Below are 113,426 nucleotides of genomic sequence, written 5' to 3'. Positions count from 1 at the left end.
AACACTACATAAAAGCTGGGATAAAATACAACCGACAGAACATTTAAAACTGAATCAAAAAGTTAGACAAACATCTTTAAGATGTTTTCTTTACATGTGAAATAAAGGCTGTCTCTAAACTTCCTGCCATGGTGGTCATCCTTGAATGGCCTGTCTGCCCTCCATGAAAAGACCACGAATGTCGCCTGCGAAATTCTTGTCTGCCATGATACAAATAAAGAGGTCACCCTGGCCCGGAACTCTTTGCCTGCCCAGATACAACCATGTAGGCCGCTACCTAACTCCCTGACTGTTCTGTCTTGAGTTCCCTAGTCTCACCGACTCCCCTAAAGCAGTCTTCAGTCCCATCCGCACCTCTGTGGTGGTCACCAGTACCATCTGATCTGCCGTGTGTTGATATCAACAATGACGTCATCACTTGCAGAAATACATATAAAGATCAAGAATTAACCACCTGACCAGCCTGCTCTGTCCTGGCTACCTGCAATACTTCTACCTCCAGTCCATGGACCAGAACTTCCATTCCGCTCTCAGGTCGACATATAGTCCACCTTCCTCGTGGACTGTTTTGGGGTGTTTTGAGTAGTCAAGTCAGGTCAAATCACATTTATTTAGCAGCTTTACAGAGGTAACAAGAAAATATGTCAACAACAAGAAAATTTGCTATGCAAATAGGGCTATGCCGTGATCCTGGTCTCTACCCAGACAGCAAACTGACATTGAATCAACGTGGAAACGACGTCTCTCATGACATTGAAACAACGTTGATTTTGCTCATCGAATTAACGTTGAACCAACGTCAGACGCGGCATTCTTCAAAGCTAAATGAAAATCGAAAATTGGTTTGCTTTCATAACGTTGAAACAACGCGTTGATTTCAAGTTGATTTTCCGTTAGTTTTGAAAGAATGACGCGTCTGACGTTGGTTCAACGTTAATTCGATGAGCAAAACAATGTCAGATCAACGTTGTTTCGATGTCATATTTCCACGTTGATTCAATGTCAGTTTGCTATCTGGGTACTCCCATGTCTTGGTTTTGTGTTTATGGATGCTTGATTTGAAGTGTGTTCTGTTCCCCATTGTTTCTGTGTTTACTTCCGGGTTCAGTGTTTGTTGCCATAGTTGCCCTCATTGGTTGTCATAGTGACTAATCAGCTTTAGGTGTGCCTTGTTAACCTGTTGTTATCCTGTGTATATATTCCCCTGTGTTTCAGGCTTGGTTTGTCAGTTGTTGTCTTTGCATGTAGTGTGAAGCTGTTGCGCTCTTCCTCTGTTGTCTGTTTCATGTTTATGGTTTTACTCTCAGTATGGATTATCTTTTGGTTTTGAATAAAAATTGCTGAAACTGGATTCTCACCTCACTTCATCCCAGCCCAAACGTAACAGAAATAACGAGTTAGTTGTGTGTGTGGACAGACAGAGGGTCTGGGCATGCAGAATTATGTCTCTGGCGAGCTGTATGTGGTCATGCACAGAAGAGCTGTCGTGAGCTTCCGGACTCACAGCCCTAATCTCCTGAAGCCTTCAGAAATGGGCTCCCAAAATAGAAGGCAGAAGCGAGCTCTGAAACAAAATTAAGGCTGATGAAAGGAAAATTAAATTCTGAATGAGGAATTCCAACAGCTCTGTCAATTCGGCAGCAGTGTGTAACATCTTTACTGATACACTACATGGTGGAAAATACTGGAATAGCCAAAGCTTTATTTAAAGGAGTCTTTACATACTTTTAAGTTTATGAAGAAAAATGCTTTTGAAATAAGTCTCATGTCTGCATTTATTTGATAAAAAAAACATGATACACAACAAAATCCCCAGTGTTAAATTACTAACACTGCTCAGTGTGTATATGAGTCCACACTCAGAGTGTTATAACACTGCATCAGTGTTAAAGTTAATGAGATAATTAAGTGATTAATTGATTGATTGAGTGAACATAATTGAAGATATCTTCTATTAACAAGCAGAATCACTGAGAAAATCGTAACTGGTTTGTTACCATTATGGTGATCAGTGTTTGCTTTAGTCGGGCTGTTGACTCTTAAATCTTAATAAATGAATTCTTAAATTAAAAAGTGACCTGATGGTGTTGGTTGTGTTTTAATATGATCATTATTTCACAATCATTTGTCTTGAATCACTGAACTCAGAGGGGCAAATTTCTGAATTAGATTTACTTAAATAATTATAGCATCACTGTCCTTGAAAAGCAAGATATTTGTAACTTTTACAATATAATCCAAACAATTTCTTAAAAGTTGTTTAAATACAAATATAGAGTTTTTTTACACACAGAGATTAAGAATTAGCCTGTGAATCTCAACAATGGTGACAATTATAAAGCATGTTGCAGTGCATTCTGGGTGCAACCAATCAAAACTCATTCATGGCTCTCATCATGCATTGCTGCATGAATAAATAATGAGCTTATGTTCAGAGGTGATCTGTTGTCACCATTGTTGAGATTCATACGCTAACTCTTGATGTCAGTATGTGTCTACCTGAAATACTTTTTTAAGAAGTTTTTTTTGTAATTTATTTGATCATTTGGATTTTATTGGCATGGTCTACAAGGACAGTGCTGCTATAATCCATTATGTAAACTTAACTCAGAAAAGATGTTCTCGTGAGTCAGGCCAACTAATGATTATGTTAAAACACAACCAACACCATCAGATCACATTCTCTATTTGTTCATTTGGCTGTTTGTTCATGTACAGCAGTAACTGAATTACAACAGCCAAACACAATCAAAAGTTAAAAAAGTAAGGGTCAAGAGCCCAACCAAACTAAATCACCATAATGGTAACCATTTTACATAAATTTTCTCCTTCAGTGATTCTGCGTGTTATCAGGTGTGTTCAATAATGTTCAATCATAACTCAATTAACTCATTACTCAATCACTTAATTATCTCATTAACTTCAATACTTAATTATCTCATTAACTTTTTTTGCTTATAGAAATATCTGTTTTCTATTTGAATATACTTCAAAATATATAAAGCTGAATTTCCAGCATCATTGCTCCAGTCGTCAGTGTCACATCATCCTTCAGAAATCATTATAATATGCTGATTTGCTGCTTATGATTATCAACGTTGAAAACTGTGGCTAAATATTTTAGTAGAAACCATTTTTTCAGAATTCTTTTAATGAATAGAAAGTTTTTAAAACAGCATTAATTTGAATCAGATTTTTTTTTTTTTGGAACTGTGATAAAGTATTTGTATAACTTTCGATCAAAGTAATGCAACCTTAGAGAATAGAAGTATTCATTTCTTAAACAAAAAAAAACTAAACAAAAAAAAAACAGACCCCAAACTTTTCAGTGGAGATGTTTGTTAATTGCTTCTTTAAAAATGTCACTCAAATGCTTGCAATCTTAAAGGAACAGGTCCTGAAAATTTTGTCAATCCAACTCATTTTGCTTTGTTCTGTGAGTCTCTAAAGGATGTATTTTATAGAATGTTAAAGAAATAAAAAGAAAGCATGACCAGAGGCTGTTAAATAATAAAAAAAAGCATGACTATACGACTTGTGTGCTATATTGCAAGGACACTTGAGAATTGGGTGTCACTAAACTGCTTAACATGAAAGTTAGAGCAGAACATATATAGGTTACAGATGACATTCCTGGGGAAGTACAGTAAAAAGAGGATGTGCTCATCATGAATATGGAGGACAGAATGTGAGCCTCTCCAGTGGCGACGCATCCCATACAGCCATTACTCACAGCCCTGTTCTCTATGTACAGCGACAGGTTCAGGTGCTCTGGGAGTTTTTGGTAAAATGCTGCAGTGACCTATTCCTACACAGAACCATCCGTTTTGAGTTTATTTAAGACTCCTGCAAAATAAAAAAGCACACTTTGCACATAATGGCCCTATGGTTTATGGTTTACCTTTTTTTAACTATTACCAACCTGTTTATTTCTATAGTATTTACTACATAAAAATGAGCTAAAAAAATAATTGAATATAAATACAAGTAATTAAATATATATTGTTTAATAATATTTGGATATTTATTTTAGTGCTGTAAAATTAATTAATCGTGATTCATCACATCTAACATAAAAGTTCTTGTTGTGTATTTACAGTATATTATATATATATATATATATATATTGTGTGTGTGTGTATTGATGTGACAGCAATGAATTGATTTGAGAGCACTAGTTTTAATATATATATATATATATATATATATATATAAGAACATACTGTTTTAATGCATGTTTTAGGGAATAGATGGATGGATATTTATTAAAAAAATAAATATATTTATAAATAAAAAAACATACAGAATAAATTGATGAAATAAGTGCACTGTAATTTATCATATTTATGCATATGCATATTTATCATTTATTTGTGCAAAAAAAAAAAGTTTTTTGATGATAACCCTGATGATCCTGTCATTTTGCCAGAGGAGGCAGATGAGGGACAGATAAATACGATCCACCTTTGCTAGTGAGCGAACGAGGTAAAGAAAAACAACAGACAGTTCGAGACAAGTGTGTGGGAACAGCATGTCCAGGCTGTCATTCTCACACACTTTGGCATTTTCCCTTGGCAAATCTATAAATGCCATTAATGAGCCTATGGCTGTGACTTTTTGTGCAGGTGACAGGCAGCAATCTGTCCTGATGACTTATGCATTGTACCATTTGCTTCCAGCAACACCAGGTACGTATACCCTAATTAATTTTTCACATGCTCAGAAAGATGGATGCAGAAGATATCACCTTTCCTGCTACAGAAGACTAAAATAGCCAACTAATTTGCTCCCTCTGCTTTCCACGACACCAAGTGGGAAGATTGGGTGATTTTCTGTGAGTCAAAAGATGGTGAAACATCATGGAAGATTCAGAACATGACCAAAAAGTGGGAAACTTTTCTCAACATTAGGCATAGAATAGTTTTCCAATAATGTTATGCCAATATATATATATATATATATATATATATATATATATATATATATATAAAATAACCGAGTGGGACCTTGCCATTGCTTATTTGGGAAATTAAGCCAGAAATTTCCTCATTGGCTACTGCATCCTTGCTGAGTTCATTAGAAAGTCATGAAGACAAATCTAATGAGTTACACCTTCAAGATATTGACTTCCACAAGACTCTTTAAACTAACAACTGCAGCTCTGATAATAAAAGATGCCGGGGTTGAGTCTTGTGCGGTGTCACTCACTTTACTGCCTCTATGGCAAGCTGTTTTGAATTTTATTAATTCCCAGAATATGAATTCTTCATATCAACAATTTAATTTTCACTAGTTCACTAGATTTCACTAATTTCACTAGATTTCTAGTAACAATGGCAATTTTATACAAGTAAAAACTATCATTCTTAATACCTATTCTATAATTTACGTGGTTAGTGCAAATGTCTATTCTTGATATCAACAATTGAATAGATAATAGGAAAAATGATCACTATAGTGACATTGTTAATTTCTCATATCATGAATCTGTGATTGCTATTAAAGCCATTTTGGATATCTGAAAGAAATAATCATTTATACACATTTTCAGATATCAGAAACAACAACATTTACATACATTTACAGACATAAAAAATTAACATTTCAACTAGTGAAAAGAGTTTTTACAAGTGACCACGTGATTATTGACATAAAAAATATGATTTTTACTAGTAAGAATTGTATTTCTGATATGTAAAATTGAGAATTTCAATTTGTAAGAAAATTAACTTGCGACATCAGTGATTTAATTTAAATGACAACCTGTAAACATTTAACTAGTGAAAATACAATTACAGATATCAGGAATTATAGTTTTTACTAGTTGAAATTGATATCTGATTAATTAATTAATTGATCAATTCTTGATAAAAAATAAATCATATTTCTGCGAATGATGATGTCATTGTTGATAGCCTATAGCCTAGTAGAAATCGAATTCCTGATATCAAAACTAATCATGGGAAAATTATATTGTTCATATCACAAATTCATATCCTGGGAATGAATACAAGTCGAAATGGCTTGCCATACTGGCTCAGCTCATCCAGGAACAATACGACTGTGACGCCATCTTCTGTTTGCCTTAGGCTGTTCACACTGACTGCATTGCGCTGTCTGTCCAAATTAAAATTTCAATTCATCATGGTGCCGGCCGGCCTCGCTTACTACCTCAAAAATCACTGTAGCTAATAGCTGTCAGTCCCACAGTGTGCGAACTCAGGAGAAAACCGACTCAAGCGCTCTGTGGGGAACATGTTGAGCAGAAAACCAATAACATATTGTCAGATGTATATATTGTTTGTCAGATTTAGCTTTGCATTTGTTTCTATTTATGAATTGAATTTACTGACAATTCTGACTCGGACCATCACTCTTAGAAAAAGGGGTTCTATAGCCTATATGTAGCATAGGGTTCTTTACTCAACTGCAAAGGACCTTTTATGCAAAAAAAAAATGATGATGACGACAAGAAAAGAACACTTTTGGTGCAAAGGTTCTTAGGCTATTAGAATATATTACATTATTCTACAACATTTTGCAGTTGTAATTAAACTATTGTTTATTAAACTGTTGTAGTAACTTAATGTCACATTTTAATCATGCTGATTTTTGAAGGATAAAAACTGAAATGGCACTCTTCGTGTGTGATATTGATTAGGCTAATTACATTTTATAACCCCCATATCTTGAATTTTGTGCTCATTCATGCATTGCATTTTAGGGGTTCCAAATACATAGCGCTTTAGAACCTTTTAAGGTTCTATAGAACCTTTTCTTCTAAGAGAACTGTTAGGAACAAAAGACCTGTTAGGATAAAACGTTTCTGTCCCTTTAAAAGTCGTTGCCTCTTGAAAGACAAGCTGTCGCTGAATAAACTACTTTTAAAAGTGTAAAGTTTACAAAAAATACATCAGACCAACAGATGAAATGTTATCATGCACCACTTAAAAATGAAAGATAAAATAAAAATTTAAAAATTAAATCAACTAAAAAATAATAGCACACTGTCCTCAAGAAGTTATGAACTTACAACAACGTCAAAACACTGCTATTATTTTGTCTCATCAACTTTTGAGGGGTTTTAGAGGATTACAAAGGTCACAGCAGAGAGGTTGAGCGGCCGGAAGGTTGAGAGTGAAACCTTATAAATCATTATCGGTGAAAAACACAAATCCTTTCCTATGGGTGTTCTTCAAAGGAAAACATTTTCACTGAGCACAGGCACACATTCAGGAGGCAGAGCGTTCTGGACTGTATCTTTTGAGATAGAAAAAGCTTGTTATGTCAACCTTGCACCGGTAACTTCAGCAGACAAGCGTACATCAAAGACTGCAAACACTACACTCAATTACTGAGGAAACACTGAGAGATACAAGCACGTTCAGATATATATCCCTGAAAACAAACAGCCCAAAGTGTTTTCTGTAGGCCTATGTGAACCTTGAGCATTTCGACAATAATCGGGTGGGTTTTTAATGCAACCACACGAAATAATATTGTGCAAGATTCTCCCATTTGAGTTCATAGGATGAGATTCTCAGTAGCGATTAATTCAAGATGGATTAGACTGGAACACAATAGGCCTACACATTTAAAAAAATCTGAACAGAGCTCAGAGACCAGAGATCATGGCTCTCAATTTGGTAGAAGACAGAAGAGGGGTTTGAAAGTTCCTCCTATTGATTCTGCAACAGTCACCAGCTGGAGTGCCCTTGAGAGCCAACAGAGGGCACTCCGGAACAGACTGTTGTCATTCGCTCACAAACTGTCAGGACTCATTCATCAGCACTCATTGTTTTCACCTGTGTCTCTTGAACGCCACCACAATGTCGTAACCAGTGGGCAGCTCGGGATTTTCTTTAAGCCCCGATCTGTACGAGTTCAGTGAGAAACGTTCATTCAACGTCTGTTGACGGTAAATTTTAATTGAATTTCAATGTTTACTCATTGACACTGTAAGGCTTTTTCATTTATAAGCTCTCTGCACAAAATATGATATCATTGTAATATAAAAATTACACCTAATGAGTTCAAATTTGCTTCATAAGCTGATAAAAAAAAACATAAAAAGAAAAACACACCTGATGTGCATTCTTTGTTCTTCATTTTTTTTTATTAGCTGAGTTAACAAACCTTGCAGTATTTTCGTGTATATATAATCTGTAAAAATAAGAATAATTCTATAACACTATATTAAGCGTTGTTTGATTAATGACTCACAAGACGTCACGTACCAACCGGAGTCGTCGTCATGGCAGCGCGCATTGTTTAGAGCAGAAAAAGGTGGATACACAGCTCGACAACAAACTCCCCAGACACAGATTGAATCACTGCTGCTAGAAACGATGCTGCCCACAGGTAAAAATGCTTTAATTTCTTGGAAATTCAGCTGCTATTTTGTTTTTAAAGAGGAAAATGCCAATAACATGGTTGTACAATGCAAACTGTGCCTTGTTAGCAATAGTTTTTAGTGTTTACTGCTTTAAAATTCAGTGGTTTGTATGGTCGAAATTAGGAGTAGATTTTTTAGTAACGTTACCTAAAATGTCCTTTCATAATCTCTTCTCAGTCTCACTTACAGAAATGTCCGCTGCTAGGTAACGTAGGGGAACTCCCACATGTAGATGGGAGTCAACATGTAGGCCTATTTTAAAATAAACTAGATTGTGTAGAATTTTTAAATGCTGTGTTTTTATTATTTCCTTGAAGCCTACATTTTAGTTCAAAATTAAACAAAATAATCCGTAATCCCATACTGTAGCCAGCCACTAGATGTCTGTTTAGCCTAAAAATAAATATATTCAGGGCTTTGAAATTCTTAATAAATAAAAGTTTTTTTTATATATATCTGGCCTTGAAGTAATCAGTTACATTACTTTCATATTGTGGTACTTGGATTACGTCACTGAATACTTTTTTTATGAAGTAATTTAATGGAATACATTTTTAAAGTAACCCTCCCAAGCCTGGTCATATCTAATACTTTTGTTTGACAGAACTGGGGGTTTCAGAACTGGCAATCAACTAAAGTAAATGGTATGTGAAATGTTTTTGCTTTTATATTATTTGTAAAAGAAAAAGGCTAACAATCAGCCTAAAATATTTTCATTCAGCAAATGCGCATCTAACTTACATCATTTAAACAAATCTCTGAATATCTAATAAACATTTAGTTTCACAAACCTTGCAGATTTAATCAAATCCAGCTGTGGTCTCTTGTGAAGTGTGCGTTTGTAGTCACAGAAATCTCCAAGTCATCATTCGTGTCGCGTGTGTGTGTGCGTCAGCACTGATATGATCTTGACTGATCTGAATAATATTTCTTTCATCGGTGCTGTGAGGAAGAGCAGGTTATTCAGTGTCCGTCTGCACATCTTGTTTTATTTCATATACGCTGATTTGTCATGGGACATTTCTAGACTGTTGCTTACATTCATCTTAATGAAATATCGACTGCTGTTGTCACATTTATAAATATTAAAAACTCTATCCGCATCATAACTCACTCTAAGATACGAAGGATAAAAGTGTCCGTTATACAGTGATGCCTTTAAGAACAGTTTAAGTAATATTTAGGCCTACTGAGGAAAATGAAAAGGTTTCTGTTAAACCAGAGGTTACCGTGTTTATCACGTGCTCAAGTCACTCTTGATATGACATATGTTGCATATTGTGTGTGTTTGGCTGTTTGAACATATGTGAGCTGTCACATGGTTACGGAAGCGTTACAGAAGCTGAGCCACTGCCGCCCCCTTATAGAATGGGTCACGCCCCCTTATAGAGTCGCCCGCGCCATTGGATGTGCAGTTGATGCAGCACAGTCTATGAGTGCGCCTGACGCTCAGTGTGCTGGCTGTGATTGCATAGCTGCAAATGCGTTTTACAATAAGCTTCAGTAAATGGAGGAAAAGGAGTTTCCCTCACTGCGTATAGCTACGCAATACTTCCTGAGGTTACGATAGTAACTAGGGGTGTAAGAAAAAATCGATACACTTGAGTATCGCGATATTTTATTTTGCAATACTGTATCGATTTTCAGGAACGAAATATCGTTTTTTTTTTAATGCATAGACGCACCACTAGCCTAACGTTTTGAAACAACAGCTATGGCTGAACCCCGTGTAAAGACCGGCTCCCGCTCTATTCCGTTTGGAAGTGTGGAATCATTTTGGTTTCCAGAGTAAAGAGGGCACTAACGATATCGACAGGAACCATGCAGTTGTGAACTGTGTCTTTACAAGTTCGGCGCATGAGCAGCGAGGTATTTTTTCGTCGTGCATGTTAATCAATGAGTGGGTTCATTCACACCGCGAGCAGTAGCCGCGCATAAACGTCAAGCAGGACCGTCGCGTGAGCAACAGTGAAACGGGGGTTTCGGCGGAGAGTCTATTGAGAATGAGGAGTTGACGTCATTTTACAGTGCCCCTCCACTTTCCGCCATGTTGGTAGGATTCCCACGGCAAAACAGTATTGATTACGTGTGTTTTTAGCTCGGTAGTAGAGGAGTTTCTCACAATACCGCACTTTTTTACCATGCCTGGAAGTAACTGCTGCGTTAAAAACTCCTCCAGTAACTCACACGATACATTTGGAAAACATAGGAACAATGGAATTAAGTTTTTGGGGTTGCCAAAATTGACACAGCAGGGAGAGTCTGATCTGACGAGGAGATGCCGGATTGCTGGGTTTGCTGATGCCTTTAGTATACGATTTTCTGTGCCTTAACGGACATATGCAAAAGTGTTGTTTGAGTGCCTTGTTCATTACTTTTTTATTTCATTGAAATAAATGTTTGAAACAACTTGATATGGCTTAACAATATTTATTGAGAACTGAAATATATAGGTTATTTGGACAACATAAGTTTCATGGACAACATAAGTAATAATAATAGAATAATAATACTGTTATTAGTGCAAAAGAACAAATATATTGATGCTGCTTCTCCAAATACAGCTGTTTTACACTTTGTGTGAGTTTGTTCCTGTAAGGTCCCTTTTCTTTCGCCTTATCTTTTAGCATTGCTTTACTTTCTTCCTTTTTTTCTCGTATTTTTAGATCCGTCTCTGTCCTGCCAAAATAATAAATGCGCGAAAATTTAAGAGCTCTTGAATGTTTAGTCGCGTCTATGTTCAGGCAGCTTCATGTTGAGATTGATCATTTCAAAGCTTTATTTTATTAAATAATGGCTAGACAATTTGATATTCCATGAAGAGAACGTTAATAATAATAATAGGTATAATATCTAATGAAATAAAAAATAAACCTAGGCCTGGTTTCACAGGCAGGGCTTGCAAGTTCATATCTTGCAGTTCTGACTACGGTATGTTCTTTCTTGTTTTTCTGTCAAAATAACAGACTTTCTGTCTTTCTCTTCCTCAAGATGGCGTCAAGTCACATTTATTTATATAGCGCTTTTCACAATACAGATTGTCTCAAAGCAGCTTCACAGTGATAACATGAAAGTAGTACAACACAGATCAATAATATTGTTAAATATTAAATATTAAGTAACCCCGACTAAGCAAGCCAAAAGCAAGGCGACAGTGGCAAGGAACCAAAACTCCATCAGATTGGATGGAGAAAAAACCTTGGGAGAACCCAGGCTCAGTCGGGGGCCAGTTCTCCTCTGGCTTACATTCATATTGTTTATATATAAATATAAAATATAAATATTGTTTATGTATAAAACGGCGCCATAACATATCACTGGCGTCTTGTCAGAACTCTTCAGGTTTTAGTCAGGAAGCTGCAATTACTACAAGGGAACTTGAACTCAAAGCTGCCAATGTTTAACTTGAAGCAGCTACCAGTGAGGCTGAACAAAATCTACAAACCAATTCGGTTCGATTTTTTTTTTATGCCATCGAATTGCTTTTTCATTAAAATTAATTATTAATTTCCTTTAATTAATGTATCCTGTTTTTATCTGTTATAGATTTCCAAGTCACTGCTTTCAATCACTTTGAGCAAAACAGTTTAGCAATCACTCCTGGGATAGGAAAGCATCCATCGATGGGTGCTTCAGAATCTGGGCAGAAGCTGTAGGTCATCTGGGAACTTCTCGCCAACTCTTTATGAATACTGATGTTTCGGACCATCCCGCATCACGAAGCGCCTCATGTCCAGGTTACACTCGTCTTCACTGCAGGTGTCCAGCTGTCTCTGCCGTTCCAGTGCACTACACTCAAGCTCAGCCTATGTGAATAACTACAACCAATTGTCTACATTTATCCTAATTGTAAAATGCAATGAACAAAGAATCATTCAGAGAGGTGTGATGTGTGATTGGACACCTGTGCACTGTAACCAGGGATGCTGCTCAATGTCCTGTAAGCTGGGGCGGTCGTCCGCTGCTGTTCTAAGACACCATCTTATCAACTGGCGGCAATCTGTTACATACAACACAATACTTGACATCAGTAACACAACATTAACTTCTCGATCTCTCTTTGAGAACAACTGAATATTTACTATCACTTGCCTGCAGACAGATGACTAGGGAAGCGCAGTCTGCGAATCCTATATGCGCTTTTGAAAGGTACAGAACCGCACAGGAGGTTGTAGAGAGTCACACCCAGTGACCAAACAGTAGCTGGTCCTGCACGATAGCTGTGGGAACGAAACCACTCAGGAGGGGTGTATGAAAGAGTGCCTAAGAGACCCAAAAAGAGGAAGAGATCAGCTGAAAAGGTTCCGGTTCAAAACAGAGATGATCACAAACATATCCATGTATAAGAACATTCACCTGCAAACGATTTGTACTCCGAGTCCTTCAGCAGGTGTCCACAGCCAAAATCCAGCAGCTTGAGCTCATGTGAATCGGTGGAAATTAGCAGGTTTTGTGGCTTGACGTCCCGGTGGAAAACCCCGCGGCTCTCGCAGTGTTTGAGAGCGTTGATGAGCTGGACCAGCACTTTCTTCGTCTGGCTTTCATCCAGACAGCCGTCATTCTCCTCACAGAATCTCTGCAGGTCTTGGCAAGGATCCGGGCGTTCCAGGATCATGACGTAGTGGCCCGGATAGTCAAACCAGTCCAGGAGCTGCAGGACATTGGGGCAGGCAGGAGCTGAATTGACCATGATCATCAAAGCCACCTCCAGCGGCAGCAGACCCTGACAGTCCTGAAGTGGCAAAAGAGGACATGATATTATTAAATTATCGTCGGAGGGCTAAATAAATATGCATGCAAACCAATAAACTTCAAATAGCCGAATTTCAAAACTGAACTTACAACTTCTATCTTCTCGTGCTCCTCGTCTTTAAAGACGTACTTGATGGCAACCTGCACACAGATAAACAACAGTTAATGACACCTGCTAATTCATGCTCTGCCACAGTATCATGAATAAGGGGTGTTGAATCAATATCTTACTGGCAATCCATCAGAGCTGCGGGTCCCAGCATACACAGATCCAAATCCTCCTTGACCCAGCAATGGACCCTTTGTGTACTCTTCTGCAACATAAAGAATGTTACTTTAGATCAATCAGTGGATGAACATTTTCAGTGGAAATAATTCGGGTATGTTTTAAGAATAAGCCTGACCTTCCCACGAGCGTTTGGTGGGTCTCTCGAATGAAGTGGTGGGATCTTCATCCTCCGAGCTCGGCCTCTTCCTCTGACTTTGAGTCGACTCAGAAAGCAGAAGAGTGATACTGCCAGACACCTCTTCCCTCTGTGTATGGGTTGGTTTTGACAGTGGTTCCTGAATCTGGAAACCAGAGCCCAAACTCCCAAACTCCTGACCAGCCATCCATGTAAAATCAGCACTGGAGCAGCCTGAGGCAGAAAGAGCAGCAGCAGGTAAGAATCTATGTCACACAGTTTTACATTGTTCTTGTTATTTTAAACATCATTACTAGAACATCTATGACCCGAAATGGTCTGAAAGCCTGACCTTCACGCAGGCGTTTGGTGGGTCTCTCGAATGAAGTGGTGGGATCTTCATCCTCCGATCTCTTCCTCTTCCTTTGAGTCGAATGTAGAGGAGCGATATTGTCAGACACCTTTTGACTCACTTTGGTTGGTTTTGACAGTGGTTTCTGAATGTCATCACCAAAGTCTAACCTCCCAAACTCTAGACCAGCCATCTGGATAGATGGTAAAGCAGCACTGGATCTGGAGCGGCCTGAGGCTGAAAGAAGAGCAATTAAGAAATTTAAATTTGTTCTTGTTATTTTTAACATCATAACTAAAACATGTGGCTCAAAATATTTCAGTTATTTCAAAGGTTGTTACAAATGCACCAAAACCCAGAAAGACACGCGACCAAGAAAACAAATATGACAAAAAAAATAAGATAAACATAACAAACAATTAGCTTTTTTTTCCAATGAGATTACATTTTATTGAAAGCTTGGAAAGCTTTCTTCCTCCCGCTCTTTCTCGCACAAAAATGGCAACGTACACACAAACGCATTGAAACTTCCAACTGTAAAGCTACATGACAATGGCATTTCTGAGTAGCTGTTCTTTTAACGCACAGCTTCCCTATAGCAAAGCAGCTGTCAAACACGGTTGAGAGTCGCACAGACAGACTCACTCCATATTTCACTTTTGAATGATTTCTTAAAAAGAAAAGGAATGCCTTTTTTCATATTATAGGAGTAGGGGAGCACGGGGCACAACCTAACGCGGGGTTAAATGTAACACGGACCTTTAACATAGTTCGTCAGGATTAAGCAGGTTGTGTTCACGATATTTTTCTCTTGCTGCCGGGGTAAGTTGTAACACAGTGTTACAAACAAGCCGCCAAGTGTACAATGATAATCAGATGAAAACAGGGAGACACAACTTTTCAGGTTTGAGTATTATTTATACATTTTAATTTTGTTGGACTTTCTCAAACAATGTTGGAATTTAAAATGTTTAAAATTTAGTTTACTATGCATTGATCACTGTTTATTTATTAATAATTTGGCCTGTTTTTAATGCAATAAACCCTTACATTTTGTATTATTATTACCGTTATTATTATTATTATTAATAATAATAATTGTACATGCAGCTGCCACACACAAATCTAATTCAATTGCAATTACAATATTTTAGGATTATATTTATTATTATTTATTGCAAAACTGTGCAGCCCTTTTCTATGTCTCTATTTATGATATTGATCCACAATAGAAGGATGATTGGATGAGGGATGGATGAATGGATATCTACCTACAGATGCACAAACAATATCAAACTATACAAATAAAATACTGAATTATGTGAGTTTGTAACATTTGCACTTCTGTCACTTTCAGTACAACTGTACGAAAATGGTAGGTCCTAGAAAAAAACTTTAAGTGTTGATTTGTAGCAGAGATGTGTATGTTGGTTGTGTAAAAAAAAAAAAAACTTAATCTAACCTAATTATTTTTTAATTAATTGAGCCCAAACCAAAATGCGTTAGGTTGTGCCCCACTCTCCCCTAGTCCTACATGCTTATTTAGCAGGGACAATTTGAGATTAAATTGGTTAACTTGCACACATTTGTTTGTTAGTTTAATCAAACATTCTAACAACATAATACTATAACATCTCAATAATAAACAAATGAAAAATTAAAACACTTACCTTGTCTGTCAACAATGTGAGCCATCTCAAAACAAAGACTAACGTTACTGAAAAGTTAACGTTACCCAAGAAGAAAGCTCCAACCAATAGAAACAAATAAATGAACTCTCCCTAGAAACCCTAAACTCAAACTCCTTAAAAGCCACTTTCTCCTCGCATAAACTCTGTCTCCAAATGTCTCGCTGTTAATCCGACAATGAAAAACTACGTCATAGTGCGTTCTAAAATCGCTGGCTACTATGACGTCAGCAGATAGGTATGTGAAATATATGATACGTGAAATCGCATGTCCAGGCGCATTTGTACTAATTCACACGAATTAAAGTGGTTAAATGCTATCATTGGCAAGTCCATTATATGTTCCTTATTAGTCAGATCGACTCCTTAATGTTCGCTCGATGTATTGGTCATCTCTACTACTATTTATTGTTTACCCAACACGTATTTCCTTTGATTTTGGACCTTTTAAATCCAATATTTGAATTTAGATTAGCGCCATCTGTTGAGAGAAAATAAAATGAAACATGTCATTTCATGGTGTAACCACTAGATGCCTCTATAGCTCTCTATGGACATGCTTATGAATTCTCTAGTTGTTTTTGGACAAAATTACTTACTTTTTAGATGTGGATTTGAATGTATTTTTTTGAAATTTGAATGTATTTTTTTGAATTTTTTTTTCAATTTTTTTTTGAAAGTATTTTTCAAATAATACTTTTTGCCATGGTTTATAAAAAACCATAATGGTTTATAAAAATTCTATAAAAAATATAAAATTCAATAAATTTGATGTGAAGTGTAAACGTTTTTGCATTATTTCTACAGTCAAACCTGAATACAGAGAAAGAATTTTGTCAGAGGTAACATTACGATTCAAAAAATAAATAAATAAACAGTAATGCTTTTTCACTTATTATTATTATTAAACATTAATTTATAATTTTTTAATCATATATTTAAAAATATATTTTTAATAATTTTATATATATATATATATATATATATATATAAATTAATTATGTTATGTTTTTCACCATTGATGTTTTTTCTGCATTGTGGCCGATTTGTAGAGCATGTGTTTGTCAATTTGCCATTCATATCCTACTAAGTGTGCATAAGGTGGACACTTTACTATCCCATGAGGCCACGGAAGAGGATTTATGAATGGCAGTGAAACGACACAACTGACGCTGGTGTGTCACATGATAATAACAGCATGTCGAATAAAGTACATCCAGATTACATTCATACTATATAGAACATACTTTTTTGTCTGTGAAGTAATTACTTATTCAGAATAAGTGCCTACTCAAGAGAGTATGTGATTTCGGATGCAGGCCATGTGTTTAGTGCCAGCATCAGTAAGCCATTGAATGTCTGTCACTGAGTTGATCATTGGTTCATCCATTGGGGTCATCCTATATCACTGTGTGGGTTTTCAGGCTGCACCGATTCAATGCCATTATATGAACTCACAGAAATTGATTATATTCTTAAAAAATAAGATGTCATCTTATTTTCGTTGGTGTCATTTACGTCAGGGATAGCATTAGGGTGAGTAATTATGAATTTTAATTTCTGAGTGAACTACCCCTTTAAGTGTTTATTAAGTGTCTTTCTCCAAGACAGTGCTCTTTTGTTGCACATTCATGACACTAATCATCAGACACCTTTACATTACTGACCAGTGACCACTGTGAGAAACAGACTTAAGAAATAAAGTGCTTTTTATTATCAAAAAGACGGGTATGATATAAAAGACAATGGGTCATTTAAATGAAAAAAAAAATAATACTAAATTACAAAATATTTACACCTTAAAAAGAAATACAAAGACAGCTATATTTCAAAAGATCATAAAATAGTTTCCACTTGTATATCTGGGGTATATAAAGAATAAGACTTGGTATTTTAAATATATATATATATATATATATATATATATATATTCACTGTAAAAATATGTAATGTGAGCACCATGTACTTGGAATAGAAGACTAAATGTTGTGTGTAGTTTTACAATGTCAGTACTTGAAAACAGCACCACTTTACACTCATAATTGATAGTGGTATATATATTTCGGCAGATTCATGTATGTGTTCAAACATGCAGACATGAAAATATGACATCAATTGATACACATTAATATTTTAAAAGCTGACAAAGATAAATATGTAAACCATTCTAAACACAAAAAAGCAAAAGGTTACTTTTCCTTGGGTCCCCTCCATCTCAAACACATTACACATTGAACCCTCGTGTATCTTTAATAATAAGGTCACTATAGTTATAGGAGACCGGGGCTAGTTGTCACAGGCTCAGGTTTGAGTCAGACATCTAGTTGCATAAACATTTGTTCACCTTTGCTGGTTTTAAATACCTTGTTCAAAACTGTCAAATTAGGATGGTTTTTTTTTTTTTTTTTTTTTGTGAATTCTGTCTCTAATCTTAACATTTTGGTAATATAAAAGTCAAACTGTTTTTAAGACATCTTTTTTGTTGGCCAAACTAGTGATTTTAAAATTGTGTTTCATTAATTACTTTGTACTTCACAATTATTTAACTGTTTGAAAAATTCTATAATATGTTATTTAAATGGCAGGTTCTCACTGTGACAACTTACCCCATGTAGTGTGATAATATGCAATAATGTTTTTTGAAGCAAGACAGAAAACAGTGAGTTTTAAATTGAATTTCAGAAATAAACCTATTCTGAGGAATATTCACTGGTGCAAAAAAGTGACAACCAGCCCCAATCAGCCCTATATAGTATATCAATTAATTTTGTATTAGTTGGAAATGTGACTCTTTTGCAAGAGAGTTCTAGTTCACTTTAAAAAAAACTTTTGCTGTAAATTAAAATAACTTACTCACCCCCATGTCATCCAAGATGTCCATGTCTTTCTTTCTTCAGTCGAAAAGAAATTAAGATTTTAAAGAAAATATTGCAGAAAATCTTTTCTCAATATAATGCACTTTACTGATAACCAAACGTTTCAAGGTCCAAAAAACAGTTTCAGTGCAAACTGTTCAAACAATTGGCTTTAAACAATTCCAGACGATGAATAAGGGTCTTATCAAGCGAAACGATCACTCGTTTAAAAAGAAAAATAACAAAGTTTAAGTTTTATAAGTTCAAATGCTCAAATTGCTCTGTTCTGTGTGAGTCTCCTGTTCGAACTCGTTCATCAAAATGAATGAATCTTTTTCGTTGAATGAACCAAATGACTCAAAAAAAGATTCATTCACTTTGATGAACGAGTTTGAACAGGAGTCACGAACGCGCATTACAGAACACAGCAAGGCGAGCATTTGAGCTTATTAAACTTTAAACTTTATTATTTTATTTTTAAATGAGCGATCGTTTCGCTTGATAAGACCCTTATTCGTCGTCTAGAATCGTTTAAAACCCTTTGAACATTTTGCACTGAAACTGTCTTTTGGACCTTGAACCGTTTGGTGCCCAGTAAAGTGCATTATATGGAGAAAAATCCTGGAATGTTTTCATTAAAAACCTTTTCTTTTTGACTGGAGAAAGAAAGACATGGACATCTTGGATGACATGGGGGTGAGTAAATTATAAGCAAAGGCTTTTTTTTTAAAGTGAACTACTCCTTTAAAGAGCTTAAACTGACTTTTTTTTTTAGCTTTTTCTAGGAGTTTCGTAGAAATATCATGGCACCGTGAACCTTGGAGATTTTTGGCCTCCACAATACACAGTCAGAATATGTGCTTCATCGAGAACAATACAGACCAAAATCAGATATCACCCATATGCAGATTTATTTATGCACATATTTCCTCAATTTCATCCTCGTCGTCTTCACCCTTTTCATCTTTAACGATTCCCTCATCGATGCTCTCCAGACGGACCCTCTGGCCATCTGGGTCGAGCGAGCCCCTCAAGTGAGCGGGCTGAACCGATGAAATGTTGTCAGTCAGAGACTCCGTACCGAACAGCAGAAATTTGGCATCGCACTCTATGGCTTTTGCCATACTGGATGCAAAGATGTCAATCACTTGGTGTATCTCCGCCTTCACCAGGTGCTGAGACTCATCCTTATCAACTGGAAAGCAAGGGAAATACAGAATTAGAAATAAGAAATTAGTTTTCCTGTTATCACTGTAAAGCTGCTGTATAAAGCGCTATAATAAAGTTAACTTGACTTGACTACATTATCAATTACAACTGCAAGAGTTGTTCCTGTGTGTAAACAGATGTTTGGCCCTTTTATTTGGTAGCAGGAATTAGAAATACGACTGGAAAAGGTTTAGGGTTGATGGTATTGATGTAAAATTGGACACAACTTTACACAGAAAAGCTTAGTAAGCGATTTTGTTCTCACAATAATCATGTTAACACACATATTGTCTACGTCTTGTTTACTTGTTATACATTTACAGATTGGCCTCGTTTACTGCCATTGTAACCGTTTTACTGTAATCCAGATTTTTCCTTTTTTTTTAAGAAAAAGAGGAATGTATGTAAATGTATTTGTCGCCGTAATCAACATAAGTGTTAGGGGTAACGCATTACATTACAAGTAATGTGAGATATGTAATTGGATTACTTTTTTCAAGTATCAAGTAATGCATTACTTTTAAATTTACAACAAAAATATCAGAGTATATAAGCGCTCTTAAACTATTTAGAATAGAATCATCATTTGGATCATAATAGAAAAATTATGCAGAAGGTAAATTATCAGAAAGTATCCCATTTTACCAGTTATTACACTATGTTAATACAAATGCACTCTACATTAAATCATTTTGCAATGTCTTCTTGGATGATCCAATTCAATTACACCAATAAGCAAGACTTAACAACACATTAGTTTCCACAAAAAATGGCCCATTTTACATTAGTAACGGTACGTTGGCTTTCAGGAGCTGTGAAGCTTTGTGAAATTCTGTCCTTTTAATCACTTCCTAACGAGAGGTAGTTAACTATATACCTTTAGCCTGCTGTTCCACTTGGTCCTCAAACATTACTGAACTCCTGTGCTTGTTGAATAAAGCACTGCAGTGTGAGCTTTCTGCTTCCTCAGAACAGTTATCCAGCAACATGATATCTGTACCTGCAGAGTAACAGTTACAAAACACTTTAGGAAACAATAAATGAGTTTATTAACTTCATTTAAATTAATACTTTCATTCAGCAAGGATGCATTTAATTGATCAAAAGTGACTGAAAAGACATTTATAATATTAAGCAAAATGTTTTATTCTGTATATTTATTTAAATAAATGCAGCCTTGGTGACCATAAGAGACTTATTTTGAACGGGTGTGCAAATATAAAATTTGATCTACACACACCTGAGTCCTGGGAAAAACTGAAGCCAGTGTCTCCTGTGCTACTACCGGCACCTAAAAGCTGGCCTCCACCAGCCAACATGGCCGTCAGGTGTGGAGACATGCCGAGATCTGCAACAGAAAGATGAACATTAAAGGCAGGACACGGTATTATTTGGAACGGTTTAGTAAATGGCGACAGATTTGTATTTATTTATTTTCAGACTGTACAATTCATTTAGGGCAGTGGGTCTCAACCAGGAGGCCGGGGCAAAGTAGGGGGCCTCGGGGATGACTTAAAAGTATTTATATTAATTATATATATATATATATATATAATCTGATCTAAATTAAAATTCAAGAACTCACATAACTGAAATAATTTCGAGAAAATTAGGATTTTTTATTTAAAGAGGTGGAGATAGATGATGGATGGATGGATGGATAGATATATAGATGGATAGATATATAGATGGATGGATATATGGATGGATGGATGGGTGGGTGGATGGATGGATGGATGGATGGGTGGGTGGATGGATGGATGGATATATGGATGGATGGATGGATGGGTGGATGGATGGATATATGGATGGATGGATGGATATATGGATGGGTCGATGGATGGATGGGGGAATGGATGGATATATGGATGATGGATGGATAGATGGATATATGGATGGATAGATGGATGAATGGATGGATGAATATATGGATGGGTGGATGGATGGATATATGAATGGATGGATGGGTGGATGGATGGATGGATGGATGGATGGATGGATGGATGGATGGATGGATATATGGATGGATGGGTGGATGGGTGGTTGGATGGATATATGGATGGATGGGTGGGTGGATAGATGGATATATGGATGGATGGGTGGATGAATGGATAGATAGATGGATAGATGGATGGATAGATAGATGAATATATGGATGGATAGATGGATGGATGGGTGGATAGATAGATGGATATATGGATGGATGGATGGATAGATTGATGACTTTTTAGTTACAACATTCACCTGTGATTCGGTTGGAGATGCTAAAGAGGCGTGACTTCCTGTGGCGACTAATGAATGATTCCCGGTAGTGGCGGTCCCCACAGCACATGCCAAGCAGCTCTTTCCTTACAGTTTTATTCCACAGCCCGTAAATGAGAGGATGACAGGCAGCACTGACAAACGACAGCCAAGTCACCATCGTTTCCAGTCCAGGAGACACACTTCCTCGCCCCCAAACCGCCTCGGTGCAGATCACCACCACATACGGCCCCCATGTCATCAAGAAGGTGCCGACCACCACCAAAATGGTGACCAGTGCTTTACACTGACTCCCAGCGTAGATCAAACCTCTACGACTCCCGACGGAAGAAACCGAGGCGGTGGAGTTTTTTCGTCCGTTCCTGTTGGAGGACGCGGGTACTTCAACAACCACAATCGTCCCACAGTGCACCTTGCGAGCTTTGTGCCGTGCCACACGAAAGATGAAGCCATAGCACACCAGCATGGCAAACAGTGGAATCAGGCAGCACCACACAACCCAGAATGCAGTGTAGCTGACTTCACGATACCAGGCCACAGTGCATGTCTTCTTGAAATTGTCAAACTCAAACGTGGACCAGCCGAACAGAGGAGGCAGGCAGCCCACCAGAGAATGAAGCCACAGGTAGACAATGGCCACTGCTGCACGATTCCCTGTGATCTTGATAGGGTAAACCATCGGAAACAGCACAGCATAGTACCTGAAAGAACACAAAGTGGTTAGTCTAGTTTTAGCTGACCTTAAAGGAACAGTTAATTACATCAATAACATCACACAGTTTTGGCTTTTGCAATGGTTGTCGAGTTTAATTGTTGTCAAACCTGATGTCATACAAAGCTCAACCCCATGCAATTATTGCAGCAACCAGAACGTGACACCGTTTCAGTATTAAAAAAGCATTAAAGATGCTATACATATTGACTAAAAATCATGTTTTCTAATGTTTTGTCAGTATACACACATATCAAGCAAGAGTATCATTTGTACCCCCTCAACAAGATACATATTTTAACATCTCCTGATTCTAAAAAGATTTCATGTAAAACAAAAGGTTGGTTTCGTGTAAAACAACAAAAAGTTGTTGGATAGTGTTTGGCTCATGTTGAGTGTCAAAGATGAGTTTGCAATGCATGATTAAAATAAATGAACTTCATAATATTCCTTACCTGTCAATGGCGATGGCTCCCAACGTGAGCATGCTGGCAGAGCTGATGAGCAGATATAACAGTGCCGTAAAGTTGCACCATACAACTCCGAACAGCCATTCTCCATTAAGAGAGCTGGCAACGACAAATGGCAGCACCAGTATAGACAACAGCAGGTTAGAAAGCGTCAGGCTGAAGACAAACTTGTTGCTTGGCGTTAAGAGGTAGGGCTTCCGATAAAGGGTCAACACAACAAGTAAATTACCCAGACAGACAAACAAGGCAATGGCTAATATGACAACAGACTCCACGATCCGGGCCCAGCTGTCTCCCACGTCTGTGCCGTTTCCCGGTAAGGTTTCATTGCTGCTGGTGTTCATGATGAGCACGCTACGTCATCCAAATGCAGACCAAGGATATGTTTGCAGAGATCCATAGATCCATCGCTTGATCATCTCACCAAGATGTCTTAGAAAGTAAAAAAGAAATTAACAGTTGATTATGATTGTTAAAGGAAATGTTCATCCAAAAATGAAAGTGAACTTTCTCATGCCATAAAAAAATCATTTTGAGTGGAGGAACACACGAGTTATTTTGCAGAATGTCTAAGTTACTCCCGTCTACAATATTAAAGTAAATGACTGAAGCTCTCAGTTAATTTTTTTTTATCATTTTTTTTTTTTTTACAAAACCACTATAAATTATGATCTTATGCAATATATACCAAGTAAGGCTGCAACAAATAATGGATAAAATCGATAATAAACAATAATGAAAATAATTGACAGTGAATTTGATTTCTAATTAATTGTGACTGTGTGTTGTGCATGGAAAACATATACCAGTCACGTCACTTTACAGTTTTGAACAATCCATTTTTAATGGCAAAACATATTTCCATTTTGTATAAAGGATCGTCCTGAGTCTGACAGCAAGAGGGCCTTTGTTAAACTTCACAGACTTCATTGAAGAGGCAATAGAAAGGGAGCACGATAATTATCAGGAAAATATAGGCCGTAAAATATATGTTAGAAGCTAAATGTATGTTTAAAATGTATTGTTAGGAGATTTATGAGTTTAAATGCAAAATAATTCATTCAAATGAGTAAATGTTGTCTTTGCTTTTGTCTTTATTGCTGTGGGCAAGTTTTAGAACGTAATGTTGAACACTTTTTTTTGCTTGTAATATATAGCATAGTGTTACTTTATTTTTATTTTTTTCAAAGCCTTCAATTTATCCGTCTCCATTCCGGACAAGAGAAGCTTGGACATTCTGCTATATTGCAGAAAAAAAATGATTCCAGATTTGGAACAACATGAGGGCAAATATATTCATTGTGCTGTGAACTATTCTTTAATTTTACATACATAACTGCTAAATCAAGTGCAAATGTTAAGTGCTAAGGTACAGCACAGCACTCTATTATTATTACAGCTGAACATAGACCAGATGGCAAAAGGCAATAAAGCGTTTACCCAGCATAAATCCTCTTGTTATCACACATATCTACGTTGTTCCATGCAATAAATCGTACCAAGTGAATTTTACTTTTAAATCATATGAATACAACTTTAGAAGTGGAGTTTGATGTGACCTATAACGTTATAACTGATATATTAAACTCCAAACTGTAAACCAACAACAAAAAAACTTTAGTATAGTTTTGTTTAGCACTGAGAATGATCAAATAATTTGTCAGATTTAATCAACACAGCATAGAGAAACAAATATCTAACAATTCTAACTGAACAAAGAACACTATTTAAACGCAACTTCCAATGTTAATAGGAAAAAGTTTACCTCGGAGAGGTGTTAGTTTATTGACAAGTACTGGCTAACTCACCTAGCTGCTTTAGTTGGTATTAAATCTCGCTTTAAAGTAGATGCGTGACTTTATTTACAGTTCGCGGCTGATGAGATTCCCAGAAACTAGCACCGCAATGGCGGCGAGTGTCTCCCCGTCTCACTCAGGCTGTGTGTGGGTCTGTGTGTGGTCTGTCTTACGTTGGTCTCTGTCTACACAAGTAAGAAGCTCTGCTGCAGCTCAGACACTTTAAAATCTAATGTATCACCGACACTTACGATTAGATACCATTCATTGGTTATGTGATACACATAAATAGTTTGACAAAATGTGTTCATATAGCACGTCTCCGTAACAAGACAGAGTGGGGAGGGTTTAGATAATGCAGACATAAAAATAGTAGTGAGGGTTTAATTTTTATTTTTCAATACTGTATTATTTCAGTTCTTCTGGAATTCACTTTTGGACCACCAAAGAAGATTAAAGATTCCCGCATGTGACGTTCCCAGGTACACGTGACTACAAGTGGCCAATAAACGACTCGGTTCTGGTCTCTGTAATCACAATCATATCGAAATCGAAATACTTTCCACGTCGACAAGTCAATAAAGATATAAAAAAAATACAAACAACATATTTGTACAAAGGTTACTGGGTTCATAATGTAAGACGGAATTAATCATCTATCATTCAAAATATCATCTCTTGTTGTCCCTCATGTGTAAAAAATATAATTGTTTTTGTAATGAATGACCTCATTATTAATAGAAGGTTGTTTATTCACAATATGCAATGGCCGAAGAACAAACTTGATTATTTGTAAATAAATTAGATGACTGTAAAATTGTGAGGGGAGAACTGAGAACTTGCATTTTGATCAGCTTTCTTCTTCTCAAAGGATTGATTCTATTAGCATGATATAAAAATCCACAAAACATGTATTAAAATCAAATGTATAAAACGGGCTTCTAGATGCTTTGCTTGGTCAAGAATGGGCGTGTCGTGTAATATCGCGATATTTGAGATGCGGAAGTGATTGTCAGATGATTTAGGTCATGTGGTGTAGCACGATTAAACGTTCTCTAAACAGACTCTGTATGTGTGTGGTGAAGTCAAGTATAATTCATTCGAATCTCTAAGCGAATTCATCTCTTTTGGAGACTTTTTCTTCAAACATGCAGAACGTCATAAACTCGGTGAAAGGAACAGCTTTGGGAGTGGCAGAGTTTTTAACGCCAGTTTTGAAGGTAAGACGAGAAGTGTTAGCATGATTTTCAGTGTGTATCCAGCAGCTGCAGCATTGAATACTGGTTTAATGTGTGAGGAATTTGAGCTTGGAACAGAAATTACTGATCCGATCAAATGCTATGATGATGTCAGTCGAGATCATACTACTGGTACCAACAGGCAAGAAAACATGCAACCTGTCAGATGGCCCAAAGTTCAGTAGACGCCACTGCTGGCTCAAAACACACTTCATTTAGGAAAAATAATAACCAGGTAGAGGTTTGAATTGCCTGGAATGCAAAAATGTGTTGTAGTTTAGGCCATAGGCATCTCATGTTTCCTTTGTGGAGTGATGCAGGATGCCACATCAGTTAATTTGTCTAATGTACAACACTGTAAATTCATAATCGATGTTAAATTATATCACATTACATATGCTATATATATAGCATGCATGAACTGATCAAATGTTTAGACTGAATGCAATGTAAGTCGTTTTGGATAAAAGTGTCTTCAAAATGTGTAAATGTTTTGTTACAATTTAACTCAATGACCACAACATACATGTTTGCTGGAAACAGTGACGAACTGTACAGTGCAAAACAATTTGTGAACCACAAGATAGCCAACTATATACAGGGGTTGGACAATGAAACTATTCATTATTATATGGCAAGAATTTACGAAATATTGATGATATTTGATATGGCAAGAATTTCACACCCAGGCCATCTTTATTTTTCAAACCCTTAATTTTTTTTTTATTTATATCATGTTTTTGACTTTTCCAGGAATCTAAATTTAAAGAAACTGGGGTAATAACTCCAGAGGAGGTGAGTGTGCTTTTTGATTTTGTTTTGGTGTAATATATGCAATTTATTAGGATTTACACACTGATTCAAACACAACAGGGTTTTGTGTTCTGTGCAGTTTGTTGCAGCAGGAGATCATCTGGTTCATCACTGCCCCACATGGAAATGGCAAGAACGAACACACACAAACACAAACACACATTTTTTTTACTTGACTGTCTAAATGGGGACACTCCATAGGCTTCTACTGTTTTTGTATACAGCTATAAATGTTCAAACATCATGACTACGGACCAGTAACACTGTGTTTGTTCAACATCTGATGTGTGTGGCACACACAACTGGAAACACTTTTGCAAAAGCATAGAAACGTCAAGATATCAAGCATTTTGTTTGAGGCACTTTGAGTGATTCAAATAGATGTGTTCAATTTTACTGACAAAATACGTGAAAAAAAGTATTATTTTGTGAGCTTGGCCAACTTTTTTTGATTTTCAAGTGATCCTGTTGTATTGTTGTGTTTCCACTCGCATCTATAATGGAAAATCAGGCGAAGTAGTTTACTTAGAAGTTCGAAGGGAGTATCTGCATTTTATGCAGGTGAAAATAGTCTTTTATATTAGTATTTTTTTTTTTATATCCTGTCAGTTATTGTATCGTCTCTAATTATGAGTTGACAAAACAAAACCATGATTGGTCACATTACCTGTCAGTCAGACGTCCTTTAACTTTAAGTGGGCACCCCTCGGCCAATCGCAGTGGCTGTAGAGCCCAGACTTATGTCATTTGGCAAAGGTCTGGCTTTGTCTGACTATAACCTTAACCTAACAGAAAACTTCTTTGCATTTAAAAAAAAAAAAAGGGTAGTTTTAGTCAGATGATTTAGCTTCTGGTTTCACAATTGTCCTGAAAGTATAGCTAAGTAAGCACACTTAAAAGAGCACCAGTGAAAGGTTTGCAGCACAATCTACTCTATATTTTACACAATTTACAATAATTGTGAATGCTTGTGAATTTCAAAACTATGAAATAACACACACAATATATATATATATATATATATAAAAGTTTGTGTTTACATAATATATGTGGATGCACTGTGTATAATTATTTTATGTATATATAAATACACACACATGCCTGTATATATTTAAGAAATATTTTCATGTATATACTGTATATAGATTTATATATAATTTATATTATATATAAATATAAATATTTTATGTATAAATAATATTTTTTTCTTAAATATACATGCATGTGTGTGTTTATATATATATATATACATACATATATATATATACACACAAAATAACTATACACAGTGCACCCACATATACTATGTAAACACAAACTTTTATTTTGGATGTGATTAATTGTGATTAATCGTTTGACAGCCCTAATATCTATATACAATATTTATGTGCGAATAATTCTTAAATATATACATGTATGCATGCATATGTATTTTTACAAAATAACCATACACAGCACACACACGTATATTTTGTAAACACAACCTTTTATTTTGGATGCGATTGATCGCAATTAATGCACAGTCCTAATAAATGTGTGTGTGTGTGTGTGTGTGTGTATATATATATATATATATATATATATATATGTGTGTGTGTGTGTGTGTGTGTGTCTAGTTATGTGAAGAATATCAGATAGAAATTGTTGAAAACCACAACTTTAAGCAATTCTATGACCTTCATATGAGATATTTGTTGCTTTTTACATTGTTGAGAATCTGTATTGTTTACTTTTAGGGCTTCTGGAGAAGAAGTAAAGGTGAAGCCCTATCTGCCCAAAGACAAGCAGTTTCTATTAACCCGAAATGGTAAAAGAAGAAAACATAGTTCACTTTCTGAAATAGTTCTACATTCCCACAGTGTGCAAATGATCTGTATTGTGTTGTGTAAAGCTGATGAATGTTTTGCAAATGTCACAATATGTCTGTTTTGGGGCTCAGTTCCATGTTACAAGCGCTGTAAACAGATGGAATACTCTGATGAGCTGGAGGCCATTATAGAAGAGGATGATGGAGACGGGGGATGGGTGGATACCTATCATAACTCTGGTACGGAACAGAAACTAGACAAACAGCAACATGTCTTTTTCATGCTTTCGTTTCTGACAGACATTCTTTTGAACTTTTTTGTATCACTAGGTGTTACAGGGGTGATGGATGCAGTTCGGGAAATTTCATTGGATAATAAGGTAAAGCAGCACTATGTTGACCACTTTAAAGGGATAATTCACCCAAAAATAAAAATTCTGTCATTAAAGAAGTAGTTCACTTTTAAAAAAAACTTTTGCTGATAATCTACTTAAATTACCCCCATGTCATCCAAGATATCCATGTCTTTCTTTCTTCAGTCGAAAAGAAATTAAGGTTTTTGATGAGAAGATTCCAGGATTTTTCTCCATATAATGGACTTCAATGGGAACCAAACGGTTCAAGGTCCAAAAGACAGTTTCAGTGCAAACTGCAAACTGTTCAAAAGAGCTTTAAATGATTCCAGACGATGAATAAGGGTTCAAGCGAAACGATCGCTCATTTAAAAAAAAAGAAAAAAAAAGTTGAAGTTTTATAAGCTCAAATGGTCGCCTTGCTCTGTACTGTGGCTCTCCTGTTCGAACTCGTTCATCAAATTGAACAAATCTTTTCCCGAGTCAATTTGTTCATTTCGTTCTTTGAATGAACCAAATGACACGAAAAAAGATTTGTTCGTTTTGATCAGTGTTGGGTAAGTTACTCTAAAAAAGTAATTAATTACTAGTTACTAATTACCTCTTCAACAGTGTAATTAGATTACTGTACTAATTACTCTCTCTAAAAAGTAATTAATTTACTTTACATTTTCAAGGGAAAAGTAATTAAATTACAGTAACTATTACAGTAGTTACAGTAATTACAGTAATTACTTAGTAATTAGTTACACCCAACACTGATTTTGATGAACGAGTACGAACAGGAGAGTCACGAACGCCCATCACAGAACAGAGCAAGGCAAGCATTTGAGCTTATAAAACTTAAACTTTGCTATTTTCTGTCAATGGAGGGACTGAAATCTCTCAGATTTCATCTAAAAGATCTTCATTTGTGTTACGAAGTTGAACGAAAGTCTTGCAGGTTTGGAACGAACGACATGAGGGGAGTAATTAATGACAGAATTTTAAGTTTTGGCTGAACTGTCCCTCTAAGAATGGAAGAAATTATGTAGGAGTAATGATCTTTTTTATGTTTTGGTTTTAAATTGTAAATAATATTTTTAATATAAGTAAATGTTTATTGTTTTGTATGCACTTAAAGGACAATATGAATATGAACGTGCAGAAAGGTGCATCTGGAAATGGTGAAGATGATGATGATGATGAGGAAGGAGAGCCAGCAGACATGGAAGGTAGCTCTGCATTTTTCTTTATTTTTCATCACATGCATTGTTAACTAGCATGTTTGACTTTATAACTGGTGTTTGTATTTCAGAATATGAAGAAAGTGGACTTTTGGAGACAGATGATGTAAGAAATTGTGCTCAACGCAAGCTTTTCAACATCAGAATTTTCTTTTGCAGAATTATTCATTACTATTCTATGTTCAGGCCACTCTTGACACAAGTAAAATGGCTGATTTAAGTAAATCCAAAGCAGAGGCTGGTGGGGAAGATGCCATTCTACAGACAAGAACTTACGATCTTTACATCACATATGACAAATATTACCAGACACCAAGACTATGGCTTTTTGGATATGATGAGGTAACTTTGCTCTATGATGCTTTGACATGATGGCAACAAGCCTGTGGCTCCATCTCTCTGTAGTTCTTCCATCTTTTCCTTTTTTACTCCCATCACTTTAGTAAAACTTAGTTTGTTTACACCCTGTATGTTTTGCTCCTTCTCAGGACAGACAGCCTCTATCGGTGGATCAGATGTATGAAGACATCAGCCAGGATCACGTTAAAAAAACAGTCACCATTGAGAATCACCCTCACCTTCCCCCACCTGCCATGTGCTCTGTGCATCCGTGCAGGTCAATACAAATGTTTATCTATCATCCTGTGCTCATAACTTCTGAATGGTTTGTCCGGAAAATCATAAAAGTGGTCTTGTTAGATTCAGGGCGTCATGCCGAGTCGACTGATATCCAATTTTCCCAGATCGGCCATTTTGGCTGGCGGCCATTTTGAATTATGTGCTAAAATGCTGTATTTTTTTTGAATGCATTAATGAATTCTTATGAAACTCGGTATGGGTCATCAGTACGTTGCCCTGAAGGAGCCTGAGAAGTTTCGAAACAGCGCCACCTAGTGGTAAAATTAAATTTTCAAATGCTTATAACTCTGGCTGTGGTTGACTATTATTTTCACGGGAGTCATCTCCTTGAATTCCTGAATCCTTGCCGAGTCCAACGATACCACATATGCTGGGTTTCGTCTTACGGTTTGTGTACCGTTGAGATTTAGCGCGAAAAAAAACATTTGGCGATATCTTCGAAACCGCTAGTCCGATCGAGACGAAACCACGGCTACATGCTGATGCCCAAATGGAAAAATATTGATAGTAAGGGGTAGTAAAACTCAATCAAAGTCACGGGTCAGTTATTTTTTGTATGTGTTTTTTTCACATAAATGTCTATAACGAATTGAGATATTTCCACTAAAATTGGCACACAGATGTATGGGCTCACTCTGAGGACACGTAAATAAAATGTGTGACTGAGCCTCTTGGTGGCGCTATAATAGAACATAATATGCTATACTTAACAAATGCATTGGTGTAAAATTACGAAACTCAGTTTGTGCCATCAGCACCATCCCCTGAAGGTACTCAAAAGATTTCAAGACAGCGCCACCTTTTAGTCAAAGTTATAACAAAATTTTGAATAATGCTTATAACTTTTGAATAAATCTGAGTATTTTAATGCCACTGGTCTGAAGGTTTTTTTCATCGTCACCAAACGTTGACCACGATTTTGTAACTACGTCACCTATTGGTCGAGAGTGATAATCCGTTTAATCACATTTTTAGTTAATGCGTGATTTTTCAGCCATTTTGCCTAAATTCATCTTTAAATGTCTTCAATTGCTCCTTGCTGCAGTTGGTCTGACACATGTTGGCATGTCTTGTCGTCTTCTTTGTGCTTGGCCCCGGTATTGCTGCTTGCAGCTATATTTCATTAATGTTCTCTCATTTAGATTCAGTGTCATGCAAACTAATTATCTGCTCTCTTGCTTTTAATGATCAGACATGCAGAGGTGATGAAAAAGATTATCGAGACTGTGGCGGAAGGAGGAGGAGAACTCGGGGTCCATATGTATCCTTTCTTATAGCTTATGTTTAAGAACATGCACTACGTATCAAAAGAATCTCTATTATACTCACTAATGCTGTATTTAATTGCACAAAAATGCAGTAAAAATAGTAATATTTTGACATTTTTCAGACTTCAGTGTCACATGACCCTTCAGAAATCATTATAATATGCTCAAAAAACATTTTTTCTTATTACTAATGTTGCTTATTATTTTTGTGGAAACCATGATTTTCTTTTTCAAAAATGATTCAAAAGAACAACATTTATTTAAAGGTACGCTTTGTAACTTTTGTCTCTCTAGCGGTTAGAAAACAAAACTGCTTGCATTTTGCTTTGAAGAATATTTATTTGGTTGTGCTTTGGCTCTGCTTGATTTGTAATTTTGAACAAAAAAATTTACATAGTGTACCTTTTAAAATAAAACTATTTTAGAATATATATATAAATATGTAAATTTTTTATCAGTTAAACATATATATACATGTTACTTTTTGATCAATTAAACACATTTGCTTAATAAAACGTATCTATTTTTGAAAAAAATCTTGACTGCAAAAATTTAAGAATGGCAGTGTACACGTCCAGCCCACACGACCATTCAAAAAATTAAATTCTATGATTCTATGATTTCCCATATTTTAAAATAATAATTATCAGAAATATGCAGTAACAACTGTAAGAATGCAGTGGTCAAAAAATGAAAGAAATATTATTGATGATCTTCATGAGCTGCAGCATGAGATGCTTATTCAACCGTATTAAGTTACCATGTATGCTAGACACTTGTGACTGCATATCAAAAAAATCATGAAACATTTTATTAGCCAATTATGTTTAGTAGTGTGCTTTCAGATTTATTCTTGGTGTTCTTATTGGAATTAACTAAAGTTAATGTTGATTTATGAGTCATTTAAAAAAACACATTTCCCTTAACTTGTCATTACTTCAGGTATCTTCTGATTTTCCTGAAATTTGTGCAAGCCGTCATTCCTACAATAGAATATGATTACACAAGGCATTTCACCATGTAACTTATCGTTCACCATAATGCCCACAACTATGACAACATGTATTGTTACAATGTTACTGCGTGAAGGAAGCAGCATCAGTATGAAACTCAGAGACACTGTCCTGGAAAGATGCTGGGAATGTTCTATGAAATGCCTGGAAGGGGATCTGCTGAGTCTGATGGTTAGCAACACACATTTAAATCCAGTTTTCCCTACTGTTCTTCAGCTTAATCTCTGTATTAGCCACTTGCTCTTAATGCTGTCCTAAAACTAAACATGTTTTATTTTATATTTACATTTCCAAAAAAACAAAAAAAAAAAACAACTGCGACATTTAACAAGCCATTCTTCTGGTTTAATGGCAAATAATAAATGGCTGTCAAAATATGTTGGTGTTATTTGTATTATCAGAATAATTTTGTGAGTGTGAGCTGAGCTTTGTCTGGTGTTGGACGTGTCGATTTACGTGTCAGCTTGTCTGAACGCATTTATCTTTGAATGCTGGAATCACTGTCTTGGATACAGAGCATTGTTGTGGTAAAACATATTCACAATCCAACAGTCTGCTTCTGTAGAATTGACAAACCAGTCAATAAAAGGGGTTCTCTGTCATGATGGTCCACAGATAAACACGGAATCAGTTACAAAGGAAGTCTGTGATCTTTAAGGTAATTGTATGCATATTACATCTTTTTTAAATAGTATATACATGGTGTACTTGGGATTAAACATTATGTCTATGTTCTCTTAAATCTTTTAACTTGTCTTCTGCCCAACATATACATGCCTGGTCAAATCATCATCATCATTATTATTATTCACTAGTTTGATGTCCAAAGATCCATTTTCTAAACTGTTTGTCCAATGTAGGGTCCTACATAACCTGATCTCACCTATAGATCTCACCAGGCAAATGCAATGTGTTTCAGGATCAACATCTTAGTTGATCCTGTAACAACATTCCAATCAACCAATCAGATTTGAGGGACAAGTTTACGTTTATTAGGATTACAACCAGAGTTGCTTCTGCATTAGTGTTATTTACCTATCATTTCCCTCTGATTTTAGCGATGATGTATATTAAATATAATGGCAAAGTTCAATCAAGTAGGAAATGTACATAAACTAAAGCATTTGTTTATAATCTTATAATCATCAACCCCGAAAAACTTTGACTTAAACATTTTACAGGAAAAAAACTTCATCTGAAAGCAAAACCTACTGCTACTTTCTTTGGCAGAAAAAATCAAAAGAGAAAAGATTATACAAATATTTAATATACAGATTATACAATGGTGTATAGACCAGATATGGACTTGTGCTTCTTTTGAATGTCTCAAGAAAGATGCTGGAGAAACCATGCAACAAAAATATTTTATTTAGTTCTTCGTTTGAAACGACACGGAACTAACGTTATTCCTCCCGAAATATTGCAGAAGTTATTTAACATAAAACACTTAGGCGTAAGAGTGAGTTTTCTATGGGTGCCAGCACATGTCGGAGTAAAGGGGAACGAGGAAGTTGATAAACTGGCAAAGGAGTCGTTGAAAGATTGTGAGATCAAAATCAGAGTACCTGATGAGTAAAGCAGAAACTAAGGGACTGATTGGGACTGAAGTGAAAAAGATGTGGCAGAGGATTTGGGACAATGAATTAAGAGGAAGACATTTGTATAGTATACAAAGTAAGGTGGGGGTGGAAAGAGAAAACGTTGATAACAGGAAAAAGGATGTAATTATGACAAGACTGCGTATTGGACATACAGCGCTGAATCAAAGTTTACATAGAATAGGAAAACATGAAAATGGTAGAAACAGTAAAACATATATTACTTGAATGTGTAGCATACAGCAGAGAAAGGCGTGAATTAATTCAGTCGATAAAGGATAGGGGTGTAAGAAATTATACACTTAAAGAATTGTTAGAAGGAACAGAGTATACAATACACGAAAAAGTATTCAAATTTTTAAATGACACAGAACTAGTAAGAAAGATATAATTTAGATTTTTTTTTTTTTTAATTCAAGTGTATTAGTAGTGCTCCATACTCCAATCCAGTAGGTGGCGGACAATGCACCTTGAAGTTGGTTTGCCAACCGCCATTTAAACAACAGAAGAAGAAGAAGAAGAAGTTATTCCTCCCGGAACGTTTTAATCCTTGCTTGTTTTCATGGGGAACGTGCGTCAGTCGAAACGGCCCCCTTGTTGGTGAGTTGATACTGATATTTTTCACCCATTAAAATGTAAAACGCTTTCTAAAATGTATTATGTTCCTGATTCTCTATGTGGAAAAATCTATTTACCCGCTGACAGTTGTTGTATAAATATCAAAGGAGTACTGCGAGACCTGTTACATTACGCAGTAGAATCGAAATGATGCCCATTCAACAATCATAGTTGGATTAAATTTATTTTTTAACAGTCTATGGATTAAACGCGTGTAAAGCAGCATCGACTTGCTTAAGGCTCATTATAAATCCTGGCACAAGTGTCACAACTTACTAAGAAAGGCTGAATCAATATGAAATTTTACCATGTTTATATTGTGGTGACTGTAGTGCTTTTTAGGTTGCTGGTTTTAGACTGATAATAGTGGATTCAAAATATATGTGATCTTATTATTTTTTTTAAATAATACATTTAATCTCAGAAATCAATCTTTCTCTAGAAACCATAGTTTCAACTATAGCTTTAATACAGAAATGAAAGTTGCAATAGTCTTTTCTTCACTAATATGAAGATGTTCGTGTGAAACCATAGACATTATAAGAAGTGTGAAATGGATTTCTTGAACAAGAAAAAAACATGTAGGGCGGGACTTGACTTTGTAAATCAGGAATTGATTGGATCATTGTGGTTTGCTATTGGTCAATCTCACTTGAGTGACAAGTAGCCCCACCTTCGCGCCAGTAAACACTTCATCAGAGAAGAGGAAAGATGTTACTGCAAGAGGGAGGGAAAAAATGATGTGCAGGAAAAATAAAAATTATTTTATAATAGAATTAAAATAAAAAATAAAATTATAATAAATGCTGGAATATTCCATAAACGAAAAAGATTTGTCCATTTTGATTTCATGGTGACTTTAAAAGTATTATATTGTTTATATGATATTTTAAATTTACATGTACAATTTGCATGAAATAGGTTGTATAACGTGTGCTGGGGAAAATGGAAGAAGCCCTGCTTGCCCTCCCATGGGTGCCAGTGAATATCGCTGGCTCTGATCTCCTGGCTAAAGCCTGGTTCGGTGACACACAGTACCGGGTTCTGCTGAGTGACCTGAGCTCTGTGTGGGAAGAAGAAATGAATGCAGACGACATCCAGAGTCGAGCACAGGCAAGAAAGTACAACACTGCTGGTATCTAGTTGAAGTGCCTTTAATTCAATACTTAAAAACTTCAGACAATCACACTGTAGCATTATGTCAATTCTCACTTAGTTGTCAACTAAAATCAAAATTTAGAATTGATATGATGGTGCAAAACCCATAAGACTCACTGAAATGTCTTTCAAGTTAAGTCATCTTTATTTTTATTGCATTTTATACGAGTTTGTTTCAAAGCAGCTTTTACTTTGGTAAAGAGGTAATCAATGATGGAAAACAGACTTCAATTCTACTGTAAAGCAGCTCTAGAAAAACAATAGTGCCATTGTTTAGTTGAAATGAGTTCAGTTTTGATTCAGTTCTGTTCAATAACTGTCTAAACTTCATCAGTTACACTACTAGTTATAAGTCTGGAATAAGTATGCTACTTTTAATGTAAGAAAAGAAAAGAAATTTCTTATTCTTACCAAGGCTGCATTTATTTGATCAAAATGTAAAAAACAAATCAAATAAAATGTAATATTTTAAAATATTATTGCTATTTAAAATAACTGTTTTCTTTTAAATATATAATTATTTAAATTATGTAGTTTATTCCTGTGATGCAAAGCTACATTTTTAGTATCATTACTCCAGTCTTCAGTGTCACATGATCCTTCAGAAATCATTCTGATATGCTGATATGCTGCTTAATTAGTACTAGTTATTATTAGTGCCCAATTATTAATAATATGTCTTATTATTATCAGTGTTGAAAACAGTTTAATAATTTTGTGGAAACTGTGATTCTTTGATGAATAGAAAGTTCAGAAATAAATAGCATTTATTTTAAACTTTAATGTAATATAATGTCCTCGCTGAATAAAAGTGTACTATATATACTGTATATTAGGGCTGTCAAACGATTAATCCCATCCAAAATAAGAGTTTGTGTTTACATAATATATGTTGGTGCACTGTGTATAATTATTTTATATATATAAATACACACACATGCTTTATATATAATTTATATTATATATAAATATGAATATTTTATATATAAATAATATTTTTTTCTTAAATATACATGCATGTTTGTGTATTTATATATATAAAATAATTATACACAGTGCACCCACATATATTATGTAAACACAAACTTTTATTTTGGATGCGATTAATCGCGATTAATTGTTTGACAGCCATTTAAATAAGATTTATTCTAAATCTTACTTATGGCAGTGTTTTACGGTTTCCACATAAAAAATAGGAAGAAGACTAAAATGATGCTGAAATTTTAACTTTGCCATCACAGGAATACATTACATTTTTTAAAAGCTAAATTGTTATAATATTTCAGAATCTTATTGTAATATTAAATGCACTGTACTTTTGTATCAAATAAATGAAGCCTTTGTGAGCAGAAGAGACTTCTCACAAAAACATTATTCTTCTAAACTTTTGACAGGTAGTGTAATGATGGAATATATATATATATATATATATATATATATATATATATATATATCATATATATATATCAATGCATTCTTAGTTTGCCAATATTTCATACTGATTTAATCTCTATTTTTTCTTTTTCTCTGTATGATAGGATCTGAATAAGCGTCTAAGGGCTCCAACACAGGCTTTTTTCTCTCATCTGTGTTCTGTGGCACGGCCTTCTTTCTCCAGCCAAGGTGAAGATCCGATCTCTGCTGCACACGTTGCTCTTGAAAGGCATGGCGACAATCTAACAGTCAAACTCAAAAGTGAGCTGGCCGGGCTGCCGTTCTACTGGGAGTTCCGCTGCACCACAACACCTGTAGCCGTGGTATGAACCTTCCTTATCTATTACATCATGGTCTCTGTCTGAATACTTCATTCTGATTGGCTGGAAGCTGTGCATTAAATCTGTTTTCAGTTCACTGTTCTATATTCATACATTGCTTTCATTGAAGCACATACACACTCATCTCTCTCTCTCTCGATAATTAATTAAAAAAAATGCTATTATTAATTTACTCAAATAAATGTATATCTATGTCCATCTGTCGTATATCTGTAACCGTCATTTTTACCCTTCCGGTTAAATATTATTCTGCAAACATTAATAACAGCTTGAACTTTTCAATGCTGGCAAATCATCTATACTGTATGAACTGGTTAATTCACAGCTTGCTGGAATTTAAATGCACTCCGCTTCATGTCAGGTGGGCTTTTTTTGTTTTGTTTAATAGTTTAATGCACAGCTAGCCATGGATTATCCCTTTATACCACAGAGTTGTTGACTGCTTGATTCTGATTGGTTGCCGAATGTTCGAATTATTTCCTAATAAACGCATAACTACTTCATAGTTCCAGGTCTTTAGATTGCATTACAGTTCAATTTAACTTTTAAATTTTTTTTCTTTCTAAATGGTACATTTTGTTGAACTTTTGTTTTTATTTTATTGAAATATCAGGCTTTTATGGCTCATATAGTACAATATAATGAGAATATGGAGCTCATACGCTGGAAAAGAAAACACCATTTTTATTCAGAGCCCCAAACTGAGTCAAACCGAGTCAATTCGTTCGTTTCGTTCGTTGAATGAACCAAATGACTCGGAAAAAGATTTGTTCATTTTGATGAACAAGTTCGAACAGGAGAGTCACAAACGTGCGTCGCAGTACAGAGCAAGGCGAGCATTTGTGCTTATAAAACAAACTTTTTTTGTTTTTTTTAAATGAGCGATCGTTTAGCTTGATGAGACCCTTATTCATCATCTGGATTCGTTTAAAGCCCTTTGAACAGTTTGCAGTTTGCACTAAAAGTGTCTTTTGGACTTTGAACCGTTTGGTTCCCATTGAAGTCCATTATATTGAGAAAAATGCTGGAATGTTTTCATCAAAACCCTTAATTTCTTTACGACTGAAGAAAGAATGACATGGACATCTTGGATGACATGGGGGTGAGTAAATTATCAGCAAAAGTGTTTTGAAAAGTGAACTACTCCTTTAAGTTGCTAAAGTGGATGTTCATCTTGAAACATTACTAAAAATATAAGTAACATAACATAACTAACACACGTAAGTTATTCTTACATCAAGACTTCACAGCAAAAGACACATGAACCACAACCTGAAGGTGGAGATTTTTAGAAAAATACTAAAAGGCCTTTTGCTTGCTAAAAAGTATAAATTATCAACCAGATGGTGGAAGGAATGTAGTAGATTGTGTACAAAAGGTAAAGTTTTGATCATTTAGAGGCCTTTATTTATCAAATATGATACAGTAGATGTCCATGTAGTTATTCTGCGTTGTCTTGCTTGTGTACAGGTGTGCAGGCAGCTGGTGCGCCCCCTGCTGGCGGTGAGTAGAGTCCTGCAGCGGCAGGTGGAGGATCTGGCTGTTCTTCTGGCTCGGAAGGATGCTGAAATACAGGACTATCGGGAGAACGGAGCTGTCCTGAGTAGAGGTAGCCATCGCACTTGCGGTTGAGATGCATATTCTCTTCCGTCTGTTTTTAGCTCGCTGACGCTCATCTAAAACTCTGCCCTCGCAGCCAGACTACAGACAGAGGCGTTTGACGTGCACCAGCACAGGGAGAACTTCTTCACACAGGTGCGAAGCATTTTTACATTCAGTCTCCTGCTAAATTTAGTCAGTCCGAACTAGCATGCATGTGACACCATGATTGCTCAGTTACACGTATATGAACTGAACCAGGGCACTGTGCTGCTTCTAGGGTTTGTTACCGGAGAGGGAATAGCGAGAGCTAGACAGGAAAAGAGATCTCTGTTTGACTCAGAGCTGAGGGTCACCACACACACACACACACATACATGTACACACACATTCATACAAACACAGTGTATAATTAGGTTGTGGTGTGGTTTGTTGAACTCAGAGTGTTTGCAGTGACAGCTCTGATGTAGCATTGCCTCACACTGAACTGTCTATTGACTGGATGGTGTTTTATTTCTTTTCCCGTCATAGTTGTGCATGTGTGTGTGTTTGAGAATTTCCTGCTTTTTTTAGTGATGTGTGTAATTAGGACTTGGCCATATGATGGAGATGGACCGTTATGCCATGGTAGATGTACAGTGGGATCCAGTGGGATGTTGCTATTTTTCATATTAAATTATTTTTTTGATTGCAAAATCATAAGTTTGCAGTTTGAATTAAAAAATTGAATTTAAAAGTGTAGCGTTTCATATGACTTGAGAATGATCCAAAGACGGATCTGTGCTTTAATGGACGCAATAAATTCTGACCATTTATAAAAAGCAGGGTTATTAAAATTACCATTATAACTAGGGCTGTCAAATGATTAATCGCGATTAATTGCATGCAAAATAAAAGTTTGTGTTTACATAATATATGTGGGTGCACTGAATATAATTATTTTGTATATATATAATATATATTATATTATATATAAATCTATATACAGTATATACATAAAATATTTCTTAAATATATACAAGCATGTGTGTGTATTTATATATATATATATATATATATATATATATATATATATATATATACACAGTCCACCCACATATATTATGTAAACACAAACTTTTATTTTGGATGCGAATAATCGCGATTAATAGTTTGAGAGCCCTAATTATAACATAACATTAACATAACATAACATAACATAATTAACAATTAAAAAAGCTAAAACCGTTTAAATTAAAATTCTGTCACTTAAAATAAAATAAACATTAACTGCAATAAAATAAAATAAATAAATATTAACTTATTTTTATTATAGCGAGTTGCCAAGTAACATTTCACATTTTCATTTTGTTTAACTTTATGTATTAAAATAACTAAAAATTAATAAAAAAAATGTGTTTATTTTTTAAAACCTTATTTCTTTGAATATTCAGCAATACAGTAGACACACACTCTTAGAAAAAAAAAGTCCAATGGGGTTGTGTATATAGAACCCTACCCTAGGGTTCTTGACTTTATGATAAAAAGGTTCTATATAAGCATAAATGTCTTAAATGACTGCATTTATTATTTCATTTTATTCTTGTGATTAAGTATGTTTACAAGCTGCTTAATTCATAAAATAATTAAAATGAATTAAACTAAAGTTAATTAAAACTAAATCCATAAAATGGAACCCCTAAAGGGTTCTATATATGAAGCGCCTGACGGAACCCTTTAAAGGTCTATTATAGAACCATTCCTTTCATATAGAACTACTCATAGCAGGGTTTTGCTCACACCACCATCCCTAAGCAAGATTGCCAGTCTATCACGCTTCTGACCACGCTTCCATACGGTCATTACACACACACCGACCACAGTGGGAGGAGCCAAACCCTGCAGCCATATATTTGTGTTTATGGGCTACTTTTTGTTCTCTTGATGTGTAATGTTCTTGTGGCTGAATCACTGAGTTATTTATTGGATTCAGCCATGAGCTTTAATTTCAGTGCTGGCAGCCGTGTTTTCTGCGTGAGGTGAGTCCTTTGATAGGTGTGTGTTTGATCTCAGTCCGTGTGTATGTGCGAGTCCATCGGTATTTCTCACTGGCCTGGTGAATGTGCAGTCAGATATGTGTGGCTTGACTTGGTGGTGTGAGAAAAGGATATGAGTCTACTCACCCACTCACTGTACTGTAGCAAACACTGAGATATAGTCGCCCCTTAAACTGGTGCTCCATAGCTTTCTCACACAGCTGATTATCAAATGATAATATAATTTTTACATATACACACAGAGTCGATACACAACATTTTTCTTAAAGGAAATTCATCATATTCAGCAAGGACACATTAAATTGATTTACTGAAAGTACCAGTAAAGACATTAATAATTCTAGTAAATATTGTTCTTTTGAACTTTCTATTAATTAAATCCTTCAGAAAAAAATGTATAATTTAGAGCTGCATGATTTTTGATGAATTGAGAATCAATTTCTGAATAGAAAATGTAATTTACTAGAGGTTCTGACAAAGTGTTAGTGTTCACTTTAAAAAAAAACAACTTTTGCTGATAATTTACTCACCCCCATGTCATCCACGTCTTTCTTTCTTCAGTCGAAAAGAAATTAAGGTTTTTGATGAAAACATTCCAGGATTTTTCTCCATATAATGGACTTCAATGGGAACCAAATGTTTTTTTTTTTAAAGTGAACTACTCCTTTAAGGTTTTTTGGAAATAGGCTCATTTTACAACTCCCCCAGAGTTAAACAGTTGAGTTTCACCATTTTCAAATCCATTCAGCTGATTTTCTGATATTTAGAAGAATATCAGTAACCAGACAGTTTCTGGTCCCATTGACTTCCATAGGGAATCGAAAACAGTAAAACCCAACTGTTTAACTCTGGGGGAGATATAAAATGAGCCTATTTCAAAAAAAAAAAAAAAAAAAGATGGAATATCCCTTTAACTGCTTCAATTTATTTAAAAGTGTTATTCATTTGAAGACTTTTTTAATGGTTTGACTTGTTTCATTACTGTATGAATCTGCGTTTTGAACGAATCTCTTGAATAATGATTGACAAGTACATTTTTTACCAGTTTTACCATTTTTTTTTTACCAGATCTGTTACTTCCAGATCACTTATAGGCATAATATGATGTGCGTGTTTGAATTGAGATTGCGATCTTTAACGATTAATCGTGCAGCTCTAGTATCATTTCCACACAAATATTAAGCAGCACAAGCAATGATAATATATCTTGATTTCTGAAGGATCATGTGACACTGAACACTGGAGTAATGGATGCTGAATGTTTATTTTTTGACATCACATGAATAAATTATATTTTACAATATACTTTAAGTTTCACAATATTACACAATATTACTGTTTTTACTAGAGCCCGACCGATAAAGGATTTTGAAGGCCGATACCGATACAAATATTTTTGGTTTTTAAAATCCGATATTCCAATATATCGGCCGATATTTTTTTTTATTATTAAATATTGTTGGATTTCACACACGTGTAAAAGAAAAGCTAACTTTTCTGCACAAGATAAGTTTGATACTTTTTCTCTATGTCTAAATGTTCACTCCTCGCAAGTATAACTTACATTTTACAATGCAGGGACTGTAACTAGAGATATGCTAGTTATAAATACAGTAAGCATTACTTTATTTAGGCAGAAAAAGTTCATTGTGGTTTCCAAGCTCATTAATGTTAACGTTAGCGGTCTTCCAACTGATGATAGTGGCCTTAGCTAGCTTTGTGGTTAGCTAGTCTATGATGAGCCATAATTTAACAATAGATAAAATCATACTGCAAATTGTAAAACATACATTTTCAATATAACAGGCCAAGGAGAGATGATTAAAGCGTATTTCGTCCGTTTTTATTTTATTTTATTTTTTAAATATTAATTTATCGGCCATTTATAACTGCCGATACCGATATTATGGAAAATGCCTAATATCGGCCGATATATCGGTCTGGCTCTAGTTTTTACTGTATTTTGGTTAAATAAATGTAGTCTTGGTGAGTAAAAAGACTTTTAAGTCTTACCGATCCCAAACTTTTGACAGTTAATTATCATGCTAGTGTTTTTATGTCATAATTTACAAAATTCTGCACATGGAAACAATTGAATCAGGGAATCTTTTAGATGAACTGTTAGATTTAAGTTTGCATTAGTTAGCACGAACAAACAATGAACAATATTTCTACAGCATTTATTAATCTTAGTTCATGTTAATCTGAACATTTAAAGTCAAAATTTGTGTTTGTTAACATTAGTTAATGCACCTTGGCTTGAGCTAACATGAACTTCATGCTTAAAGGTTTAAATAAACATTAAAGGTTAACCTGTTAACTGTCACCCCCCCTTTTTTGAATAGACATGAAAATGCACATTTCGAACTTAAATGGTTGTAATTCAAGAATGCTTTGGAATATAGACATATGATTGGTCTTGTTTTAAAGAAGACATTTGGCAGATTTTTGTAGAAGTGAAATAAATTAAGAAAGTGAAACAGAAAAAAAGTTATAGAAGTTAGAGTTTATGGAAATGTACAATGTAAAAATATTAATTATTCATATTTTACATAAAATATATATTTTCAAAACCTGGGCTACTCTAAAATGGTAGAAAGATCAAAGCCAAAAATCTGAACAAGTTGTGTTTCAAATTTTAGGTTGATACCTCAAAAAATGAGCTTTCAGTAAGATTTTGTTTGAGCGCAGTACCCAACTTTTTCACTAGGGCACAATCAGACTCCATTACTGCCCATATAAGGGCGTCTGCATTTCCATTCATGTTTTGAGTGATATGAACCATTATTTTCACAATTTTCATACAATTTCTGAAGTAGAGATCCTATTCAGGAGTAGCATGGGAAGTTTGGCAGATTTTGATATGAATCGAACCTCTAAGAAACACATACAAAGAACACGCATGTAAGTCATAGCTAGCTGCCACGTCACAAATGGTGAATTTATTATTTTTTTCTTGATATTTTAAACTTTTCAGACCTTTTTTTTTCCAAAATAATTGAATGGATTCTATCTTTTTGAACTTTTGGCATGAAAACAAACTGAGGTATCTACCATTTTTTCATGATTTTTCATGTTTATTGCTATTTTAAAACAAAGGTCTGAACACGCCTTATGAGTATGAAAATATTCTTGTTTTATATTGATAAATTATGGCTCCTCTGTAATATATTTTGAAAATCAGTCACCAAATATGGAAACTAGAGATTGTAAGCTTTCAAATGATATATAGTTTGTCAATATTATTTAAGGTATTTACTAAGATATTATTGTTGTAAAAATATAGTGGCAAACGTCCCACCTGTGGGACGGTGACAGTTAAGTGGTTAATAAACGCTCTATAATAAATTGCTCATTGTTAGTTAAAGCTAGTTAGTTAATGCATTAACTAATGTTAACAAATGTGACCTTATTGTTAAGTGTTACCAGATTTATTTATTGTTTGCCATTATTTTCGATAGCATACCTGTTGTGTCTATTGAAATGTTAGCTTGCACGTTATTTGATTTTTTTTGGACGTATCAAAGTCATTTGACTGCTGCTGTCTCGCAATACAATGGGAAATTCCACTCCACACTGAAGAATCATTTAAGACTCAAGTCAGAATTAAAACGAAGGCGTGTTTGGAAAAATGTCTCACTGAAATGCCAAACAAACATAGCGAGTCTCTGGAAAAATGGAGTCCGTTCTTGAGATTCCTGATCGGCAGAAGCCTGGTTAAGAGTGTGTGTTTGATGAATGGGTGGATGGATAGGCCTGTTTGAAATTCTGTCTTTGGCGGGCGAAACTTAAGTGAAGGCATGTTCCCATGAGTTTGTGAAGTTGAGTTTGAAAGCCTGCGGATGTCTACCCCGCCGGTGACGCATGCTCAGGTTCTTGAGGGGAGAGAAGAGTGTGAACGTTTACTTTGTGTTTTCAGTAGGCGTGTGTACTTTGCTTGATTAGCACAAAGACTTGTTTTAGGGTCCATATTAGTGAACGTGTTGTCCTCTTTGCAGGTCTTGAATACATTTCCGTGTTAATGTGTTTCGATGACGCCAACTGTTGGTTTTTTAGGGTTGAAGCATAAAAAAAAATCAAATTAGACCCGGTAAGAAACCAGTTTTGGTTTGGCACTGATGGAGTGACCCGTCCCACTGCCACACCGGTCCATCCAGCTTACTGAACTTAAAGACCAGCAAAACACCTCAAACCATCCTGTGTCTGAGACATATACTATAGATACCTTACCGTTCAAGACATTCTACATCAAAAATATGAATACAATTTAAAAGAACTGTGTTCTATTTGAATATATTTTAAAATGTAATTTTTTTCCTTCAAAGGCAAAGGCATCATTACTCCAGTTTTCAGTGTCACATAATCCTTCAGAAATCATTCTAAAATGCTGATTTGCTGCTCAAGAACATTTATTATTATCAATGTTGTTGATTGCTGTCTAATATGTTTGTGGAAACCGTAATACATTTTTGAGGATTATTTGTCCATTGCTTCTATCATCCGTCAAGAAAAAGTTCTAAAGTCTAATGAGATTAAAGGAGAACTCCGGTGCAAAATGAACCTTTGGTCTAATAAAACATCGGCACCTCGTCAACCGTTCTCTGAGATTTGTTTTCATGATTATCGAATGTAAAGAGTTTTATCTCTAAAAACTGTTTAGCGTATAATGCTTCCATAGTCTGTGGCTAACCGTCAACTGTCTGGTTACCATACACAACTTTTGTGTTCAACAGAAGAAAGAAATTAATACAGATTTGTAACAACATGAGGGTGAGCAAATGATGACAACATTTTAATTTTTTGCTGAACTATCCCTTTAAAGGTTTTTCCTAAACCATGAATGCCAATAGAGGGTATGCGCGTGATGTCACCGTCGGCCGGATTGCCAGCAGTTACTCACAGTGAGTGGCAAAAATGCCACGAAAAACAAACACAACACATATAAAGTGGGAAAGAGCTTTGCAATTGACTGTACGACTAGATTTGACAGAAAATCGGAGGTTTTTACAGACTGCTACAGAAAGAGGAGCAAATGGATCGCTGCAATTCACAGAAACGACTGGACTCAGTCAGCGAAAGGTGGATTTGCAGTTATCATTTTGTGTCAATATGGTGTTAAACCATACCCATATATTAAAAACTCATCAATTAAATATTTATCATTGCATTATTGGATGCTTTTTTAATAAACACTGACCAAAAAAAACAAACTATAAAGTTTTAGGGCTGGACTGGACGATATGATGATATATATAGGCTATAAGTTGTATAACACTGATATAAGTGATCACCCGGATTTAGACCGACCTATATTGTATTTATATAAAGCGTTCACAGGCAAATTTGCTTTATGTTTAGGTCTCTATTGCTTTTATTTCCCCCGGTGTCGAAATCAGGCAAACATAAATGTCAGGCAACACGATTCCTGGCCACATGTCAATATCCATGGATCACTGGATCTTTAGTAAGTTGTAAGGAACACTATATTGAGTCCAACGTTTAGTTTAATTTGATCAAATTTAGTTGCATTTTCGCAGGTTCCTCTATTAAATCCAGTCACGCAGCAGATCTTTTGCCACTCAGTCAGGCGGGAAAGTGACGTCAGTGCATTCCCTCTATAAATAACCTTTATTTTTAAGACTGTAGTATGGATTTAGCAGGATTCGGGGGGATTTTTTTGGGTAAACTTGGGGGAAACATGTACCCCGTTACTCCCACACACTTGTGTGAGTGTGTGAGTTTGTTAGACACTAGGATCTGTCGGGTGTCCATGCCGTAATTCCAGCTGAAGCTCAAGACATCTCCCTGTAACTGAAGCTTTTGGCTCCTAATCGGCCCAATCTGATAACCATGAAACCCATTCAGGACCACTTGAAGAGCTCAGATGTCTCTGGTTCTGTAATTCCTTCTCTCTCTCATAGCTCTGCTCCAGTTTTCCACAGGGTGAGCTCTGATCTGTAATTAGTTTGCTGTAGCTGGGCTGTGGTTTACTCTGCTTACTTTGAACCCCTGAGAAGAGCTGCCCTACCAGCCAGAACAAGAGTAACGTCCTGTCAGACACGGGGCCCTCTTGTAAAGGTAATCGCTGGAAGCGTCATAGAAAATGTAAAAATGCTCAGCAAAAAGAGATAACTTTTGGAGGAAGTGTAGAGGTGCTCTCTCATGGAAAAGTTGCTACCATGATAGCCTGACCCATGGTTATCGAGCTTTTGCTATGCGTTGCTAAGCAGTTGCTAGGGTTTTCTGGGAGGTTGCTTACTGGCCCAAGATAAAAATATGTCTCAGACCCTCATATATTTGCCCATCTGTGGGAGTTTGTACCTGTTTTATTGTGTACCCATGCTTTTTTGTCCAGTCATGTTGAAAAGTAAACACACCTCTCCTCAACAAGCCACATCGTTTGTTTTAAAGTTTGTTCAAATCCCTTATCCAAGTATGATAATAATGTGATGTTTGTCTTAGTACACACCACTAATAAAGACAACTAGGGAGTGTGAGACAGAGGATGAACTGAGAGAAAGAGGTAATGTATATTTTTAGAAGGAGGGGTTTGACTGAATGAGAGTGAGGACAGATTTATAGACGACTATAAAATGAAGCTCTTCTCTGGGTTTAATAGATGATGCCCGTTTAAGACTTCACCTGCCTTTATTTGTTTCCCTATAGAGAGCGAGTGTGTGTGTGTGTTGCTTTATTTTGGCTCAAAATCAGGTAATAAAGGAAAACGTGCTCAGTTTCTTCCTCAATTTACTTTTATGTACGGAGCCCCCCTAGTCCCACTTTGGCAAAAAAAATTAATTATAACTATCTTGTGGCCTCAAGATAGTAACTCGTGGCCTCAAGATAGTAACTCGTGGCCTCAAGATAGTAACTCGTGGCCTCAAGATAGTAACTTGTGGCCTCAAGATAGTAACTTGTGGCCTCAAGATAGTAACTCGTGGCCTCAAGATAGTAACTCGTGGCCTCAAGATAGTAACTCGTGGCCTCAAGATAGTAACTCGTGGCCTCAAGATAGTAACTCGTGGCCTCAAGATAGTAACTCGTGGCCTCAAGATAGTAACTCGTGGCCTCAAGATAGTAACTCGTGGCCTCAAGATACTATCTTGTGGCCTCAAGATAGTAACTCGTGGCCTCAAGATAGTAACTCGTGGCCTCAAGATAGTAACTCGTGGCCTCAAGATACTATTTTGTGGCCTCAAGATAGTAACTCGTGGCCTCAAGATACTATTTTGTGGCCTCAATATACTAACTCGTGGCCTCAAGATACTATTTTGTGGCCTCAAGATAGAGTTAGTATCTTGAGGCCACGAGATAGTATCTTGAGGCCACGAGTTAGTATATTGAGGCCACGAGATAGTAACTCGTGCCCTCAAGATACTATCTTGAGGCCACGAGTTAGTATCTGATGGTGATTTCAAACTCGTGAAAAGTCCTCTCCCTCTCCAGAGTGATGATATTACTACGCCGAGTCGAAGTGCTCATCACTTGGGTATTCCGCCATACAATTTAGTTATACACTTTACACGCTTTGAAAAGCGCAACGTTTTATTTTGTGTCACCATTCTTGGTCGAGTTACACTGCTTGAGTAACTGTATTTAAATAGGGAAAACGTGGAGGTATTTGGTCTCTTCTCTGCTTGGCCTGTATTGAATGAACTGGGCTAACGTTAACGTTAGTTATATTAAGTGCTATCAAAGTATGTATCAATTCCTCTTAGTTTAGGGAATAACTTAGTTTAATATGAAAAACGGTGGAGCATCCCTTTAAGTAATTGTGAGATTTATGGTTAAGTTGCAATTTTATAAAGTAGTACATCCAATATCTTACTACATACTACTTACCCTTCACTAGCATGTGATGAACACAAAACAAGAGTTGGGACACTCTCTGAAATCTTCCATTAGAATCTGTTGGCCACAAACCACTAAAAACAGCCAATGCTGGTGATTCAATTTGTTCTTAAGTTTGTTCAAATCCCTAATCTAACTATGATAATAATGTGATGTTTTTCTTAGTATGCACCACTTATAAAGAACACGTAGGAGTGTGAGACAGAGGGCGAACTGTGGGAGAAAGAGGTTTAGATAATATTAGGAGGAGGGGTTTGACTGAATGACTGTCAAGTATATACTTGCTCTTCACAAAACAAGAATTGGGACACTCTCTGAAATCTTCCATAAGAATATATTGGTTTAGAGTTCTTCCACAAACCACCAGAAACTAGCCAATGCTGTTTACCAGCTATGAATAGGTGTATCAACATGATGCACTAACACATCAACCGCTTTTTCCTGACACTTCCCCGCTTTGACGCACACAGATGATGGTGTTTGTGTAAATGATCTGGCCTGGTATCGGTGTGATTGTGTAGCTTTCATATTTCAGTTTTACCTATGCTTTTTCTGAAACAAAAAAAAAACGTAATTGATCAAGTGATATGAAAGAAGAAGAAAAAATGAAAAGATCAGGAGAGGAGAAATGATTTAAGGGGCGGCAGGAAGTGCACACTCATGAACTGTGGCTTCTCTCCTCACATTGCCCTCTCTGTCCCCAAAGAGGAACTCAAAGCATTCATTTATTTTTATGATATTTCAACAAACAAATAATAAAAATAAATCAATTTAAACCCCAAACGTCTACACGTATATTTAGGGGCCCTTCATTCATCTAGTGGTCACCAATCTCACCAGGTCAATATTTGGCGAGCTAATTTTGAGAATTTGTCCTCTCTTTTGTGAAAGGGAATGTGTGAATGCAGTAATCTTTACCATTACCCTGTTCATCTTTCTTTTAGTTTTTTTTTTTTTTTTCATTTGCATATTTGACATATCATGACAATTAAGAACAATTCACTCCCAAATTCTCACGATCATAATGCATACTTTTAACTTTTAAAATATCATTTAAATTCTTTACTGAGATAAAGAAATAGTGTTTGACTATTCATGTGATCTCAACATGGTGGCCACATTAAGAAGTAAAATAGCTTCTTTCAGACAAATTATATGACTGGCTTCATCTTATGTTTCAGATTATATATTTTTAATGATTACTATTATTTTCTTTTTAGTATAATTTAATTTTTTTTATAAAAAATTGTGCATTTGTTTTTATCTTTATTTATTTTTATCTGTATTTATTTTTAACACAAATTAATTTTCTTTTATTAGATATGTGACAAGATATTTTTTAGATATTTTTTTAGAATAGATATTTTTTATCTACTTTTGATACTTTTAATAGATATGTGACAAGATATAAAAAAATAAATTAATGTCTTTGTCAACAAGTGATAGAAATCTTTTGTAACTTTATAAATGTCTGGACTGTTTTAAATAAATCCATTGAACTTTCTATTCATCAAAGAATCCTGAAACAGCAAAAGTATTTAGTAGCAAAAAAACACAGTTTTCTACATTGATAACAATAAGAACCATTGTAAATAATTGAGAACCAATAATAATTGATCAAATAATTGGCAAAATTAGCATATTAGAATGATTTCTGAAGGATCATGTGACACTGAAGACTGAAAATTCAACCTTGTATCACAGGAATAAATTACATTTTAAAACACAGTTTTGTTGTTTTTAGAAGAAGTCTGTTACACACACTACAACCCCATACACACACACACATCCACTTATCCTCTTTTCAAAAGTCTTTTTCCATTAATTATTTTTTTTTGTTGTTGTTGGTTTTTTTAGACTGAATGAAAGTGAGGACAGATTTATAGACGACTATAAAAGGAAGCTCTTCTCTGAGTTTAATAGATTATGCCCATTTTAGACATCACCTGCCTTTATTTATTTCCCTAAAGAGAGTGTGTGTGTGTTGCTTTATTTTGGCTCAAATCAGGTAATAAAGGCAACAACAACAAAAAACTCTATGGAGACTAAAAAGGTTTTGGTCATTTATGGTTTGGTCATTCTTTCTCTTTTTTTGTCTCTTAGATTGTTCCACAGATTGGTGTGACGCTGGACAGTTTGGGTTTTGACTCCGAGATGCAGGCCCTGTACATGGCCGTGAGCTCGGGGGAAACGGGTCGGAAACGCAAACGCTCTCCTTACAGCAGCCCTGCAGCAGAAGACACCCACGTCGCTGAACATCACGCACCTGATCACCTACCAATCACAGGTTCAGACACTAAGCATTCAGGAATGGGAGTTGTTACGCTTCAACATTACTCACAGAGAATTGGCACCCGTTGATATGTTAGGTGAAGTTTAATATTAGTGGTATTATTAAATATCTAGTGACCAAACATTATGAATATTATGACTTTTACTACTGCTATTATATGACGCAAGTCATTCAGACTTTCTTTTTCAAAATAGTAGTCCACAATATAATATACTAATGAATACAACCCTGGGTTGTCTAGAGCCTGTAGACTGCTTTTTGGGTAAGGACTCGGGCTGGATTCACTGGGAAAAGGCAAAGGATGTGATGGTTAAAGAGCCTTTCTACCGATGTATGACAGAAGGTGCTTAATACAGGATAATAGCTATTTTTTGTAATATTGGAGCCCTTTTGTCTACTTTTGTGTTCCACAGATGAAAGGTTATATTGGTTTTGAACAACACGAGGATGAATAAATGATGACGTGGTGTTTGTCTTGTTTGCTGTGCAGGTGTGGCGTCTTCACTGGCTTCTCAAGAACAGAATAATGTCAAAGGATCATCAGGAAGACCTCTGGTGGCAGATAGTAAACAGGTTTGGTCTTTTTCCCCTCTGCCATGTGTTAGTTGTTTCTATCGTTTTACTTATTCTTTTCAAAATTAACAAAATAAATATTCGATTCATTCTTTCGGAGAAAATGTTAGTGGCTCCTTCGGCTGACTTGTTCAACTCTTCATTGTACAGTGAACCCAACATTGCTGAGCCTTAGGCCGTGTGTCCACCAAAGCGTTTTTCCACGCGCCTGGCGCATGTTTTCAATTGTTTTCAATGGGAGCGCCGCGTTTTTTAAACGCCATGAGCGTACCGAGGCGCTGAGCGTTTTTTTCACGCTGAAGCGCCGAGCGCCCAGCGTTTTTTACTGGTCGCTGGGAGTTGAAAAATGTTCAACTTTGGATAAAACGCAGCGCTCATCACTGTCACTTTTTACCCAGCCGTCCAATCACAGTGGAGGAGGGGCGGGATTAATACCACACCGACCAACTGTCACAACATTCAAACTGCTGCGGATATTCTGTATCATAGCAACGAAACGTCCCAACGGAAAAACGCTGCGCTGCCAAAACGCTCTCAAGCGCCCAAAGCACGGCGTCTTCAGCAGAGTGTCTAGAGTTTTCAGCTGGCTAAAAATCCTTTGGTGGACACACGGCCTTAGGCTGGTAAAGTTTGACAACTATGTTTGTTTTTAGAGGCTCTGGAAGTTCAACAAAAAAGGCCTGTGTTCTTCAGGACAACTTTAACGCTAATCTGAACAGGCTACAAAATGTTACTCCCCTTGATATGATTAAAAAAAAATGTAAAGTCAACTATAAATTAAGATCAAACTGAACTTATGTACAAAAATGCACCTACAGTGGATGTCTATGGGGCAGCCATTGCATGCTTTCCCTGTAGACTTGGCGATCAAAAGAATAATGCGAGAGGTTAAAGTTGAAATTATAAGTGGTTTCCCTGAATATTCCTTGAAGGGAACTAAATCCAATTCTAAATGATTCCTTCAGACTGTTCCTTCAACTGCTGCTGGTTCTGAGGAACGCTCCAACTCCTCACGGATGAAAAAGAAGAAAGCAGTTGGGCTTTTTCGGTGACAATTCATCCCTCTGAATCAAATGCCACCACATATGGACACTTTTATTTTCTTAATTCTTTTATAAACATTTTTATTCATAGGTTGGATTTGTAATTGATTTTGGACATTTTAATGTTGGTTTTTATTCTCTATGCCCATCTTAAAGTTGTTTGTGTGTTAAAAGTACTGAATAAACTATTGCTTTCCTTAATGCAAGCTCTGTAGGTCGTTAATGTACTCTCAGGCTCAGATGTCACTTCCAAAAAATGGCAGAAGAAAGTCATCGTGTTTACCACTGAGACAATGACCGCTTATCAGGTTTAACTAAATGCTGGATTTTCAAAGGTATTGAGTTTTTAAAAGACGTCCAAGAGTTTTGCCAGTTTGTCGCGCCGTTCTGTGATTGTAGGGATCTCGACTTACTGACTGAACAAAACGAACTGTGATTGGTTGCTTTACATGTTAGTCAGGCAGCCTTTTGGGCGGTCCTTGGCCAATGAAAGCTGCTATGGAGTCCAGACCTTCTGCCTACGTGAGACTAGGGTTGATGTCTTAGACATATACACTAGACCAGTGTTTCCCAACCCTGTTTCTGGCGGCACACCAACACTGCGTGTTTTCTTTGTCTCCCTAATCAAACACACCCGATTCAACCCATCAGCTCATTAACCCACCTGATTATGAGCTGATGGGTTGAATCAGGTGTGTTTGATTAGGGAGACAAAGAAAACACGCAGTGTTGGTGTGCCGCCAGGAACAGGGTTGGGAAACACTGCACTAGACGTCACCTTGGGGTTCTAAGCATGCGTCAAAACCGCCGCCATCTTGGAACAGGGCTGTTGTCCTATGACTTTGACGCTTGCTTAGAACCCCAAGGTGATGTCTAGTGTATATGTAGGCAGAAGGTCTGGACTTCAAATTAATTGATGGTAGCTGACTTTTGTGCTGTGTATGCAACACTATCTCATGACCAATTCGTCGACGAATTCGACGAATGATTAAAAAGTGTCTAATTCGTACGACCTCACTCGTATGAATTTGTACGATTTGTCTAAACCCACGTGATGGTTAGGTTTGGGGCGGGGTAAGGGGTATAAATTCATACGAGTTGGCCAATTCGTAAAATATGTACGATTTAGCAAAATCGTACTAATTCGTACGAGTGAGGTCGTATGAATTGTTAGGATTTAGCCACTTTTTAATCATTCGTCGAATTCGCACGACTTGGTCGTGAGATCGGGTTGGTGTATGAAGTTCACATGAATGAAATCTGAACTAGGAAGAATTATTATTAATTTTTTTCTGGAATCAATGATAAACACATGTCTGACCATTGTAACGAACCAAAAAAAACTAGAAAATCGCATTCATGATGATTTATGGTGATTTTATTTCCGTTAGACCTTTGTCTACTACATTGACGCTGATGTATTAAAGTGGAGGGCTCCCCTGTTCCAAGATGGCGGCTCTATTGACGCATTCGTTCTAATGAACTGCCGTAGCAAAGGCGACGTCTAGTGTATATATCTATGGGTTGATGTGAGCAGCAGATGAAATATGTACTGTAATGCGCAAGATGTGTTTTGCGAATTTCGAGTTCAAATATGAGTGGCTAACTTAATGCAGTAGAAAGACAAGATGCACAGGATTTTATCCGTCTGTTTGGGGGAACAACATTGGCTACGTTTACACACACAACTTTTGTTTCAATCGGACTGAAATCAACGCTAAACGTGGTCTGACTCTGGTTGATCTGTGCATTTATGTCACACAAGCTTTTGATTTTGTGACATGCACACACAGCACAAATATACAATTTCCCACTGTTTGTGCACAATAAACATTCTCCTACATTGGTTCTTTATATGGTTTAAAACCCTCTGGGGTACTTAAATTTTAAAAAGCTGTCAATACGATTATTAATGAATTATCTGGTTGCATGTAAACATAGCCATTGTGTTTTACAGGGTACCGACTGCTACAACTAATGCGTCAAATAAAAAAGACAAAACAAGAAAGTCACTGGATTTGGCAAGGTTTGTGGCATTAGATGTGCAGACTTTAGTTTGAGGTCCTTACTAGGAAGTAAATGGGATATCCTTGAGCACAAATGTATGTTCTGCTTCATTTTCCCGGTCATGTTCCATAAAATCATCTGGAAATTCTGACCACAAACCCAACATGCATTTTCCTCTATTTTCTTTGGGTTTGTCTGTGCCTTTGTTTTGAATAAGCTACCACTTTGTTTCACGCCGTTCTATTATCTTAGTCTTGTTCATTTATCCATCCCTAAACATGACATGTAAAGCCAATTGTGGTTCGTTGTTTTACCTGTTAGCCAGATGCCTCGTAATCTGTGAAGTGGACCAGACAGCATGCCAATAGTACAGTCTCTGCAAGACTACTTTAAGACCTGTTGAATTGAATATGAAGTACAAACTGCTTTAAATCTAGTTGTAGACTGACACAAGATACGTTTTACTGTATTTTTGCTGTCCACAGACTATTTTCTGATGCCTGGCCAAAATACTCTCTAATTAAAATGTATTCAGCAATACCAGTAACATCTTCGAGCTGTCAACAGTGTGGTCACAGCAACCAGCAAAAAAAAAAATGTCTACGCCACTGAAGGAGACACAGCACTGTCATAATTTTCCTACCAGTGTCATTTGGTTTTAGTTCTGGCGTTTAACTGGTGATTCGTCTTCAGTGGAGAAGCCATTAGAGTTATTTTAAAGACATTAGAGTTCCTGGGAAGGATGGCTCACCATGTCTAGTCTCCAGTGTCTGTCAGTAAAACTAATATTGACCACCAATCACTGCACTTGTCATGGAGACTATTTATCTATTTTCTGGTGATGTTCTGCTTGTGTGAGAAGGTTATCATCATCATTATTATTATTAATAAAACATGTTTTAGCTAGCATTCTACAGTACTTTTTTTTCTTTATTAAAAATGTGTATAAATATGGATTTATTATTAGTGGGACATCAGGTAAATGTCTTTTAAACATCAGGAACTAATTGAAAGCAAGTCGATTCATAATTAATAATTGCCACAATCATCTTTCTCTTGCTGAGAGGTAGGGCGCTTGTTCTGATTGATTACGATCATTAAACACTGCTATTGTGAGCTAACGTGTCCATATTTCTGGCAGCCTCATTGGAGTGCTATAGCACAGATCCATACGGTAGCTTATGTGTTGTCCTTGTGATGGTGATTGGTTCTACATGACTTTTAACAAAATCATGGTGGTCTAAGCTGATTTAGATGATAGATCAGCTAGACTACACGCTTGTGTGGCCACAAATGACCTCTTCGCACCAGTACCATATCAATGCACTGACCACCTCAAGCTTAATTTTTTTTTCAGCGGGGACATAAATAATTTTCCAAAATTCTATTTTTAAAAATAAATTGCTTTTTTTTAAAATATTTTCTCAATTCCACATTGTAAAAAAAAATATTGTTGGTTTAACTTAAAAAAATGAAGTAACCTGGTTGGCTTAAACATCATTGAAATGGAAAAATTGAGTTAAAACAATGAATGAGATTGATTTAATCATCAGAAACTGAAAATATTATGTTATCTGAACTACATCAATTATTTAAGTTGATTTGTCAAAAGAAAAAATGTTGTGATTACATATCATGATTTTTTACATGAAGTTTTAGTGTATAAACCACTGTTCCTCTTTTGCTGATGATCTATCCCACTTTAACTTAAGTGTCCTGACACAAATCTCCACATTAAAAAAAAATATTTTCAAGATTTGTTTTCACAACATTTTTTCTTTTGTCAAATCAACTTAAATAATTTATTTAGTTGAGAACTTATTATTTTGAGTTTCTGATGATTAACTCAATCTCCTTCATTGTATTAACTCGCTTTTTCCAGTTCAATGAACTTAAAATTTTAAGGCAACCAGGTTACTTACTTTAAGTTAAACCAACAATATTTTTTTACAGTGTACCAAAAACTTCCCACTTTTTCATAGTCCACCTTGACCAAATCAGTTTACAAAAATAAAATATATAATAATAATAGAATTAAATGGGCAACTGGCCATTTAATTTTTTATAAGTAAAAGTGGAAAAATAGAAGTTTGATATAAATTGAGTTACTCATATAATTAAATTATTTGTTAACTAATTGGCCATATAAAAGATTGAGTGAAGAATTATAGGTGTGTGTGTGTGTGTGTGTGTTTGTTTAAGCACACGTGTGCTGACGTACCGGTGACAGGCAGTAGAGGATTGCTGCTCAGGTTCAAAAGACTGGACACATCAGGGTCCGAGAGTCCAGACTTGTAATGCGCCTGCTGTTTGTCTCGCGTCTTGGCAGCCGCCGGTTGCGGTGCAGGGGGAGAGCAGCAGCAGCAGCAGGGCTGATAAAGAGGAGGGCAGAGACAGACAGAGGGCAGGACTGGCAGGGTGCGGCTGCTTCAGTAGCATCTGAGCTCGGGTCACTTCCATTTCCATCTCAACTGAGAGCCGCGCGCCACTGTGCAGTAGTCAAACAGCCGAGCCGGGAGCCAGAAACCGCTGCGGGGACGCGCACTCTGACCGCGACTCAGCGCAACCAGGGCCCGCCTGCAGGCGACTCTCAACGCGCGTGCCAAGATAAACGGAACTTCTCTATTTATTCCCCCTGTCTCCGCGTGGACCGAGAGAAAGCGAGTTTTACAGACCTGAGAGGAGGACTGACGAGCTGGCACCATCCTCTCCGTCAACCAACTGCCTGAGGAACCCAACGTCTGCCGGAGTCTCTTTCCGTGCGTAAAAGGATGGTGAGCGCCAGGTGTCCTAATAGACTGGTCCTCCTCCCCCTCCGGTGATCTTGCGCGGGGACTGAAGCTGAGATTTGGGGGAGGAGGGTCGCTTTACCATCATCTTCACCATCTTTGACACTCCATCTTTTGGAGTGCCCGCTGGCACCGGTTGGCATGAGACTCTCCACAGCAGCGGCGCTCCTCACCGGCTTCATCTTGGCTTTCTCGCCTGCGTACGACAGCTGTGGACCGGGCAGAGGTTACGGCAAGAGACGAACTACAAGGAAACTCACGCCTCTCGCCTACAAGCAGTTCAGTCCAAACGTTGCCGAAAAAACGCTGGGAGCCAGTGGGAGATATGAGGGGAAGATCACTCGCAGCTCCGAGCGCTTTAAGGAGCTGACGCCCAACTACAACCCTGACATTATTTTCAAGGATGAGGAGAACACAGGTGCGGACCGCATGATGACGCAGGTGAGGCAGACGCACGCGGTCCATGAAAAGGTCTGAAGGCAGTTCGCTCGGCTAATTGACCGACCGTTTATCACTCAGTTGAGATTTTTATCCAAAAGGACTGAAAGGGATTGTTCTCACAAAAATTGTAATTCTGTCATCATCACCCTCATCAACTTTGAAAGACAAGTTGAGTTATTTTTGATTAAATCCGAGAGCTTTCTGCAGCTAGCCTACTATGCAACTGCCACTTCAAAAAGTTTATAAAGAGATCATAAAACTAAGCCATATGAATTGAGTGGTTTAGTCCAAAATTTCTCAATGTGATTGCTTTATATGATGAACATAGGCTTTTATCCACAAATAAACATTCATCAACTCACACATCAGTTGTGGTAAAGAGAAGCTCAACTTCAAGTATGTTCGCTTGACACATCACGTTTGAACTTAAGCAAGAACCAAAGAGGTTTGTTCTCATCAAGCATATTTGTTTGTGCTTCTGATTATGTTCCATGGTTCAAGTTTAAATGAACTTATTTATGAACTTTTTGAAGCGTCAAAGTGGTAGTTGCGTAGCTGTCAATGGAGACTACAGAAAGCTTTCTGATTTCCCCAAAAATATCTTAATTTGTGTTCTGAAGACGATCGAAAGTCTTACAGGTTTGGAATGACATGAGGGTGAGCAATTAATGACAGAATTTTTATTTTTGGGTGACCTATCCATTTGAAGTACACTTGTGGTTAAAGAGAACATTAAACTCTTTACTCTCCCTCAGGTCATTCCAAACTTGCGACTTAGGCTACTATCTTCTGTGGAAGATAAAAGAGATATTTTGAAAAGTGTCTATTTTTTTTTTTTTTTTTTATCTTTTCTAGAAGTCAAACGTAACCAAAACTATTTGGTTACAGACATTTTTAAAAACAGTTTTGTGTTCCGCAGAAGAAAGAATTAAAGTTTCAGAGAAGCACCTGTGAATAAATGAGGACCAATGCTGATTTTGGTGTGATGTGTGAACTATCCCTTTAAGCATTTTTATCAATGAGACTGGAGGTGGTTCATGGAAGAATCATGTTTGAGCCTACAGCCTTCCTACACCACCCTCTGCCTCTTTGCAGTTGTTTACTATTACTATACTATTTAATATAGTAAAGATCCATAGCATTGGTTCAGGGTACATCATAGGTTAAAAATGGCAGTGGGCATCAGAAAAAGGTAGTTCTCTTGAGATGATTCAGAGAATATGTTAAATGTCTGCAAATTATTAGTTTAAACTTTCATCCAAAGTGACTTCACTTACAGTATATGCCTGGGTCAACAATTGATGAAGGGTCTTTACTATCAGGGAGGTTTGAACCTAAGTTTACAGCCCAGATCTTTAACAGACAGCACTATTTCTGTGCTATTTCTTCAGTGTCCTTTCTTCTATGCGCAATAAATCAGGGTAGGCCTACTACTGTCCTATCCTCAAACGGTTGTGGACTTCAATAAAGGCGTGGAGTTTGTTTTGAAAAGTTGAGAAAAATCCTTGAACGAATTCTGAGGATGTGTTCAAGAAAGACTTTCATTCGAAGTGACTTATTACAGGGACAGACCCTCTAGAACAGCATGGTTTGCTGTGTTGAGTTTATGACTGTGGTTTGTACCTTCGACCCTTCAGTTACCAGGCCAGATATTTTGAGACTGCGCTACATCACCCGTATAGTCACTAATCAATGGCCTTTTTGAGGACCCTTTCCTCAAGTCACTTTTCTTTTACTACAACTGTCTCATAGGTGAAAAATGGTGGTGGAATGTATGTGGGGATAGAGACCACAGTTTTTTTCCTTGGGTTCATTCAAGGTCTCAGGTCTTTCAGTCTTCACAACAGAGAATATGGGGGCAGGTTTCGTCAAATTAAAGACACAGTAGTCGTCAGGTTATTTTATAACCACATATTTGAACTTTCTCCCACGGGGCTCTCGCTCAATTTATGTGAAAGAATGAACGCAAAAAGGGGTGACTGTCAATAAAATGGAAAGGAAACCTGAAACGTTTAATTAAAACAGTGCCGTAGCTGTTTTAAGCACGATTGGAAAAGAAAACATTAAAACTGCCCTTGTAGATTGAGCATGACCTGTGACTGTTTTAATGTTTATCCGTATGCTTAAACACGACCGCTCGTGATTAACGACATACACCCCCCTTTTTGAAGCGTCAGATATTTTTTACGACGTTGATGTGGTCCCGAGTGGAATTTATTTGACTCCAATCTCCCCCTCACCTAAAAGTATTTATATCAGCTCCTTTCCTCTGAATGCCCACACGTTAATGTCCACGAGAGCCACGTGGGAACTGAGGAGGGGCTCATAGATCTCACCCCGTCTTTACCTGTCACCTCTCCGGCGAGCGCCGCGTTCGTTTACCTGACCTTCAGGCGATTTATGAGGGCCAAACTGCGGCGACGGCTGGAGACAACCTCTGGTCTGTTTTTCCTTTTTATTCTGTGTTATTTTTTTGTTTGTTTTCGTAGCGTACGTGTGTAAAAATAGCCGGTTCCTCGTGCATTTAAGCCTTAATTACACATATTTTTCTCCACCTTATTTTTGATTCAGCGGCGAGTGGCCCCGGCGCTCTCATACAGGCGCGAGTGTTCAGGGCCCCGTGCCGTCGGTGCGCGCGGGGTGAATGTTTGTGTAGCCCGCGGTTAGCGTGAAGGCTCTCCTCCTGAAAACCCGTCGATCTACGCTTTGAAAGCAAAACTAACAGAGTTCACGGGCTGATTTATGAAGTCCAGTTCACTTTTGCGACCACAACGAAAAAAGCTGAAATCCACACCGCTATGTGAATAGGCATCTATTACAGCTCGCCGAGACGCTATTCTTATCATCCAATCCGGAGACATGGTCGAAAAAAAATCTTCATAAATATCTATAGGCTATTGTATCTTTAAACTAAAAACTCACATTTTTCCATTCAGGTTCTGAAATGGTGCCAAATGTAGACTACATATTTCTAGTTAACCATAAACTAGTGTTTCCTTTTGCAGGTCACAATAAACCGGTTCTACAGTCTTTTCATGAATCACCGGAACTCTTCAAGGTCCAGGAGCTCATTGTTTCAACTTTTGGATTGGGGAAAACTGAAAGGGATAGTTCACCCAACAATGAAAATCACGTAGGCCTATACTCAACCTCGCGTTGTTCCAAACCTTTATGAGTTTGTTTCTTCTGTTGAACACAAAAGAAGATATTTTAAATAAAGTTTGTAACCAGACTTTTGACGGTAGTCATTGACTTCCATAGTACGAAAGAAATATGGAAGTCAATGGCTACCGTTTAATGGTAGCCATTGACTTCCATCAATGGCTACCAGTAAGTAGCCATTTTTTTTCTTCAAAATATCTTCTTTTGTGTGGACAAAAATGCATCTAAGTGAGGATGAGGGTTTTGTTATTTGTTCCAAACCTGTTTGACATTTCAAAAGAGATGTTTTGAAGAATGTTCACACTGCTCTATTCCACATAATTCCTCTATTCCAAACATTCACTAAAAATGTTATTCTTTGCTGTAGAATTCTATTCTCATTTGTGTGTCTGCATATTCAAACTTCCTGATTGGTTGTGTGATGTGCGAGAACCAATGATTTTTGGCATCTGATGTCCTCACCTCCAAGTTGATGAATGAAATTGTGAATATCCATATCTATTTTTGTGAAAATGAAACAAGAATGAATTATGAGATCTATATCGAGGGGTGATTTTTATAGATCATCCCAGAAGTTCTCATCACTCTAGTCTTAGCCTCAAACATCACAAGACTTTCATCCTGGTTCCTTCAACAAAAACCAATTGGCATGTAGATCGTTGCTGGAAATAAGGTCTGTAACCAATAAAAGTTTATTATTCTTACATGGTTTCTTCGAGAAAATCTTTACAAATGAGCACAAAATTTAAAGCCTAAACGCAATCTTGAGATGTAAAAAGCTGAAGTTAAGCCATATGTAGGTGGTATGACTTCATTGGTTGTCTCTAATAACTCTTTCGATCTTTATTTAAAATCTACAAGTTGGAAAGTTTGAGTTACAATAGTTTACAAGAGGGTAAGTAGACGCTGTAAAAGTGGACTAGTAAGTTGAATAGTTTTTTTCATGACTCACACACACACAAAACCACCCTTCACAAGTGAAACATTACTGATGTATTTTATGTTGTAGAATAAAACGTGAAAATACCTTGAGCTTGTGTTAACCAAAGACCTTATTTCAGGCATTTAGCCAAAAAAAATTATTGAAAAAACCCATTGTCTGCCAGATACTGGAACTCACCTCTGGGTTTTAGTAGACTCTAAAAAAAAATGCTGGGTTGTCAAATATGGAAAAACCCAAATGTTGGGTTAAAAATGCCTAAAAACAAAATCCAATGGCTGAGTTTGTCCATATTTGACCCAAAGATGGGTTAAAACAACCCAGCATTTTTTTAGAGAGTACTTATTCCTGCAGCACTTTATAGTACATGCTTTTAGTGAATACATTTCATTATGGTTTTTATTTTAAGTCAATAGTACCTGGTGTGTTTACCATATGTGTTTGAGAAAGAGCAGTGTGACCATTCTATAAAACATCTCCGTTTAGGTTTCATGGATGAAAGCAAGCCATGCAGGTTTGCACATTTGCATACAAGTACGAGTGTGAGAGAGTGCATTATCATTGTTGATGCTTTGACTGTAGTCTAAGACATGTTTTGGTTTCAATGACCCTCAGAGACTCAACAGAAAAACCAAACACACCGGCACTAGTTTTTTCCAATTTCCATTCCTCTCCCAGCCTGGACTGTGATGGTCCAGTATCCACCGAGACCAAGCACTGCTCAGAGAGATAGATCCTAATAAGCCCAGAGACATCAAATCACTGAGCTTAGACTAAAACAGATAGTCCACAGAGCTTTGTAGGGTAGCTATTGAGTGGAAAGGTGGGTCTACAATTCAGAGAACAGAAATAGATGGTTTGATGGCGCAACTATGCAGTGAGGACTTAGAACGGCGACATCAAAGAATCTCTGCCGTCACTCAGTAAGCAATTTGTGACCACTTAGTTGGTGGTTATCCAGTGACCTTGCATGTCTCGGGGCCTCTGGTTGAGACAGGGATTTATCAGCCCACGGGCTGAGTGTGTTTGTGCTAACCACAAATGCGTCAGTTCTACAAATGGCTGTCAGGATTATATTTGCCAGTGTTCACCGCGATTCTCACCTAGCAACTGCTAGCCACAGTCTTTTTGACATGAGCATGCTAAAATCCATATTTCTTGCAAGAAAACTCACAGGTTCAAGACAATGGCCTTGTGTTCTTTCTTACTCGGGCACGCAACGCCTCCTTCTGTTTGTTTAATTGGTAACTTATGTATCAGAGTTCAGCATTCAGTTGGGTGCTGTCAGACTGGTCATTTACGCTACATAAACCAAAAGTACATTTTTATATATTTCCCTGTGAGACATTGTGACTGATTTTGAGTTGCTGTTGTCACAATATAAAAATGTGTCACCGTAATCATGGTTACTGTAATGATTTACATGACTCATTTCCATATAGCTCACATTAAATGCATGTAAATGATTAGCCTGGAAGGACAACAGATCATAAAGAATAATTAAACTGGAATAATCAGGTTACTTACTGCTTTAGCTTCCTGGCAAAGTTATTCGATATATTATTATAATAGATTTATCAATATTTGTAATGTTTTTTTTTTTTTTTTTAGTTTTAATGCTAAATTATCTAAATAGTTTTTATTTTTGAATGCAATTTTAGTTGTATGCTTCAAATTGAGCTAAACGAAAATAATAAATGTTGCATCGACAAGTTTTTAAAAAATATTTTATTTTGGTATAAATGGTTTTAGTTATAGTCAACAATAATGACCCTGTTATCTGGTAATCATTTGAGCCCTTTTCATAATAGTTTCTCAAATGTTGTTTTGTCTTTTGCAGCGCTGTAAGGATAAAGTGAACTCCCTGGCCATCTCTGTGATGAACCTGTGGCCTGGCGTGCGTCTGCGTGTGACGGAGGGCTGGGATGAAGACGGACATCACTCTGAAGAGTCTCTGCATTATGAGGGCAGGGCTATTGACATCACTACCTCGGACCGCGACCGGGACAAGTACGCCATGCTGGCCCGTCTAGCAGTGGAGGCCGGCTTCGACTGGGTCTATTACGAATCCAAAGGCCACATTCACTGCAGTGTCAAATCAGGTGAGCTGTGTGTCTGTGTCGGGGTTGTGCATGGGGGAATAGGGCAAGTGAAAAACAGACTAGTCCCTACAAATGAAAGGTGGGAAAAGGAAGGAAAGCAATCATGGTAGGATATTAGCATGTGACTTGTTCATTAGCAAGTCAACGTGAAACATCATTCGCATTTTATTTCTGATTTCATTATACTTATGGGGAATTAGTTGGATTGAGCAAGGATGCATTAAATTGATCAAAAGTGATAACAAATGCATTTGTTACTAAATATTTAAAATATTTATATTTCTATTAGGGCTGTCAAATGATTAATCGCAATTAATCACATCCAAAATAAAAGTTTGTGTTTACATAATATATGTGGGTGCACTGTGTATAATTATTTTATATATACTGTATAAATACACACACATGCTTGTATATATTTAAGGCATATTTTCATGTATATAGGTTTATATATAATTTATATTATTTATAAATATAAATATTTTATGTATAAATAATATTTTTTTTCTTAAATATACATGCATGTGTGTGTGTGTGTGTGTGTGTATATATATATATATATATATATATATACACACACAAAATAATTATACACAGTGCACCCACATATATTATGTAAACACAAACGTTTGTTTTGTATGCGATTAATCGCGATAAATCGTTTGACAGCCCTAATTTCTATTCATCAAAGAATCCTGTAAAAAAATATCATATAAATAATATAACATAATATTAAGCAGCACAACTGTTTTTATCATTGATATTAGATCAATCAGCATATTAGAATGATTTCCGAAGGGTCATGTGACACTGCAGACTATTTATTTTTGATCACAGGAAAACATTTTTAAATATAAAATAGACAACAGAGATTTTAATCTTTGATAATATTTTACAATATTACTGTTTTTACTGTATTTTTGATCAAATAAACATACCATTGACAAGTGAAGAGGAAGTAATTTTTGGATGATGAGGATTTTAAGCAGTTTATAGGATAAAGTTTGATTTCATATTACTTTTAAAACTTTTTTAATCTAACGAACACTAACAAAGCTTCTCACAGCCGTGTAATGTGAGAAGATGAGGGCAAGAGATTCAGCACAATCTGTGGGTTATGGGCTTTCTAATGAAGATTCATCTTGGGATCATTTCTTTGCTTCACATGATGACTATTAAAACATCACAACCTTGCAGCACTGGGCCGTCTGATGAATGCACTCACTCCTCTGTTCACCATTTCTAACATTTACTTTTACCTTTCCTACTTTTCCAGCTGTGCTTCACCTTGATTCTTATTTCCATGCAAGTCTGCAGACTTCATATAGCTTAGCATCGCTCATTTAGCTTTTAGCATACACGCTACTTAATCTTTTCTAGTAATTTCTATTAATCAAACATGCGGGGAAACTGTGGGTGAAGCAAATTGACAATTAAATATTCTTACATCTTCTATTATATATCTCCAATTACATAATTTTGATGTAAAGTAACAATTTAGCAAAAAAGTCAGTTTCATTCACCCTTTCAGCCTTTGTTACAACATAATGTTGTGAAATGCATTAGCCATTTGCAGGCTCACACAGAATCATCTGCTCAACGCATAATAAATATAAATAAAAACGCCACAGATTTGTCAGAACACTCGTCAATCAGAAACTTCTACTTCTGCATGCTTGTTTATTGAAGATTTCAGCCAGCAACTAAGATATGAATAAGCACCTACGTTTAAAGCATTTTACCATAACTAGTCGTTGTTTGGCCCACCTTTTATACAGGTGTGATTGACTATTTTGTCTATTTACATACACTGAGTTTCATAATGAAATCTTTAATATTCATCATCTGTTTCTCTGTTTTTCCTTTTCTCACCATTTTCTTTCCTTTTGTTCCTCTTCTCCTGTCCTTCATGCCCAGATCGTTATGCAAGTCAGCTGACATGATCAGAACAAATACATGGTTTTTATACCTAGCTTATGTGTATATATATATATATATTGTTATGTATATCTTGTAATTTGTACAAAAACATAGAGTCTAAAGAGGCAATATTGCTGGCAGTGCCAGTCAAGTCAGAATCAGTCCACTAGGAGGCGCTCATACACCAACATCCCAATGAAGAGGAATTTAAAAGGCCTAGTGATTCGCCACTTTGAGGATGCCACACTGATCCTATTTACCAACTCAACCAATCACTGAGGCAAACACCGTAGGACCAACCAATGAATGAAGGGTCGAAAGGCCAGAGGTATATCAGTGAGTCACAGGGCATTGAATCCATTTCCTTAATGAATCATTTTCTATTCCTTTCTTTCTCTTTTCATCCTTCTCTTCCATTCCTCAATCTTCTCTTCAGACCACTCAGTAGCAATAAACACGGGGGGCTGTTTCCCTGGAGAGGCTCTGGTGACAATGGAGGACGGCACACATAGACCAATCCGAGACCTGCGAGCAGGAGACCTTGTTCTGGCCTCAATGGGAAGTGATGGGACCGGCGATCTCGTCTACAGCGAAGTCCTCACCTTCCTGGACCGTAGCCCCATTGCCCAGAAGCACTTTTATGTGATCAGCACTGAGGATGGGGCCAACGTCTCCTTAACAGCAGCTCATTTACTGTTTGTCTGGGTTGGAAACTGCTCCAGAGGGGGGCAGCCAATGCCGGGTGCCCTTCGAGCGATATTCGCCAGTGACGCCCGACCAGGGCAGTGTTTGCTGATCGTCGATGAAGAGGAACTCAGGAAGGGTGTTTCACGGATCACTCGAGTGGAGGTGCGGGAGGACCAGGGGGTTTTCGCCCCACTCACTGCCCATGGGACTTTGGTGGTGAATGGCGTGGTCACCTCATGTTACGCCGCGGTGAACAAACAACGGCTAGCTCACTGGGCATTTGCGCCTTTACGCCTGTTGTACAGCTGGACCGGCCCGGATCGGATCCTTAAGAACGGCTTACACTGGTACTCTCATGTCTTACTCAGTGTGGGAAAACTACTGCTAGACTCAGAACTTTTCCACCCTTGGGCCTTAGAAGAAAATGAAAGATGATGGATTGAAAAGAAATGCCGAGATGGGTGAAAAGAGTTGACTGAATGCTCAGGGTTTGTGCTCAGTTAGACGAAATGCATACCATAAGGAGAATTTTTAGTTACTTAAAGAGTTAGTTCACCCAAAAATGAAAATGAAGTCATTAATTACTCACCCCCATGCTGTACCAACCCCGTAAGACCTTCGTTCGTCTTCGGAACACAAATGAAGATATTTTTGATTAAATTTGAGAGCTGTCTCACTACCACATTGGCCACATTAGACTCACATTAGATTTCCACGACGCATGTGCGAGAATTGCGATCTGAAGTAGTGTAAAGCAGATCGCAATTCTCGCGCATGCGTCGTGGAAATCTAAGGAAATCTCGTTTCTGGCCTACAAGGAAGAAAAGAAATAGTCGAATAAACTCATTATTTTTGTTTGTTTTTTCGCACAAAAAGTATTCGCGTCGCTTGATAAACATATAGTTGAGCCACGGTAGTCACTTGGGATATTTAAACATTTTCTTCATTGACTTTCTGGGCCGTCAAGAGGCAGTCCCTTAGGAGCCAATGTGGTAGTTATACAGCTCTCAAATTTAATCAAAAATATCTTCATTTGTGTTCCGAAGACGAACGAAGGTCTTACGGGGTTGGTACAGCATGGGGGTGAGTAATTAATGACTTAATTTTCATTTTTGGGTGAACTAACCCTTTAATAAAGGTGAAGTGTGTAACTCACGCCATGGACCCTTTTCACATTTGCAGGGTTTGGGGTTTGCAGGAAGTTATTGTTGGGTAAACTTCAATTGTGGTGAACGGGAGATATAATTTTACAGCAGATAACATTTTTGCACTCCCATTTGCTCAAATACCAAAAGTTGACCAGTCACGAGTCGACACAACGGTCTCGCCGACCAATCACATTGTAATTTTCAGAAGGAGGAGATTCAGAGCGGAAACTAAACAGGGGTGTATTTCTCAAAAGCATTGCTAGCCAACGCATCTCGGAGCGTTACTGACAGACTAGGAAGAGAGGTGCTGCAACAATGTAAAATATGTCAAAAATATTATGTTTTGTCAGCCCATTCTCATCCCAAGGCGTCATGTAACTGATGCCTTGGGAAGCATTTTGACCATGCTTCAATATCCAATATCCAATAACTACACGCAACGCAATAAAATTCCAGCGACAGCAAGTGTGTCTGTCCACACTAGACGCGACGCGACTGTGAGACGCCACACGTTAATCAAAAATCACAGCCATTCAGAACAGCGTGTGGGCGGAGTCTCTCTGTGAAAGCGCACTGCTGGCCCACACTCGCATTGGAAATGGGTAAGGACATAATCAAATCAAGAAATAACATTATTAAAAATCAAAACATTAACAAAATATACACATTGACTAATTTTGTTATGAAGTACAGTTGTATGTTTGCATAGAATTCATTTTGAACGCTATATTATATGCTTTCAACATCTGAGGTAAATTATCCGTTATCGCTTGTGGCACAGTGACCTATTTTTAACTAATTCTGTCAGCCGCGATGTGGCAGAAATAGGAACCGTTTCTAAAGTAGAAACTTCGCGTGTCGCTGTCGCGTCTGGTTAGGACAAAAACTATGATTAAGATGGAAAAGATACCTTTTATCGCGGGTCGCGGCGTAGCGTGTAGTTAGGACACGGTGTTAGGCACCCTTTAGCGTCAGTTACATGACGCGATCCTAGGGCGTCATTTAATTGACGCTTTTCCTTTAGCGTCAGTTAGCTGACGCCCTAGCCCTACCCCAGACCTAAACCTAACCGCGTCATCTAACTGACGCTTTCCCTTTAACGTCAGTTAGATGACGCCCTAGGACCGCGTCATGTAACTGAAGCTAAAGGGTGCCTATTGAAGCATGGTCAAAATGGTCAGTTAGATGACGCCTTGTGATTAGAATGCGTTGGTTTTTTGAACATTCAGGCATGAAAACCTATTCTGGGAGACCCTGGAAACAAAATCAAGTCTTTGAAAAGGTGCATTTTAAGTCCCCTTAATGCAAAGGTATATAGCACAGAGTTTAGTCGTATAAATGTATAATACAATGTGTAATCAGTGTCCGTGAAAAGGGTCCATTGGTTGAGTCAATGTTGCTGTGTTGGGCTCAAGATGCTCAAACAAATGAAATGGCAAAGGGTTTACACTTCAAGAGAATCATCCTTGCTAATCTGTAGATGGAATAAAGAAAAAACATTTCACATCGATAATTACGCGCATTACCTTTAACTGTAAAAAGAACTGATTGCAAACTGACCTCTGGTCTTGCTTCTTACAGGAATTGTGAGAGACCAAACATTGTCTGCCTTGTGTATGTTTTTTTGCTATTCCCGTATCCCAGTCTCCTTATTCATTAGATGGTCATCAGTCTTAAGACAATCTGTTAAACTAATTTAAAAAATGTGCTTTGTAATATCATTATGGTAATATAAGGTATTCAGGTAAAGTATTTAAAATCTATTTTTGAAATTAAACTTCATACAAATTATTTATTTTGTCTCATTTTTGGGCTTTGCTTGCTATTTTGATTTCTCTAATATTAATTTGTCTGGATGTTTTTTCTTTGTCAGTGGTTCTCCACGTTCTTGATTCCAAGGCCATCCTATCTTAGCTGATTTTTTACTACAGGTTAATTCTTTTGAAAAAAAAAAAAACATAAATCAACAAAAATAAGGATGATATAATCATGATATATTATGATGTTAGTTTAATGGTTTACTGTACATCTGTTTTTTTTTGTGTTTTTAGCATTTTAAATAAGATAATTAATTTAAATAATGTGTGGTGCCGCTACGCCCCCCTGTTTGAAAACCATGATTATATATATATAATTGAAAAGTTCAGATGCAAAAGCCTCTAAATGCCATTTGAAATTTTCTTCTAAAATGATCATTTTTTATCAAGCTTGTATATTTAAGTTCAGTAATTTCACTTAAATGGCAATGAAGATTACCTATTAATTGTCATTTAAGTGAAATTACTGAACTTAAAAATACAAGCTTGATAAAAATGGTCATTTTAGAAGAAAATTTAAAATGGCATTTAGAGGCTTTTGCATCTGAACTCTTCAATTGTTCCCTGGTAGTGCAAGGGAAGTCAGGTTTAATGTAATGAGAATCCCACCTAACATGTGATATGACTCTATTGAAAAGAGAAACACTCCTCTACCAATGAAACAATGCAAACATTTTAGGCACGTCTCATCTTTCAAATGCTCAAGACACTAAATCATTCATTCGAAAAAAGGATGAAATTTGGTTCTGGTCAGCTTATAAAAGTGTATTGCAGCACTTTAAATGTTAATGACTTTTCATGATGAAAAGTCCCGTGTGCTGTAGGCTATTATTATTCCTCACTTAAGTCACTTTGGTTAAAAGCTGCTAAATAAATGCCAATCAATGTGTCAATGGGTGACCAACTTGACTTTCTGCTTGTGATGATTCCTATTGAAATAACTGGATTTCACACATGAAAAACTGCAATCGAATTTGACCAAAAATTAATTAGTTTTAATGTTGTATAACACAAAGTTTTTCAATCTTTTAGATGCCACAGACTCCCACATATGATCATTCTGGTGCGAGGACCACCCTAAAAAAATGTATGCTTAAAAATCATATTTATACAGTGACATTTTTTATTATAAATATGCGTAAAATATTATTTGGGAAAAAATAATCCACGAAGACTTTGTTCAACTTTTCAGCAGAAAAAAAAGATGCTCTGATATCGCAGTTGTGTTTACCTGTCCCTTTAAGAGAGCGTCTATAATAAGAAGTGGAAACATAATCCTGCTCTCGCTCTCTCTCTTTCTCTCTCGTTTTCCAGTCGCTGTGACTAGAGGCAAATAACGGAACCAGTTAGACCGTAAATAGCTTGACAGTTTTAAGTTGACATTTTTTGATACCGTAGTTCGGAAAAGGTTTAATCTAATAATAATAACTCCGTGTCCACCTTTAAAACTCCAAACACTGTCCCTTTAAGAGGGTTTACCTACCGACCTCCTGGCTCCTGTTGATCCGACAGTATTACACATTACTGTTCGTCTGTGTCTCCTGTCATCTGCGCTTTACTTTATTCTTAACGGTTTATTTATTTATTTATTCACTTTGGAAACTTGAAGAAGCTCAAACATGGCAGAGGTAGGGAAAGGAGTCAACGCCGGGAAACTGGCCAGTAATGTACAGAAGAGGTTAACCCGAGCACAAGAGAAGGTACGCATGCTTACATTGACTCTTTGTAAATAAAACTATATTTTTACCATGCTGTTTGTACATTTAAATGCGACTTCTGAAGATAGCTAAAAGTTAAATGATATGAATCCGTGTTTATAGTAGGAAGAGACTTTAAAAACAACAGCTGAAACTCATTGAAACGCTTCAATACTCGCCCTTGTGTTTGGAAAATGATGGGGTTGTTTCTCATTTGCAGAGCATATTCTGTTAAATTTATGTTTGAAACTCTGAATTCTGATTGGATTTTGAGATTAAGTTCATTAAACAGCAGCTGACAGCAACTTTTTTCACATTTAGAATTTCCTTTAGAATCAATAATGTGTATAGGCTATATATCACAACATAATAATTAATAATAATAATAAATAAATAACATATTAAACTTTTAAAATGTTCTCCATTACTTCACAAGAAATAGACCAAGTTCAATGAATCTATCTTCATTGATCATTTGTCGTGCATCGTGCGGGGTAAGTTGTCACATTGGTAAGCTGCTGTTTATTAACCATGATTTGAGAAGAATGTGTTACGGTATTTCCATATTTTGTAAACAGTATAATTATTAGCCTATGAAACATAGGACACATTATTGCCTAAACTGTTATGAAAACATTTGGTAATAATCTATCTTCATTATATGCTTGGCACTTGTCTGAACGTGTGTCAGTGTAGTCATTGGGGTTCATTTGTTTAAGGTTTGGATTCATCCAAAACCACTGCTAGAGAAAACAAGCATTTGTGTAGTTGGACCTTATCATTACTAAGCAGTTACGACAACTTCCTCATGCCCCAACTAGTCTAGCTATCTGCTGTAACATTTTGTTTCTCAGTAAAGCCCAGAGTGTCCTCTTTTAGATACACACAGGACCTAAAACAGTCACGTTTATGGATTCAGAGATATTAACTATGTCTACTACAAAATGAATTACTGGCTCTGAACATATGAAGCAGTCTGGAAATGGTGATGTTGTAGCAGAGTTTAAGTCCCAGGGTATCAGGGGCATATCAACACAAACCGACCCCCAGCTGACTGTAGGAGGTCCTACACAGGAAGTGTCATTTCCTCACTAAACACTCCAAATGACCACTGGCCTCCCAGAACGCACAGCTGGACACCAGAGCCTTGCACTGTGCAAAAGTGACACGCTTTTGATTTGAGTGACTCTACAGTTATAGGAACTACTTGATAAATTTAGCCAGTCCGTAGGTGTACTTTCGGGATCCGAGACATTGCACACTGGTTAAACGAATTACTAATCTGCATTGGCACTAGGTTGTTCAGTTCACTTGGCAGGGGCCATTTAAGAAACATCAGAAATCGGTTTCAAAATCGTTGTTTTAGTCATAAATGGTAGACAAACAAGCGGCTTGGACGACTTGGAGATTTCTTAGGAAGATAGTTTTGTCATTTCCTGTCCCTATAAACCAAGCAGACTCATTACTTTGTAATCATATAGATGTGTAAAAAGTTAAGAGGTTATTTAGGATCATTGTCTTGTGTTTGTTTTCCTCTTCCTGTAGGGTCATTTCTCTTCGGTCCCACATACTGAACTCATAGGCCCAGTTGTTCCAATCCCAGCAGAAGGGTGGAGTTTAGGAACAAAAATTTAGTACAACTTTAAAACTGGTTGAAAATACAACATTTGTATTAAGTAATATACACACACTTTTTTATTTTGCTCTTGATTAGTTTAACTGTTACAGTAATGTTTTAGAAGTAGACATTAGGCTACATCTTTAGCTTTAAGAGATATTGGTGGCATAAAATAATCCCCAACACCTGTAAATATCAAAAAAATATATTTATATTAAAAAATATATATATTTGTTATTATTTATAAATGTAATATTCGATAAGATGATTATATTTCATTTAAAGTGAGTTATTATACATTTTTTTAATCACTACGTTGGCACTATCATAAGAGGTGAACCAGTCAAAAGTTTTGCGAGCAAATGCAAAGTTTCTCAGGTGAACGCTCCGAGAATTACGTTAAAGAACGTAAAAGCTTTCAAATTATTTTTTCCCTAATCTAATATTTTTTCCATCACCATCTCCCTAAGAGAGCATTAATAAATCTAGTAGCACCTCATTGCAGTACACGAGATCCAGGATTTAAGGGGTAGAGATGGGTAGGATTAGGGGATGGGGTTAGGGAGCAGGGGGTGGAGATGATTAGAATTAGGGGTGGGGTTAGGGATCAGGGGGTGGAGATGGGTAGGATTAGGCGTGGGGTTAGGGATCAGGGGGTGGAGTTGGGTGGGGTTAGGGATCAGGGGTGGATATGGGTAGGATTAGGGATCAGGGGTGGAGATGGATAGGATTAGGGGTGGGTTAGACACCCCTAAACAACTAGGCCCTGGTGCTCACTTCAGCTGCTTTGTGTGTAGATTTTCTGTAAAAAGTTTTTCAAGAATGCATTAAAAACATTAATATTGTGAAATATTATTAAAAGTTCAAATAACTGTTTTCTATTTCAATACATTTTAAAAAGTTACCTCAAACTCACAGTAATTTATTCCTGTGATGTAAAGCTGAATTTTCAGCATAATTTCTCCAGTCACATGATGCTTCAGAAATCAGTCTGACACGCTGATTTGATGTTAAGCAAACATTTTTTATTATCATCAATGTTGAAAAAAGTTAGAAATATTTTTGTTCTAGAAATTTCAAAAGAAGTCGATTTATTTAAAATAGAAATATTTTGTAACATTATGTCTCTTTTGAGCAATTTTGTTGCCTAATAAAAATATTGACCTTACTGACCTCAAACTTTTAAATGGCCTTGTAAATCTGAGCTCCAAACTAGACCAAAAAGGACCATAACAAAAAGTCCATACAGCTAGTGTTTTGCGTGAATGATCCCTTTAGTATGTTTTTGTATTAATTGCTTTTGTGTGTAGACTTTGCAATGGGTCTAGATATTATTTGTGAGCAATACCTGTAGTTGTTTAGTCCTCAGCAGTCTTGGCTCCTTCTTTAGAGTGTGAAATGCTGGACTCACTCTAAAAGTATCTGTATGTGTGTATTTGTGTGTGTAGTCACTCTAAGAGATCCGCTGTCCATCAGCGTGATTAAGAACTCAGTCTCCTCTTCCCCTCTGAAACTCAGCCAGGTAGAGGAGAGTAAACCATGATCCTCGAGTGGCAAATGGCCCACATCGCAGCAGTCTCCCCTGTCTTTTCACAAACTTCGCTTTCCCCTCATCCACCTGTCTGTCATTAGATGATGTCTGTCACTATTTTGGAACACCAAGGCAAGTTGTTCTTGAGTCACCCATTCTTGCAGAAACATTCCAAAAGTGTCCATTTAGTATGGAGACTCCCCATATCAATGTGTCATAAATAATGACCGTGGAGGTCAAGAGATGGGTGCAAAGTTACAGCAACCCCCTTTTCTTAGATTAGAATCCCAAAGAAAGTGTCCTCAGCCTTCCCCTGACCTCTGCTCTGATTGGACAGGCGACATGCCAATCAAAAGACCCACTGATGTTCAAGCATGAGCCACACCCCTCTTCCGCACTCCACCCACACACCTGCCCGTCCTCATAGAGCTAGTGAGCAGTGTGTGGATTGGGCTATGAATAGCAGACAGGCTGTAGCTGTGAGCTAATCCCCAGAAACCCCTTGTGCGACAAACCGTGGTGTGTGTGAATGCCAACGGCTGTGGTCTGAGGTATTTTGGGGGCTGTAACTGAACACCAGCACACATTGACCAGATTTAAAGACCAATGTCCTTTATAAAACACTGATGAAGTGACATTTGGATTTTACTTGGGAGAATGCAGTCATAAATTCACTCACACACACGCACGGGTCACTAAGTAAATCTCCCTCAATCGAAGCCTCTTTTAACCTGTTAGTTAAAGCTCCACAGACTAATTAAGCCGATCCACTTGCCACTCCTGTGAGACAGCAGAAGTGTGTTTACCTTGGACAGTTTTGTCTCAAAATGTAGTTCATTCCGACAAAAACTTTGAGGACATACTTCCCTAAATAATCCTAAATGAAATCTAAAAGGTCTTCTATTAGGCGTGGGGTTATGGTTAGTCTAATTTTACCATATGGAAAATTGTAAAACTAGAGTAGTAAAAAACAATAGAGTCTGTGTTATAAAGGAAAGAGAGATTGAATATGCGCCTGAGGTCAGATCAAGTGGGTGTATAAAATTGGTCCCTGACTTCATCAATTAGTATAAACTTGTCTTTCACTTGCTCGAATGTTTTTCTCCCTCACACTGAGGAATCTCTCAGCTGCTGGACAAATGGTCAGCGCTAGTGTGATCAGACCTAAAGGAATAGTTCACTTTGAAATACATTTTTGGTATCTTTTAGCTTACCTCAAGGACATCCAAGATGTAGGTGTCTTTGTTTCCGCAGTAGTTTCAAATTTGATATTTTTAGGTCAAAACGTTCTTGTCTGTCAGTCATATAATGGAGGTCTATGGTCACCACCTCAAAGAGCATACACAGAGAAGTCCAAATTAAACATGATTTAATGATTCGTAAATGTAAGCACACATTGATGGCCTAAGACACGAAACGAGCGGTTTGTGTGAGAAATAGAACAGTATTTATATAGTTTTTACCTCTTGTAACCACAGCCAAATGATTAGAGGGTTCTGCGCAAGCGCGGGAAAGCACCGGAAGTGATCTCTCACGCGATCTCATTGTTTACACAGAGATTTCGGAAGTGTTACCTTTCACTGTAAAGATCTAAACATATTTAGATATACATAAAATTGCAATGGAAGACGATTTCGATACAACACACAATGTTGAACATTGCGCAGACCGAAGTGCCCGCACCCTTAGATCACTTGTACGTGGCTGTGAGGTAAAAACTAAATAAATACTGTTCATTTTCTCACACAAACTGCTTGTTTCGTGTCTTAGGCCATCAATGTGTAGCCTACTTACATTACGAGGTGGTGACCATAAACCTCCATTATATGACTGACAAACAAGAACGGTTTGACCTAAAAATATCAAAATTGAAAATACTGTGGAAACAAAGACACCTACATCTTGGATGCCCTTGAGGTAAGCTAAAACATATAAAAAATTAATTTCAAAGTGAACTATCTCTTTAAGCATGTCGATTCAGAAAGCAGCTCAGCCCGAACTCACTGCTATTTCTTTAAAAGTTTTCAAATGAAAACTCACTCATGTCGTACAAAGTTCATATGGCTTTCCTTGTCTATGAAATATGTCTATGAAATAAAAAAAAAGAGACAATATGAAAAATGTTCCAATGAAAGCATACAGTGAACTAGTGCCGTTTTTATTTTTTACAGAATTTTTTTAAATGATTAATTTTTCTGTGTACAGCACTCATGACATATTGGGAAACAAATTTGAGAATAAATAAAGGTGCGTGTTTGTGTGTTGTAAAGTCAAATGTGTGTATGTACGTGCATGGGATGAATGAAAAGAAATCTGATTGGCCAGTTTAGTCACACGAAAAATGATATTACAGATAGTTAATACGCTGTGTACCCTGAGATAAAATCCTGCAGGAGCCCCTGTGCAACAAGATCAGTCCGCTGGTTGTTCTAGTTATGCCGTGATTGCCGTCCCATCTTGACATTTACTTCCAGCGTTTTTTTGGGGGGGTTTTTTCGATACCCCAAAATGCGCATAAAAATGGATGAAAAAATAGAGCTGAAGACTGAAGAAGATTCAGCTTTGCTATCACATTTAAATTATATTTCACAATATTATTGTTTTACTACATTTTTGATCAAGTAAATGCATCCTTGGTGAACACAAGAGACTTTCAAAAACATTAAAAACTCTTAAAGACTCTAAACGTTTGAATTGTAGTGTATTCACTTTAGGCTTAAAAACAAATAGAGACAGACCAATTGACAAATGTGACTGCCAACCGTGCCTGCTTGGCTGTTCAGTGGTTATCACTCTATTTTCAGATAATTTAAAGTAAATTGTGAGTCAGTACAAATAAATGTTTTTTTTTTTTTTTTTTTATCTAATACAGCAATTCTGTATTATTTTATCATATTTGTCATTAGCCACCTGCTCTCATCAGCCATTGAAAAATCCATATCGTTCAACCCTTAGCTCAGCCTGGGTGTACAGTCATATCCAGTGTTCCTGGAAGACCTCTGAGTCAGAGAGAATACTCTCCTCTTCTGCGCAGGGAGCACAGGTCATCATGACACAGATCCAGGACACTGTATTTTAAGATGTCGGGGGCTCGAGGGAGGGGTCCTGCTGCAGTGCATTCAGGATCAGCTTTCAAACACTCCCTGCACAGTAATACACATTCATACATTCTTCAAGAAGAGCACAGCTGACACGGCCTTTATTAATATAGATTAGAGGTGACTGATTTCCCCTCAAGCTTAATTGAATTCATTTGCTCTTCTATAGCAATATTTTGTAGTTTCCTTGTGTTTAGCCAAGTTATTTTCTATAAAATATGTCTGGGAAATGTAAAATGTTGCTCAGGGAATTTTTAAGTTATAGAGAAGTGAACATTCTGTTTTCTTAAAGCTGCAGTCCGTAGCTTTTTGGGTTAAAAATTATCCAAAATACTGGTCCTGGTGGATTTCCGCGGGACATTGGAGCATGTCTTTGCGTCATTATGTCACATCTGTACACATAAAGAAGAGTCTCGGCTAGCCGAGACTCTTCTTCATGTGTACAGATGTGACGTAATGACTCAATATAGCCGACTAGCCGAGACTCTTCTTTATGTGTACAGATGTGACGTAATGACGCGATATAGCCGACTAGCCGATATCTGTACATCTGTACACATAAAGAAGAGTCTCGGCTAGTCGGCTATATTAGGTCATTACGTCACATCTGTACACATAAAGAAGAGTCTCGGCTAGTCGGCTATATTAGGTCATTACGTCACATCTGTACACATAAAGAAGAGTCTCGGCTAGTCGCTATATTGAGTCATTACGTCACATCTGTACACATAAAGAAGAGTCTCGGCTATTCGGCTATATTGAGTCATTAAGTCACATCTGTACACATAAAGAAGAGTCTCGGCTAGTCGGCTATATTGAGTCATTACGTCACATCTGTACACATAAAGAAGAGTCTCGGCTAGTCGGCTATATTGAGTCATTACGTCACATGTGTACGAATAAAGAAGAGTCTCGGCTAGTCGGCTATATTAGGTCATTACGTCACATGTGTACGCATAAAGAAGAGTCTCGGCTAGTCGGCTATATTAGGTCATTACGTCACATCTGTACACATAAAGAAGAGTCTCGGCTATTCGGCTATATTGAGTCATTAAGTCACATCTGTACACATAAAGAAGAGTCTCGGCTAGTCGGCTATATTGAGTCATTACGTCACATCTGTACACATAAAGAAGAGTCTCGGCTATTCGGCTATATTGAGTCATTAAGTCACATCTGTACACATAAAGAAGAGTCTCGGCTAGTCGGCTATATTGAGTCATTACGTCACATCTGTACACATAAAGAAGAGTCTCGGCTAGTCAGCTATATTGAGTCATTACGTCACATGTGTACGAATAAAGAAGAGTCTCGGCTAGTCGGCTATATTAGGTCATTACGTCACATGTGTACGCATAAAGAAGAGTCTCGGCTAGTCGGCTATATTAGGTCATTACGTCACATGTGTACACATAAAGAAGAGTCTCGGCTAGTCGGCTATATTGAGTCATTACGTCACATGTGTACGCATAAAGAAGAGTCTCGGCTAGTCGGCTATATTGAGTCATTACGTCACATCTGTACACATAAAGAAGAGTCTCGGCTAGTCGGCTATATTAGGTCATTACGTCACATCTGTACACATAAAGAAGAGTCTCGGCTAGTCGGCTATATTGAGTCATTACGTCACATCTGTACACATAAAGAAGAGTCTCGGCTAGTCGGCTATATTAGGTCATTACGTCACATCTGTACACATAAAGAAGAGTCTCGGCTAGATGGCAATATATAGAGTCATTACGTCACATCTGTACACATAAAGAAGAGTCTCGGCTAGTCGCTATATTGAGTCATTACGTCACATGTGTACGCATAAAGAAGAGTCTCGGCTAGTCGGCTATATTTGGTCATTACGTCACATGTGTACACATAAAGAAGAGTCTCGGCTAGTCGGCTATATTGAGTCATTACGTCACATGTGTACGCATAAAGAAGAGTCTCGGCTAGTCGGCTATATTGAGTCATTACGTCACATCTGTACACATAAAGAAGAGTCTCGGCTAGTCGCTATATTGAGTCATTAAGTCACATCTGTACACATAAAAAAGAGTCTCGGCTATTCGGCTATATTGAGTCATTACGTCACATCTGTACACGTAAAGAAGAGTCTCGGCTAGTCGGCTATATTGAGTCATCACGTCACATCTGTACACATAAAGAAGAGTCTCGGCTAGTCGCTATATTGAGTCATTACGTCACATGTGTACGCATAAAGAAGAGTCTCGGCTAGTCGGCTATATTTGGTCATTACGTCACATGTGTACACATAAAGAAGAGTCTCGGCTAGTCGGCTATATTGAGTCATTACGTCACATGTGTACGCATAAAGAAGAGTCTCGGCTAGTCGGCTATATTGAGTCATTACGTCACATCTGTACACATAAAGAAGAGTCTCGGCTAGTCGCTATATTGAGTCATTAAGTCACATCTGTACACATAAAAAAGAGTCTCGGCTAGTCGGCTATATTGAGTCATTACGTCACATCTGTACACATAAAGAAGAGTCTCGGCTAGTCGGCTATATTGAGTCATTACGTCACATGTGTACGCATAAAGAAGAGTCTCGGCTAGTCGGCTATATTGAGTCATTACGTCACATCTGTACACATAAAGAAGAGTCTCGGCTAGTCGGCTATATTAGGTCATTACGTCACATCTGTACACATAAAGAAGAGTCTCGGCTAGTCGGCTATATTGAGTCATTACGTCACATCTGTACACATAAAGAAGAGTCTCGGCTAGCCGGCTATATTGAGTCATTACGTCACATCTGTACACATAAAAAAGAGTCTCGGCTATTCGGCTATATTGAGTCATTACGTCACATCTGTACACGTAAAGAAGAGTCTCGGCTAGTCGGCTATATTGAGTCATCACGTCACATCTGTACACATAAAGAAGAGTCTCGGCTAGTCGCTATATTGAGTCATTAAGTCACATCTGTACACATAAAGAAGAGTCTCGGCTAGTCGGCTATATTGAGTCATTACGTCACATCTGTAAACATAAAGAAGAGTCTCGGCTAGTCGGCTATATTGAGTCATTAAGTCACATCTGTACACATAAAGAAGAGTCTCGGCTAGTCGCTATATTGAGTCATTAAGTCACATCTGTACACATAAAGAAGAGTCTCGGCTAGTAAGCTATATTGCGTGTGAAGATGTTGGAGGTGGAGATTTATAGCCTTTTTTCACAGCACTTGATATAACTAAACTTATCAATTTGATGGTGGATCCAGAAAGGTTCAAACGACAATCACCAGTGACAACAGATTTATCCGCTGTAAAATGCAAAAGACTTCGTTCGGACTTCAGAGTGGCGACAGAAAAAATAGACCGCAACCGGACCCATGTGAAAACAAGGATATCGGAAGGACATTAATGTTACATGTAGTCATGCAATGCTTGCTGACGTTGTTAACACTGACAATTTGAGAATAAAGTATAATTTGCACGTTTTTTTAACTCATAAGCGATTATTAGATTTAATCAGCATGATTTACTGCAATGTCAGAACAAGAACAAAAGTGGATGTTTCTTACTAGTTCAGATTATGAAAATTCTTATGTTGGTCATAACGCGTAAAGTTGATAATTCTGCGAACGACTGCAATTGCACATTTTGAACAGAGATGGCGACAAAGAGGAAAAACGCCGGACTGCAGCTTTATTTATATGAGGGATATTATGACGTGTACATTCCCAGGAGAAAACTCAAGGCGTTTCAGGGAGTTGAGAAACAGTGTGTACTGATAAAGGGAATAACTCCCTTTGGGATGACTTTGTGTTTTGTAACTTTGCAGACCTTTTCCATGATCAAACAGCAACATTACACACTAAAGATATAGGACCACTTTACCATTATCGAAGAAAATGTGAGACCATTCACGGATGCATCATTCTGTAAATGTCATCCTTTCATCTTGAATGCCTTTGGCATTATGAAGTAGACTTCACAGGATGTGTTATTCTGTCGCCCGTCAGGCTGACGGAGACCAATCTTTATGGGTCACAAATGGCATGGCATGTTTAATATGCTGGAGATGACAAGGGGGAGCAGAAGGAAAAGGAAATGACCTCTGAATAAATAGAACCGGATACAAGCACTACCTCATACATACTGGACAGGAAATAGAGCAATATAAAGTAAAGGAAATGTGCATAATTACGTCTGCTAGGAAATAGTTACGTCTTAAATAATGAAAACATTGTATGGAATAAAAGAAGATTTTGCTTTGAACTTCTGGTGGGTGTGTGGATGGCATGAAAGTTTAGTACATGACACACTCATGGCCACACATTGTTGCACGCCTCCTTGGTTAAGTTTCATTTTTTATGAACAGGTACTGTGTGTCATCATTCTTGATGGGGAAGAGGAAAATGGAACCGATTCTGAAAACACTATTTGTGTAGAATGTGTGGTGGCAGGGATCTGAGACCCTTTTTATGCACATATGCATCTACACTCAAAAGACTGCTTATAAAATTAAACGTGCATTAAAAAAATGGTGCAAAAATAGCCTGAAGAAATTTGGAACGGATACCTTTCATTTCTTTTTGCTTTGTCATGTAATGTTTCCTGTTTAGGACATTTTAGTGCTTTCACATCTTCTTGTCATGTTTGGAGTCGTTTTATGGATGTTTTAGGTTAGGATATTTCAACATTTTCCAAAATATGTTCTTTGGTGTTACATATAAGAAAGAAGATCATACTTGTTTGTAGAGCCCGACCGATTAAGGATTTTGAAGGCCGATACCGATACAAATATTTGTTGGTTTTAAAATCCGATGTTCCGATATATCGGTCGAAATTTTTTTTATTTATTTTTTTTATTTCAGGAACGTGCAACAAAACATAAACAGATTTCCCTAACATTAGTTATTTGTAGTTATTTATGAGTTTTAACTAAAATAATATGAAAATGCATTTTTAAAAAAAATTTCTTTCTTTTATTGTCACAACAGAACAGAGGAACATCAAAATATATTAAAGTTCTGATAAATTAAATAATGAGATACTTGCAACCTGGATCAGCAAGTTGCAGGATGTGTGGCGCGTTATACACGAGTGTTGCCAACAGGGATGTTGTAGAGTGCCCTCTGGTGGACAAACTATATAACTCCAACACTCATGACATGGTTAAAGCGTGTTTCGTCCGTCCGTTTTTATTTTATTTTTGAAATATTAATTTATCGGCCATTATAACTGCCGATACCTATAGTTTGGAAAATGCCTAATATCGGCCGATAATATCGGCCTTCCGATAAATCGGTCTGGCTCTATTGTTTGGAACCATATGAGGGTGAATATATGAAGAGTTCAGATGCAAAAGCCTCTAAGTGCCATTTGAAATTTTCTTCTAGAATGATAATTTTTATCAAGCTTGTATATTTAAGTTCAGTGATTTCACTTAAATGGCAATGATAGTTACCTATTAATTGTTATTTAAGTGAAATTACTGAACTTAAATATACAAGTTTGATAAAAATCATCATTAAAGAAGAAAATTTCAAATGGCATTTAGAGGCTTTTGCATCTGAACTCTTCATATAATGAAGGAAATTTCACATTGCCTTTTTTATGGTTTTAGATTATTAGGAAGGATATGATATTTTTATTTTCTTGCCTTGGGCCCCACAAACCCATGGGCTGGCCTGCACACATGTAATGCAAAAGTTGTGTTGTGAAGTTGTGGCTGTTTTGTGTCGTTCTCTGGTAGGTGATGCAAAAGCTGGGTAAGGCGGATGAAACGAAAGACACGGCCTTTGAGGAGGGAGTGGCAAACTTTAACAAGCAGCTGGTAAGAGCCTTCAGCCTCTTTGACCCCCTTGCTTAATATACTGCTTCCATTGACATTTGACCTCTGACCCTTTTCGTAGTTCTTAAATATCTAGTGATGATTTCATCTCTCTCTGATCTCCATCCCCAGGCCGACGGCACCAAACTGCAGAAAGACTTTAAAGCGTATTTGTTGGCAGTCAAAAGTAAGACTCTCATTGTGTGTGTCTTTGTATATATTTAATGAAAGTGAACAGGAATAGTTAGTTCACCCAAATAAATGATCATTTACTCATCCTCATGTTGTACCAAACAGGTTTGACTTTATTTCTTCTGTGGAACATAAGAGAAGATATTTTGAAGAATGTTGGCAACCAAAAATATTTTGGTGACCATTGACTTCCATTGTACAAAAACACCTTCTTTTATGTTCCACTGAAGAAAGAAATACATACAGGAGTTTGGGCACAGCATAAGGGTCAGTAAATGATGACAAATTTATAATTTTAGGTGAACTATGTCTAATCGTTGCTATCACAAAAATCTGGGTTTATTATTCGTTTGATTACACTATAATTTAGAGGAAGCTCAATGCTAATTTTAGAGAAACTCAATACAATCAAGTGCAAAAACATCTTTTCAGGTTGTCAAATGGCAAAATTAGAACTAAATTTGCAATCGCTCAATCATGTTTCTTTGTAATTACATGCAGCCTTCTATCAGATAAAATACATGCGATTCTCTCAAAGCAAAACAGATCATTGTGACTGAACAGACTCAGCCCTGCATGTATAACTGTACTGGCCTCCATATGTAATAAAGATAAGGGCGTCACAAATTCTTTCTGGGTAATAAACATGTGGAACATATTTTCAGGTCTGGCCATATTTGTTTCTTCTCAAAAGGGGTAGTTCATCATTTACTCAACCACATGTTGTTTTTGTATGCTTTTTTTGTTCTTCCTTGTAATATTTACTTAATTTACTCACCTTAATGTGGTTCCAAATATGTATATGATTTTTTTTTCTTTAGTGGAATGCAAAAGAAGATATTTTTAAAATGTCTGTGAGCTTTTTTTTTTTTTTTTTTTTTTTAGAAATGTAATAGATTCCAATCATCTTCAAAAATTATTATTATTATTTTTTTTTTTTTTGAGAAATGCATACATGATTGGAACAACATGAGGGTGAATAAATGATGATAGAATTAAACATTTTAGGTGAACTGTCCTGTCCCTTTAAATCTTGATTTTAAATATAGTTCCTTATTGTATGTCGCTGTCATACTTTTGCTTTAAGCACTGGTGAGTAGCAGTAGTAGTACATTTAATAAATGTAAAGTTAGCAGACAGCCTTCCTCTTTGTACAGCAGACTGTAACGGCACTGTCCTAATGCGCATCACTGTTCCCTCAACTTCCTCCCATGTGACCACAAAAGGTCTCACTTCTCTGAAAGACTTTAAGGGAAAGAGACTGCATGTGTGTTGGGTTGAGTGATTAAGCATTCACCCTCTGTGTGAATGTGCCAATATCCGTCTTTTTGCTGACCCACTGCTTGTTTCCGCAGCCATGCACGAGTGTTCAAAGCGTCTGCATGACTGTCTGGCAGAAATGTACGACCCCGAGTGGTTTGGCAAAGAGGAGGTGGACTCCATCGCAGAGGTGTGTAAGCATGTCACTGGCAGAACCTAACACTCTTTCTGGATTGTGTGACATTAGTGTTTTCGATGTGAAAAATCCCATAGGAGAGACAAAGCCACAAAGGGCATGTGTTTAATACTGTATGTCAGTGTCAGTTGTTTCTCTTTAAGGCTCCTGGTTCGCACATGTGCCTCCTGAAATCAAATGTCTTTTGTAGAGTTTCAGAAGAATGTCATAAACCAGATACTGATTAAATGAAGCATAACTGTCTGTAACATAGTTTATACAGTCATTTTGGAGCCACATCTTACACTCTCAGAGAAAAAGGTACAAAAGCTGTCACCTGGGCTGTACCTTTTCAAAAGTACCTAAAGGGTGCATATTGGTACCTAAAAAATGTACATAATAGCACCTAAAATGTATACATAATAGCACCTAAATGTCCATATTAGCACCTGAAATATACATAATAGCACCTAAAATGTCCATATTAGCACCTAAAATGTACATACTAGCATCTGAAATATACATAATAGCACCTAAAATGTCCATATTAGCTCCTAAAATGTCCATAATAGCACCTAAAATGTCCATATTAGCACCTAAAATGTCCATATTAGCACCTAAAATGTACATATTAGCTCCTAAATGTCCATATTAGCACCTAAAAAGTACATAATAGTACCTAAAATGTACATATTAGCACCTAAAATGTCCATAATAGCACCTAAAATGTACATAATAGCACCTAAAATGTCCATATTAGCACCTAAAATGTCCATATTAGCACCTAAAATGTCCATATTAGCACCTAAAATGTCCATATTAGCACCTAAAAAGTACATAATAGTATCTAAACTGTACATATTAGCACCTAAATGTCCATATTAGCACCTAAAATATACATATTAGTACCTAAAATGGACAAAAGTTTTCCCTTTTGAAAAGGTACAGCCCTAGTGACGGCTTTTGTACCTTTTTTTCTGAGAGTGTAGGACTGGATGCAATTGAAGAATGTGTCCGCACTGGTGTTTCAAACTCTGTCGACTCATTTTTCTGCAATTTCTCTGTTTTCTGATTTCCACTCACCCGTCTCTCCACGAGTAAAGGAGATGATAGAGAAAGAAATGGATAATAATTTAGAGGTAAACGTGACCGATGACATCTTTAGAGTCCAGACTGATGCTAAAGTAGTGCTCCTGTAGTGTACTTCATATTTAGAATAGATCTGTTCATACACATTTAGACTCGAGTCATCTGTGGCTTCTCAGTGTGTGAGAGAGAAAGCGTGAGAGTATGTGCCTTGCTGTGTGTGTCTGATTACATTTATCTTACAGGACACTGACCTCCTGTGGCAAGAATTCCACCAAAATCTGACCGACAATGCCCTCATTTCCATGGATGTGTACTTGGCTCAATTTCCAGACATAAAGGTTTGTTTTTGCTCATCATTGAGTCATCATTGACTCTCACCCTCAAGTTGATCTAAACCTGAAGGAATTTTTCTTCTGCAATACAAATATATTTTTGAAGAATATGGGTAACCAAACAGTTGTTTTACTTCCATAGTGTAGACAAGAAATACAATAGAAGTCAATGGGGCCCATCAACTGTTTGGTTATGCGTATTCTTCAAAATATCTTCTTTTGTGTCCAGCAGAAGAAATAAATTAACACAGGTTTGGAACAACTTGAGGGTGAGTAAATAATGACAGAATTTGACACATTTTGACACATTTTTGGATAAACTGTCCCTTTAATAAGTGGTGCATGTAAGCATCACTTTCACTATTGCTTATACTTAGCTTTAGGGATTTGAACCCCTAACCATGTGTATTAAAATATGGTGTAAAACGTTTGTGCTACAGGAATTATTGAGGCTTGTTAAAGGAGAACTCCGGCGCAAAATGAACCTTTGGTCTAATAAAACATCGGTACCTAGTCAACCGTTCTCTGAGATTTGTTTTCATGATAATCGAATTCGGGGATCGACTTATCAAGACTATTTTCGGTACTTTTCTGTTATCCGGACTCCACCATATACCATTTCGGAACTATAGTCATCCCTGATTGGTCTTAACTCCAGTGACGGGTAGGTTTAGGGGCGGGGTTTGGAGTAGGCCATCGTGGGGTCCGGATAACAGGAAAGTACCCTATTTTCTAAGATGGCTCCTGTCTGTATACACGAAGTGCACTGTCTTTATAAAGTATCTTCTTATTAAACGGTCTGTACACTTACAAAGTTCTCAATGCTTCGTTTTGCATGTATGGACCCTCATTATGTTACTGTGTTATTGCGGGGCTATTTTAAGCCTTGTTAGTGGTATAAACTAGCGATTTCTTTTTACTTAGTAAATGCCCCCAGTACTAGCATTATACGCTAAACAGTTTTTAGAGATAAAACTCTTTACATTTGATTATCATGAAAACAAATCTCAGAGAACGGTTGACTAGGTACCGATGTTTTATTAGACCAAAGGTTCATTTGGCGTTGGAGTTCTCCTTTAAGAATCACTATTGCTAAGTAATCTGACTTATGATTTTTGCCTGGCTAAAATCTCATAGACTTACACTCAAGTAGGGACCTATCCATATATAGACACCAAAATATAATCAAGACTTGCAGGTGCACCACATAGAAACCATCCAGAACACCCTAGAAAACTCTTATCAACACTTTAGCAACCTTATAACAGCAGCCTGGCAACCAATCACCACATTCTTGCTCCTCTCATTTATAGTGTTTACCACAGTGTTAAATGGCCTTTGTTGTGACTCTCTTGCATCCTCTGCAGACTCGCATTGCTAAGCGTGACAGGAAGCTGGTAGACTTTGACAGTGCCAGACATCATTTCGCTTCTATACAAAAAGGCAAGAAAAAGGATGAGGCCAAAATTGCCAAGGTATCAGATGCTCGTTATTGTATGCTAATACTGTACTGTCTGGCTTTTTGTTCACAAACCTTGTTAACTCACCAACTTAAAGGGATAGTTCACTTTGAAATTAATTTTTGATATGTTTTAGCTTGCCTGTCTTTGTTTCCACTGTATTTTCATTTCAATTTTGATATTTTTAGGTCAAACTGTTCATGTCTATCAGTCATATAATGGAGGTCAATGGGGTCCACCTCAAAGAGCATGCACAGAGAAGTCCAAATTAAACATGATTCAATGACTTGTAAATGTAAGTACACATTAATGGCCTAAGACACGAAACGAGTGGTTCGTGTGAGAAAACTAACCGTATTTATATCGTTTTTACCTCTTGTAACCACAACCACGTCCAAGTGATCTGAGGGCGCATGCGCTTTGTGGCTGTGGTAACGAGGTAAAAACTATATACATACTGTTCGTTTTCTCACACAAACCGCTCGTTTCGTGTCTTAGGCCATTAATGTGTGCTTACATTTACTAGTCATTGAATCATGTTTAATTTTGACTTCTCTGTGCATGCTCTTTGAGGTGGACCCCATAGACCTCCATTATATGACTGACAGGCAAGAACGGTTTGACCTAAAAATATCAAAATTGAAAATACCATGGAAACAAAGACAGCCACATCTTGGATGCACATGAGGCAAGCTAAAACATATCAAAAATTAATTTCAAAGTGAACTATCCCTTTAATGCTGCAACTAACAATGAGTGTTATATGCTTGAGTATTTGCACAAGCTTGTGTCTCCCTCTCTCTTTGCTTGCATGTCTAGCCTCTGACTCTGGTGGAGAAGGCGGCTCCCGGCTGGGCTCAGGGAATAATCACAGCACACCAAATCGCTCAAACTAACCTCTCAAGAAACCAGGTGACTCATCTGTCACTCAGGAGCCTGTAAACCCTCCCTTAACCTGCCTAACTCCACCCCCCTGCTCACAGTCCACACCCACTCACAGCATGGCATCTTTATGTTGCATCTGTGTATTTACTGCATATTTTTAGGTATGACTTCAAAATACTATTTTTTTTCAAAGAATACTGTTCAAAAGATTGAGGTTGGTAAGATTTTTTTTTTAATGTTTTCAAAAGAAGTCTCTTAATTTCCCCAAAGCAAAATTTTTTTGAACAAAATTATAGTAAAAACAGTACTTTTGTGAACTAGTATTAAAGTGCCCCTATTATGCTATTTTAAAACTTACTAATTTTGAGTCGAACTCGAAAAACGGTTCATTCGAAGATTCAGTCTCTCTCAGAATTGCTCTGATTGGTCTGACACCCAGTCTGTTGTGATTGGTCCGACACCCAGTCCATTGTGATTGGTCTACGCCCTTGGTGTCATTTTTCGTGAAAATGCCCAAGTGCATTCTAAATGGATCCGCAGCCCGGAAAACAGCGTCTTCTCAACATATTGAAACACGAACCAAACTCTTCCAGACCTCAGTGATAACTATAATGTCAATGCAACTATAATGAGGGTCAAAGTAGATGTTGTTTGCGGGCAGCCGATGAAGAGCATATGCTGGCATCAAGCAAATTTGTTGCATTGTTAAGTAGGTAATAGGTATTTAACAGGAAGTGAGACTCGTTTCAGGCAATAACTCCATCCATTGTGCAGTTTGGTCTTTGAAACTTTGCAGACATTTTACATTTACAGCTATTTTACAAACTGCATGAAAGGTAATATTTGAATAAACATAATAGATCGTTTTCTATTGTAATATATTTTCAGATGTAATTTCAATCAAAGCTGAATTTTTAGCATCATTACTCCAGTCTTCAGTGTCACAAACTGACACATTCTAATGCTGATTTGCTGCTCAAGAAAAATGTATTATTGTTATCAATGTTGAAAACAGCTGCTCAATATTTTTTAGAAATCATTTTTTTAGGATTCTTTTATGAATAGAAAGTTCAAAAGAACAACTTTTATTTAAAAAAATAAAATAAAAAAAGATTGTTAGTGTAGTTCACTCAAAAAAAAAAAAAGAAATTTCTGTTCTAATTCCAGAAATATTTCAGTTAAAGGAATCAGTCCATGAACGCATAATTCTTTGTATACTCATTTTCATAAATTATAGTGTCTTTAGCCTAATAAATGTGTTTGTTTAGGCTGAGGAAGAGTTGGGGAGAGCTCAGAAGGTATTTGAGGAGATTAATTATGATCTCCAGGAGGAACTTCCCACGCTGTGGAACAGGTAATAACCACCTATTCATCCTGCCATCTCTCAGTTTATCTCTCTTATTCCTTCACTTTACCTAAAAATGAACAACCACCATGTCTTTCCAAACCAGTGTGCTGCTGTTGTTTTTTTTCTGTGAAACACAAAAAGGATCTTCACCTGGAGTCTCTTGTGCTCACCAAGGCTGCTTTTAAAACATACCATAAAAACAGTAATATCATGAAATATTATTACCAATTGAAATAACTGTTTTCTAGTTGAATATGTTTTAAAATATCATTTATTCCTGTGATGATGACAAAGCTGGATTTTCAGCATCATTACTCCAGTCTTTAGAGTCTGTTATGAAAAAGCATTTCTTAAATCTATCTGCTTTATATTTTTGTGGAAACAGCAATACCATTATTGTTTTAAAGAAATCTTTTGTAACATTGTAAACGTCTAAACTGGATAAATTTAAAAGCACTCAAGTCCTATTTTCTATGATACATTTTTGTTGTTATTTGTCTTTTTTTGAGCTTGAGATGTCATAAAAAAAACTCTAATTATCCTTCTTTTGTGTTTCATAGAAAATAAATGTAGCATGATTGGAATAACATAATGGCAAGTTATTAACAGAATATAGTTATTTGGTGTTGTTTTTGTGTGTTTGATGAAGTTTTTTCTTTTAAATGAACTGATGTTGACTCCTCCCTGTCTCTTTGTCTCTATCTCTCTCTCTGCAGTCGTGTTGGCATCTATGTTAACACATTCCGGAGTGTAGCCGGCCTGGAGGAAAAATTTCACAGGGATATGGGCAAAGTGAGCCAATAATAAGAGACTTATTAACAAGAGATAAAATAGATTATTGTTGTTAGTTACCAGGGTATGTCGCATTCTCTCGCACACAGCTGAACCAGAATCTAAGTGATGTTATGACCAAACTGGATGAGCAGCGTCTAGCCAAGTGAGTGCTTCTATTTTTGCGATATTTCCTGTCTGTATAGACACTTCTGGTTTCCTGTAGTTTAGCACACAGATGTGCGAGTCCTTGTTTTCCCTGTAAATTAAACCAACCCTTCCCCCAATCAACCCACAGAAAAGGTGTCAAGACAGCAAGCATTGGGAAGAGGTAATAGCTCTCATGTTTTGTGTTTGTATATGCAACATTATTGCATCGAAGGCATACTAACACTTGGTTGCTCTGGAAACTTAATGCAAATGTTTTGAGTGTGCATGGGACCATGTGTAGATGCTGACACAAAAAATAACTGCATGACTGGAATGTCTTTGAAATGCAGTAATTGTGCATGGTAGTGATTTGAACCAATCTGTCTGCTGTATTAACACTGATCTGTGCTGCCCTCTAGTGATGTATTTATGTCATAACATGATCGGCAGGTCAAATGTAGTATTTATTTACCAATGTGTGTGTGTGTTTCTCAAGCAGTGAAGAAGCAGCCAACCACAGTCCCTCAGATTCCGGGTCAGACGCCCCTAAATCACCACAAAAGGTACTGTGTATGTGAGAATACTGATGTTTTTATCTGTCACATTGCCTATGCTATGGAGTCTGTCTTACATAGTAGGCTATGTAACGTTATAAAACTAAAGATGCAGAAAAATAAATCCAGACCCTTTATTTATGTCAGAAAGAGAAAGCCAACACACTGAAATGCTATTTAAACTTATTTTTCTTCTAAGGCAAACATGTCTAACTCCTTCTGGGCTTTCAAGCTAGAGCCACCAAACAAGGGTCAGCAACATGCTAATTCATGCTAACAACATGTTAAAACTTACTAGCAATATGCTAATACATGTTAGAAACATGCTAACAACGTGTTAAATTAGGGTAGTTAGATGTTAAAACATGCCAGAAATGTGGTTATTTGTGTTAGAAACATGCTAGCAACATGTTAAAACCAAGTGTGCTACACACATCGTGAAAAGTGAAGCCAAAGCATTTTGATCGCCTCCTGGTGGATGGCTGATGTAATAGGTCATAAACCCGCATTCTCCATAATACAATACGTGAGCCTTCAATAATTTTTTCCAAAGATGGTTTTTGTCATTTTATGTAGTTTTGAGTGAGCAGACATATGTTCAAGTGTTTGTTTTTCCAATTAGTTTAGTTATTTGATGCTATAAAAACGGGGTGTAGCCTATATCATTATTGACAGCTAAATCATGCTAGCAACATGTTAAAAAATGCTAACAATCTGTTCAATCATCCCAAAAAACATGTTAGCAATAAAATATTTATTGCTATAAACTAGGGTTTAGTTAACTATAGGCACTGCCTTACAATAGAAGTCTGTGGTATGTCTTCATGTAGATGATTAGTAAACAAGAATGTGTGATAATAAGCGAACTAAAAGCATGTTACACAGAAAAAGTCTAATGATGGTGCTGATTTGGTGTTTTAACTTAACCGCAGTGTGTTTTCCTCATTATCTGCATGTGTGTGTTCGGTGTGGCAGTCCAGAGAGGGACCGCCGGTCTCACGGCCCCCGAGGCCTGCTTCGCCTCAGGAGGTGAAAGAGGAAAACATCATTAACCTGTTTGAGGATGCAGTAGTGCCTGACACTAACATTTCAACCCAGCCACAGGTCAGAGGTCAAATGACTCCCTTCCCTGCTCATCTAAGCACTCACTCCAATCTCTTCCTCTTAACATGTTTTAATGTATGTTTAAAGCACAGTCATCCATTTCTACCCTAAAAGTGACTGTTTCCGGCATATTATTATCTCTTTGCTCATTCTACTAAAGTATCACTAGCTCTCGAGTTTGAGAACTTTACCATAATTTCTTTTTGCAAACCAAGGATTCCACTATTGTCCTAGTAAGGTGGTGTTTTGTACTGTACACAACAGTGTAATGGTCCAGTTGTACAGTATATAGGCTGCTGGATTTAGATCTGTATGCTTTGAAAGCTGCTCTAGTACACCAGGTGGGTGTCAAAGGACAGGAGAGGTTAGGATGTTTAAGGGTAAAGGTCAGGGTTTAGGGGTCAGGAAAACCATGTCACCTATCGTTGTGTTTCAGGCTGCGTTCGAAATCGCATACTCTCTTGAGTAGGTACTTATTTTGGATAAGTACTTTTTGACCGCTAAAAAAAGTATGTTCTATATAGTATGAATATGTGTAATTTGAATGTAATCCGGATGTACTACATTCGCCATGCCGTCATTATCTTTTGACCCGTCAGCGTAAGTTGTGTCGCATCACGGTCACTCATAAATACTCTCCTGTGGCCTGAGGGAGCTGATTTATTATTTACAGTTTATTTCCTTATGAATGTGTTTTACGCAGCATTCTATAGGCCTGTTGGAGAAAATATAAAAAAGTACAAAAACAAAAATGATGTTTAAAAAAACAGTCAGCTTAAGGTAGCTACAAGTATTTTGCGGTTTATGTCAAAATAAATCCAATATCATACAATACAGTTGCGTGGGGTGGGGGTAAATTAAGCACAATCTGCTGGGATGTTGCAGTACTGTTGCATTGTGGTCTATGAATCTGCGTGAAGTGTACATATTGAGTTGGTCTGTCCAAATAAACTTCTCTCGCCCACTTGACGAAGTTGAAAGCACTTCAAAGAGGAAGTCTATTGGATTTTGCTGTGGAAAGCCATTCTTTTCCACACTATTGTATAAATGCATTCAATTTTAACGTATATGAGTGTGTATTTTTTAATCTTTGATCTTTGATATAGTCTCTTTAGTCCATTTGAGTTTCAGGGAACTGAAATGCCACTTTGGTTCAGCATGTGACGTATTTACTCCATGCATGTGATGCATGTTAACTCGCTTTACTGCTAGTTTACATAAGACCCAGGGGAAAAAACTAGAAAACAGTTATTTTAAATAGTAAAAATACTTCACAATATTATTACTGCTTTCACTGTATTTTTCATCAAATAAATGCAGCCTTGTGAGCATAAAATAAAAAATCGTATCGATCCCAAACTTCTATAGTCGATAGATTCTGTCTGGGCGCAGTATTAGTGTATATTTCGTTTCTTCTTACTCTTATACATGGTTTTCCAGGGTCCACTATTAGATCACTTCACTTTTGACAAATGCTTTCCTCTCATATTTGCTGCATTAGCTCTGAACACTGTTTATTATAAGCGTAAGTGGAGTTGATGAGAGCGCTCTCCTTACTGTTGACAATGTAATGAATGTACCTTGCACTCTTATTATGGGCCTCATTTATCTCACTCTTTCATTCTGTGCTTCCTCATGGAAGGGGGCTTCGTGGAATTCATGGGAGGTAAGATGCTTGTAATGGATGAGTTCTCTCTCGACATACTCTTTGTGATTCTTGTGGTGTGATTGAGCATAAAAGAAGTGCTTTTGGATGAAAGTTTTCTATGATCTTTCGATCGGAAAATTACAAATAAAACCAAACACGGACATTTATCAAAAGCTAAACCTTGTTATTTACAGTTTTTCTCAATTGCTTTGGCTCAGTTCTCAAATGTTTTTTTTATTTCCCAAAACATTAAGTTCAGATCTCTGAACAATTCGCTTCTTTTTCACATCAGATTGGAATTTCTTATTGATTTGAGCAAATTGCAAATGCGTTGGCACATGTGTGCAAAGAGTACATACAACTGTCTGCAATTTGGACAACAAAGAATTGCATATGGCTTGTTGATCAAAACTGATGACTCGATTCTCACTTACACTGTCAAACACTTCAGAACTTCTCAGACATTTTTTATTGTGTAAGCCATTACATTCAAAACGATCTATTCAATTATCATAATTAGTATGCATGTATATTCTAAAATATATCTGACATTGACATTGTTTGTAATGTTTGCTAAATTGGCACATGACTTCTAATTGCATTTGCAATCTAATTGCAAATTACCTCTAATATGAATCAATCAACCATTTAACCATTTAACCAATCAACTTTGGGAGTATATATATATATATATATATATATATATATATATATATATATATAGAATGGAGGACATTCACAACCCTGAACTGCACCAACATGCTCATGGAAGAGCAATTGGAAGGCGTGTAAAAATACGTGTTGGTGGTAGAGGAAGAAATAATCGAGGAAGAGGTGGAAATAGAAGAGTCAGAGTCTCTGATGAAATCAGAGCCACACTTGTGGATCATGTCATAAATCTGACCATTGCAGGGGATGGGTGCGGCATTCAAGGAGATTTTTTCCACGTTGTGTGGCAATGGTAACATCAGATGTGAGGTTGATGAAAATCTTTGGCCTGACCAACGTGAGCGACAAGATGTCCACCAAGAATAATTTGTTTATTTTTCTTTTTTTTTCCATGAATGTTATTTGTTGTTTGTGTATTTGTGGTAATACACAAATATGAGATGTAATGTGAAATCTTGTTATTCTTGTCAGTTACTTTACATGTACAGTAAATACACTTGTATTGTGTATATACACATGAAGTACAAAAATAAACACTGTAAAAATACAAATGTTCATAGAATTTTTTTTTCTACATACTATTGACTTTTCTCAACAAATATGAGATTTGTTTACAGACAGTAAACCCTTAATTTGATTTATGGTGAAAAAATAACTAAACATTTTGACCAGTGTGGCTCACACAATGACAAAAATACTTTAGATTTTGGTGGCCTTGGCCAAATTATTGACAAAATAACTAGGTTTTGAAGCATGAATTAAATGTTTTGGGTGAGTAACTACATTTTGCAGACATGCTATAAAGTTTTGAAGTTCCTGCAAACAGTTGTGACATTTGCACTCACAGTTTAGAGAATGTTAAGACTGTTTCGAAAAATGTGCCAAAGCAATTGAGAAAAACTGTAATAAGAGATTGCCACTCGTGTTTTTACCATGTATTTGGACTTCCCTCTCTTTACTCCATGCATATATCTTGTTTATCTATCTTGTTTATATATCTAATACATTCATACCATGTGTTTGGACTTACAAGGTTTATACTGTAAATGTAAATTTTGAAAATTGTTGACAAAACAAAATAGATAGACAGACATACAGATAGATAGACAGACAGACAGACAGACAGTTAGATTGACTGACAGATAGAGAGACAGACAGACAGATAGAAAATCAGACAGATAGATAAACAGACAGACAGACAGACAGTTAGATTGACTGACAGATAGAGAGACAGACAGACAGATAGAAAATCAGACAGATAGATAGACAGACAGACAGACTGACAGATAGATAGATAGATAGATAGATAGATAGATAGATAGATAGATAGATAGATAGATAGATAGATAGATAGATAGATAGATAGATAGATAGATAGATAGATAGATAGATAGATAGATAGATAGATGGATGGATGGATGGATGGATGGATGGATGGATGGATAAACAGACAGATAAATTGATAAATAAACAAACAGATAGAGACAGACAGATAGACGGGTAGATAGATAGAAAGACAGACAGATTGACAGATAGATAGACAGACAGATAAATTGGTAGATAAACAGATAGATAGAGAGGCAGACAGAGAGACAGATAGACAGGTAGATAGATAGACAGACAGATTGACAGGCAGATAGATAGATAGACAGACAGATTGACAGGCAGATAGATAGATAGACAGACAGATTGACAGGCAGATAGATAGATAGACATACAGACAGACAGACAGACTTAATTTTTTTTAAAAAAAATTATGAATACAAATTTACTATAATTGCGTTGAATTGGTAATTAAGGGACAAATTGTTATTGATCAACTTAGAATTATTACAAATGAGTCTGTTATTCAAGGAAATAAACGGAAATCAACAATTAACGACTTCAGATCATGTTGGGATATAGTTTAGAGTGAACAGTAATTCACATTCCTTTATATCTATCTTTGCCTTTTGCCCTATTGCCTGCCCTTTTCTCCCATGGCATCTATTTTACCCAAAATCCAAACAATCCTGGCTGACCCTTCCTCCCCATCCCAGCCTGGTCAGACTCCTGCTGCAGACCCCTCTCAGGACTCCGATGATAAAGCTGGCGCTCAGACGAATGAAGCCTCTTTATGGGATGATGAGGTCACTCCTGCTGTAGAGCCGTATGAACCCCCCAGCTGGCATGAGCAGGACAGTGTGTCTGCGCAGTCATACAGTGAGACTGCTGCGACTGCAGAGGCTGGAGACTGGGAGGACAGGGGTGTGGAGTGCTGGGGCGAGGAAGGGTCCCAGGTAGGGCAAGAGCAGGACGCAGATATAAACTGGGGCAGTGGTACGACTGAGGCTTGGGAGGCGGAGTCAAAGCCGCCTCAGTGGGAGGAGCTTCAAACTGTAAGAGCAAGAGTCTTGAGTAATTGTGAAGTATCTTGTAGTGTTAGGTTGGCCCAGAAGTAAATGTTCTGTGGGTGTGTACTGTGTGGCTATTTTCCACCGTGTTCATGTCTAATGTTCGGTTTTGCCAATATGTTTTTTTTTTCTGTGTATATCCTGTTTGTTTTATACTCTGTTGCATCAGTGTGGTTTCGTTTTATTTCATTATCATTTCATTTTTGTATTTAGAATGAAGCTCCAACAGTGACAAATGGCTCGTCAGATGCAGAGCTTCCTCCATCTGTTCTTTATAAGGTAAGTCGAATTGGGAATTGGGAACAACGAAGCCGAGACCAAAGAGAGTTGAGTCCGAGTCGAGACCGAGACCATAGAAGGTCGAGTCGGAGTCGAGACTGAGACCAAAGAGTGTCGAGTCCAAGTCGAGACCAAGAGCAAAGAGAGTTTAGTCCGAGTCAAGACCAAGGAGAGTCGAGTCCGAGCCGAGACCGAGACCAAAGAGAGTTGAGTCCGAGCCGAGACCAAAGAGAGTCGAGTCCGAGCCGAGACCGAGACCAAAGAGAGTTGAGTCCGAGTCGAGACCGAGACCATAAAAGGTCGAGTCCGAGTCGAGACCAAGACCAAAGAGAGTTGAGTCCGAGTCAAGACCAAAGAGAGTTGAGGCCGAGACCGAGACCAAAGAGAGTCGAGACCGAGACCATAGAGGGTCGAGTCCGAGTCGAGACCGAGACCATAGAGGGTCGAGTCCGAGTCGAGACCTAGACCAAAGAGAGTCGAGTCCGAGTCGAGACCGAGACCAAAGAGAGTCGAGTCCGAGTCGAGACCATAGAGGGTCGAGACCGAGTCGGGACCGAGACCATAGAGGGTCAAGTCCGAGTCGAGACTGAGACCAAAGAGAGTCGAGTCCGAGTCGAGACCATAGAGGGTCGAGTCCGAGTCGGGACCGAGACCATAGAGGGTCGAGTCCGAGTCGGGACCGAGACCATAGAGGGTCGAGACCGAGACCAAAGAGAGTGGAGTCCGAGTGGAGACCGAGACCAAAGAGAGTCGAGTCCGAGTCGAGACTGAGACCATAGAGGGTCGAGTCCGAGTCGGGACCGAGACCATAGAGGGTCGAGACCGAGACCAAAGAGAGTGGAGTCCGAGTGGAGACCGAGACCAAAGAGAGTCGAGTCCGAGTCGAGACTGAGACCATAGAGGGTCGAGTCCGAGTCGGGACCGAGACCATAGAGGGTCGAGACCGAGACCAAAGAGAGTGGAGTCCGAGTGGAGACCGAGACCAAAGAGAGTGGAGTCCGAGTGGAGACCGAGACCAAAGAGAGTCGAGTCCGAGTCGAGACCATAGAGGGTCGAGTCCGAGTCGGGACCGAGACCATAGAGGGTCGAGTCCGAGTCGAGACTGAGACCATAGAGGGTCAAGTCCGAGTCGAGACCGAGACCATAGAGAGTCGATACCGAGTCGAGACCGAGACCATAGAGAGTCGACACCGAGTCGAGACTGAATTATGGATGATAAGGCAGACATTTTCAATACATAGTTGATCTAGAGGCTCCACATCAAATCTGACCTGCGTCCTGCTCCATTTGCGTGCCGCAAACGTTATTGTCTCAAGTCATACGCAGTTGCACACAAGAAAGTCAGCAATCATTGGATGTTTCAATCAAACAATTTAAAGAGATATTAACATACAGTAATAACCATGACATATTTTGAATGGGACTCGAGTGGACTCGGGAATAAGTCTAAATCCTAATATGTTCGAGTACGAGTCAATTCCAAGACAAAATGCACAGTCCATGACAAGACCGAGACCATTAAAATATGGTCTCGAGACCGAGTCCAAGTCTCGAGTACACAACACTGGCTTCAGAAATTAATCTATGCTGATTTGCTCAAGAAACATTTCTTATTATGAAAGTTGAAAACAAGATTCTATAATGAATAGAAAGTTCAAAAGAACAGCGTTTATTTGTATAACACGTAAAAGTTTTTAAATTACACTTTTTTTTAATTCTTGGTAGGTGAAAGCAATGCATGACTACGGAGCAACAGACAGTGATGAACTTGACCTAAAGGCTGGTGATATTGTGCTTGTGCTTCCCTTTGCCAACCCAGATGAACAGGTCAGTCATGATGGCACACATGCTCAAACACCCTCGCATACAATGGGACAATGACTCATTGTCTTGTCTTTTTGTTTGTGTGCACAGGATGATGGCTGGTTAGTGGGCGTAAAAGAGACACACTGGCTTGAGCATAAAAACCTTCTAGCAAAAGGAGTCTTCCCTGAAAACTTCACCCAGAAACTGTGAGCGGAACAGCCACCTCACAACCACCAGTTCTTATCCTTCGTTTTCTCACCACTCGACTGTGATGACATTTTTTTATATAAAAATCAAAAATAAGGGCTTCTCAAGTGAAAAAAAGTGGTGTTCTACAGTATATACATGGTCACTTTTATAGAACTGGAGTGTCATCAGATGATATTTGCAACAGCATGCTTTACACTAAATAGTGATATGGACACAATTAAAAGATGCCAGATATGGATGAAGACCCAGGATGAATTGGTTGATGTTTGTCATTGGCCCATTTTGGGATGGTTGTTTAGTACATGAAGCATCAGTTCAATATTTTTTTTTTTTATCAACTGACATCAATCACTATACTTCAGTGAAATCTTTTGCTCTTTTGCCCAAACCCAACATGAAATCAAAATTGAACCCATTTTACTTTCTTAACATACTTTTTAGATCTTACTGTGCACTATTCTTCAGTGCTTGTTCCACATACTGTAAAATAAAAAATGTGTAAAAACGGGTAGAATATTGTTTCCACAAAGCAACTCAGTGTAAATAGAATTAATATACTATTTGTTCTAAAGATAAAATATATTAAAGTCAGCTGATCACAAAACCAATCAGTTTTCAATGTGTTAAATCAGGTCCTGCTGGACAGTATATATGAAGAGTTCAGATGCAAAAGCCTCTAAGTGCCATTTGAAATTTTCTTCTAGAATGATCATTTTTATCAAGCTTGTATATTTAAGTTCAGCGATTTCACTTAAATGGCAATGATAATTATCTATTAATTGTTATTTAAGTGAAATTACTGAATTTAAATATGCAAGTTTGATACAAATCATCATTAAAGAAGAAAATTTCAAATGGCATTTAGAGGCTTTTGCATCTGAACTCTTCATATATATATCCGGATTTATTCATAAATACATCAGGTGCGAAGTGCAAACTCTATTTCATGTTGACCTTTAAGTTATCTCTTGACTCCCCTGAACATGTAGAGCCCCTTCATCCTCTCAGAAATAGAATGTTTTAAAATGTTGTTCCTTAGATGGGGTATCTAGCACTACATGTGGGGGGCTCATCATCTCAATGCTTTTATGATCAATAACTTCATGATATGTATGTTCTTCTTTTGTTCTGTTTTTGAGATATTCAGGTATATGCCACCAAAGATTATGACGATTATGCTATGGGACAAACCACTGTGGTCATACTGTACGAACAACAGTTTGCTCAAAACTATTTTGGTGGGTTACACATTTGTCATGATGCATGAACGTTTTATAGACCCTTTTAGATGGGTGCACGTATGCTTTTATTTTGTAGAAAAATAATTTTAATCTTACTGAGATTTAAATTAGAAAATCAGGTCAAACATAGATTTAAATGTTCAGTTGGTATTGATCTGTGCACTGATACTCTGATTACATGTAGGATTAGGGTGGAATTCACTGAATGAATTAAGCTGAATTTCTTCACACTGTACACTATCACGCCACCACTGTGATCCAGGCTGAATCACTTGTTCAAAATGGCAAAAGTGTGCTTGACTGCATCCACATCTGGATCTATGCCTGATTATAATGATCTTCTTTGTCTTTTGATGAATTACAGCTGTAATGCTCGATAGAAATATGTGCACAAACATCTCTTTTTAATAAAATTCAGTTTTCTGTAATATTGACACTGCATTGTTTAGAAATGACAATGACTTAGTATTTTAGCTGGATTGAAATGTAAAATGGATTGGTTGAAATGTAAAAGTGCTTCAACTACTTCACCAAATTGCATCTCTTTTTTTAATACCTAATGTCAAAATTTGATGTCGTATATTCTGGGAATCTAATTTTGCCAAAACAGTGTGGAATCTACCAAAGAGGGTAAATTAGCTGCTAATGTGTGCTGTAAACTGTTATGTATTATAAATTCTGACATTTTTAATGTGTATTGTGTAAATCTAAGTTTATATATTATCTCTCTCAGACCTGTTTACATACCAGAGCTTTAATTTTCTCACCCAAAAAGCTGTTTTGCATATTCAAATATGTATCAGACCTTTGAAATGAACAGACAGCTGCAAGAGGTCTATGCAGGTCTATTTATGGTTCCTCCTAACAAAAGAGTGTAAATGTTTGGTGACTCTCTAAATATCTAAATCATAAAGGTTCTGATATTTAAAACTAGCCTGGAAAAACGGAGATGTATCCCATTAACTATATACATTTGATCAGAAAGGGTCAATACTGTCCTGCGGCATTATGGCTGGATGCTCTGTCTTAACATGTAGTACTCTGTGAACCACCCTGTCTGGCAGACTTTAAAAAGCATAATAAAATTAAAATCATGCTGAACTCGATCTTGTTCATCTTGCATCATGCATCCACTTTTTGTCATGGGATCATTTTAACATATGTTAAGGGCCCTAAATCTAAGCATACCTTGTTTTGTCATCTTTTACTCACCTGGATGTGGTTGCAAACCTGTATGAGTTTCTTTCTTCTGCAGAACACAAAAGAAGACATTTTGAAGAACGATTGGAACCAAACAGTTCTTTGGCACCATTGACTTCCATAGTAGAAAAAAATAAAATACTATGGAAGTCAATGGTGCCCCACAACTGTTTGGTTCCAATCGTTCTTCAAAATATCTTCCTTTGTGTTCTGCAGAAGAAAGAAACTCATACAGGTTTGCAAAAAAAAAGTGGAGTCCTTTAATAATGTGACATAACTCGCATATGAAAACCTGAACTACGTTTACAGCCCTTTGATAAGCCTTGGCTAACCGAAAGTGAGCTTCAAAATATACAACACAGATAGCAGCTTTTATACTAATTTATTATATATTACCAAGGCTGTTCAGACTGCAGGCAAATTAGATTTTTTTTCCTTCTCATAACAAATATTTTCCGGCAGACTGCCTGCACTATTCGTGATCCAATGTGTGCCCAGACATAAGCAACTTATCATGGGTTGCAATTGCATTGGTAATGACTAGGCGTACCCATATGTGACAAGGCGTTTTTTTCCCAAAGGGATGCTGGAACAAAACTGTCTTCTGTACAAAACTGCTCCATCGCACAAGAAAATCTAAGCGACGTCTGGATTAGACAGGTATATTGTGATGTGTTCTGTGCTGTAGTCCCTGTGTTTTTTTCTGAAACGTTAAGACTGTCAGTCCAAATCCGATTGTCTATCCGATTGGAATCTGATAAAAAAAAACAAAATATTTGTTCAGATAGCGATCTGTAGTCTACTTGCATGCATGCGCTCTTTCGTTTTCTGGAATATCTGCATTGGTTTGTATGACAATGACGCTGCGTTATACGCCAACAACAACAACCGCCATGGATATACGATACGTAGGCTATATCTATGACAACAACCGCAACCCAATTTGTTTTTAACTTTTTAACACAATTGTATTGTGTAGATTTTAGTTTATATATATATATATTATATGTGTGTGCTTAAAAAACTATAAGCAAATTTATTTCACAAAAGTGCTTGACACAAGTAGCCTACCGTCCCACTTTACTTAACAAAGAACCACTGAAACAAAAAAAATTACCTTGGTAATACACCATATAAAAAAATCCAAATGATATAGCGCGCGTCGCCGCATTTGCGCGTGCAATTAAAAAGTGCGCGCCACGACCCGAGAGTACGAGGCTAAAGTTCGTTTTTTTCTGAGGTGAGGCTTTATTTCTTACCAAATAATGACAATAACGTTAGAATATTGACACTGAAATAAATCCTGACAAATATCATCTGACCGTAGGTAGATAGTGAATGAATATCTGCAAAAACAACAACAAACCACCATGGATATAATACTACGTATATCTATGACCGTAACCCAATTTGTTTTTAACTTTTTCACACAATTGTATTGTGTAAATTTTAGTTTATATATATATATATATATATATATATATAATCATATTTATTTCACAAAAGTGCTTGACACACACAAGTACCGTCCCACTTTACTTAAAGAACAACTGAAACGAATAAAAAAAAAAATCACCATATCAATTAAGTTATATTATGCAAATGACATAGCGCGCGTCGCCGCATTTGCGCGTGCAATTAAAAAGTGCGCGCCACGACCTACGTGAGTACGAGCAGCTTCACCACACCACAAGTTCGTTTTTTCTGAGGTGAGGCTTTATTTCGTACCAAATGACGGCAATAACGTTAGAAAATCTGAAATAAATCCTGACAACATATCATCTGACCGTAGATACTGAATGAATCAGGACATCGCGTTTTTCTCAGGCAATCTTGGCTTAACGGAAAATTGCGTCTGACCGAGATGTGTCATAGCATAGCTTTCACTCGCGTCCTTTAAAATATAAGTTACGTTAAGTCTCGCATCAGAGAAACAGAATTATGTTTATTGTGGTTTCTTTGACTGCACACTCAGTTATCATAACGTACTGACATAAACTACGCAAAATCCGATCGGAGCAGTCAGACTAAAAAGGATTTTCAGAAATGCAATTTAAATAGGATTTCAAAATACATAACTTTATGAATGTAACGTTAACTTACTGTACGTCCACAGTTAACTCAATTAGCTCGAAACGGATTAGTAAAATCGCAGTTCATTTTATTATTTGACGTTTTACGCTTGCTAAATCTGATCAAAAGATTTGTACGGACAGGAACATAGCTCGAGATGTAGCTAACGTTAATGTGATTTGAATCAGATTTGGGGGAAAACATAGCCATGGCGTAAGCCTAACATTTTGAACAAAGCTCCACCCTCCCCCTTCTGACTTGATTATGTTTCATGTGCATCTATTCATTCATGTGCAATATATTGTCATGGGAACTTTCAGGGAACAGATGAGAATTGTTGTTCTTGGGCTCCATGGCCACCTGGCCGGTTAATAATAGTTTACAGACTTAATTAGTGTACAGAAATGACATATTAAGTGCTTCAGATGACGAGTACCCGGGTCAGTTTGCACAGCTTATGTAGAGACAGAAAAAAATAACAAGAAAGAGATTTTAGAGAAGTAGTTTTGGCTGTTTTCACTCTTGTTGTGAACAGATATTTAGAGTTGGGGGGTTAAACATAAGTATGAAAAATAGAGATTGCTTTTAGTGTGCTGTCATTGTTGGACCAACAAATTTTAAGTTCACGCTCCTATCTTTCTCTTAACTTCTGTTTTACATTGTTCTTCCATCTGAAACCTCACCCAATTCTGTTAAGATGTGATTTACCAATGCAGGGTTAAATATTAATGCCTGTGGGTGACTGGGCGAGTGTTGGCCTGTTAGCGTGTCTTTTGCAGGAAACATGAAGCACTGGGATGTAACTAGGCCTGTTTGTTTAGTGCACTGCATTCATCTATGAATGACATTAACATAATTGGACTTAACCCCTTTGTTGCCAACAACAAACCATGTTACCATGGCATGAGCTTGCTCTTTAAATAGTGATGATATCTTCACAGAGAACATTCACAAGATTTCTCAGCTGAACACTTGACGTCGGCCAGAGGAAAATTCTACAATGGTAGGACATTTTGAAAGATTTATTTGTCTGATGCTTTATTTAATATAGAGAATGATTGTACTTGAATTTAAAATAATGGTCTTAGTCTTCATGAATACTTTTGTTAGCTATTTATTTTATTTGACAGACTTTGTCTTGATAATGTTTTTTTGGTTTTAGCTTTTGTGTTTATAAAAAATAAAAGAAAAAGATGCTCTTTTCCAAAAGAGTTAAATGGCTTTTACTTTTTGCAGTTTTAAACATGCCTGCCATTTATTCCCTGTAGCGTGAGTGCATCTCGGTTCATGTCGGCCAGGCAGGTGTGCAAATGGGCAATGCATGCTGGGAGTTGTATTGCCTAGAGCATGGGATCCAGCCAGATGGTCAGATGCCCAGTGACAAAACCATTGGAGGAGGAGATGATTCCTTTAACACCTTCTTCAGTGAGACTGGAGCTGGAAAACATGTCCCAAGAGCAGTCTTTGTCGACCTGGAGCCCACTGTCATTGGTAATGAAACTGTATAAATTCTATACTGAAGAAGACTGACTTAAATAATACATTGTGCAAATGACCAAATTAATTTATCTTAAATATAATAAAAGAATAAATAGTAAAATGCAAATTGATTTTACTGTTACCTTTTATTTTACAGTATTTGTAATTACATTGTATTTAACCAAGAACGTGCCGGTAACTACGGGGGTTAAGGTTTGATTTAGGGATAGGTTCAGGGTTAGTTGTACTACTTACTATAAGTAGCACATTGTATGAACATGCAGAACTGGACTGTAAAATAAAGTGCTACCAATTTTCCAGATGAGGTGCGCACAGGTACCTACAGGCAGTTGTTCCACCCTGAACAACTAATAACAGGCAAAGAAGATGCTGCCAACAATTATGCTCGTGGGCACTACACCATTGGAAAGGAGATCATTGATCTGGTGTTGGACAGGACTCGCAAACTGGTAAGACATTCTTGGGGTCAAAGGTTGGCTTTATATTAAGGGATAGTTCACTTTGAAATTAATTTTTGATATGTTTTAGCCTACCTCAAGGGCATCCAAGATGTAGGTGTCTTTGTTTTCACAGTATTTTCAATTTTGACATTTTTCGATCAAACCGTTGTTGTCTGTCAGTCATATAATGCAGGTATGGGGATCCACGTCAAAAAGCATGCACAGAGAAGTCAAAATTAAACATGATTTAATGACTCGTAAATGTAAGTACACATTGATGGCCTAAGACACGAAACGAGCGGTTTGTGTGAGAAAACGAACTAGTATTTATATCGTTTTTACCTCGTGTAACCACAGTCATGTCCAACTGATCTGAATCAATTGTCCAATGTCTAACTGAACCGAACTGAACCATGTTCAACGTTCTGCCGGAAGTGATCGCTTGCACGTGTTCGTCACTCAATTTTTTTTACACAGAGATTTTGGAAGTTTTACCTTTCACTAAACATATTTAGATATATCGAAATCTTCTTCCATTGAGATTTCCTTTATATCTATATCAGATATAATGGAATATTTATACATATCAGAAATTTATTTCAGAGTGAACTATCCCTTTAGGGGTTGCAGTTTGGTCTGCTATAGAACAGTAGACAAATCCTGACAGGTGATTCTTGGAATAACTCATTATTTAATCCTGCAGGCTGATCAGTGCACTGGGCTCCAGGGCTTCCTGATCTTCCACAGTTTTGGTGGTGGCACCGGCTCTGGGTTCACCTCCCTCCTAATGGAACGGCTCTCTGTCGATTACGGGAAGAAGTCAAAATTGGAATTTGCCATTTATCCAGCTCCTCAAGTGTCCACAGCAGTGGTGGAGCCCTACAACTCCATCCTTACCACCCACACCACCCTCGAGCACTCTGACTGTGCCTTCATGGTGGACAACGAGGCCATCTACGACATCTGCCGTAGAAACCTCGACATTGAGCGTCCCACCTACACAAACCTCAACAGGCTGATCGGGCAGATCGTTTCCTCCATCACAGCATCCTTGCGTTTCGATGGAGCCCTAAATGTAGATCTGACCGAGTTCCAAACCAACCTGGTGCCCTATCCACGTATCCACTTCCCTCTGGCCACCTACGCCCCAGTGATCTCTGCAGAAAAAGCCTACCATGAGCAGCTGTCTGTTTCAGAAATCACCAATGCTTGCTTCGAGCCAGCCAATCAGATGGTGAAATGCGACCCTCGTCACGGCAAGTACATGGCATGCTGTTTGCTGTACCGTGGAGATGTTGTACCCAAAGATGTCAACTCTGCCATCGCCACCATTAAAACCAAACGTACTATCCAGTTTGTGGACTGGTGTCCCACTGGATTCAAGGTTGGCATCAACTACCAGCCCCCGACGGTGGTTCCTGGAGGAGACCTGGCTAAGGTGCAGCGAGCCGTGTGCATGTTGAGCAACACTACAGCCATTGCTGAAGCCTGGGCTCGTCTGGATCACAAGTTCGATCTGATGTACGCCAAGAGAGCTTTTGTTCACTGGTATGTCGGTGAAGGTATGGAGGAGGGAGAGTTCTCAGAGGCCAGAGAAGACATGGCTGCCCTGGAGAAGGATTATGAAGAGGTGGGCACAGACAGCGTCGGAGAAGAGGGAGAGGAAGAGGAGTATTAAAGAAATCCCTGGTTATCATAATCTTGTCAAAAAACATCACAAATCGTCATAGCTTTCACAAACAGTATTGTCACTGACAAAATATTGTTTTTATGTTTCCTATGCTCATTTGAAAGCTGTATTTGACATGTAGATTTTAAAAAACCTTTTAAAAAATTACTTATATTGATTCAAGCTGTCAGTCTGTTTTTGTTTGTCTGTAATGAGTGCTTGAATATGAACAAATCATTCACGTGACTTATGCAAGACAACTCCACCAAAGTTATGTTATCTTCTAAAGACTCGTATTGGAATTTTAGTTGTTGTCTATTTCACTGAGTTGGTTGTCATTAAAAACAATAGTTCCTCAGCAAACAGGACAACTAGTTACTATAGTGCCAAAAAGGTTGAGGATTGTTGCAGTACTAACCGCTACAGTGCTAACAGCTAAGGGTGAGTGCTCTAGGGTAAGAATAAAAGACTGGGCGGTTCTGTGCCACCTGAAGCCTGCTTGCGTAATGTCTGTAATTTGACTGCCTGAGGACTAAGGAAATGCAAATGGCGAGCACATTGAAAGGGTGCCATGGAAGCAATCAACAACAGTGTCGCACTATTTGCATGACTTAAGTCATGAGTCATTCTGTTTCAGCAGGCTTGAGATGGCCTTGTACAGACTTAAATGTTAAAATCTTGTTATATCAAATATTAAAACAAGTTATTGAGATGTTTAATAGTGCCTTCTGACAATTTACTTCTGGCATTTTAAGACATTTTAACGCTGGCCTGCCATAACAACTCTCAGATGTCTTTACAAGACTAATGTTTTAAATGTACATTTTCAGGCAAAGCCATTCAAAGCCATTTTAAGCTGTATATTAAGAACTTAATTTTTAAAAATGAAAAATATGCTTTCTCTTTAACAGTAAATTGAGAGTTGCACTTCTATTGTAAAAGTTTTTTTTTTTCAGTCAATGCGAGGATAGTTTGCAAATGGTTCCAGACGTAGAAAGGTAGGCTATTCCACAAACACAATGGACTAATTTACATCGAAGATAATCTATTTGGATGCAAATCTAGCCCTAAATCTGCTCCCACCCTGTCAAACACAGGACAATTATCAACACTTTCCCCCTAAAACCAGATGACTTTTTATTTTCTCACATTTGGTAGCATGATAGTAACATAATATGAACTTGACCATTTTATTGGTTCTTTCCTCTCATAAACTGACACAAATGCTCTGCCTTCCAGTTAAGAACACCAACAGCCCTACAGGCATTCCAGACATTCTCCGTTAAGTCCTTCTCTAAACATTAGTGCTTATCCACGCCACAAAACCTTGTGTGGGGAAAAGAGTGAGGAAGCATCATTACGGTCAATGTGTTTGATGTGAACATATTATCTTCCGGTTGAAGGGAAAGTTCACCCAAAAATGAAAATTCTTTCATCATTCACTCACCCTCAAGTTGTTCCAAACCTGTATGAATTTCTGTCTTCTGCTGACCACAAAATAAGATACTTTGAAGAATGTTGATAACCAACTCATTGATGGGCCCCATTGATATTCTTCCCATATTTAGATATTCTTCTAAATATCTTCTTTTGTGTTTAACACAAAGGGGTGAGTAAATGATGACAGAATTTTCATTTTTGGGCAAACTATCCCTTTAAGAGCACATCAGCTGAGGCTTCCTGCTGATCTACCAAAGTGCAAAGTTCATGACATCCGTGTTTAGTGCTAGTGCCGCTGCTGACGTGTGTCTGGTGCACCCGAGCTTCGTTTACAGTCTGAGGGAGATGCACGCTGTAAACAAAACAATCTTCGTTCTAAGGATGTATAAGGATTTCGACACAGGAGGAGTTGCATTTATCTTGCCTTGCCCAGCCATATTTATTTGAATTTTGAACCCGCATACACGGACACACCAGACACCTTTCTTTTACTAGAAAGTCTATGCCAGACTCACGTCAACAGCGTCACTGCGGGCTCGAGTCGTGAACCGAGTCACGAGTCACCGCAGTGACTGACTGAACGCGGCTTGACTACAGTCAGAACCCCATGGCCCGTTTAATGTTTAACACCGGGTTTCGGTACCCATCCCTATGCGTGAGTTCATATGGATGAAGGCCTGTTGTGTTCTGTCTCTTGGTTTGTGATAGTGGCAGCTATTTCGAAACTCACCTTCGTCATGCCTGAGTGTGGCTGGCTCAAGATCCCTTGAATTTAAAGGAGTAGTTCACTTTTAAAAAACTTTTGGTGATAATTTACTCTTTCTCATGTCATCCAAGATATCCGTGTCATTCTTTCTTGAGTCGAAAAGAAATTAAGGTTTTTGATGAAAACATTCCAGGATTTTTCTCCATATAATGGACTTCATTGGGAACCAAACGGTTCAAGGTCCAAAGGAGAGTTTCTGTGCAGCTTCAAAGGGCTTTAAATAACACCAGAAGATGAATAAGTGTCTTATCAAGCGAAACGATTGGTCATTAAAAAAAATTATAACAAAGTTTAAGTTTTATAAGCTCGTTGCACATTCGTGACTCCTGTTTGACTCTCCTGTTTTTGTTTTTTTTTTTCGAATCAATTCGTTAATTTTGTTCATTGAATCAACCACATGATTCAAAAAAAGATTCTTGCAATTTGATGAACGAGTTTGAACAGGAGAGTCACAAACGTGCATCACAGAACAGAGCAAGGCGAGCATTTGTGCTTATAAAACTTAAACTTTGTTATTTTTTTAAATGAGTGATCGTTTCGCTTGATAAGACCCTTATTCATCGTCTGGTGTCGTTTAAAGCCCTTTGAAGCTGCACTGAAACTCTCATTTGGACCTTGAACCGTTTGGTTCCCAATGAAGTGGCCAACATAATTAAAAACACACCTAGAGAACTCAAATAAATACCAATCATGATATCCTGTTATCATAATAGTTAAATTAATTATTATAACTATGACCACTATAACATTTGCTGCCGATTACATAGCTGATTATTTAGCCTACAGGCTTCTCAAGTACAATCTCACTGAAAGAAAAATTTCAAGTGTGAGATTTCATTCAAAACATAAATCCTACAGACCCCTTTGAGGTTTTGCTTACTAGTCGAGTTCATAGCTGTGGAGATTGTCTTCAACGGGGGGTACAGGGGCAGGCCATCAGCATGATGATCTTCTAGAACATAACATGCAATGTGTCACAGAGCCAACAATCTTACAAACTATTTGCAATAGAACAAAGGGTTTATTACAAGGAAGCAAGCTAGAGCAGAGATGAAATGCAGAAAAGACAAATAGTGAACTATCCTTTTAAAACTCTTGGAGGAAACCAGGGTTCAGAAATGATTCCTCCTTTTAGGTGTCATTCAAAAAGACACCTATTATTTTTGAAAGAAGCATTTAGAAATATAATTTATTATAAGAAAATGATGTAAATGCAAAAAAAAAAATACTTCATGAAATGTTTTTAATAATAATCATGTGCTTCAAATTTGATAGACTTGGAATGTAGACCACAAATCATATAGACCAAGGGTTTTCAATCTTCAATCATTCTCATCTTTAAATGCAGCTTTATATTTTTATGTGTAAAGACTCAATTTATACTGTGAAAAAGTGTAATTTATTAAATGATTTTTAAAAATAAATAAAAAATAATTCAATTTATTTAGTTTAGTCTTATGTTTATAATTAAAAAATCTATTATTAAAATTTAACACTGCTTTGCTCCAAACTGTTTTTCTCTAAACTTTTCCACAATATATTGTCTTTTTTATGCTTTACAGTCCCCCATTTATTTACAAGATTTTGTAACAAATATTGTTAAATTAACCACTTTGTTCCACGGTCCGGATGATAGAATGGCATACAGGTTTGATACAATATGAGAGTTAAGTAATAGAATAATAAATAATAATCTTTCGTTGAACTATTTAGTGTGTAATAATTAAAAATAAAGAGCTGGTCAAACATTTTGTAGAAATGCCTAACCTTTTCTTAAAACCTTGATAAGATTTGAAACCTGAATGAAACCTAACACCTGTCTTTGTATGGTGATGTGAAGGGTTTCTTTTTCAATGGCGGATCTTATTAAAATATATATTATAAAAACGACCTCATTGGCCAATATTATCGTGGTGTGCGTCGTTTCTGTGAGGATTTATTATTATTATTTTTACAATTTAAATTAAGGACCCCGTCCCTTACTGGGCACTTTCGGGAACTTTCCATTCACTATTAAGCCTTTTCTGACCGAATGTTTCGGTTCATTTGAAGTTCCGCTAGAGACGGGCTCTGGTTCCGCCCAAAAGTCCCCTCCTCCTCTCCAACTCGTGACCGCGCTAACAGTGAAGCCCGAGCCGTTAAGCCCCACCTCTCTTACATCCGGTCGCGCGCCTCTATAAAAGCGTCGCCTGGCCCCTTCCGCGCCAATACTGCCTTCATTTT

At 37.2% G+C, this 113,426-nt stretch overlaps 8 protein-coding genes and 1 long non-coding RNA gene across 20 annotated transcripts in view; 7 read left to right on the top strand and 2 right to left on the bottom strand.

The window, feature by feature from the left end:
• Window positions 1-12,270: 12,270 nt before the first annotated feature.
• Window positions 12,271-15,598, bottom strand: LOC120462293 (serine/threonine-protein kinase pim-1). Its single transcript, XM_089134599.1, has 8 exons — window positions 15,574-15,598; window positions 13,904-14,140; window positions 13,552-13,785; window positions 13,379-13,461; window positions 13,238-13,288; window positions 12,752-13,127; window positions 12,488-12,658; window positions 12,271-12,395 (listed from the first exon to the last, which is right to left on the bottom strand). The coding sequence occupies exons 1-8, from the start codon at window positions 15,596-15,598 to the stop codon at window positions 12,271-12,273; spliced, it is 1,302 nt and encodes a 433-aa protein (XP_088990725.1).
• Window positions 15,599-17,299: 1,701 nt separating this feature from the next.
• On the bottom strand, window positions 17,300-25,222 carry gpr161a (G protein-coupled receptor 161a). The gene is made up of 6 exons (XM_039689060.2): window positions 24,908-25,222; window positions 23,085-23,531; window positions 21,900-22,618; window positions 20,896-21,003; window positions 20,533-20,655; window positions 17,300-19,641 (listed from the first exon to the last, which is right to left on the bottom strand). Exons 2-6 carry the CDS (start codon window positions 23,441-23,443, stop codon window positions 19,361-19,363), a joined length of 1,590 nt encoding a protein of 529 aa, XP_039544994.2. The 5' UTR covers window positions 23,444-23,531; window positions 24,908-25,222; the 3' UTR covers window positions 17,300-19,360.
• A 683-nt stretch (window positions 25,223-25,905) lies between these two features.
• atg3 (autophagy related 3) lies at window positions 25,906-33,852 on the top strand. The gene is made up of 12 exons (XM_039689554.2): window positions 25,906-26,115; window positions 26,887-26,928; window positions 27,026-27,075; window positions 28,683-28,753; window positions 28,886-28,993; window positions 29,084-29,133; window positions 30,230-30,320; window positions 30,404-30,438; window positions 30,519-30,674; window positions 30,821-30,948; window positions 32,164-32,232; window positions 33,182-33,852. The coding sequence occupies exons 1-12, from the start codon at window positions 26,044-26,046 to the stop codon at window positions 33,261-33,263; spliced, it is 954 nt and encodes a 317-aa protein (XP_039545488.2). The 5' UTR covers window positions 25,906-26,043; the 3' UTR covers window positions 33,264-33,852.
• Window positions 33,853-35,314: 1,462 nt separating this feature from the next.
• On the top strand, window positions 35,315-53,997 carry nhej1 (nonhomologous end-joining factor 1). Its single transcript, XM_039689528.2, has 8 exons — window positions 35,315-35,450; window positions 36,390-36,581; window positions 38,165-38,383; window positions 39,872-40,010; window positions 40,098-40,156; window positions 51,991-52,174; window positions 52,671-52,753; window positions 53,719-53,997. Exons 2-8 carry the CDS (start codon window positions 36,414-36,416, stop codon window positions 53,803-53,805), a joined length of 939 nt encoding a protein of 312 aa, XP_039545462.2. The 5' UTR covers window positions 35,315-35,450; window positions 36,390-36,413; the 3' UTR covers window positions 53,806-53,997.
• A 548-nt stretch (window positions 53,998-54,545) lies between these two features.
• On the top strand, window positions 54,546-56,712 carry LOC148977635 (uncharacterized). Its single transcript, XR_016169436.1, has 2 exons — window positions 54,546-55,822; window positions 56,289-56,712. It is a non-coding gene; the product is annotated as an uncharacterized LOC148977635 (long non-coding RNA).
• Window positions 56,713-58,071: 1,359 nt separating this feature from the next.
• ihhb (Indian hedgehog signaling molecule b) lies at window positions 58,072-70,777 on the top strand. The gene is made up of 3 exons (XM_039689527.2): window positions 58,072-59,033; window positions 64,976-65,237; window positions 67,594-70,777. The coding sequence occupies exons 1-3, from the start codon at window positions 58,734-58,736 to the stop codon at window positions 68,277-68,279; spliced, it is 1,248 nt and encodes a 415-aa protein (XP_039545461.2). The 5' UTR covers window positions 58,072-58,733; the 3' UTR covers window positions 68,280-70,777.
• A 1,304-nt stretch (window positions 70,778-72,081) lies between these two features.
• Window positions 72,082-103,216, top strand: bin1b (bridging integrator 1b). 11 transcript variants are annotated; one of them, XM_089133779.1, is made up of 18 exons: window positions 72,082-72,509; window positions 84,472-84,552; window positions 84,682-84,736; window positions 86,097-86,191; window positions 87,508-87,603; window positions 88,965-89,072; window positions 89,877-89,969; window positions 91,211-91,296; window positions 92,007-92,082; window positions 92,172-92,227; window positions 92,360-92,392; window positions 92,711-92,774; window positions 93,741-93,869; window positions 95,512-95,535; window positions 98,226-98,564; window positions 98,793-98,858; window positions 100,584-100,685; window positions 100,773-101,462. In XM_089133779.1, the coding sequence occupies exons 1-18, from the start codon at window positions 72,429-72,431 to the stop codon at window positions 100,872-100,874; spliced, it is 1,686 nt and encodes a 561-aa protein (XP_088989905.1). In that variant the 5' UTR covers window positions 72,082-72,428; the 3' UTR covers window positions 100,875-101,462. The 11 variants fall into 11 exon arrangements, with proteins under 11 accessions (XP_088989905.1, XP_088989897.1, XP_088989899.1 ...); XM_089133771.1 differs by lacking the exons at window positions 95,512-95,535; window positions 98,226-98,564 and adding an exon at window positions 102,022-103,216 and having other exon boundaries at window positions 72,089-72,509; window positions 100,773-100,870; XM_089133770.1 differs by lacking the exons at window positions 95,512-95,535; window positions 98,226-98,564 and adding an exon at window positions 102,022-103,216 and having other exon boundaries at window positions 72,090-72,509; window positions 92,708-92,774; window positions 100,773-100,870.
• A 621-nt stretch (window positions 103,217-103,837) lies between these two features.
• LOC120491474 (tubulin alpha-1D chain) lies at window positions 103,838-109,175 on the top strand. Of its 2 annotated transcripts, none has more exons than XM_039689352.2 (5): window positions 103,838-103,975; window positions 106,330-106,391; window positions 106,657-106,879; window positions 107,189-107,337; window positions 108,032-109,175. In XM_039689352.2, the coding sequence occupies exons 2-5, from the start codon at window positions 106,389-106,391 to the stop codon at window positions 109,004-109,006; spliced, it is 1,350 nt and encodes a 449-aa protein (XP_039545286.1). In that variant the 5' UTR covers window positions 103,838-103,975; window positions 106,330-106,388; the 3' UTR covers window positions 109,007-109,175. The 2 variants fall into 2 exon arrangements, with proteins under 2 accessions (XP_039545286.1, XP_039545287.1); XM_039689353.2 differs by lacking the exon at window positions 103,838-103,975 and adding an exon at window positions 104,930-105,024.
• Window positions 109,176-113,333: 4,158 nt separating this feature from the next.
• The window catches only part of LOC120491473 (tubulin alpha chain), a 5,390-nt gene continuing 5,297 nt past the window's right edge, over window positions 113,334-113,426 (top strand). The window contains exon 1 of the mRNA XM_039689351.2: window positions 113,334-113,426. This exon is cut by the window's right edge and continues 42 nt beyond it. The gene's annotated coding sequence lies outside the window, so the exon portion shown is untranslated.

The sequence above is a fragment of the Pimephales promelas genome, chromosome 8 (genome assembly GCF_988280905.1).
Source record: "Pimephales promelas chromosome 8, fPimPro1.hap1.1, whole genome shotgun sequence".
Taxonomy (NCBI): Eukaryota; Metazoa; Chordata; class Actinopteri; order Cypriniformes; family Leuciscidae; genus Pimephales; species Pimephales promelas.
The sequence above is the reverse complement of the archived record's forward strand: the minus strand, read 5'-3'. Positions and strand labels throughout refer to the sequence as shown.

What these genes read in the sequence shown, in the direction of transcription:
- nhej1 (XM_039689528.2), top strand. Translation starts at nt 36,414, where the DNA reads ATGGAAGAAGCCCTGCTTGCCCTCCCATGGGTGCCAGTGAATATCGCT. An exon ending in CGGAGCTGTCCTGAGTAGAG is followed by an intron (nt 40,011 to 40,097) that starts GTAGCCATCGCA and finishes CTGCCCTCGCAG; the next exon opens with CCAGACTACAGACAGAGGCG. An exon ending in GGGAGAACTTCTTCACACAG is followed by an intron (nt 40,157 to 51,990) that starts GTGCGAAGCATT and finishes TTTGTCTCTTAG; the next exon opens with ATTGTTCCACAGATTGGTGT.
- bin1b (XM_089133779.1), top strand. Translation starts at nt 72,429, where the DNA reads ATGGCAGAGGTAGGGAAAGGAGTCAACGCCGGGAAACTGGCCAGTAAT. An exon ending in ACATTTCAACCCAGCCACAG is followed by an intron (nt 93,870 to 95,511) that starts GTCAGAGGTCAA and finishes TCCTCATGGAAG; the next exon opens with GGGGCTTCGTGGAATTCATG. An exon ending in AGTGGGAGGAGCTTCAAACT is followed by an intron (nt 98,565 to 98,792) that starts GTAAGAGCAAGA and finishes TTTTGTATTTAG; the next exon opens with AATGAAGCTCCAACAGTGAC.
- ihhb (XM_039689527.2), top strand. Translation starts at nt 58,734, where the DNA reads ATGAGACTCTCCACAGCAGCGGCGCTCCTCACCGGCTTCATCTTGGCT. An exon ending in CGGACCGCATGATGACGCAG is followed by an intron (nt 59,034 to 64,975) that starts GTGAGGCAGACG and finishes TGTCTTTTGCAG; the next exon opens with CGCTGTAAGGATAAAGTGAA. An exon ending in TCACTGCAGTGTCAAATCAG is followed by an intron (nt 65,238 to 67,593) that starts GTGAGCTGTGTG and finishes TCTTCTCTTCAG; the next exon opens with ACCACTCAGTAGCAATAAAC.
- LOC120491474 (XM_039689352.2), top strand. An exon ending in CCTGGAGCCCACTGTCATTG is followed by an intron (nt 106,880 to 107,188) that starts GTAATGAAACTG and finishes CCAATTTTCCAG; the next exon opens with ATGAGGTGCGCACAGGTACC. An exon ending in TGGACAGGACTCGCAAACTG is followed by an intron (nt 107,338 to 108,031) that starts GTAAGACATTCT and finishes TTAATCCTGCAG; the next exon opens with GCTGATCAGTGCACTGGGCT.
- gpr161a (XM_039689060.2), bottom strand. Translation starts at nt 23,443, where the DNA reads ATGAACACCAGCAGCAATGAAACCTTACCGGGAAACGGCACAGACGTG. An exon ending in GGAGCCATCGCCATTGACAG is followed by an intron (nt 22,619 to 23,084) that starts GTAAGGAATATT and finishes GTGTTCTTTCAG; the next exon opens with GTACTATGCTGTGCTGTTTC. An exon ending in AGTGGAACAGCAGGCTAAAG is followed by an intron (nt 19,642 to 20,532) that starts GTATATAGTTAA and finishes CTTGCTTTCCAG; the next exon opens with TTGATAAGGATGAGTCTCAG.
- LOC120462293 (XM_089134599.1), bottom strand. Translation starts at nt 15,598, where the DNA reads ATGGCTCACATTGTTGACAGACAAG. An exon ending in AGCACGAGAAGATAGAAGTT is followed by an intron (nt 13,128 to 13,237) that starts GTAAGTTCAGTT and finishes TTGCCACTTCAG; the next exon opens with GACTGTCAGGGTCTGCTGCC. An exon ending in CCCTAGTCATCTGTCTGCAG is followed by an intron (nt 12,396 to 12,487) that starts GCAAGTGATAGT and finishes TGTATGTAACAG; the next exon opens with ATTGCCGCCAGTTGATAAGA.
- atg3 (XM_039689554.2), top strand. Translation starts at nt 26,044, where the DNA reads ATGCAGAACGTCATAAACTCGGTGAAAGGAACAGCTTTGGGAGTGGCA. An exon ending in GGGTAATAACTCCAGAGGAG is followed by an intron (nt 26,929 to 27,025) that starts GTGAGTGTGCTT and finishes TGTTCTGTGCAG; the next exon opens with TTTGTTGCAGCAGGAGATCA. An exon ending in CACTGCCCCACATGGAAATG is followed by an intron (nt 27,076 to 28,682) that starts GCAAGAACGAAC and finishes GTTTACTTTTAG; the next exon opens with GGCTTCTGGAGAAGAAGTAA.